The following is a 142,696-nucleotide window of genomic DNA, read 5'->3' as shown; positions in this document are numbered from 1 at the left end:
TGAGCAGATGTTTCCAGAGCACTGTCCATGAAGATGCCAAGATCTCTCTCTTGAGTGGTAACAGCTAAGTTAGACCCCATCATTTTGTATATGTAGTTGGGATTATGTTTTCACTTCACATATAAGGAAATTTTCGACTCCTTGTAAATATATTGCTCTATCTGAATCAGTGTCTTTCCATCCACTGGGCCAGTGTTCTCAGGTACACCAGGAGTAAATCCAGAGTCACCCCAGTGGAGTTAATGGAAATATCATCAGTTGAGGCTGGAAAGTGGCCTACAGATGATTCACCTCATTCATACCAAGGAACTCCTTCAGGAGTAGCTACTGCAACAAACACATGGTCTAAAATCCTGGCCCTGCTGAAGTCAATAATAGCAAAATTCCCCTTGGCTTCTGTGGCACCAGACTTCACCCTACAGGCGTGAAGAATAGTTGGATCATAATTGTTCAGCTCTAGTAATCCACTCTTTTCTTCATCCCAAAATAAGGTGTTGGCAGGGTGGTCCAGTGAGTAGGGCACTCGTTTGGGCATTCTGAGAGCGGGGTTCTAATCCTGTTTCTACCACTTATCTGCTGTATGACCTGGGTGAGTCACTTGGCCTCTGCTTCTCCATTCATGACCTAGGGAGAATAATGAAAGCACCTTTGTAAGTGAGATTGTTGGCTCTCCAAGGAAGGAGCAGAGTCTGCTCCTGCATTCACGCAGGCAGGCCCCAATCCTGACAGATCCTAGACAGATGGAAAGGAGGATGTGTGATTGTTGTTACTGAAGCTGTGTGAAGGCTTCCCAGTGAATGATATATTCAAACACAGCAGGGGTTTTATGCTGCCGCCACAGATATCATCAAGAGCTGTTGCATGTGTAGACAAATTTCACCCTATGGATTGTACACATGCTAGTCTCTGAAAGTGTCCTTTGACGGGTCACCTAAGTGAGTGGTGTTGGTTCTCTCCTGATTGAATGACATCAGATCTTCGTGGCCATTCTTATGTGTCCGGTTAAACTATTATTGCACCAATAAAGTCAGTGGGAGTTTTGCATTTGGGGCCAGGGGCAGGTGCATGTTTGAAAGAGCTTTTCAGAAATGCTAGGTGAGCACTCCCGAGAGAGACCTCAGGGATCATTCATTCCCTAGTCTCCAAGGAGATTTCGCTTTCTGCCAGTCTTCTTGAGAAAAACCTGTGTTCCCTCAAATATTCACCAAAAAAAGAGGGCTCAAATACTGAAGAAAAAAATGAGCAGGATTTAGGCACAAAAACCTGACCAAAGCTTTGATTTTGGCTGTATGGGCCCAAGTCAATCCACCCGTCCATCCATCCAACCATCCATCGTTTTCTATTCATCCAACCAACCAACCAACCAGAGTTCCATTTATCTCACTGTGCAGCGGCCGTCAAAAAAGCGAATAGAATGTTGGGAATCATTAGGAAAGGGATAGATAATAAGACAGAAAATATCATCTTGCCCCTATATAAATCTATAGTACACCCCACCTTGAATATTACAGGTAGATCTGGTCGCCCCATCTCAAAAAAGATATATTGGAATTGGAAAAGGTTCAGAAAAGGGCAACAAAAATGATTAGGGGTATGGAACGGCTGCTGTATGAGAAGAGATTAATAAGACTGGGACTTTTCACCTTGGAAAAGAGATGACTAAGGGGGGATATGATTGAGGTCTATAAAATCATGACTGGTGTGGAGAAAGTAAATAAGGAAGTGTTATTTACTCCCCATAACACAAGAACTAGGGGTCACTCACTGAAATGAATAGACAGCAGGTTTACAACAAACAAAAGGAAGTACTTTTTCATACAACGCACGGTCAACCTCTGGAACTCCTTGCCAGAGGATGTTGTGAAGGGCAAGACTATAACAGGGTTAAAAAAAGAACTAGATAAGTTAATGGAGGATAGGTCCATCAATGGCTATTAGCTGGGATGGGCAGGGATGGTGTCCCTAGCCTCTGTTTGCCAGAAGCTGGGAACAGGTGACAGGGGATGCATCACTTGATGATTACCAGTTCTGTTCATTCCCTCTGGGGCACCTGGCATTGGCCACTGTTGGAAGACAGGATAACGGGCTAGATGGAAATTTGGTCTGACCCGCTTTGGCCGTTCTTATATGTTCTCATCCATACATCCATCCACTGTTTTCTATCCATCCATCCATCCAACCAACCAACCGTCCATTGTTTCATATCAAGCCAGCCACCCAACCTTCCATCTGTCTCCATCCATCCATCCATCCATGCATGCATTGTTTTCTATCCATGCTTGTATCCATCCAACCAACCAACCTCCCATCCATCCAGGCACTTACCACCAAGAACAGGCTTAGGAGTTTTTTCACTTTTTTCTAACTGAATCTGTGAGAATGAGGATGCTATTGTGGAAAAGCCTTGAATCAAGAGGTGGGATGGCTCTGATCCTTAGACTTGATCGTCCTCCTGAAACGTCTGAGCTGCAAAGAACTGTCTCACTGACGTTCCGAAACTCTGAGCTGATATGTCTGCTCAGGGCTGCCAACTGTTGCCCTGAACTCATTGAAGTAGCTAGAGTGAGACTGTAAGCGCCCACCCCATCCTACGGCAGGGACTCTCCTAGAAGAGAGAGGCATTTCTCAGGGGGCTCTCCCAGTGAGTGGCAGTTTAAATAAACAAATCCATCAGTAAACTCCTCTCTCATTGCACCAAATGACTGCCTGACAGGAGGGCTAAATCCAACGAGGGTGGACCGCATGGACTTCAGGGATGAATTTGATCAATCACATGAGTGAGGCACCTTCTGTGCAACTTCACAAAATGTGGAAGGTTCAGTCTAAGCAGCACCCTGTCTGCCTTGTGCTAAAACATAGGCTGGCTGCCCCAGGAAGCCAATGAAGGAGGCAGAGAATGGTTGCACTCAATTTTGCAGTGACAGAGCAGTCTGGCTGCAGCGCTCTGGATGCTCAGTGTTGTGGATCTGAGACAATGGTAGAAAAGAGAATTGAAACCATGCTGAGAAGTGAATAAAGATTTCAGGAGGGGCAGGGTGACGAAAGGGAATTTCATGGGTGAGGTGGTGGTGGAGGAGGGGACACTTAGATGTGGAAGTGATAGCAGGAGACTGAAAGTTCAGAAGCCAAGAATGGCTCCAAGATTTCTGGCTTTGCAAGTCAAATCAGAGAGGCAGGGAGGCTGGAAAACAGGGGATCAGAGAGCAAATAAAGTGAGCTTCAGTGGGTCAGAGCAGATGGAAAGAGACCAGAGGGAGAGTCAAGGGAGACACTGAGCTGGCTGTCACCTATGTGACTGCAGGAAGGAAGATACATGGAGAAGAAAAGAAGGTCAGGGATGGAGCTCTGAGGTGTCCACAGTAGAAGAGACAAGGGGAAGATAAAAATCTTCCACCAAGAACAGACCTAGTAGTATATTTCACTATTTCAAGCTATGACAGCCTTCTCTGCAGCTCCTGCCACTGGGAACAGACTGACTCCCTTGTTCATTTCAAATCTCAGCTGAAAGCATATTTTCCCTGCCCTTGATTTCTCTTCCCCTCTGCTGGTATTTCGGTCCACAAAGGGACCTGAGATACAGCCTGTGTGAATGATGCTCTAAAAAGAAAGCAGTACTGGATTGTAGTCCTTGTTAAGCCCTTTCCATGTGGGGCTGGCCCCTCCAGCCTCTGGACAGCTCTGTTCTTCTTTCCCATTGGAAACACAGGTAGGAGGATGCCTGCAGATGAAAGGGAAGCTATAGAGAGGATTTAAACAAACATTTCATGCACCATGAGTTTCCCACGTCTTTGGAATAAAGCTGCAGCCTTTCATTCTCGGCCCGGAGGCAGTGGCATGTTCTAAGACATTGCTTCTCCATCACAGGAGTCTCTCTGCCGACAGGAATTGCCTTTGTTATCCCAAATGGCTTCTTATGCCTGTTTAGCTTTGCTGATTCGTGGAGCGGCTGCACCTAGTGGTTAGAGCAGGGCATTGGGAATCAGGAATCCTGGGTTCCAATTCCAGCCCTGCCATTTACCTACTCTGGACCTCTGTGCAGAAGATCCATGCCCGGTGCACCGTGTATGCCAAGTGTGATTTAAAGACCGTGTGCCGGCACTCTGTGACCTCAGGCAAGTCTGTAACCTTGCGGGGTGTCAGTTTACCCCTCCTGCCAATGGGGTTACAAGTGTCTTGACCTTCACTGCTCCTTTCAGCAGCACACCAGGGATACTAGAGTGATAGCCGGAATAGATCTCAGTTCCTGCTTCAAAAGACAGGTCCCCCTATTACTTGAGCTAGTGGAGACCCACCACTGGCAGTACAGCACCTATGACACACAGTTAAGACATTCTGAGGCCATCCAGCAGAGGGCAGTGTTAAGCTGCAACTCAGCCAGTTCACGACAATATTTACCTACCCCACGGGGGTGTTAGTGTGCGTGAGCTTAGGCCCTGATTTAGGAGAGCGCTTAAGTCTCAGTAAGTTCAAGTGCCATAAGCATAGATTTAAGTGCTGCCCTGAATAGAGATGCTGGTTGCTGTCATGAACCAGGGACTCCGTTTGCCAAGTGCTTGGAGATCCTCAGCTGGCCGCCACGAGAGCAGCACAAAATCTCTCGAAGCATGGATTTTTATGGGCAATGGGGGAGCCGGGTCAGGAAGTTCAAGCCACGGCCTTGCATTGTGGGATTTGCTAAGCACCAAAGAGAACAAAGCAAAGTACCAAGACTAGAAAAGGGATTGTGGGGGGGATATCGACAGAGAAATCAGCACAAAGAGTGGGTTCAATCGGTTTAGTGGGTGAAAGCAAGCAAACCCGTTTGCTCAGGAGGCCCAAGGCAAGTCACTTTCCCTCACAGTGCGCCACATCGGTAATGAAGTGATGGGGAAATCAAAGCCAAGTGTGAACTTCTCTAGAACAACAGCACATTTCCATCTAAAGGTCTCCCGTGCCAATAATTCCCCCCTCCCTGATTCAGCCCAACAAGGCTGAAAAGTTTTTCTCTGTATCTCACTGGGGACTTGGCTTCTAGCATTCGCACTCCTGGAGAACCCAAGTATGAGTAATGTGGCAATTCCATCAGAGAAAGGCTAACACGGTCATGCTTTCCCTTCCCGCCACCCCCCTTTTCCATTCAAGATCTTTATGTATTTGATGGATCTTTTTCCTCTTCTTCTTGTTGAATTCCCCTCCCGCTCAAGTTAAGCCCAGTGCTGGGATTTCAGGAAATGTTCGTCGCATGCCACAGGTAGTATGTTGTGCTCTGGCCCAAGGGGCAGTTTGTAGGGTTATGAGGGGTAGAGCAGGGTTTTGCCGTATGCAAATGTGTGTGTGTGTGTGTGTTCGCACATCCATCCGTCCGTGCGTCCTCTGCTGGCTGGAATCAGAACTTCACAACTGTGCGTCAGAGGCCTGTACAGTCAGCCGCCCAGGAACTGGATTGATTTCAGAGCAGCAGGGTCTCAATCCTACCCCAGCTGTTTCTGTAAAGTTCCCAGTGGCTTTGGTGAACAGCATCACAACAACCATGACGCGCTAAGAGACCACAGATTTGTTACATTATTTAGGAGCCCAAAATGGCCCAAGCTTTGAATCCAGAGTCGAACTTCCCCAACATTTGGGGTCCTTTGTGGCTGGGGTTCTGGGTTGGGTCCGGTTCTAAATGCCATCAAATTAACCGTCAAATGAGTCTCTGAAGCCTGCTATGGCCCTTAACATGCAAAGATAACGATCCCCAAAGGCAATAAAACACCTCGTGTACCTCACCCCACATCCAGTATGTGTGTGCACGCATACGTACCACCACACACCACACACACACACACACCATGCACCACACACCACATCCATCACACATCCCACCACATACACACACACACACCATGTACCACACACCACATCCAACATGTGTGCGCACGCATACGTACCACCACACACCACACACACACACCCCATGTACCACACACCACATCCATCACACATCCCACCACATACACACACACACACCATGTACCACACACCACATCCAGCATGTGTGCGCACGCATACGTACCACCACACACCACACACACACACCCCATGTACCACACACCACATCCATCACACATCCCACCACACACACACACACACCACGTACCACACACCACATCCAGCATGTGTGCGCACGCATACGTACCACCACACACCACACACACACACACCATGTACCACACACATCCATCACACATCCCACCACATACACACACCATGTACCACACACCACATCCATCACACATACCACCACACACCACACACACCATGTACCACACACCACATCCATCACACCACATACACACACACACACCACGTACCACACACCACATCCAGCATGTGTGCGCACGCACACACACGTACCACCACACACCACATACACACACCCCCCAAGTACCAACACACACCCCATCCAGCATGCGCGTGTATGCACACCCCACAGGTACCACCACACAATACATCCAGCACACACACACCCCCCTCCATGCGCCACCCCTCACATCCAGTGCGAGTACGTGCCCTCACCCCGCCCACATGTACCACCGCACACCACGGCCAGCAGGCACCCATGCACACCCTCCCAAAAACCTATCACTGCACACCACACACACACTCCATAGACCACATACCACAGCCAGCTCAGACACGCACAGGTATGAGATACCACACACCAAATCCAGCACGCACACGTCCCCCATGTGTCACACACCAAATCCAGTGTGCGTTCAGACACAGCATGTACCACCACATCTGGAACACGCACACACTCAAAAAAGAACTAGATAAGTTCATGGAGGATCGGTCCATCCATGGCTATTAGCCAGGCTGGGCAGGGATGGTGTCCCCAGCCTCTGTTTGCCAGAAGCTGGGAATGGGCGACAGGGGAAGGATCACTTGACGATTCCCTGTTCTGCTCATTCCCTCTGGGGCACCTGGCCTTGGCCACTGTCGGCAGACAGGACACTGGGCTAGATGGACCCTTGGTCTGACCCCGTCTGGCCGTTCTCATGTTCTTAAACACATGCAGTTTCTCTTGTACACATCCCATACCCCACCCTCCTTATGTACCACACACACGCTGTGTGTGCGCTCAGCAACAAACCCAGCCCCCATAGTCACATCAACCCACACGTGCACCCAAACACAGGGGCACCTACCCCCATGCCCCACCCCCTGCTCGTAAACACCCCTCCCCCCCTCCCCCCACACACACAACTCACCGTCAACTTGGAGGAGGCCAAGAGCAAACTTCTGTGGCCATCCCAGGAAATGTGCAGAGCGCGGCCGGGGCTGCAATTCTTTATGCATCCCTGCTCTAACATGGCCTGACAGGCCAGTTCATTTGGTACCTCACACATAAGTGATCTGAACTGCCTGCTATTTTAGTTGATGATAATTTGCTCTGTGTTTGGCTACGGTTCACGGTCCGGTCAGCCTTGCCTGATACTATATTCCCGTTTGTTCCAGTAAAGGTTTTCCTGTCAGCTCCTCTTAAGCTTGATGTGCTTTCTGAACTGTGAATGCACCGCAGTCTGGGACTGGAACAATGTGAGCTTGCTGCCTTTTGCCAGGATTGCACTTGCTAGCACTAGGATGTGGACGGGAGGACCAGAAGGGACGGGGGAATACTTCCCCCGCCCCCTCTTCCCACCGTGCCATCTCCTAGCGGGGGAAGAGAAAGCATCCGTGGAAAGGAAGCAATGCAATGGAGAGATTCTGTCCTATCAGGGTGATCCTGATCTCAATGCACTGGTGTAAATCCAGAGTAACCCACTGCCATGCAGATCAATACACGCCCAGTAAAATCAACACCACATCCATGGTTTTCCGTCCTGGCGCACGTCCACTCACCCCAAACTGGTTGCAAAATGAGACTTCTTTGGCAGGCCCATCGCATTCGAAGGAGCAAGGATCTCCCAAGACATGAAGATCTAAATAACATCCCAAGCTTTCAACTCAAAGCCAGAAAACCTTGGGGGCTCGTGGCGCGAGAGCTCGAAGATGCGGGGTTTCCCCCGGAAGATCAGTGGCAAGCCAGGCGGAAGGATGATAGCATCCCGAACAAACACCGAACCAAGGACCCAGCAGAAGAGGCCAGTGGCTTTTCACTCCCATAGGAAATGTGGCCCACTTTGAATAGGAGCTGCACATCACATAGCAGACACGCCTTCCTCCTCCGCCAATGGGGACCAAGGCACAGTCCTAGACGTGGCGGAGGAAATGGACTTCGTGCTTGGGAACACCTCAGCGTCCCAAATGATTCCATCCTAATGGTAGCTCTGCCGTCCACTCTGCTCTACCTGAAGGAGCCAAATGGATCACCAGTCTAGACTTGGCCAGCTAAGGTTGTTTTTAAGCCACATGAAAGAAGAAGACCACTGCAGTTACTCCAGATTGACACCAGTTCACCATCTGGCCCGAAATCTTTCCTCCACATCCCCGGGTTACAGGAAACCTCCACATTTGATTGTTTCAGTGAACTGACTAACCCAAAGGGCAGAATGGAGTAACATCACTCGCTCCTGGTCGCTTCCAGTCACTCACCTCAAGGGGGCTTAATGAACATGAACAAACAAAGCCCCTTAGCGAGCAGGCAGGGTACATTTTAGAGAGGAAGCGACTTGACCAAGGTTACACCGAGTTAGTGGCAGAGGCAAGGAGAGAACTGAGGAGGCCTGGCTGTCAGTTCTCTGCCCTAACCACTAGAGCCCCACTTCCCTTCCACAGCCAGGAATAAACCCAGCCACCCAGTCTCCTCTGCTCTAATCACGATCCCCCAAGCTTTACTTTAGAGCTGGGACCAGAACCCAGGCAGAAGTCCTAAGACCCGGTTTTCTGCTTTAACCGCTAAGCATTACTCCTCTTCCAGAGCCGGGAACAGAACCCATGAGTCCTGACCGCCAGTCCCCTCTTCTAGTCCACTGCATCACGCTCCTGTTGCATCATTTACTTTAAAAATACCCTTTCCTTGTTCCACTTTCACCTTCCCTGTCCTCGGGCGGCCACGCTTGCCCAGCGTCCCAGAATGCACTAGTCGGGCCGTGTCGCTACCCAGAACCCCCGCTGGAGTGTGGCGCTGGGCCAGGCACACCCCTCCCCAGGGCAGTGCTTTGCAGCATGGCCTTTATCCCCGCCGATCCCAAGGAGCAGAGAATAACTGCTTTAGAAAATCAGACACAGCCCGACCATGTAGCCCCCAAACATCTGCCACCCACCTGGCTCCCATCCCGCAGGCTGGCTCGGGGATGCATTAGGGGGTGGCATCCGGAGAGCAAGGCTGCACTGTGTGGCTGTGGGAGAAGGAACCTGATTACAGCTGAAGCCAGTGACCCTGCAACAGCCGCCCTCACCCCTTGGAAAGGAGAGCGTTCAGCCACTGCACCGCTGGAGCAGTGCAGGCCCATCACAAGTTCCTTTCCCACCCCACCGCAGCATGGTGTGCTGGGAGCAGCTAATGCAGGGCGGGTGAGATGCAGCCCCGCTGCCTCCCTCGCTCCCCTGGGAGCCCGGGATTCCCAGAATCCCAGGGCCATTAAGAAGCTGAGGCACGGTGCTCACGCCGCTGGTACCTTTTGGCACAGCTTGCGTGGGAGGGGCAGGCCACTGCGAGGCCGGCACCCTGGTGGCTCCCATCCTGGCGGCAGGGATTTCGAGGGGGCTGAACAGATTCCATCTCGCAGCGCTTGGCCTTTAGTCTCCTCCTGGTGTCGAGAGTAGAAAGCAGCTTTCCGAACTTTAGCTAGCAGCCTGGACGTGCTGGATTCCCAGCATCTTCCTGGGGAGTGACAACCCCAAACTTGAGAGCAACAGCACAGACAGACCCTCCCACAACCTGGGCTAAATGACACTCTCCATTAGCTGCTGGCCATGTAGGGTCCATGACACATAGTGAAGCAGTTTGACTTCCATCCTGCAGAGGGCAGTGAGACGCACACCCCAGCAAGGTCCTTACACTTGTCTAACAGGTATATTTCAAATGACATCCGGCTCCGTGGGACTGAGTTAGCTTCATGCTTGTCTGAGCCTGTAGGTTGAGTCCTGGCACTGATGTAGGTGAAGTAATACCCCATATTAAGCCCCCTCTGCCCCTCTGCTTGGCTTTGAAAACATTCAGCTGCAGTCTGGGATGGGTGTATGTTAAAGGCCCCATGGCACTCCCTGTAAAGAGCAGGGGCTAACCCTGCCCTCTAGGAGCTACACGATGGGGCTGAGAATTAAGATCTTGTCTACACACAGAGAGTCACACTGTTTCTACAAATGGTGGGAAAATAAACTGGCGCTGGCCCCTGTCTGGACGCTCTACCTTCGGCCCGAGCGTGGGTTCTTTCAGGTTAGCTGAATTAGGATCAAGAGCCGACTAAGCAGAAATCAGAGCATCCACCCAGGCAATTCCACTCGTTTAACTAGGCCGGGTGGGTCAGGCATGTGTGTGGACGAGGCCTGGGAGTTTGGAGCGCAACGCCCAACTCTGCCCCAGGCGCACTGCAAACCTCGGGCAAGTCACCGAACCGGGCCATGCCTCAGTTTCCCTGTCTAGGAAACAGGAATTAGCCTGCCCCAGGGGCTTGCTTGTAACATGAGAGTCCGCGCTGAGTGCGGGGCAGCGTGCAGCACACCAGGGAGCCGTGCCGGCCCCGAAGCTGGTTAGGGCGGGGATGGTGGCTCTGAAGTACCCCCACAAGTACAGAATCTGCTACCGGTCCCTTCTGCCCCAGCCGAGCGCTGCGGGCCTGTGCATTGGGACGGTGGCGAGGAGCCACGGCTCTGCCCACTTCCAGCCCTTGCATATACCAAACCCACCCCCTGCAGCATCCAGACCCGCTCCATTCCTGGCTTCCTCTCCGCTCAGCACCTCCCAGGCACCGGCGTGCACACGGGGTGTCCCAGGCACACCCGAATCAGGGCCGCCCCAAGCGCGGAAAAAAAGGGCAGCCGGACTGCTGGAGATCGGGGGGGCGGGGGAGTCCGGGGTAGGGGGGCCCCGGCCTGGCCTCTTTTCTCCGCCCCCGCTTGCCCCTGCGGGGGCAGAAGCTTGGTGGGGCTGCACGCCCCTGGGCTTGGTCCTCCTGCTCCACGGCTGCCAGCAGCCAAGCCCCGGCCTCGTCCCCCAGCGCCCCGCGGACTCGCCCCTCCTCCGCTCCCTGCCCCCTGCCCACGGTGTGCCGGGCAGAGAGAGGGGGACGTGGAGAAGAGGCGGGGGCAGGGCCTTGGGAAAGGGGGTGGAATCGGGGTGTACCCCCTCCAGCCCCCTGCTGTGGACCGCTCAGGGAAGGGGGCTGGGAGCACCCCCACGACCCCAGCCCACCTCTGCTGCCCTAACTCCTGCTCCCCCCAACCCCAGCCCTGACCCCTGCACCCCCGCACACACCCTGCCCTGACTCCTGCACCCCCCTCACACACACCCAGCCCTCTGCCCTGACTCTTGCACCCCCTCACACACCCCAGCTCTGACTCCTGCACCCCCAAACCCCAGCCCTGACTCCTGCACCCCCCACGACTCCAGCCCTGACTCCTGCACCTCTACACATACCCAGCCCCCCCACCCATTGTCCTGACTCCTGTACCCCCCACACATACACAGCTCCCCCTCCATACCCCATGCCCTGACTCCTGCACCCCCCCCCACATCCCCACCCCACCCTGAGCACCAAACGGGGAGCTCCTGCGCCCTCCCGCCCACATATTCACCTGCACCCCTCTCACCAAGTGGGAGCTGCCCCAGGTAAGCACTCCACACCCCAACCTCCTGCCCCAACCCTGAGCCCCCTCCCTCATTCTAGCTCCTGGCCAGACCCTACACCCCAACCCCCAACCTGCTCCTGCACCCTAAATCCCTTCCAGACCCTGCATCCCCACCCTCAGCTCAGTGCGGCGAGAGACAAAGAGAATGGGCTAGAACCAGGGAGAAGGTAGGTACCCGCTCTATTTGGACAGGAGTGGGGGGGGATCCTGTTTACCCCCTCCCCGGCCCTGCTGCACTTGTAGTTTACCCCAGCCCCTCTCTTGCTCCAAGGACCAACCCTAGCTACCGCCCCGCTGTGCTTTTGCCTCCCAGCCCCTGCCTTGCTCCAGTCAGCAGGGACTAATCCCCCCCCCACGCTCCACTGTGCTCCTCTTGCCCCTGGCCCCTGCCTCACTCCAGCTGGTGACCAATCCCCCCCATGCCCCACTGTGCTCTTACCCCTGGCCCCTGCCTTGCTCCAGCTGGGGACCAATCCTTCCCCCTGTCCCCACCATGCCCAGCTGTTAGGGTGGATAAAAATCAATGACTTTAAAAAAAAATGAAAAATATAGGATTTTTTAAATTTAAATTGGATTTTTAAGGAAAAAACATATCTAAAGATAGTTTTAATTAAGACACATTATATCTCATCACGGAATAGGGATTATACATTCTAATTCTATAGTATGAGATAATATATTCATGTAATGTTGAAGAAAAGTTTTGTAAATGAGTTCCGATAGTTCATGGATTAGGGACCCAATCTTATGGGGTTCCAGGGGCTTCTGTACAGATTACTGAGGTTGATCTTTCTACCTACCCAATGGGACTCAGTGCCGAGTCTAGAAGATACCATCAGAAATGCTTAGTTTTGCAGTTGTATTATGTTGTATTATGCAATAAGCGCCAAATTGCGTAATCTAGATGTTGTAGAAATGTCTGGAAAGCCCACGTTCGCTCGCAGCATGCGTCACCCCCTACTGCAGCACAGTATTACCATTGGTCCTCCCCTCCCCCCTCGACTACTATTCTAGAAAATTCTTTGACCTATATAAGCAGCCGCGTCAGGCGTGCCCACCGCAGTGTCTACAGTGTTTGTAATCTTTGTCCCGTGTACTCTACTGAAATAGGAGAAGAAGCCCGTGGCTTTACGTTTTAATTCAATTGTCTGATACCCCCCTTTTAATTATGAAATATGGATCGGTTCGTTGTTAAGAAAAGGAGCAGACAAACTGAATGATAATGAACGTGCTGATCGTAGTGCAAATACCTCGGACTCCTGGGTTAAGAACTTACATGAAGAGAATACCGCCACCAGTTCCAGTGCGTGCACTAAACTGAGTAATGACCACCAGAAACAGACTTTGCCTCTTAGTTCAGGTCAGTGTAGCTCCTCTTCAAAGCCATCAAACATTCCATCTGAAGGCCCGGTCTGGGATATTCCAAAAAATAGATTAGAACGCCAGTCTCGATTATCTAGAGGTCCTTATCAGCCTAGGTTGAGCATGTTTCCTAGAAGTAAAATAGGGTATAAACAAAGAAGTTTTCAATCTGACTGGTAAGAAAAGTCTAGGTGGTTAGAATATAGCCCATCAAAGGACACAGCATTTTGCTTTTATTGCCATTTCGTCTCCTCTAATGATGCAGCAAACAAAGGTCACGCTGATCCAGCATTTATTGATAAGGGATTCAGAAACTGGCGTAGGGCTAACGAATGTTTTAAAAACCACCAACTGTCAAAATTTCATGTGTTGAGATGTTCTTCATGGTCAAGTTTTAATGAAGGGAAACCTATTGATGTATCGTTGGATGAGGGCAAGCAGGCTTATCTGTCTAAACAAGAAGAACGGTGCCATAACCGAAGTGTAATGGAGCGACTGACTGACATTGTTCTGTGTTTGGTGAAAGGTGGGAGACCATTCAGGGGTCACAATGAAAAAGCTGACAGTTTTGAGAAAGGTTTATTTCTAAATCTTGTCAATATGCTCCAAAAATATGGTCCCGTAATGGCAAAGCATGTGCAACAATCTCCTCGAAACACTACCTCTCTGAGTAATCGCATCCAAAATGATTGAATTGTGGGATTCTGTCTTCTCTAAATGGAAAAAATGGTCTCAATAATTGCTGACAACACTCCTGACTGTGGACACCATGAGCAGATGTCCATTGTGGTGCGGTATTTGGACAATGAAAAACATAGTCCGGCTGAACATTTTGTGTTTGTTCAGAGACTATTAACTGTTGATGCTCAGTCTATCTTTGACCAGTTAAATGACATCCTTGGCGTTCTTAAAATTGACGGGTCATCAGTGATGTCTGTCTGTTTTGATCGCGCATCTACTATGTCTGGATGTACTGCGGGAGTTCAAATGAAACGTAAAGAAAGGAACAGTGACATACTCGATGTACACTGCTATGCGCATTGTTTGAACCGCGTCCTAGAAGATGCATGCATTGCAAGTAAACAAAACAGAACTGTCTTTGATTTTTTTTGTGTTATTCAGACTCTTTATGCCTTCATGGAGGGGAGTCCTGTGTGACATGCAGTAATGGAGAAGATTTCACAGGAAGTAAGATCCCAGTTGAAGACTTTGAAGTCCCTGTCGAACACAAGATGGGCATGCAGAGCAGAAGCAGTGGCTACTGTAAAACAAAACTACTCCATTATTTTACAAGCTTTACAAGAGATTATTGAAACAACTGGCCTTGCTGACGCTAAAATAAAAGCCAGGGGCCTTATCCATTAACTAAATTCATTCAAGTTCATCTTTGCCTTTCACATGGTGCACCCTATTCTCCAGATGGTGCAAGACTCTTCAAGCTCCAGATCTCAACTTACTTACTGCAATGACAGGAGTGAAAAGCTTGTGTAACTCTTTGGCTGCAATGAGAAGTGGCCCAGAATATTTTCAAACTATTTTCAATGACAGTGTGAAAATGTATGTAGAGAATGATATATCGACTCCTCCAGTTAAGAAGAGAAAAATGTCCACTCGTACTGATGACACGTTTGAGTGCCGGCATCACTTTGATACAAAATAGGAGCTGGAGAGAATAACTTCCTTTTCCCCACTCCTAGACTCAACGATGACCAGCACTGACCAGCGATTTGAACAGGAGACTTGTAAAATTGTGACTGCAATGGGAAAACTGCCGAGCTTAGACATTGGCAGGGACGATATGAGAATCATTGCCAACAAATTTAAAGTGTCCTTGGATGAGTTGGAAGCTGAAGTCGGATTGCTTCGGGGTTATGACGGATCTGTTCCTAAAGGTAGCACTACGAACACCACCAGAGAGTGGCTTGATTGGCTAATGGAATAGGATTGGTCTTCCATGTTCCAGGCCTTTTACAAATCTATTCAATGCTTTGCAGTTTTACCTGTTACAAGCTGTTCATGTGAAAGAGCCTTTTCAAAACTGCACATGTAAAAAACAAACTAAGAAGTACAATGTCCCAACAGTGCCTCGACTCACTGATGATTTTGTACATTGAACAAGAATTGGCTTTGTCAGTTAATTACAATGATGTGATTGAGGAATTTAAGTCCATAACACCTGATGAGCAACGTCTCATTCTCTAGGACAGAAAGATGAAGAAACCTTAATCTGTATTGGTCAGTTTGGGTTAGCTCATTATCTGGTTAAAGATAAAGATCATGAAAATTGACTATATCTTTGTATACGCCTGGTTATCACTACAGCAAAAATTTGGTATTTTGTGTCTCATTTTTTAAGTTTATATTTTTTAAGTAAAGTTTAGTTGTTAATTTAAAAAAACATTAAGTTTAGTCAAGTTTTAGTTTCTTTACTTTGTTTGATGAATAAAAATAATGTCCTTTATGATGGAGTATTCAATAAATGTTCGCCTTTAAAAAATAAATAAATAAAATTCCCTGGGTGCACACCCTAATGCCATGTGCTGTGCACGCCTGCGCTCCTAGGCTTGTCTCTGATTAGCTCTGCACCACTGCTGAGCTTTAGTACACTCCTGGCTCCCTTTCCCTGGCTCCCCTCGCACCCCCTCCTCTGCCTCTCTTTTCATTATCACTGATATTATCTCCCTTTTTCTTGTTGGACTCATTGTTTCCTATCCCTGGGTCATTAGCTTCCATTTCGCCAACACCGGGTTGCACAAACCACTTATCTGCCCATGTTCTCTGTTCGTTCAGCCCTCCTGCCTTCTCCTGTGTGTCGACTGCCCTCTAGTTTTCCACATCATGTCGCTAACGAGTGTTTTGTGCAAAGCCGGCTGCACCATGCCCAGGGCTCGCCGCCCACCCCCATCTGCCCCCCGGCTGAATGCTGGCTGGGTCAGAGGCCCACGTGGAGCTCTCAGAGGTGGGTCATGTGGGCTGCTGCTGAGAGAAAATGGTCAGTGGATCTAAATATCCTCAGCTCCAAAACATTGTCATGCACTCCATAAATTCCATTGCTGGGCAACAACAGACCTAGCACGCCTCTGGTTCACAGCGTCACCAATGTCAAAGCCAGAAGGGATCATTATGATCGTCCATTCTGACCGCCTGCATTACGCAAGTCAAAGGTGTCCAACCAGCGATTCCTGCCTCAAGCCCATACCTTGTGAGTGAGCTAGAGCTGCTAGATGATACTTTTCTAAGGAAATCCAATGTTGATTTGATGACAGAGGAGACTCCACCACAGACCAAGGTAAATTGTACTGGTGAAATATCCTCACTGTTAAAAATGTGAACATTTTTCCTAGACTGAATTTGTCTCGCTTCAAGAACCAGCCATTGGATCTTCTTCTGCCTTTTGCTAAATTAAAGAGCCTTCTTCCATTTAAAATCGTCTCCCCATACAGGTATTTATAGACAGGAAGCAAGTCACCCCTTAAACTTCTCTTGGGTAACCTAAACAGATCGGCTCTTTTGTCTCTCACCGTAAAGCAGGTTTTCCAGGTCCCAAATCATTCTTGGAGCCCTTTGCTGAATCCCTTCCAATTTTTCAACAAAAACCCACCATGTGCTCTGCAAATTCCTCCCATCTCTTCTCATTACAGAAACACTCCCAAGACCAAGCAGAAGCTTCACAGCAGCAGGGCAAGAACTCAGATCCTCCTGTTCTAAAAGCCACTTGCGTCAAAGGAGAATCGCCATGGTTAATTAGCTGTATAAGGCTCATGACATACAGCTGAGCCTTTTCTGATTCCATCCAGTAGAGGGCAGTGGTATAGGCTTACAGAATTAGGCATTCTCTTCTGTGAATGATGTGTTCAAAGAGCATCACCACCAAAGATTGCTCTGGGGTCAGGGAGGGAGTCATTCTGCCCTCTAGACAGCTGTCGGGAGGACTCACGTGAGCTGGGAATGACCCCTTCCGGGTGCAGTATAGACGAACCCTCAATGGAGCTGGGCAAAGGAAAATGCAGGAGGAAGATCAGGAGCTCCTTGCCAGGGAGAGGTGCGGGTGTATAGAATATGTAAGGGAAGCCGTTGGGACATTTCACACTTGATGGGACAGAGCCCTGGAGAATGGACTGTGGGGAAAACCCTGGCCCCTCAAGGGCAAACTAGGTCTGTGGTATGAAGATCTGTTCCAGTTCTCACTTCTGTGAAAGGCCCTAGGGAGCAGGCACCTTCCTCCATCCTGCTCAGACATGCTCCGCTCACTGCGTTGAGTCCAGACTCGCTCCCTTGCCTGGGCTTTCACTATTACAGAAATTAACAATGAGACAATATAAAGTCCAGCTCAGGTCTGATCTCCAGACAGGGCTGCTCCTAAGGGCTCCTCCTTCAAGGCTGCTCAGCCCACACCCTAGATCCTGTCTCCCTAGACAGCCCCTTCCACCTCCCTTATATTCAGGAGAGGTAACAAGCCGCCTACCTCAATGAGAGCAGAACTCCTTAGCCCTTTCCCCACAGGATCAGCACCTGCTAAGGTAACCCACTGGTCAGCGTGTGTTACACAACCCCCTCTGTGCCTGATCCCAAGAAGATGTGAGTCTGTTATAGAGCCCAGCTACATCATCTGGCTCTTTAGCTCAAATCACAGAGATTGATGCTTTTAGGTCTGGAGATCCCTGGTATCAGCCCTCACACACACAGACTCTGCCAGCCTGGTACCTCCCTCTACCTAGCGACTCTCCTGTCTACAAGAAGGACAGAGAACTGCTTCTGTTGGAGGGACTGGCAGAGTGGTCACTGCCTGAGCTCTTGATCCCCACTGGTTTCCCAGAGCTCAGTCCCTTCGATTCCCTACAGATGCCTCAGGGAGACCTGACCCTCTAGACCATATGTCAGGGTTAGCACTGGTTTTCTCCCTCACTGTGCAGCTCAGCCCTGTGCTGTGAGGTCAGCACCCAACAAACTGACCTGGATGCCAGATTAGTTCTGTTTGACCCCAGATTAGGTTTGGTTTGGTTTTTAACTGGAAACTGGAAAACAAAGGATTGTGAGCAGTTTACACACACTCATGCTCTGCGCGCCAAACTCTGTCTTCGGCTGCTCCTGGTTTACACCCACGTCACGCCGTCATTGTGGTTGGGAATGACTCTACATCTGCATGGGAATGACAGAGTAAAATCCGGCCCCATGTGTGGATAGTATAACCCACTGTGCCTGTCGAGAGCTCTCTAAGGGATCTCTTGGGAGGGGGTAGGAATGAGTTGTGTCTGGGTCATTGTTGCTAGGCAGACACACCATTAGCACTCCACACCCAGAAGTTTCTGGATTTTGGAATAGGGTGTGAAGAATTTGGGCATGGAGGGCAAGTAGTCAGGGTAGCTGCTTTACAAAAGGCTGGAAGAAGCCGAGCTCGGGAGTGGAAAGCTGCCTGTTTTGTCTTGACTCTGGAGCATTTTGCAGCAGGGTTGGTTTTTTGTTTTAAATCTATTTACTTAACTGAGCGGTTGGTTAATTGGTCAGCTGACTGGCTGACTGAGTGATGTCAGCAGAGGAGGAGGAAGAGCCTGCCTGGATTCCAGGTGAACATTTCTACAAGTGGAGAGAAGATGTTGCTTTTGACTGTATCGATTTGGTGATCAAAGACTCTGAGACTCAGGTGAACTCAGCCGAAGCTCTTGGGAACTATTACGTTTCTTCTCACTGCCTTTCTGTGGGCACTGGCCTGTTTAGACTGAATTTGTTTTCTTTCTTTATGTTTAACTGTGAAGATAATGTCTGGTTTCAAAGGAGCAGCCGTGTCAGTCTGTATCCGCAAAAAGAACACGAGGACTTGTGGCACGTTAGAGACTAACGAAAGCTTAGGCTCAAATAAATTTGTTAGTCTCTAAGCTGCCACAAGTCCTCCTGGTTTTTTTTGAAGATAATGTCTGTGGCTTATGAATTAGCCTTGTTATGTTGTAAAAATTAAGTTGTGGTTGTTACTATTATTATTTATTATGTTTTTATCATAAGAGTTTATAAAGTTGGTATTTAAGAATTGAGTTCATTCCTTTTGGTTTTTTGGAACTTGAACGTGGGGAGGTTGACCCTGTGCGATCCTTGCTGCAAATCCTCAGGGACTGAATTCTAGGTCTCTGTTCTCTGGGAGTTGGGTTTTTAGGCACCGAAGACAGGCAATGAAGTGAACTCTAGCCCGCGACAGGTTACAATAGCACTGAGCCATTCAGCTTTCAGACAATGCTCATTCTAACTACTTTTTCCTATTGTTTCCCCACACACACCCCTCATAGGAAGAACAAAGGTAAAGCTACAGGACTGGTGACAGGGATGGTGTCCCTAGCCTCTGTTTGCCAGAAGCTGGGAACGGGCGACAGGGGATGGATCACTTGATGATTCCCTGTTCTGTTCATTCCCTCTGGGGCACCTGGCATTGGCCACTGTTGGAAGACAGGACACTGGGCTAGATGGACCTTTAGTCTGACCCAGTCTGGCCGTTCTTATATTGACAGACTTCTGCCCTCGTATAAGTGAGCAAAATTCCTACTCAAATCAGTGGTGGGTGTGTGCATGAAGCGAAGGCACCATAAAATTTGCAGCCCGGTTCCCTGGTGATATTTAGTCCCCTTTGTGGCTCAATACAACCTGATGCATGGCACACTGTGGTCTGAATTCACACAGAAGAAAAATGTGGGTGTTGTCTGAGTGAGTGAAGCCCCAGAGTGATAAGCTGGGTTGGTAGCTAAAATGAAGGGTTAGATAGCAGGACTCCTGGGTTCTATTTCTGGCCCTGCCTCAGTTTCTCCTCTCTAAAATGAGGACAGTAATACTTACCCATCTCCCAAGGGTGAGCATTGAGATTTGATTCACTATAATCTGCAAAGTGCCTTGCATGGAAGGTGCTAGGGCTGGATAACGAGTGTGAGCCCCAAGAGGTTGCCTTTAACAAACATGAAAGAAGGCAATTCTGGGGAGGAGACAAGAAGCCTGTTGTTGATGGTGGTACGATAAAGTGAAGATTATTTACAGCATCTCCAAAGAGCCCTCAGCATGCAACCATCTGACCTAAATGGATTCCCATGTGTGGTTTTTAGGATCATTCAGTACATTAATAATGCACAAACCCCTGGCTGCAATAGCATTTACCATGAACCTTTTCAGAAACTTTACTCTCAGAGAGAAGGGGGAAATCACACACACACACACACACACACATACACACACAGCTAAACACCCACACACAGAGAGCACAAAGAAAGCCAAAGCAAATCTCCTGTCTGCATGAGCAATTGCATTGCACAAAACAAAGCAACATGTAAGAGCAGGTTGGACAAACACCTGTCAAGGATGGTCTGTCTAGATAATTCTTAGTCCTGCCAGGATTGCAGGGGACGGGACTAGATGACCTCTCGAGCGCCCTTCCAGTCCTGTGATTCTATGATCTCACTCTTCGGTGAGCTACTCCATTCTCGGGGGGCTGGTAAATTAAACACACCACACTAAACTATTGGCATCAACTCTTGACATCCCAAAGTGAAAGGAAGAATCATAGAATCGTAGGACAGGAAGGGACCTCGAGAGGTCTTCTAGCCCAGTCCCCTGCACTCAAGGCAGGACGAAGGATCATAGAATCATAGAATATCAGGGTTGGAAGGGACCTCAGGAGGTCATCTAGTCCAACCCCCTGCTCAAAGCAGGACCAACATCAACTAAATCATCCCAGCCAGGGCTTTGTCAAGCTGGGCCTTAAAAACTTCAAAGGAAGGAGATTCCACCACCTCCCTAGGTAACGCATTCCATGGCTTCACCACCTTCCTAGTGAAATAGTTTTTCCTAATATCCAACCTAGACCTCCCCCACGGCAACTTGAGACCATTGCTCCTTGTTCTGTCATCTGCTACCACTGAGAACAGCCGAGCTCCTTCCTCTTTGGAACCCCCTTTCAGGTAGTTGAAAGCAGCTATCAAATCCCCCCTCACTCTTCTCTTCTGCAGACTAAATAATCCCAGTTCCCTCAGCCTCTCCTCGTAAGTCATGTGCCCCAGCCCCCTGATCATTTTCATTGCCCTCTGCTGGACACTCTCCAATTTGTCCACATCCCTTCTGTAGTGGGGGGGCCAAAACTGGACACAATGCTCCAGGTGTGGCCTTACCAGTGCCGAATAGAGGGGAATAATCAGTTCCCTCGATCTTCTGGCAATGCTCCTACTAATACTGCCCAATATGCCATTAGTGCATGGTAGGCTAGCTAGTGCAGGGTAGATTTACACCCCAGCCTGTCGCGAACTAAATATTTGCATAGACAAACCGTTAGAAATATTGGGGATGTCAAGTCAGGGCTTCCCTGGTTTTGCTGGAAGTCTCAGGTGTGGACTGGCTGATCTCTCACATGTGCGTTGGAGGAGCCAGGGGGTTCTGATCTCTCACACAGACAGTTTTTCTCCCAGATGTTTATTCAGGCTTTTGAATTAAATAGGTGCTAACAAGGAAACTGGCAGTGTAAGTCACAAACCTTTCCCTCTCTGCTTTTGCCAGATTTCCCTGTTAGAATCCTCCAGTGGCCCACAGACAGCTGGACAGGACGAACAAGGCAGAGCTGACTTTCAAATGTAAAACACAAGGAGAAAACTTTGTGCATCAGGAAGAAGCAAAGAAGGGGACAGACACATTTTCCTCCCTTTGCAGGTCACCTTAAAGGGCGAAGTGGAAAGATACAAGGCTTGCTTCAGCCATCGTCCCAAAGGAACAGGAACATAAAAGCTCCTTGGCCAACCCAGCCATCTGCTCCAGATTCGTTCTTAAAGGATCACGTCCCCCGGCCCTCCGGGAAACAACTGCCTGAGGCTTATGCCTCTCCCCTCCCCCAGGATGCCTGAGAGGGGGCGGGGGTCACCTCAGCGACTAATCCCTCTTAACACCTAGCTTAGCTGTCCAAGAGAGGGGCTTTAATTCCACTCCTACCATCACGTGGTTTTAATTCCACTCCTACCATCACTTGGTCCCCTGCCCCATAAAAGAACGTAACTAGCCATGTTTAAACCCTGCTCATACTGCTGGATAGTCTAACACAACCCACTGTACTAGATGGGAGTGAAGTCGGTGGCCAGCAGGCTGTGATGAATGGGACACGCCTCTAGGAAGACCCCTGCCCTGTCGATGTGCCCGCCGGTGTCCGCAGAACTAGGACCTGCCTCTCTGCTGATTTGCTGTAGCAAAGGGAAGGAGCCCTGTCCAGTACCAACTCAGTCACAGCGACACGCGCTCTCCCTCCACCGCAAAGCACCGACGGACCTGGCCTCTGATCAATACACACGCCGCAGCTACACAGCACTGCTGCCAGTTTCCAGCAGCCCAAACCCTGAAACAAAGAATCCAGGGCTCAAGGCGCTAGCTGCTGCCCGGGGAAAAGCAGGCCCAGGGCAAAACCCAGGATCGCACCAGACTGAAGTAGAATCCTTTACTTGGAATCGGGGGCCTGGCAAACTGTGGCCAGCAAGTCCAGGCAGGAATGGCCGTGTGATCAATGTGACGTAGAAGATTAGAGATATTTTTTTTTACTCCATGTTACAAAATGCCAAGAAGTTTATGCAGGCTCTTAGCGTCGTCCCCCAAGGATAGTGAAAGTAAAAGGCACAGGGCCTTTCTTGTTCCGTGTTTGTGCAGCACCGAGCACAGTGTTGGGGTGCTGGCCCATGACCGGGGCGTCGAGGGGCTATCACAACACAAATAGAGAATAATGAAAGAAGAAAACCTGTGCTTGTGTCCTTAAGAGAAAAGAGCCGCCAGTAACAGCCTTCTTCAATGGCTCTGGGCCATTGCACAACAGACAAAGGGGATAAATGCCGTTTGAACAGGCTTGGAAAGCATACGAAGTGGCTGGTCCGCAGGGGGGATAACAGCCTACTACTGCTCACATGGTAGACGTTGGGACTGTGGCGATGACGATCCTGAGTTTTATACCGTGCTTCTCATTGGCAGATCTCAAAGGAGGGCGGTATCATGATCCCCGTTTCACAGAAGGGGAAACTGAAGCACAGAGCGGCTAAGTGACTTGCCTAAGGCCCCCACCCCCAGCAAGCCAAGTGGGTGGATGTTGAACAAGAGAGGAAGGAATAGTCCATCTATCCAGGCAGCTCTATTTGAAATCCCCTTTGTAGGGGAAAGAGGAAAAAGAAAAGGAGGATGGGGAAGGCCAGCAATACCCTACGAACCCAGCTCCTCTGCAGCTCTGGCCATTCGGGGCAGCCTGCCCCAATCCCCCTCCTGTCAAAGCTCCAGCTGCTTCACACCTGAGCCGAGGACTTCCCTTACCCATGATCCTGCGCTCTCCACCCCACAGCCCCCTGCCTCACGGCTGTTATTTAACCTTTGAGGTCCATGGAGGAATCACATCTCTCTGGAGACGTAAGGCCATTTCCAACCAGATACGTGCCTTATTCTCCGCTCTGCTCAAACCCCGCTGGGTCCTGCTCTGTGCTTAGCTGGCAGAAAAGCAGCCTAAGTTTATTAACTCATTTTCAAGTCTGGCCTCGGGCAGGCTAGCAAACAGTCAAGCTAAATAGGCCGGGCTGGCTCCTCCGCCTGTGAGCTAATGGAACAAGGCGGTGGCAAGACCCTGCGCTAATTACCATCCTGCCAGGCTGGGAGCGGGGCCTTGGGCCAGCCTCTGCCATGTGTCGCACTTTGGTTAGCAATTGTTTCCCCTCTTTGTGCTGCAAGAGGGAAAGGATCCACTCGAGACTGGACAGAGAGGAGCCAAGGCCCAGCCCAGAGCAGGGCTCCGGTCACACTCTGGCTCCAGGCTCCCAACGCAGGGCAGGTGTTTTGAAGGACTCACCTTCCCCACTGCCCTCAGATTGTCACCGCAGCCTGGGGAGTAGGGGGGGCTGCGTGCGTTGCTCCAGGGCAGCAAAAGGCACTTGCTCCCTCCCAGGACCAGCTGGAGTGTTATGCCCCCTCCTGCGGGGAACTGGCTGGCCATGGGGACCTCCAGGGGACGTCCACACAGTGTTGGAAACCCAGCTCTGTAGGACCCGGGCTTGTGGACTTGGCATTTCCGAGCATCCGCGCTGCATTGTAAGCGTGGGTTTACGATCGTTGGACCCAGGTCTCACAGCTGGGCTAAGGCAGCCATGCTGCCCAGCGCATACCTGACTCCGGTCTGCAGCCTGAATTGTGTCCATACTGCAGAATGGCAGGGCCTGGACCCGAGCTGCAGCAGGCTCTGACATCCCCCCACCCCTCCCAGGGAAGGGGCGCTTGGCCTCAAACTTGAGTTGGAGCCCAGGTTTAGTGTGCAGTGTGGACGTATCCCAGGCCTGAGAAACAGAGCCCCAGGCTATGGGAAAGCACCAGAACCTAGCAGTTTGCAGCCCAACACAGGCCATGGCTCTGCACCAGCTTCCCAGTCAATACAGAGTCTGGATCAAGGTCTTTTTGCCTATGTAGGCCTCTGACTATAACACTTGAGCACTCGCAGTCTTTAAGGCTCACACACCCCTGGGAGGCGGGGCACGGTTACCGCCCCATTGTACAGATGGGGAAGAGAGGCACAGAGAGACTAAGTGATTTGCCCAAGATCACCCAGGGAGTCTGTGGCAGAGCAAGGAATTCAACCTGCACCTCCAGAGCCCCAGGCTAGCACTCTAACCAATGGGCCCTCCTTCTCCTCACAGAGGTGGAAGGCTCTGTCTCCCATTGCCATCACTGCGTCACCTGACCTGCAGGGAAAATTGGTTTTGAACATGGCAGTACCATGCAGGTTACTGGGAGAAGGTCTGGCAGGTAAGACTGATACGTTCATAGGTTCCAAGGCCAGACGGGACCATTGTGATCATGTAGTCTGATGTCCTGCATAATTCAGGCCAGTGATCTGCCCCACAATAATCCCTAGAGCAGAGCTTTTCGAAAAACATCCCCTCTTGATTTGACAATTGCTGGTGATGGCGAATCCACCATGACCCTGGATAAATTGTTCCGGTGATTAATTGGCCTCATTGTTAAAAATGCACGCCTTATTCCCAGTCTGAATTTGTCTAGCCTCAACATCCAGCCACTGGATCGTGTTAGACTTTTGTCTGCTAGACTGAAGACGTTATCAAATATTTGTTCCCCATGTGGGTCCTTATAGACTGTAATTGAGACACTCCTTAACCTTCTCTTTGCTAAGTTAAATAGATGGAGCTCCTTGAGTCTATAAGGCAGTTTGCTGATCCTTTAGTCATTCTTGTGGCTCTTCTCTGAACCCACTCCAATTTATGCACATCCTTCTTGAATTGTGGGCACCAGAACTAGACGCAGCATTCCAGCCGCGGTCGCACCAGTGCCAAATATAGAAATAAAATCACCTCTCTGCTCCTACCCGAGAGTCCCCTATTCATGCATCCAAGGATTGCATTAGCCCTTTTGATCACAGCGTCGCCCTGGGAGCTCATGTTCAGCTGATTATCCGACAGGATGCCAACATCTTTTTTCAGAGTCCCAGGACAGAGTCCCCTGTAAGCAGGGCTTTGGAGCGAAGACCGGAGCTGGAGCGCAGAGCAGTGGAGCTGCAGGTTTTTGCCTGGAGCTGGAGCGGAGCCAGAGCACAGCTCCAAAGCCCTACCTGTAAGTCCCTGTAAGCATGGCCTACGTGCTCTGTTCCCAGATGTAGACAGTTACAGTTAGCCATGTTCAAACCTGTATCATTTGCTTGTGCGCAGTTTACCAAGCAATCCAGATTGCTCTGTATCAGTGACCTGTCTTTATTTCCCCCTCCCCCAATTTTTGTGTCATCCGCAAACTGCATTAGTGATGATTTTAGGGTTTTCTCCAGGGCATTGATAAAAATGTTAAATAGCATAAGGCCAAGTAAAAATCCCGGCAGGACCCCACCTGAAACACCCCTTTACAATAACATTTTGTGACCTATGTTAGCCAGCTTTTAATCCGTTTAATGGTGCCATGTTAATTTTATATCATTCTAGTTTTTTAATAAAATTTTAAATTTAATTTTAAATTAAATGCCTTATAGAAGTCTAAGTATATTATGTCAACATTGTTACCTTTATCAGCCAAACTTGTCATTTAATCTAAAAAGGATATCAAATTAGTTTGACAGGATTTTCCATTTTCCATAAGCCCAAATTGATTGGCACTAATTATATTACTTTCTTTTAATTCTTTATAATCCAGTCCTGTATCAACTGCTCCATTATCCTGTTCAGGATCTATGTCAAGCTGACAGGCCTATAATTATTTGGGTCATCCCGTTTCCCCTTTTTAAATATTGGCACAACAGTAGCTTTCATCCAGTCTTCTGGAACTTCCCCAGTGCTCCAAGATGTATTGAAAATCAACATTAATGGTCCAGCAAGCTCCTCAGCCAGTTCTTTTGAAGCTCTTGGATCCAAGTTATTTGGACCTGCTGATTTGAAAATGTGTAACTTTAGTAGCTGCTGTTTAACATCCTTCTGAGATACTAGTGGCACAGAAATTGTTATCACATTATATGACAACATCATCTGGTTTCTTTGCAAATACAGAACAGAAATATTTATTGAACACTTTTGCATTGTTACTGGTAACTCTTACTGTCTCCATCTAGTATGGTCCTGTCAGGTCCCAAGGACCTGTCTGCGTTGAACAGCCATTAGGGATCCCAGGGCACTTTCTTCAGGTTTAGGGTTCCCATGTGCCCTTCTCCCCAATTGCATGCCATGCTAATTGCCCTCCACCCTTCCCCTCACCCCCACCAGAGGTGGCTGCATCTCAGTGGGGCTGCAGCTGTATAATTTGTGGGAATAAGTGTAAATCCTGGTATGTGACCTTGGGCATGTCACAGCCCGGCTCTGTGCCTCCATTTCCCCTGCTGTAGAAGGGGGACAGTGATCCCGCTCTCCTTTGAAAAGCGCTTTGAGATCGACCAATGAAGAGGTAGGTGGTATTATTAACTATTATCATTAAAAGATCCTTCATTAACTCCTCCTATTAATCATGAATACAATGTGGTCATGTGCAGTACTCAAGATAGCTTTAATTCCATGGACCAAGCTCTGCCTTGAACAGCAAAAAAAATTTTTTTTAAAAAATCAACCCCTGAACCACCCTACAATAATTTCGATTACACATGCACAGATCACTTTTTAAGGAACCACGTCCTGAGAAGTTTAGCCGTAGCAAGGAATATATTTCCCCCCTGCCAGCATGGCTCTGTTAGTGGCCTCACTCCTGCAAAGTGACTCCATGGTGCTAATCCCCCTGGTCGCTGCTTCAAGCCTTTCATTCTCCCTTTCTAACCACCCCATTCCCCCTCCCTTGTAGCAAAAAGCTCCCCATTTGAGTTCCTTGGGAAAGAAGGAGGCTCTGTCCATGCTGTGCATGTGACTGCAGCATGCCTCTGCTAAGTGTGAGCGCCGGGTGTTGCTCCTAATGGAATGCGACCAGGGCTTGGGCGCCGCATGGGGCATTGGAGGGAGGTCAGGGAAGAGCAACAGGAACGATCCAGGGACTGACTTGCAAGGGAAAACGAGACGGCAGCCCCACTCCTTCAATGAGCTCCTGCTTGGGCTGGGCCCTGCAGGGAACCCCTTTGACCTTCAGTGGGGTCTGCATGGGCGCAGGGCTCCACCCACCCACAGCTCGTTACAGAAACAAGGCCCGGCTCTGTCTAGCTGAGGGAATGACCGCTATGGGGAGACCTGTGACACAGCTGGCTGCATGGATCTGATGGGGGTAAGCACCAAGGAGAGGGAGGGATTCTCTAGCCTCATAAAAGAGGGTGCAGCAGGGATCGATGGGATGGGAAAGGCCTGTGGCAGCGTTAGGCACCTACAGCCCATGGGACAAACACCGCCGCTGGGAAAGGAGAAGACCGAGGCTCAGTCTCCGTGGGGAGAATCACTGATGGGGAGATGTAATATGATTGCAAGACATCCAGGGACCCGAAGAGTCCGTGTCCCAAAATGCATATTGATTCATGACACCGCACAACCTGTGGGTGTAATAAATCCGGCACTGCTCTCCCCGGTGTTGGGGAGCCGTAGAATTTGGGCATAGAGCCAGTTAAAATGTTTCAACCCATTTTTTTTTTGCTGTCAACATGTGCGATTTCACCTAACTCCAAGTCCTTCGGCAAAACTTTCGATCCCTTGCAGTGAAAGTTGACATTTCCGGCTGGGCTTGGAAACTTTCCATTGGACAGGAACATTCTAACTGTTCCGGAAGGACAGGCAGGGCAGAAAAGGTGGGGGAGTCGCACTGTATGTAAGGGGGCAGTATGACTGCTCAGAGCTCCGGTATGAAACTGCAGAAAAACCTGAGAGTCTCTGGATTAAGTTTAGAAGCTTGAGCAACAAGGGTGATGTCGTGGTGGGAGTCTGCTATAGACCACCGGACCAGGGGGATGAGGTGGACGAGGCTTTCTTCCGGCAACTCACGGAAGTTACAAGATCGCAGGCCCTGGTTCTCATGGGAGACTTCAATCACCCTGATATCTGCTGGGAGAGCAATACAGCGGTACACAGAAGTTTTTGGAAAGTGTAGGGGACAATTTCCTGGTGCAAGTGCTGGAGGAACCAACTAGGGCAGAGCTCTTCTTGACCTGCTGCTCACAAACTGGGAAGAATTAGTAGGGGAAGCAAAAATGGATGGAAACCTGGGGGGCAGTGACCATGAGATGGTCGAGTTCAGGATCCTGACACAAGGAAGAAAGGAGAGCAGCAGAATACGGACCCTGGACTTCAGAAAAGCAGACTTTGACAAACTCGGGATCTGATGGGCAGGATCCCCTGGGAGAATAACATGATGGGGAAAGGAGTCCAGGAGAGCTGGCTGTATTTTAAAGAATCCTTATTGAGGTTACAGGGACAAACCATCCCGATGTGTAGAAAGAATAATAAATATGGCAGACTTCACAGCTTGGCTTAACAGTGAAATCCTTGCTGATCTTAAATACAAAAGAGAAGCTTACAAGAAGTGGAAGATTGGACAAATGACCAGGGAAGAGTATAAAAATGTTGCTCAGGCATGCAGGAGTGAAATCAGGCAGGCCAAATCACACCTGGAATTGCAGCTAGCAAGAGATGTTCAGATTAACAAGAAGGGTTTCTTCAGGTATGTTAGCAACAAGAAGAAAGTCAAGGAAAGTGTGGGCCCCTTACTGAATGAGGGAGGCAACCCAGTGACAGAGGATGTGCAAAAAGCTAATGTACTCAATGCTTTTTTTGCCTCTGTCTTCACGAACAAGGTCAGCTCCCAGAAGCTGTTTAGCAGAAGAGAAGAATGAGGGGGGATTTGATAGCTGCTTTCAACTACCTGAAGGGGGGTTCCAAAGAGGATGGATCTAGACTGTTCTCAGTAGTAGCAGATGACAGAACGAGGAGTAATGGTTCTCAAGTTGCAGTGGGGGAGGTTTAGGTTAGATATTAGGAAAATCTTTTTTATTAGGAGGGTGGTGAAACACTGGAATGGGTTCCCTAGGGCGATGGTAGAATCTCCTTCCTTTGAGGTTTTTAAGGTCAGGCTTGACAAAGCCCTGGCTGGGATGATTTAGTTGGGGATTGGTCCTGCTTTGAGCAGGGGGTTGGACTAGATGACCTCCTGAGGTCCCTTCCAACCCTGATATTCTATGATTCTATGATTTCCACCATTCCCGTGTTTGTCGGAAAATTGAATTTTTCTCTCCAAACATTGCAAAGGAAACTGTTCAGTTCAAACCCTGTTGCACCAATAAAAATGCAGCTTCCAACCAGCCTGGACTGCAAGACATAATTCTCTATGGCCTGCATTTTCAAAAGTGAGCTGGGGTGATTCCAGTTTTGGGGGCCCCACCTAAGACACTATGAAAGGCCAGGTGGTTCAGATGATGCTGAGAAACTGTCCTCTGAAAATCAAGTGGGGCTCTTATGAACTGAGATACCCAAAATCACTAGTCGCTTTGGAAAATGTCACCCTATGTGCTTTGAGATCATCAGGCAGAAGGGATCATTATTTATTTGTGCCACTTAGCCCTCTTGTCCATGGGGCAGAGAGACCTCGCTATACTGTGATATTTGCAAAGGGACAGGCTTTGCCTCTGGCACAATCTGTCACCGCTCTGCATAAGCTCTCCCTCCCACAGCCAGTTACTTAGCTTTCTTGACACCCCAGCTAACCATTCAGGGATCCCCACCCACGCTGTCAGCCAAAGAACCAAGTCTGGCTTGACTGATGAAAGCCTCCCATCTAGTGCACAGATGCTTCCCCCTCACATTCCCCAACGAGCCACACAAGTCATGTTCTGTATCTATTCTTCTCATCCAAGCAGACAAGAGACCACAAAGCAAAGGTCAATGGCTTGTGCCTCTGAGCACTAAACGTGATGGGGAGAGAAGCAGACGATTCTGATGCACAGTTAACCTTTCAGCTCAGTCCCAACCTGACCCTTCCCCCTACCCGCCCCCCTCACCCGCCACTGTCCACTCTGTGCTCCCCACACCATGCACCAAACACCGCTCCAGAATAGGGTTGCCAATTTCGGTTGAACATATTCCTGGAGGGTTCATCAAGTGACAGACTTGAGGACAATTCTGGAGGGTTGGCAGCCCTATGCTCAGCAGGGAATGAGGATTTGTGACCTCACCAATGATACAGAGAGAGAAATTTGGGGTTTGAAGAACATTTTTCTCTCCTGTTTTCCAGGGAGATTCAGTTTGTAAGTGTGTTCAGTGTTTTGAGGGCAGGGAAACCCAGGGACAGGGTTGGCAGGATCCTCAGATGTCCCCACCTGCCTGGGATTTTCCTTGGGTGGGAAATGTGGACACTTCACTGTACCTTTCTGTTCCGAGTCATCGCACAACACTGGAATATCGAGATTTTACACAGAGTCAAAATACAGAGCGGTTCTTTTGCCAAATGAAAAAGTCCATGCAGTGGAAAGGTCTAAATAGAAAAAGTTGACATGTTTCATACAAATGATATGACTTGACACCTCACAACATTCTTCCTTTCGACTACCCCAACAGGAAAATTTTAATGAAGTTACGTGGCAGTTTCCCAGGGCAAATTTCAATGCTGGCAAAACCATGTTTTCCAAGACAACTTTTCATGCAAAACATTTCAGTTAGCATGGATTAAATATATAAAATACCACCAAAGGCACACAAAAAAACCCTTACATTTAAGCCTGGTCTACATTTAAAAGTTACATCGCTTAGGGCAGGGTGTGAGAGCCGTAATTTTGCTGACCTAACTCCCAGTGTAGATGCAGCTATGAAGAATGCTTTCGTCAGCCTAGCTACTGCTGCTCGGGGAGGTGGATTACATTAAGGCAATAGAAAAACTCCTTCTGTTGCTGTAGAAAGTATCTACCCTATGGTGATCCAGCTGCATAACTACAGTGCCATAGCACCCATAGTGTAGACAAGCCCAAACTGAAATGAATTCCTCTAACTAGACCACAACTCCCTTCTCCCTTTTATGCCCTGCAGGGTTTCCCCATCATGCCTTGCTCTTAAAGAGGTACTCATGCCTTAGAGTTCCCCCAGCTTTCATCTTTGCAGAATCCCTGAAAAAGGACAAGATAGGAAAATTACCATAATATTGGCCAATGTTTTGATGAGGGGGGGGGAAACAGTGATTACTTTGCAGTGTAATCAGGAGGAAAACTCGTGCTCAAAGGGAACCCTGTATGAGCCTTTATTTTCTATTCTTCTCTATTCAGTTCTGTTATTTTAGGCACCTACCACCACAGTAGCTGAGCACCTGGTTCTTGAAGCCTCATCAGGGGAAATGCTTTCCTCTCCAAATGTCAGTGGGTTGACATAGCTAGAACCAGGATTAGAACCCTAATCTCCTCGCTCCCAGTTGTACATCTGGTCCAGTGGATCCCAGCACATCCCAGAGAAGTACCTCCCTACCAAAACGAACATAAGGACAGGTCTCTACTTCATGGGGCAGGGCCTAATTGGATGATGTTTGCAAAGTGCCATGGCCAAGATTTTAAAGATCAGGTTTCTAAAATTAGGCTCATAAACCAATATTTAGGCACCTAAATGAGTAGCTGGGTTTTCAAAGGTGCTAAGTACCCAGAAGCTCCCATTGACTTCACTGGTGTGTGTCCAGCACTTTTCAAAACTAGACCATTAATGAATGTGCCTAAATATGGGTTTCGGAGTAGAGCTGTGAGACTAACCCATTTGTCCATTTGCTGGCTGCACCAAAAAATAGTAACAGTAAAAAAAATCGCTGCAGGTCAACCTGAAATGAACATTTTTCAAATTTTTTGGCAAACTGAAAAAATGGGGAAAAATTGTTTTGGGCTGAATGTAACATTTCATTTCTCGTTGGAGGGTTTTTTAAACCCTTTTTTGAAACGAAAAGTAATTTTGATTCAAAAAATCAAAATATTTGGGGACTTTTTTAAGGGTGGTTTTTTTCCTGACTGAAACAATTCAGTGAATTCGATTCATGAAATGTTTCAGTCAACCCAAATGTGCATTTTCAGACGAAAAAGTTTTGGCTGAAAAAATTTCTATTTGGGAGGCAAATTGTGGCCCTCCCAAAGTAGGAGGCATTTGAAACCCAACTCCCCATCCCAATCTAGATCCAAATTTTCCATATTACAAACCCCAAGAATTAAAAAGGCCTAAGTCAGGCTTCCCAAAAATCAAAAGATCGCCTTAAAAATCATGGTATTTTAAAAAGCATAAAGGTGAGGTTCTTTTTATTTGCCTTTTGGGCTTTTGAGTCTCTAGGTGTCCCATTTCTCAGCTTCTTTCTGCAACCAGGAGGGCTAAAAACCTTTTTAAACAAAAGCTGAGATTTTCACATAACAACGTGACTCCAGGAGCTGGAGCTTTAAAAGAAAGATCAACTATCTCGAGCTTGTGATAAAATCATGAGAGTTGGCAACAATTAATTTTGAAATTGACTCCTTAGGTTTAATAATGGGCCACACCAATCCCTCCCGCCCCCGCTCCCTGGAGTTCTGAACACCCTGAGCAAGTTTGGATCCTGGGATGAATTTTATGGCTTGGGTGCATCCCTCAGAAAACTTCCAGTTTCCCAAAATGTCCCGTTTCATTAACACTTTGGCACCAAGCTGTGTGGCTTAGCATGTCCTGCTGAATCTGGAGTTGAGTTTGTAAGAGTGAGTGCATCTGTGTGCGTGTGTGAGTGATTGTATTTCACTGTGTGTGCCTGGGTGACTGTGTGCGTGTGGGTTTGTCAGTGTAGCACCGAGTGTGTGTGTGTGTGTGTGTGTGTGTGTGTGACTGATTCCCTGTATGTGTCGGTACCTGTGTGTATCTGTGCGGCAGAGCATGCTCACATGTGATTGTGTCTCTATCACACACACGTGCAGGGACAGTGTGCCAGAGTGCATTTGAATGAGCATATCTAGACAGGCTAAATGTGTGTGGCTCTGCGTGTGTGAGCATATCCATGGGGCTGTATGCGCGACACCAGCTCTGATGCACTAACAACAATAAATTGTTGTTAGTGATCCTTAGTGGTATGCCAGAAGGATTCGAGCAGCCCAAAGCAGATGAGGCTAGTTGGAAAATCATTCCCAGAGAGTAGTTATCAGTGGTTCACAGTCATGCTGGAAGGGCATAATGAGTGGGGTTCCACAGGGATCAGTTCTGGGTCTGGTTCTGTTCAATATTTTCATCAATGATTTAGATAATGGCATAGAATACTCACTTATAAAGTTTGCGGGTGATACCAAGCTGGGAGGGGTTGCAAGCACTTTGGAGGATAGGATTAAAAATCAAAATGATCTGGACAAACTGGAGAAATGGTCTTAAGTAAATAGGATGAAATTCAATAAGGACAAATGCAAAGTACTCCACTTAGGAAGGAACAATCAGTTGCACAGATACACAATGGGAAATGACTGCCTAGGAAGGAGTACTGCAGAAATGGATCTGGGGGTCACAGTGGATCACAAGCTAATTATGAGTCAACGGTGTAACACGGTTGCAAGAAAAGTAAACAGGTATTAGCAGGAGTGTTGTAAGCAAGACATGAGAAGCAATTCTTCCACTCTACTGCACACTGATTAGGCCTCCACTGGAGTACTGTGTGCAGTTCTGGGCGCCACATTTCAGGAAAGATGTGGAGAAAGTCCAGAGAAGAGCAACAAAAATGATGAAAGGTCCAGAAAACATGACCGAGGAAGATTGAAAAAATGGGTTTGTTTAGTCTGGAAAAGAGAAGAGTGAGAGGTGATATGATAACAGTTTTCAAGTACATAAAAGGTGGTTACAAGGAGGAGAGAGAAAAATTGTTTTTCTTAACCTCTGAGGATAGGACAAGAAGCAATGGGCTTGAATTGCAGCAAAGACGGTTTAGGTTGGACATTAGGAAAAACTTCCTAACTGTCAGGGTGGTGAAGCACTGGAATAAATTGCCCAGTGAGGTTGGGAATCTCCCTCATTGGAGATTTTTAAGAGCAGGTTGGACAATCACCTGTCAGGGATGGTCTAGGTAATACTTAGTCCTGCCATGAGTACAGGAGACTGGACTAGATGACCTCTCGAGGTCCCTTTCAGTCTTACCATTCTATGAAGACCACTGAGGTGACCAGAAACCCTTTATGAACATTAACTGCACTAACAAGTGGGCTCCTGCTGCCCGGGGTTACATAGGACAGCCGCTTCCTCCTCAGACCACCACTGTCTCCCAGGGACGCTCCAAACTGACAGCACCCGAGGCCATTGAAATAATCTGTGAGAACTGAGACTGGCTAGGCAGTGCGGGGGTAGGGGCGGGATGGGATCCTAGCACCCACACACCGCTCCAAAGCCCATTGAAGCCAGTAGAAGGGTTCCCATTGACTCCCATCATCTCTGGCCAAGGCTACTAGTGCTGCCCTAGCAGGACCCAATGAGATAGATTTTTTTTTTTTTGGTGAATAAGGGACATTTCCTGTTCATTGTTCAACCTCAGCCAAATAACAAACAGATCCAGGGCCCCACCCTGCCCCTATGGGTGTTCGGCTGCCAGGGTCAATTGGAACAGGTCTGAGTCCCTGCAAATAGCAACTGATGAACCTCTGGGTTCTGTTCCCAGCTCTGACACAAGCGCGCCCTGTGTAATCTTGGGCAAGTGACTTAGCTGCTCTGTGCCTCAGTTTCCCCACCTGTAACATGGGGATAATGGCCCTCCCTCTCAGGGGGGTGGGCAAGGATAAATACATCAAAGAGTGTGAAAGGCTCAGATCCTACAGTCATGGGGGCCAGATAATACCATAGATCGGTAGAAGAGTCTCTTACATTCCAACCTGTCACCTAATGAGATCCCAACGCTGGCTTCCCTCAAACTTTTCATGCTCAGCTTGCCCCTGTCTACACCTTTGTTCTGCCCAAGGCAAGTGCCCAAACCATCCCTTTCAGTTCCATTCTGCTCCCGCTTTCCTTGATGCCCCCATGCCCGGAACCCCCACACTTCAAGCCTCTCTGCCTTCAAACATGCTTCTCCCGTGATCCCCTTACCACCAAAAAATGCTTCATACATCTCATTTCCTCCCCGATCCTGGGCCCCCATCCATGAATATGGTTTTATTTCTCTACTTTGCACTAGATTCTGCAAGGTGCTGAATGCCTCCAGGAGCTGCTGTGGGTAGAGCTTGGTGCATAACGGATTTTTCTCTCTACTGGCCATTCCAAACATTCAGAAAAAAATTATTTTGGAGCCAAACCAGAACAAAATTTTTGGCAAATCAAACAGTTTAAAAAAAGCATTTTGGGTCAAACAAAACATTTCATTCAATCCCAAATTCAGAGATTCTAGGCTAGAAGGGTAATCATGTAATGCTGATCATCTATCTGACTTCCTGCATAACACAGGCCAGAGAGCGCCACCCCCACTGCGAAAAAAACCTTTCCAGTTTGATTTTGAACCCTTTTTTAAACTCTTTTTTTCAATGAAAGGCAACTTCAAAACAAAAAGTAATGTTTTTATTTAAAAAAATAATATATTTTCAGTTTTTCAGATTTTATTTAGGGTTTTTTTCTGACCCCCAAAATTTGGAGAACATAAGAACAGCCATACTGAGTCAGACCAATGGTCCATCTAGCCCAGTATCATGTCTTCCAACAGTGGCCAATGCCAGGTGCCCCAGAGGGAATGAACAGAACAGGGAATCATCAAGTGATCCATTATCTGTCGCCCATTCCCAGCTTCTGGCAAACAAAGGCTAGGGACACCATCCCTGCCCATCCTGGCTAATAGCCATTGATGGATCTATCCTCCATGAATTTATCTAGTTCTTTTTTGAGCCCTGTTATAGCCTTGGCATTCACAACATCCTCTGACAAGGAGTTCCAGAGGTTGACCGTGCGTTGTATGAAAAAGTACTTCCTTTTGTTTGTTGTAAACCTGCTGTCTATTCATTTCAGTGAGTGACCCCTAGTTCTTGTGTTATGGGGAGTAAATAACACTTCCTTATTTACTTTCTCCACACCAGTCATGATTTTATAGACCTCAGTCATCTCCCCCGTTATTCGTCTCTTTTCCAAGCTGAAAAGTCCCAGTCTTATTAATCTCTCCTCATACAGAAGCCATTCCATACCGCTAATCATTTTGTTGCCCTTTTCTGAACCTTTTCCAATTCCAATATATCTTTTTTGAGATGGGGCAACCACATCTGCAGGCAGCATTCAAGATGTGGGCGTACCATGGATTTATATAGAGGCAACATGATATTTTCTGTCTTCTTATCTCTCCCTTTCTTGATGATGCCCAACATTCTCTTAGCTCTTTTGACGGCCGCTGCCCACTGAGAGGGTGTTTTCAGAGAGCGAGCCACACTGACTCCATGAAAACGACACACATTTGCAGAATGTTTCGATTTTGCCAAAAAAAAAAAAAAAAAGTTTTCAGTTGAAAAATGTGTCTCAGCTCTCACTAGCTTCATCCCTTGGCAGGATCCCGTCCTAGAGTCCTGGCCCTCTCCTTTTTCTCTACAGCACTGAGCATTTGCTGAATCATCAAACACCACATTTCTGTAGCATCGCTGAAGGATCCTGAAGTGCTTTATTAGCTGGAGGGGAGGCCCAGCTAAGTGCTGCAGAGAGGGAGCCACTTCTGGGGATGCCGTTCACTTGGTCAGATTGGACAGCAAATGACAAAGAAAGGTCACCACCACTCTCCGGGTGAATTCTGGACTATCCGTGGAGGGGGGAGGGATAGCTCAGTGGTTTGAGCATTGGCTTGCTAAACCCAGGGTTGTGAGCTCAATCCTTGAGGGGGCCATTTAGGGATCTGGGGCAAAAATTCGGGATTAGTCCTGCTTTGATGACCTCCTAAGGTCCCTTCCAGCCCTGATATTCTATGATAATAGTGCAAAGCTGCCCTAGGCAGGATCACAGCCTGCACTGTTTGACACATTGCAACTGTTCAGGGCTTCACACCACCCCGCTGCCCACTTGGATCAGTAAAGAGATCACAATTCACAAGGAGCAAACTGAGCTGCATTTCCACATTCCTGGAAGCTCACCAGCCCAGTGCTTTTCAAGGGCACTCTCTTTTCCCGTGTTGGCAGGCACAAGGTTTTTACTCAAGCTGAAGAGTGAGGAGGAGATGGGCTGCCGCTGCATGCGAGCAGGGGTGAAAACCTGTGGGTTTGCTGCCTACTGGGGCATTTCTGCTCAGCATTCAGGGCCAGTCTTAGGCCAGGCCTGACAACGGCAGGATCAGACCCCATAGAGCCTTTCTTAACTAAGCCACGGAGAAGCCCCGTTCCCTGATCCTCAAGACCCCGAGCCTCAGTAACATGGGTCAATTCAGGTCAGAGATAAGCCCACCGGGCAGGTTTGGATCTGCAGTTCAGGGCCACTCAGAGCTGGGATTCCAGGCCCGATCCGCCCTGAACTCTTCTCCGCATATTCCACCACTCTGGTGCAAGGTCCGTTCCCCTCAGGCACCTTCTCTGAAAACCTTCCCACGTCTTATCCCAGAAACACAGCAACGGAGGAGACCTGCTCCCTCCCAAGATAGCCAGATCCAGATCTGAGTCCAGTCACAAACATCCCAGAGTCTGGCCCTGGTTCTGATCCAGGATCTGGTGCCTGCTAGTCCATCTCCACCACACATCCAGACAATACAGGATTGTCCCCCTCGGTCTGGTACATTCTCCTTCCCTCGCCCTGTTCAAACCCGCAGCCCTTCAGCCAAAAAGCAGGCCAGCGCCTTTCCATTGCCGGCTGACGCCGTCCTTAATGGGGTCCTGCGCCTTGCTGTGAACCTCTTGCTTCCCTAGTGGGGAGTCAATTCCATCTCCGCGCCCACCTTCAAAAACCCAACCTGACCCTCCATCTCCGAACAAGCCAGTCTCTCAGGACAGCAGATTCCCCTGCAGGTTGGGCTGATCCAGATGCTCAGAAATTTCCATCCCCACAAGAGGAACTGTTTATATTTGCACTAGAATTTATTGTACAGTAAAACCAAATCAAATCTCACAGTCGACATGGGCCTGCACGCCCCCTTCCATTCCTGTTTTATTTTATCATCAACACATGCCATAAGCAGGGCCTGCCTTCTATGCTGATCAAATCGTTCTGCCCCTAGCATCCTTGTTATCCCACCAGCCAGCGGGATTCGGGCCACCACCTCCCTGGGCTGGGTAGTGCCAATCGCAACGTCCCAGCAACACAGCGTCGGGCGAATCCCCCTGGAATTATCCAAGAAAGTCTTTCCCTCTTCTTCAGCATTTTGGCTTCCTCTTTGTTCATGAAATGGCGACTTTCTCAAGCAGTGGAATTACCCAAGAACAATGGCCTAAGACGATCAAAATTGATCGATCTGAGGGGTGGGAGTCGAGCTTGTGTTATTTCTGAATGTAAATTATTTGCTTCCTGAGGTTTGGCGCCAACAGGCATAGGATCTATTACCAGTCTCTATGTCTGTATTATCTGCATCTGTCTGTCGATCTACCTTCAGCATCTTAGCTCGGCTACAATTCTTTACAATATTATCACTTGTACAACAGCATCTTTGGGGATGGGAGACACGAACTTTAATTACTAATCCCCAGCAACACACTGCCACTATTTTAAGAAAGTGGATCCCCAGTGTTATCCTTCACTAGCGGGCAGTGAACCCCATGTCTCAGGGGTGCTGCAGAGGGGACAGGAAGGGAGTGGGGAATCTATTTTCCCATGGAAATCGAATTGATTTCTTCTATCCACAGCTAGGGGAAGAGGCAGTCCTATGGCAAACAAACTTCTACCACAGGCAAGTGCTGGATTTGGTTCCGGAAAAATATGCCAAAGTGTAAGGATGGCAGCTCGTGTGACCTGAAATTGGGGTGGGAAGTCCATTCGGGTGAGTGAATGGGATGGGGCTTGAAGATCTTTCCCCAAGGAAAGCCATTTGAAAATACTCAACACCTTGCATGAATCAATCCATCCCAAAGGTTTGCTATTCAGGAGTATCCTCTGAGCCCTAGAATTAAGACAGCTTTGGCAGGGATGGGGTAGGAAAATCCAGAGACGGGATGATTCCCCTGAACGCCCCCTCCAGAACAACCTGTTTGGTAAATGCCATGTTCCAGAAAACCCCCTTCTCCCCGTGCTGTGGGTGATACAGAGTCTGTAATGGAAATAGCATCCTCCTGCCCTGCCCTGTCTATGAGACGATATTGGGGCTCCATAACTGTCCCCCACTTCAACTGCCCACAAGAACCAACAGACAGACAAGCACTCACCCTGAGCAGCTCCCAGCCCCGCTCGGCGTTGCCCTGCGAGCTCCTCTGAAACTTTGCCACAACTTCAGACAAAGGCAGAAGTTCCTTCTAGTCACCCCCCCACCCGCACCCCGCCCCATCCAACTGCTCAGGCTAAACCGGACAGACATGCTGGTGCCAGATTGCTCAGCGAGTTAATGAGGTGATGCGCTCTGGCGACTGTACTCCCCACCAGACACACACACACTCCCTCGAAAGAGGTTGCGGACTTAACCCTTCACACGCTGTTTCTTTCCTGTGCAACAGCAGGCTATCATACGTAGAATGGCGGAAGTGAAAAATAGCATGGCAATGGCTGATAGATAGATAGATCTGACAGATGACTGTTGCCTATGGCAGTGGCTCTCAACCTTTCCAGACGACTGTACCCCTTTCAGAAGTCTGATTTGTCTTGCGCATCCCCAAATTTCACCTCACTTAAAACCTACTTGCTTACAAAATCAGACATAAAAACACAAAAGTGTCCCAGCCCACTTGTCCTGACTTTCTCGTTTTTACCATATCATTATAAAATAAATCAGTTTAAGCAAGTCATTGTCTATATGAACTTTTAGTTTGTACGGACTTTGCTAGTGCTTTTTAAGTAGCTGGTTGTAAAACTAGACAAATATCTAGGTGAGTTGATGCAGCCCCTGGAAGACCTCTGCTCTGCGTACCCCCAGGGGATGCGTACCCCTGGTTGAGAACCACTGGTCTATGGGATATTCAAGTCTCTGTTTGTATCCTCAGTTGGGGAAACTTATTCTAGTGCAGGGATGCTCCATGGGGTGTTATTAACCAATAAAATCCACTAACACCCTTTCCCCTTCTACGATCCACTGATCAGTGTGATTGGAATCCTTGTCTTTTACAGCCTGAAGTCCAGAAGGAAGGTTTCCATCTCTCCCAGGATTTTCCCCCACAACTTTTTATTAAATTTTCTAGAGGAAAAAAATCTACTGAAGAGGTAAGGAAATTGCATCCTGAAGAGGGTAAAATCTGGGACCAAATCCAGTGATGTCAATGTAAATCTGGAGTAACTGCACTGAAACCAGTGGTGGCCTCTGTAAACTACATTAAGCAAACAGCCTAATGGTCTGAACAGTAGACTAGAAACCAGGAACTTCTGAGTTCAATCCCTGTTTCCCTCACCAAATCGACTCACTGTGTGACCTTTGTCAAGTTGCTTCCCTGCTTTGTGCCTCAGTTTCCCCATCTGCCAAATGGGGATAACAAAATTTCCCGGCTGAACCATCTAAGCCTTGTAAAGGACATTGAAGCTGGTGGGCGATTTCCACACCATGACACCGGGACAGCTGCACTGAAATTGGTAAAGTTATTGCAGGTCTACAAGCTCTAACCAAGAGCAAGTCCCAGCTGGGATGGGGCAAAGCAGTGACATGAGCCTATTTAGGAAACCCAGCTGTCTGGCAAATAGCTATCTGCAGCCCCCAGGACCACAGTGCCTCCCAGTCATTGAAGTATTTATCCTCACCACACCCCTGTGGGGCAGAGCCCTGCTATTATCCCCATTGTACTGAGGGGAAACTGAGGTACAAACACCTGAAGGGCCTGGCCCACGGTCACCGAGGGAGGATACGGCAGAGCAGGGACTGGACGCCAGGTCTCTCATGTCCTCATCGCCAGACCATCCTCCTCTCGCAGCAAGGATGACGGTGTCCACCCTCTAGGTCTGGGCAGCTCCTTCTTTGCTCTGGGGAGCTGAGTGCTACTGACCCTCCTGTCAGACCCTCCTCACCTCTCAAGCTCCCTAGTCCTCCTGCACAGCTCCCCTCCACCCCAGCCCCCTGCCTCTCCCTGCCTATCTGCCTCCTCACTGTGGTCTGCCCCAGATCTCCATGCCCTCCGCTCACCCGCCTCCTTCCAGCTTTTCCAGGCATGGCAGACCCAGAGCCGGGGCAGGGGGATGCAGGTTGCGGGGGGTGTGTGTGCAGGAAATGGGAACATGGAGGAGAGTAGGAGCTGCTCCAGGCTAGAAGTCCACCCCACTGTGACCAGTCCTCCCACAGCTGCACCCCAATCTCCGGTTCTTTGTTCCATCTCCAGCTTCTCTCCTCTTGTGCTCTACCCCCTGGGACCGCATCATTCCTTTCACCACAGTGATCCCACCAGTGCTCTCCGCCTCCCTTCCTGCCACCCCTTCACAAAGGGTTGACCACCCAGGGGTGAAATCCACCTGCACGCACCAAGCTGGCACGCCCCCAACGCCCGCTTTGGAGGGCTGACGTGGGTCTCAGGTCAGGGGTTGGTCTAGCACCGGCCTCAGGTGTAGCGATGAATGCCAGCCCTGGCTCGGGCTCCTGCCTCGGCCATGTTAAGCAGAGATGGACCCGAGCGCCCCATCCATCTGCCCCCAAAGCCCATGAGCACTCCAACCCAGTGCGATGGTTCTGGCCCCAAATAGGGATCCAGATCCAAACTTGCCTGGCTTTGGGGGTATTTGGATCTGGCCTCCATCTCTCATTCTGTCATCCTCCCCCATTCCCCGTCCTCGCTCAGATACCATCTCCTCCGCATTCCCTCCCATCTCGTATCCCATCTCCCTCGCCCGCCGTTCATGGTCTTGGAACAGAGGGTTAGGTGCCTGAATACCCCGTGAGGGCAGAATCCTGCCAGCTGAGTGGGCGCAGGACCATGGTTGTTAGAGCTGGAGCGGGTGGTGGTAAAAGAGACAGAAGGATTTGGGCTCAGACGGGCAGGCACGTCTCTGAACTCATGTGGTGGCCACATATTGACAGCTCTCCCTACACCACGGGACTCTGTCCTGGGGGCCCCTGAGAACTGGCCCTGGGTCTGTCCTGCAGCCAGAGGGTGAGGCAGTAAAGAGAGGAAAGTCTCCTGTATGTACCAGAGATCACTGGGGAACTGCTCAGGGTACGGGCAAAGCTCCCACCCCCATTTTATCACAATGCTTAACTCACTTTGCTGCTGAACACTCCAGGTATGACATCTGCAGTTAGGTGAGCTGCTGGTACAATGCACTGGCAGGGGATCTGTCGGATCCCCCTCTAGCAGCTTGTACATCACAGGACAACAGCCTACTACTGGCGCAGGTTCATGGAGTTGCTCCTTTCACTCAAGCTGTGGCGGTCAGGCCTGCAGTTCCCCAGTTCAAACCCTGCTGATGACCCAGGTGGGGGCAGGTTGGTCATTATCCTGGAATGCCCCATGTGCCAGGCAGGTCCATATAGAACAAAAATCATTTCTCCTTTCTGGGCATCACTATTCCCAGCGACTCAGCCACGGTGCCTGCTTTGAGCTCTCAGGAGGAAAAAACTGGACACAGGTGCAAAGTATTTATATCATTAATTAGTACAGGTATTATTGACGAGCTGCAGACAGGACCTCGACCCCAGATCTCCTGAGCGCTTTCAGTGGCTCCCTCTTTCTGTGCAGCAGCACCCCACCCAGCCAGCGCTCACTCCCGCTAGCGAGGAGGCCGAGCCAGAAGGGTGTGATGGAGATGAGTCTAAGCCGGGAGGCCATCTCCAGAGAACCAAGCTGTGACATGGGCCCTGCTGGCACTCTGGGAGAGAAGCCACCTGCCTCTGATTCCCCGGGAGATGGGAGCTCTGTGCCTCTCCCTGAGGAAACTGATGCCCTTCTCGATGTATGTGATAGCGCCCAGAGACCATGGGGATGGGCACCTTAGAAGCATATATAATGATGACGGGCTCAATCCTCTAGTCCTTATCAGGCAACATCTCTAGGCACTGTGAGCAGGAGCAGCTCACGCAGGCTCCTTGGGGATCCCGGGGCTGCAGCAGGGAGCTGGGCTAAAACCAGAGGCCAAGTGTCTGCCCTGGATGGCATTGGAGTAACTCCAATGATGTCAGAGGAGTCACTCTGGATTTACACCACTGTGGCTGAGAGCAGCTTCTGGCCCCGAGCGCCCATCAGGGTGGAGAAGGTAAATGAATCCATTGGGTAGGGGGCTGAGGGTCTCTGCATTTTGGGGACCCCATGTCTCTTGGTGGCTCTCTGTGAGTTTATGCACCTTGTTTGTGACGATGGGTGTTGTGGGGTTGTGTGTTCGTGAGTGTGGCCATGTCAGCATATGTGTGAATACTGATATGCCTGTGCCTTTGTGTGTACACACAGTGCTGACCGACTTACCCTGACCCTCTGTCCAATTCCCTTCCCATTCATCAGCAGGAAGTACGCTGAGTGCCTTGATAAGCTGTAACTCCTGTGTGTCTGTCTACGGCCCTTCCAAACATGGCCCTCATGCTGATGGCCCACACCATCTGCCTTGGATGGAACAGCTACCTAGTTCTCCAGCTACCCACCCCATACATCTCCATCTCTCTCCAGCCGTCTTCATCCATCCTCTCCAACCCATCCATCCATCCCCAACTCTCACCAGCCAGCCAGCCCCATATCGCCTTCTCTCCCCATAGCAACCCATCTAGCTATAATCTCCATCCTCACCCCCGGCTGTAAGATCTCTGGGACTGTCTTTTTTGTTCTGCGTTTGTACAGGGCCTAGCGCCCTGCGGGCCTGGACGATGGGGGCTCCTGGACACTACAAATAATAACAGTAATTATCTGTCCTTCCATCCAACATCTCCAGACGTACCCCCTCCCCCCTCCTCTCTTTTCCAAGCGATGACCAAAATGCCACTGCAGAGCCTGGAGCGAAGAGGGCCGCTGCGGTGCCGAGTGCATCATCTCTCCCCTCCTTCCCCACCCGGGCGGCGAGCTCGGCCTCATTGCCGTTGACTAGGTGGTTTCATGCTAAAACCCCTCGGCATGCTCAGCCATTAAGTTGTCACAGGCATTTAAAGGGCTGATTGAAGTGTTTGTCCTGCAGGAGAGACGCAGCTGTAACCGGAATTCGCCGTCTGTCACTCTTGGGACAAAGCGGCGGATGGGAGCTGACAGGAAGCTAATAATGTTTAAAGCCAACACTATATTTTCATTTACATTCATTAGCAATGCCCTAATGGAAGGAAAATTGATACTCACGTAGCCAGGGATGGAATTAAAACCGTTCGAGAAAGCCCACTTTGCAGTGCAGGGAGGCGGGTTTGGGAAGGCAGAGCTCATGCCAGGAACATGTCTGGCCACGAGGAAAGCCATGTGCTATTTCGCAGTCTCGGATCTTGGGACCTAGATGCCATGGTGATGGGCTCCAGCACAGATCAGGCTTGGTCTAAAGCCCAGGTCAGATTTTCTCTTCTTTGGGGGTGGGGTTCCAACGTCCTGATCGGGAGCTGAGAGGGGAGAAAGTTATCTCCTCACACGCCCATCACTGTGGTATCTCTCCCTCCTCTAAGCTACTTCAGATTCTCAGGTTGGTGTGCACTTGTACAGGAGAGGAACACAGAGGGGGAAAGATCAGGCAAAGGGATGAGGGTAGTGTTGGGTTCTGAGTGCTGCGAGGTCCGTGGTCTTGTAGTTCTTGTGGCAGAGAGTTCCACTGTCTAGGCACAGCACCCCTGGAAGTGTTCACCCTGCACTCATGAGTCTCAACCTCTTTGTATCAGCGTCACTGTCCTGGTGGAAGGCAGCTGCCATGGGAGGTCACAGCAGCAGAAGGAAAGAGACATCCAGCTGGCCAGCTGGGGTCTGACCAGAGGGAGCAAAGCCTTTGGGGCCATCCCAGCAGGCAGTCGGGGTTTGTCCAGTGCAGCCCGTACAGCAGCCCAGCCACAGAGGAAGGACGTGGCACGTTTTTCAGCAGAGAGGCCTTCTCGGTCTGGGTGAGACCAGGAGACACACCGGGCACGGGGTCTCGAGGAGAGAGAGTGCAGTGGGGGTGATTGGGGCTGTAACAGCCGCCCTCCCGAATGTCACTCACAGAGAGCACCCCCTGAGGACAGGCTGAAGGAGGGCGTCAATATTATTCTTAAAGGAGCAGTACACAGAAAACCCCCGTCTGGTGCCAGCACAGAGGATCGAAGCTGGAGAATCAGAAAACCCTGCCCAGCTGTGCCTCTGACTTGCTGACCTCCGACCCGTCACTGCCCTCCCCTGGGAAATCGGGGTGGTGAGAGACTCACCTGTCTTGCTGGGACTAACCCAGCCACGCTTGCAAAGAGGGTTGGGTCTGCACCTGCAGGAGGCCAGGGGATCGCTAGGACAGAAGCACTGCATCCGCTGAGCACCCCAACGGCGGAGCAGCCGTGAGGCAAGCACCCCAGCATTCACCGCCAGGGCCCCAGTTCAAATCCAGCCCCTGGCGCTGGGCAGAACAGGGATTCTCCCTCTGGGTCTTCAACCCTGCAGCTGGATGCTTGCAGTCGGCAGTGGGTGCAGCACCCTTTGGAGGCGCTAGCAGGCGCTTGGGGAAGGGGGCAGGAGAGGATGAGTGGGGTGGAGCTGTTGCCTCCAACAGGGAATCCAGCTGGACCAGTCTAGCTCCTCTCTGCCCCCACCACCCTCCTCTTTCCCCGTCCTTTATCAACAAAACCCCGTGGCCCTGTGTCAAGGTTTCTTCCCCACTCTGAAATCTAGGGTACAGATGTTGGGACCTGCGTGAAAAACCCCCTAAGCTTATTTTTACCAGCTTAGGTTAAAACTTCCCCAAGGTACAAACTATTTTACCTTTTACCCCTGGACTTTATCGCTGCCACCACCAAGCGTCTAACAAATATATAACAGGGAAAGAGCCCGCTTGGAAACGTCTTTCCCCTCAAAATCCTCCCAAACCCTACACCCCCTTTCCTGGGGAAGTCTTGATAAAAATCCTCACCAATTTGCATAGGTGAACACAGACCCAAACCCTTGGATCTTAAGAACAATGAAAAAGCAATCAGGTTCTTAAAAGAAGAATGTTAATAGAAGAAAAAGTAAAAGAATCACCTCTGTAAAATCAGGATGGTAAATAGCTGACAGAGTAATCAGATTCAAAACACAGAGAATCCCTCTAAGCAAAATCTTAAGTTACAAAAAGACACAAAAACAGGAATATCCATTCCATTCAGCACAACTTATTTTATCAGCCATTTAAACAAAACAGAATCTAACGCATATCTAACGAGATTGCTTATTAACCCTTTACAGGAGTTCTGACCTGCATTCCTGCTCTGGTCCCTGCAAAAACAACCCACAGACAGAGAGAACCCTTTGTCCCCCCGCAGCTTTGAAAGTATCTTGTCTCCTCATTGGTCGTTTTGGTCAGGTGCCAGCGAGGTTATCTTTAGCTTCTTAACCCTTTACAGGTGAAAGGGTTTTTTCCTCTGGCCAGGAGGGATTTAAAGGTGGTTAGCCTTCCCTTTATATTTATGACACCCTGCCTTGGCCTGACTAATGCAACCGACTCATTGCAGGCCTCCTTGCCCCTGACCTCCATTTCCCCAGCCGCTCAGCTCCAAGCTCCCCTGCTATCCCACCCTAGGGCTGGGCTCGGCGTCATCCTCCACATGATTCAAGCTTCTCATCCCCCTGTGCATGGCTCCTGCCCAGGATCATGTCCCCCTCCAGCGGCTGTAACAGCCTGCTACCGCTGTGGAGCTCAGGGAGTTGCTCCCGCAGCAGGGTCAGGACTGGAGCTGCAGAGAGCAGAACAAAGAGAGCAAGTCCAAAGCTCAGGAAGTGTCTAGCTCCGGGATTTTGGTTCCACTTGTTACGGCAGCAGGGCCAGCCATGTGATTCAGACTCATCATCTGTTTGACAGAAGGGGAAACCGAGACACAGAGCAGGGAAGTGACTTGCCCAAGGTCAGCCAGTGGAAAAGCAGCAGAGCCAGGATCCAGAACCCAGATCTCCTGAGTCTTAGCCCAGCGTGCTGTCCACCAGATGCTTCGGTGCTCTCCGAAATCTAGACACTGTCCTCCTCAAAACAGGGCTTAAATGGGAGACCAGTGAGGCCTTTTCCTTGGGCTGGGGCCTTGCCCAGGGCCAGTCCCAGCCTTAGCACCCACAGCCGCTTCTGTCTGTGTTGGTGTCTGGGGGCCTGCCTTTTTCTGTCCCTCGTGTGGCCACCCCAGCCCCAGCACGTGAGCCCACGGCCTTGGGCAAGTTCTCCCCTGCTCCTGAGGCTATGCCTCTTCCCCACTCTGTGTGGAGTCCTGAGCTAGCCCGATAGCCACCAACGCTTGTGCCCCTTTGCTGGCTGCACGTGAAATGAGTTTGCAGGGTCTCAGCCTGCTCCCTAGCCAGACGGGTTTCCTCGTTGCAGAAACCACCAGTACGAGAGGTGCAGCACCAGAGACCCAGCACTCCGATCTCCGGGACGGCCGATCCAGCCTGGCGTGGATTCACCTCCGCCGGCAGCATGCAAGGGGTTTACGGTGGGTATCGTCCTCGCTCTGTTTAGATAAAAACAAACTCCTGGGTGCGCCTCCCATCGTTCATCAGCCCTCGCTTGGAAGCTGGCCTGCGGGGAGCTATTGCCCGGCCTGACAGATTAAGTGCAGCTTGTCACTCTGCACGCAATCAGCTGCTTCCCGCCTGCTTTGCCAGGGAATTAAGATGCACTAAGCTATGGCAGCTCAATAGGTAATCACCACGGCCTGCCCTGCCCCCTGCCGCCCCCTTGCTGTCTACCACACCGAGAACAGAAACGGGGGCCAGCAGGGACACGGGGGACACATTTTAACGGGAGAAGGAAATAGCAACTCAGCTGAGCCGGCCTGCTCCCGTCTCTATCAGCCTGGCTGGAGGGTCCCTGTGGAGCTGAGATGGGTCCTTTGGCAGGGAGCCAGGGGGGCGGTCGGTTGTCAGCCCAGCAGCACTGTCAGCGTGCCGGAGAGCCAGTGGCGGTCATTATTAACTATTCTGATTTAACATGTATGTCACTTCCTATGTCGGGATCATCTCTCTGACCTCCTGTACAACAGGCCAGAGACCTGCCCCACAACAATTGCCAGAAAACATCCCATCTTGATATAAAATTGTCAGTGAGGGAGAATCCACCGTGACCCTTGGCAAGAATCACTCTCACTGTTAAAAATGTACATCTTCTTTCCTGTCTGAATTTGTCCAGCTTCAATTTCCAGCCGTTGGATCGCGTTAGACCTTCCTCCGCTAGACTGAAGAGCCCGTTATCAAATATTTGTTCCCCGTGTTGATTCTTATAGACTGTGAGTCACCCTTTTCTCTTTGTGAGGCTAAAAATAGATTGAGCCCTTTGAGTCTATCGCTAGAAGACAGGTTTTCTAACCCTCTGATCATTCTCCTGGCTCTTCTCTGAACCCTCTCCAATTTATCAACATCCTTCTTGAATGGTGGGCACCAGAACTGGGCCCAGGATTCCAGCCGCGGTTGCACCAGTGCCAAATACAGAGGTAAAACATCCTCTCTGCTCTGATTGGAGATTCCCGTGGTTAAGTGTCCCAGGATCACATTCGTTCTTTTGGCCACGGTGGCACCCTGAGAGCGGTAGTTTCAAAAGGGCATGACCAGATTGGGCCCCGTTGTGCTGGGTGCTGCACAGACATGCAATAAATGACAGGCCCTTCCCCAAAGAGCGTATGCTTCAACACTCCCCAGAGGACCCTCTGGTAGTGCACTAAACCTCAGGGCAGACCCTATGATGGTGCGTCAGCACTCAGGACAGACCCTTGCAAGCAACCCTGTAGCACCATGGCTATGCACCTGAGACTGCCTATGATAACACCCCAGTGCACACAGGTCCCTACCACAACGGAGACGCTCGCAAGGGACCCTACAATCACCTGTTGGCCACCGTACAATAACACGATTTAGGCTGAACGATCCCCACGCAGGAGCCTTGTCTTTAAAACCCCACGCAGCCCCCGGTGCTGCACACATTCTCACAGTTCCCTGGCATTTAGGAGCAACCCTCCAGCCGCAGACTGGAACTCAGGAGCGATTCTGCCTGGCCCCTCTGGTTCTTCAGCAGCGAGGCCTGGAAATGCTCCCCGGGTCCAACTGCAGCTGCTGCGCAGGGCATGCTGGGTTATTGGGAAATCCCATCACTCCTGGAGATGGATCCCAATCAAAAGCCAGATTCTGGTGCCCCCGAACTGTGGAGCCACTGAGAGCCAGATCCAAGCGAGCAGTTCTGGCCTTTCTCCAACCCCCGGCTCATTAGGGCCCATTTCCATCTTCAACGCCCGTGCCTGTGATCTCCCATCACCCTCCCAGCATGCAGCCAATCGACCAACAGACAATGACCCAGGCCAGTTCCTTCAGCTCTTGTCACACTTCACGCGCTCCCCTGGGATATGCTGCTGTTGTCCAGTCAATCATGCATTGTCACACCAGTGCCACGGGGATGGTAAGACGTTTGCTCTCATTCTAGATCCATTAAACCTGGAGCCGCTCAAGAAAGAGAGATGCTGTCCCAGCCTGCACCCAGGCGGATGTGTTGGGACTCAGAGCTCTGAACGCGTAACTGGAAGAGACGTTTCCCCCACAGCGTGTCACCGAGGCCTGAGTGGCCGAGAGGGCTTTCCCTTGCTCTCTAACTGAGCGCTGGGTCCAGCTTGCTCGCCCCGCCGTCTCCACATGCTGCCAGCAAGCTGGCTCCTGTCCTGTATCGCTGCCAGCCCGACTCCCAGACTGAGAACTGGGGCAGGGCATGGGGGACATTTTAGAAGGCACACACACAATCCAAGGGGATGGACGGACAGATGAGAGAGATGGATGTGGGCATAAGACAGGCAGAGAGACAGATGATGGCTTCCCCAGCTGGACCGGGGTACCTGATCCATTTGTTGCTCCCTGCACCTGGCCATTCTGATAAAAGCGGATGCTCAGTCATGCCCGTCGTTAGCCATGGTGAGTGGCAGGACTGCGTGGCCAGGGGAGGCTCGGGATCGCAGGATTTCTTTGCACATAGGCAGTGAAGTGATGGGCCCGCTCAAAACACAACAGCTGGGTCCACAGCTAGGCATGGGGATGGATGAATTTGAAAAATCATTCCGGTTTCTCCAGGCTGGGAACCTTCCCCTGCAGCTCAGCTGGGATTCCCAGAGACCCGCCTGTCCTCTGCAGTGCCCTGCCCACGCTCCAGTGGAGAACGGGGGTTTGGGGCAGCTGGAGGGGAGACGGAGGCATGTGCTGAAGTGGAATGCCATGTGCCTCCCGCCTCCCATTGCCCCGTGGTGCCTGTGGGTAGAACAGGGACTGGCATGGGGCAGCAGCTGCTGCTCCACTTGTTCAGCCAGATGCCTCGGCCTGGAGCGGGGCAAACACAACAGCTGCCGGGGCGGGGAAGGGATGCCCTGGGTCCGGGCTTTGCTCGCAGTCCTTCCGGGAGGGTGAGGAAGAGGAATGGCGACTTTTCCTTCATCTGTGCAACCTGCCAACTCCTCGGTTCATCACCTGACGGGTGCAGTCACAGAGCCATAGACCTGTAGGGCTGGAAGGGACCTCGGGAGGTCAACAGGTCAGCCCCTGTGCTGAGCCAGGGCCGAGTAAACCTAGACCATCCCTGACAGGGGTCTGTCCAAACTGGTCTTAAAAACCTCCAGTCACGGAGATTCCACAACCTCCCTTGGAAACCTGTTCCAGAGCTTAACTCCCCTTAGAGTTAGAAAGCTTTTCCTGATATCTAACCTACATCTCCCTTCCTGCAGATTAAGCCTATGACTTCTTGTCCTACCTTCCGTGGACATGGAGAACCATTCATCACCGTCCTCTTTATACCAGCACTTAACTTATGTAAAGATGCTCCTCAGGCCCCCCTCAGTCTTCTTTTCTCAAGTCTGAACAGGTTTTTAATCTTCCCTCAGAGGTCAGGGTTTCTAAATCTTGTGTCAGTTTTGTTGCTCTTCTCTGGACTCTCTCCAGTTTGTCCACCTCTTTCCTAAAGCATGCTATGCTGAACGGGACAAAGTGCTCTAGCTGAGGCCTCACCAGTGCCCAGTAGAGTGAGACATTTACTTCCCGCGTCTTACCTATAACACTCCTGTTAATAAACCCCAGAATGATATTAGCCTTTTTTGCAACCACATCACATTGTTGGCTCATATTCAGTTTGTGATTCACTATAACCCCCAGATCCTTTTCATCAGTAGTGCCGCCTAGCCAGTTATTCCCCAGGTTGTAGTTTTGCATTTGATTTTTTTTCCTTTCTAAGAACCTGACAATCACAGGACCACAATAATACAGCATAGATGGTTGGTTTTATTTCCTGTGCACTGAATAAGGCAGGGAAAAAATAGTACATAACTTAATCAAAGACTGTATCATAATGCATACACACAAGGGGGTGAATTAAGGTTACACCGGCATCCTTAATTCTGGTATTTCCTAACTTTCAAGTGCTCAACTTTGCAACCTTAATAATATTCTTTTAATGTAGTTTTTTGCATGAGCAATTTCCTAGGTTTTTTAAATAGCAAACAGAAAAAAACAGAAATGCCATCACCTGGCACCATACTGACACCCGCATAGGTCAGCATCAGGCTTGAAAACTTTAGATTCACCACACAGACCTCTGCGACTTGATCTAACAGAGTAACTTATAGCAATAGTAGGTTGTCATCCTCTATGAGGACCAGCCACTAGAGGGGTGAGATAAACACTTTACCAGTGGATTTCACAGGTATTTGCTGACAGCAGAGGAATGCTGAGTCTCACAAATGATGGTTCCATTCCAGGCTCCAGAGGGAAGTGTGCTCTAGGGGGCACAAACTCTTCTTTCCTTGTCCCCCCTGCCTTACTCCTAGCATGCACCCCTGCTGTCTGTCTCTGTCCCTCTGCTCTTGCAAGCTGTCTGTGCCCCAATACCTGTGCCATTTCCTCTACAGCCTGTCTCTGACCTCCTTCTGCCCCATCCCCCCATTTCTGCACCACTAACCCGCTTCTATCCCCCGGCACAGTTTTGTCACTGCTCCCCTGCTTACTGAATCCTCTGTCAGCTGCCTCCGCCTCCTCTTCACGCCAGGGCAGCAGCACTAAAGGCATGGGGGAAAACAGTCTTCTTGCTCTTGGTTCTGGTGCCTGGAGCCTCAGTGTCCTCCCGCACCCTGCAAGCAGTAGGGGCAACTGCCGGGGAAATCCTGCTCAGCCCCCGCAGCCCTGGGATGGAGCATGCCCCGTTGCTCCATGGGGCTGGTGCATGCACAGTCTGGTCTCAAGTAGGAGCATGCCCAGTGCGCATGGAATCTTCAGAGAATTTAGCTGCCAAACTCAAACACATGTCTACTGGGCATGTACAAAATGAGATTTTTTCCCCCCAAGGCTCGTAACTCGGCCAAATTGGAGGGTTTTCTCATGGGAACAACAAAAGGCACCTCCCTGACCCCAGGGGGACCCCCCCCTTGTGAAATTTCAAGTCCCTTCTCCAATGCACGAGGGTGCTGGAGCATCTTAAAGAAACAGCAGCAAGATTCATTTTTTTGTGACATGGGCAAAACAACGGATTGTCCCCTAACCTCATTGTAAGAAATGGAGGAATTGTTTTTGCCGAAACTTCCCAAAATAGGCAGCCTGAGACAGACACCTGGCTTGGAAAATGTCAGCCCGAATAGGTAGCATTTGCAACACTATAAACAGCTGAAAACAGGGTCTTATAATAGGAAGTGTCAGGCCCCAGCTCCCCTTTAATTACAGCTGTGACCAGAGGCCCTGGTCAGGATCGGGGCCCTTTTGTGCTAGGTGTGCACAACAACATAGGAAAACATGGACGCTGCCCCAGAGAGCTCACAACCCACCAAGGAAAGAGACAGATGGTTGCTGACGGGAGGAGGGTGTGAGCAAACGCTGTGTTTGCAGACAGGTTCATCCGTGATTACTAAATTACTATGAACAGACAAAGCAAGTGTCAGCGACCAGTCCCCACTGCCCCTCAACCCAGGCATCAGCAATCAGCTGACTGTGTGATTGCCCGGCCCCACCTCCCCTCCTACTGCCCCCTCACCCAGCCCCCCACTTCCCCTCTCCCTATTGTCCCCTCCCTGTCTCCCCTCCCATTCCCCCTCACCTGGCCCCACCTCCCCTTCAGTTCCCCGCATTGTCCATCTCCTGTCCCCCCACCCAGCCCCCCGCTTCCCCTCCTATTCACCCTGTTTGAGCCACTCATTCTAAGGCACATTATAATCCTACAGTTTGCAGTGTGCAAATGGAGAGCTCCAGGCAGAGCTCTGCAGTGGCCCTAGTGAGGGCTCCCCCCCCCAGGGACAGGCATTGGCTCCCGGCAGTGCTGCAGACTCCATCAGCAGGCGCGTCTGCATTTCTGGGGCATATGGTGCTATGAGGTCACATATCACCCGCCAGCTGCTGCTGGAGTCACCGCCGAGAGCCCCCACTGCGGGAATCCGCAGGCCCCCTGCCCCGTGCATCTCAGAAACAATCTCCGAATGCCAGGCACACAGCAAAGCCCCCGAGGGTTAGCGAGGCAGCAGCGAGATAACCGCGAGATGCACCCTGCACGCCGAGAACGGGGCTTGTGGGAGGACGTCAAACACTGCCGGAGCCTGTCGCTCAATTCATTATTTGTAGGACAGGTTTCTGCAGCAGTTACGGGGCATCCGGCTGGGCCGGAACCTCAGAAACACATGGGAGGACTGAACAGCCACAGATCCAGGAGCAAGTAGGTGGCTGAGTGGGGCTGGCTTGCCCCTTGCCTATCCCCAGATCCACAGCTCCAGCCCGGGCCCCATCCTGCCACTGCAGAATCTCCAGCACGGAGAGGCTAATGCTAGGCTCCTAGATACCCTTATTAAGGCACCTAAATGTAAGCTGGTCTAATTCTGCAGAGGTGCTCAGCCCCCACAAACCCCAGGGAAGTCAATGGGAGCTGCAGGTGCTCAGTGCCTGTGAACAGGGGAACAGAGAAGCGGAACACTGGGCCGGCAGGTTCGGAAATGCTGGCCCAGCGGCCCAGCCCGGCCTTCCTCTTGCACCGTTAGAGATGCACCGGGGCTGCCTTTCTCATTTGTGCTACACGCCAAAAGCAAACAATGCAGAGGGCACTGCAGGATTGGGCCCCCGTTCCAGTGGCGCTGAGCCAGCAAAGTGCTTTCCCCAGCACTCGCTTGAGTGGCGAAACACACAGACGAAGCCTCGGATCCAATTAAGCCGGAAGCGTTCCCATCGTTCCCACATGCTGGGGCAGGCTGAGGAGCCGCCTGGCCTGCTCACTCGCTGCGATTAAGTCGTGCTGGGGGAGGGATGGGGAAGGCTTGGATTCTACTCTGGTTCTTATCCCACGCCCATCACCATGGTCTCTGAGCACCTCAAGCCCTGGTGTTTGCAGGGGGTTGCGTGGAGTTTGAGGCTCACCCTGCCCCCAACACACACAACTGGCACAGAAGACTCAGTTAATAATGCCAGCCGGCTGCCCATCTCTTGCTTTCAGGCTGAAATCATGGACGGGCCCACAAGGCAGCACGCCCGTCTGGCTGAGCCCAGGCTCGGATCTGGGTTCGAATGGCGCTGAGATCAGATCTGGTGGGATTCCAGCCACCTCAGGCTGAAAATTCAGCTGCTCTCATGAGACTGCAGCGGCATCTGAAAAACAGATCCCCTCCCGCCAGGTTTGGATCCACGCCAGAACCCACAGCCTGCCCAGGATCTAGCCCCTCCAACAGCGCTGCACACACTGAACATGGAGCCCGTGTGCTCACACCCAGAGACAGTCGCAGGCTTTCGGTCCCACTCCAATCTACAAAGCCCTCAGAATAGACCCTGCCTCCCTGAGAGACCCCCTGGAGCATCACCAGAGCCAACGGGAACCAAGATGTTGGGGTCCTTGGAGAGGATGTACCCCCAATGCACTGAACCCCCGCAAAAACCCCAGGCTGATGCTGGGCGCCCTCACCCCTAAAGGGACAGGAACAAACCGTGACATGCGTGAGGAGGCAGGTCCCTGGCTCTGCGTTGGGGACTTTTCGGGTGGGGGCTGCTGGGGGCCAGCTTCCCTCCCCACCTTTGGAGACAGCAGCACCGGTGCTGGTTCCTTGTCTCCCTCCACACCTGGCCCCATCTGCTCAGCCAGAGAGGTCACCTCCCACATTCAGAGCCCTGCCCATGTGGAGTCAACCACTCGCACAGGCTCTCCCCCACCACCCCAAAAATCCCCACCCAAGGGAGGCCCTGTGAGATGGGGAGTTCGCCGGTTAGCCGCATCGTCCTGCCCTTTCTCTCAGGTCCCCACGTCCCAAAGGAAACACAGCAAAGCCCTGGGCATCCCTCCCTGCTCCGGCCCACCAGCTTCCAGCTTCCCTGTGAGTGGGGTATTTTGGTCTAGACGGGGATTGCTCCATGGGACCACCCTACCTGCTCCCTGCCATAGCCAGCTGAGGGCACGGCCCACCTAGGCTGACCGCTTCTCTCTGGCCAGTCACAGAGGTTCAGGCCAGAAGGGACGACCAGACCATCCCGTCTGCCCTGCTGTATAGCCCAGGCCCCTGACCCAGCAACCGGAATGAGACCGAAGTATTGCAGCCTGCAGGGGTCTGGACTAGCATGTGCCCCAGAGAGAGAATCAGAGAGACTGCCCAAGGCCCCCACAGTGATGAGACATGCCCACATAATCCTGGGAAGCGCCCTGCACCCACACGCTGCAGAGGAAGGTGAACCCCCGCCCCCACGTCACTGCCCCTCTGACCTGGGGGAAATTCCTTCCAGACCCCACATGCGGTGATCAGTCAGACCCTGAGCACATGAGCGCCAGCCAGCCAGCCAAGCAGCTGAGAGAGAGCACATGTTCGGTGCCACCTCAGCGCCCTGCTCCCACCCAGTGTCCCATCTCCTGCCGTGCAGTCACCCCAACCCTTCAGAGGCAGGAGATGACCCGCACGCACCCAGAATACATTGGGTGGGGGACCCCTTCCTGATCTCCGCAGGCTGGCTGGTAGCCTGAAGCATGAGCTTTAGGAACTTCCTGATGCTCCAGAAGAAGGCGAGAACTCCCTGAAGAGTTGTCCGGGTGTGCATGCTGAACCTTCCTTCTCCTGTTTGCATTTGTGCCTTCCTACAGTGCTTCAGTCAGCACCCAACGCCTCAGGGCAGCCAGCCGTGGCAAACACCTGCTCTGGGGACATTGCATCCCTTCAGATTCCTTCTGCATGATGAGAGACCCAGCCTCAACGAGCCCTGGGCTCTGCAGCCCTGGATCCCATCTTCTCAGCTCTCCACTCTCTCTAGAAGGGCCTGAACCAAAATGCCCCGATCCAGACTTTGGATGTGTTCAGATTTCGTTCCGAAAACTCACATGAGCCCGTCGTGGCCTGGATCACAATTCCCTGGCTGACATGCTGGGAGCTAGCCGTCACCATCCCAGAACGCACCTAACGAAAAGATCCGGGGATTAGGGTGAGCTTTGAAGAACCACAACCACATCATAGAATCATGGAAGACCAGGGTTGGAAGGGACCTCGGGAGGTCATCTAGTCCAACCCCCTGCTCAAAGCAGGACCAATCCCCAACTAAATCATCCCAGCCAGGGCTTTGTCAAGCCAGGCCTTAAAAACCTCTAAGGAAGGAGATTCCACCACCTCCCTAGGTAACCCGTTCCAGTGCTTCACCACCCTCCTAGTGAAAAAGTTTTTCCTAATATCCAACCTAAACCTCCCCCACTGCAACTTGAGACCATTACTCCTTGTTCTGTCATCTGCCACCACTGAGAACAGTCTAGAGCCATCCTCTTTGGAACCCCCTTTCAGGTAGTTGAAAGCAGCTATCAAATCCCCCCTCATTCTTCTCCTCCGCAGACTAAACAATCCCAGTTCCCTCAGCCTCTCCTTGTAAGTCATGTGTTCCAGTCGCCTAATCATTTTTGTTGCCCTCCGCTGGACGCTTTCCAATTTTTCCCTTGTAGTGTGGGGCCCAAAACTGGACGCAGTGCTCCAGATGAGGCCTCACCAATGTCGAATAGAGGGGAATGATCACGTCCCTCAATCTACTGGCACTCTGTTGACCCAAGGCCTGACACCTTCTAACTCCAGGTCTGTTCTGGGGTCTCGTCCCCAGTCTATTCTGAAACTCTCCCCTAGCTGCTAGGTAGCCATGTTATCACCTCTTTGCTACTAGTACACCTCACCTCTGGTCTCCAAGGAGCCGAGAGGGCTTTGCAAACACTCCTTAGACAGGAACCACATCAGCAGCCACTGACATGCAGCTCCCTCTGGAGCGGAAGGCAGCAGCTGTTTAACGGTGCCCAGATTCAGTGACAGAACAATGCATGGCATTTCCCAGATCAGGGTCTCAAAGCGCATGCGAAAGGTGAACAAGCAGAAACCATCCAGGCAAGTGAGGCCGAGAGGGAAATGAATTGACTTGCTCAGGGTTATGTCGCAACTAAGAAACGGGGCTGGGCTCTGAGCAACATCACCTCGCCCCTCGTTCCACGCTCCGCGCCCTGGGCCCCTCTACCCAACAAGTAAGAGTTCAGCCCGGGGCGAGGAGAAGAACGGTGCATGCGACTGACCCGACAGCTGGGATGTGAGGCGGGAGGGTGCAGTTAATACAACAGAAACGAGCAACACCCCTCTGCCTGGGCAAACGCCCTGGGATCCGAATAACACAAGTAGGCTTGGCTTTGGCTCTGCCTTATTACCAGCAGCACCTCAGGGCCCCTCCGTGCTAGGCGTTGCACAGACACCCTCCCTCCCCTGCTGCCTGCTGGGTGTGCAAGACACCCAAAGGAAAGGAGGGGAAGTCACTTGCCGAGGTGGGGGCAGAACCAGGGCTAGTACCCAGCTCACCTGACTTCCCAGGCCAAACCCCTTCCCACTAGCCCACACTGCCTCTTGTCCTCAGCCGGCCACGTCTAGCAGCACCACTCCCCCGGCCACACCACTCCAGGCCAGCAGCACTGACTCTGAGAGAACAGCGCCCCCTAATGAGTCACTAACCGCAGTGCCTGTAGGACCTTGTTGCTTTTTTTCCCCAGACACCCTCCTCCCGCTTAGCTTGGGAGCCGTGACACGCTCGCAGCCTGTGCCGGTGCTACAATAACAGTGCGTGTGATTTTCGATGCACTGCACAAACAGCTAATTAACCTCGTGCCCTGTGAGTTGGGTAAATATTATGATCCCTATTTTAAGATGGGGAAACTGAGGCTCCAATCATTGAAGTCACTTGCCTAAGCCAGTGGCATTACAGGGACTAGAATCCAGGTGGCCTGGCTCTGTGCTCAGTCCACTAGACCACCTGTAGGACCCCAAGCTCTTTCTTTCACGCCTCCGAGCCTAGCCTGAAGCAGGAGTTTTCCCTACGATTATCAAGGAGGTTTTGTAATTCTTCTCGTCCCAAAGTGCTGGATGAGGCCACATAAACAAAGTGCAGGTTGGGGGAATTAGGAGATAAGGTGCATCCATCCTTCGGTGGTGTGGAGCACGTCAACAGGTAGTAAGAAGTTACAGGGTGAGAGGACATGCAAGCCCCACCCCTCCCATCAGAAATGCAGCCACCTCTGGGGCGGAACACAGCAACTGCCAACAGCATAACATAAGAGTCTAGGCCAGCAGCTTGGTAACATCTTGGCAGGCATGCAGTGGGCTCTGCAGGGCATTGCCAGCCCCAGCAGTCACCAGGCTGGGTTTGGGATGACTGGGGAATCCAAGCCCCCTCGCTCTCAGTGGTGGGAGGTTTAGACCAGGGAGCACCCGGAAAGGAATCAGATTGGGGTTCACAGCCACAGAGCTGGGATAAGAGCCCCAGCTTTCCTGGGGTTGTGGCACCCTCTCGGATGATCCCGTCTACCCCTGCGAGGGGCAGCAGGAGGCAGAGTTGGAAGCAACGTGGATTTATTACAAAGCCCAAAGGAAACCTCAGTCCTGCCCATCACCAGCCTCATCACCAGCCTTTCCTCTGCAAGCAGCATCCCAAGCTGGCAAAGCGCTGATTTACTGATCTCCAGTGTCCTCTGGTGGCAGCACTGCCGAACTGCTTGGGGCACCCAGGGAGAGGAGAAATAAACAGAAGGGGGTCCCATCCAACTCAGTGCGGCTGGGAGAGCTTGAGGGCTGGGAAGGCAATGTGCCCCTTTGTGGGCTCAGTCACCCTATTGGTCCTGGAGGAGCAAGGGTCATCCATCCCCAACCCTCTGCATGAAGGTCATGTCCAGACCCTGCTGGGGTGGGTGTATTACACACTTTGGATAGGTGGGTGGATGGATACTATCTCCTTCTCTCTCACCAGGGTCTCTCTCTGCCCACCTCCTGATCTTCCCGTACCCCCATTCCTCTCCCCCCCCCGACTTTCCCTACCTCCCAGCCCTCCCCGTGTTCCTCTGCCGTAGTCCTCTTCTTTCCCATAGAATCATAGAATCATAGAATATAAGGGTTGGAAGGGACCCCAGAAGGTCATCTAGTCCAACCCCCTGCTCAAAGCAGGACCAATTCCCAGTTAAATCATCCCAGCCAGGGCTTTGTCAAGCCTGACCTTAAAAACCTCTAAGGAAGGAGATTCTACCACCTCCCTAGGTAACGCATTCCAGTGTTTCACCACCCTCATAGTGAAAAAGTTTTTCCTAATATCCAATCTAAACCTCCCCCACTGTAACTTGAGACCATTACTCCTCGTTCTGTCATCTGATACCATTGAGAACAGTCTAGAGCCATCCTCTTTGGAACCCCCTTTCAGGTAGTTGAAAACAGCTATCAAATCCCCCCTCATTCTTCTCTTCTGCAGGCTAAACAATCCCAGCTCCCTCAGCCTCTCCTCATAACTCATATGTTCCAGACCCCTAATCATTTTTGTTGCCCTTCGCTGGACTCTCTCCAATTTATCCACATCCTTCTTGAAGTGTGGGGCCCAAAACTGGACACAGTACTCCAGATGAGGCCTCACCAATGTCGAATAGAGGGGAACGATCACGTCCCTCGATCTGCTCGCTATGCCCCTACTTATACATCCCAAAATGCCATTGGCCTTCTTGGCAACAAGGGCACACTGCTGACTCATATCCAGCTTCTCGTCCACTGTCACCCCTAGGTCCTTTTCCGCAGAACTGCTGCCTAGCCATTCGGTCCCTAGTCTGTAGCTGTGCATTGGGTTCTTCCGTCCTAAGTGCAGGACCCTGCACTTATCCTTATTGAACCTCATCAGATTTCTTTTGGCCCAATCCTCCAATTTGTCTAGGTCCTTCTGTATCCTATCCCTCCCCTCCAGTGTATCTACCACTCCTCCCAGTTTAGTATCATCCGCAAATTTGCTGAGAGTGCAATCCACACCATCCTCCAGATCATTTATGAAGATATTGAACAAAACCGGCCCCAGGACCGACCCTTGGGGCACTCCACTTGATACCGGCTGCCAACTAGACATGGAGCCATTGATCACTACCCGTTGAGCCCGACAATCTAGCCAGCTTTCTACCCACCTTGTAGTGCATTCATCCAGCCCATACTTCCTTAACTTGCTGACAAGAATACTGTGGGAGACCGTGTCAAAAGCTTTGCTAAAGTCAAGAAACAATACATCCACTGCTTTCCCTTCATCCACAGAACCAGTAATCTCATCATAGAAGGCGATTAGATTAGTCAGGCATGACCTTCCCTTGGTGAATCCATGCTGGCTGTTCCTGATCACTTTCCTCTCATGCAAGTGCTTCAGGATTGATTCTTTGAGGACCTGCTCCATGATTTTTCCAGGGACTGAAGTGAGGCTGACTGGCCTGTAGTTCCCAGGATCCTCCTTCTTCCCTTTTTTAAAGATTGGCACTACATTAGCCTTTTTCCAGTCATCCGGGACTTCCCCGGTTCGCCACGAGTTTTCAAAGATAATGGCCAATGGCTCTGCAATCACAGCCGCCAGTTCCTTCAGCACTCTCGGATGCAACTCGTCCGGCCCCATGGACTTGTGCACGTCCAGCTTTTCTAAAAAGTCCCTAACCACCTCTATCTCCACAGAGGGCTGGCCATCTCTTCCCCATTTTGTGATGCCCAGCGTAGCAGTCTGGGAGCTGACCTTGTTAGTGAAAACAGAGGCAAAAAAAGCATTGAGTACATTAGCTTTTTCCACATCCTCTGTCACTAGTTTGCCTCCCTCATTCAGTAAGGGGCCCACACATTCCTTGGCTTCCTTCCTTCCTTCCCAGGTTATGTCCCTCCCTGCGGGCCTCTGGCCTTCTCCCCCACTGCTTGTCCAACCCTTACCTGTCTTTCCTGCCACCCTCCCAACACACCTGACTCTCATTGTCCCCCTTCCGCCCACAGGCCTTGAGTGCCATCAGCACATCCCGCTGGGCAGGAATGACAGAGGAATATTGAGGAGTCCAAGAGAGCCAGGAGGAGAAACAGCTTATAAGGGCTCAAGAGGAAGGTCGGTCCTAGGGCCAAGGTGTTGGACGGAGACTCAGGAGACCGGGGTTATATTTCTGGCTCTGCCACTGGCCTGCTGGGTGACCTTGGGCAAGTCCCTGCTCTGTGCCTCAGTTTCGCCATCTGTAAAATGGGGACAATGCCACTGATTGCTTTGAGATCTACTGATGAAAAGCGCTATGAAGAGCCAGGTGTTATCATTTGGGGGAGGGATCAATGTCGGCCTCTCCATTCGTACAGCGCCCAGCACACCAGGGCTGTTGCCCTCACATCAATATGAAATAATAAATGAGGACACTGCCTTATATCCATGCCTATTTGGGGGCTACATCAAATCAGGAACCAGACAACAAACTGACCTCAGCCTTGTTCCCACCATCCTGGGTTTGGTGCATAATGCCAGCAGCCTGCTCACAGACTCCTGATCTACCCTCATCCATGAGCACGGAGGGATAAACATTCCTGGAGACGCGAGGCTGAGCTAACCAGCAGACAATCTCGGCTTGGCTTTGGGAGACACGCTGCTCCTGCGTTCTATTCCTTGCTCTGAATCACCTCACCGCTCTGTGCCTCTGTTTCCCCATCTGTAAAAAGGGGCTTCCTCTCTCTTTCCTATTTCATACAGGTGTGGGGAGGGTTAACTCATAGATTTCCAAGGGCAGAAGGGATCACGGCAATGATCTAATCTGACCTCCTGCATAAATCAGAGAACTTCCCCACAATAGTCTTTGTTTGAACTAGTGCAGATCTCTTAGAAAAACACCCCATCTTGATTTTAAAATGAATGTTTGTCCAATGCCAGAAGATCCCTGGGTGAGAGGTGCTAGGAAAGTGCAGCTAATAAATAATCATAACAATACCCAGTTCTCACATATTGGCTTGGCAGAATTTGAGTTTTTTAAATATAATTTCAACCGAGAAAATAAATGTTTATTTTAAAGCATTTTTTTTCAATTTTTATTCATTTATATTTTCACAGTTGTGCAAAATGACAAGGGTAAGCTGCGATCACAGGGTGTTGCAAAGATCCCATGTCTAGTTGGCAGCCGGTATCAAGTGGAGTGCCCCAAGGGTCGGTCCTGGGGCCGGTTATCTTCATAAATGATCTGGAGGATGGTGTGGATTGCACTCTCAGCAAATTTGCGGATGATACTAAACTGGGAGGAGTGGTAGATACGCTGGAGGGCAGGGATAGGATACAGAAGGACCTAGACAAATTGGAGGATTGGGCCAAAAGAAATCTGATGAGGTTCAATAAGGATAAGTGCAGGGTCCTGCACTTAGGATGGAAGAATCCAATGCACCGCTACAGACTAGGGACCGAATGGCTAGGCAGCAGTTCTGCGGAAAAGGACCTAGGAGTGACAGTGGACGAGAAGCTGGATATGAGTCAGCAGTGTGCCCTTGTTGCCAAGAAGGCCAATGGCATTTTGGGATGTATAAGTAGGGGCATAGCGAGCAGATCGAGGGACGTGATCGTTCCCCTCTATTCGACATTGGTGAGGCCTCATCTGGAGTACTGTGTCCAGTTTTGGGCCCCACACTTCAAGAAGGATGTGGATAAATTGGAGAGAGTCCAGCGAAGGGCAACAAAAATGATTAGGGGTCTAGAACACATGACTTATGAGGAGAGGCTGAGGGAGCTGGGATTGTTTAGCCTGCAGAAGAGAAGAATGAGGGGGGATTTGATAGCTGCTTTCAACTACCTGAAAGGGGGTTCCAAAGAGGATGGCTCTAGACTGTTCTCAATGGTAGCAGATGACAGAACGAGGAGTAATGGTCTCAAGTTGCAATGGGGGAGGTTTAGATTGGATATTAGGAAAAACTTTTTCACTACGAGAGTGGTGAAACACTGGAATGCGTTACCTAGGGAGGTGGTAGAATCTCCGTCCTTAGAGGTTTTTAAGGTCAGGCTTGACAAAGCCCTGGCTGGGATGATTTAACTGGGAATTGGTCCTGCTTCGAGCAGGGGGTTGGACTAGATGACCTTCAGGGGTCCCTTCCAACCCTGATATTCTATGATTCTATGATTCTATGATCCCCTACACCCTGCTCCAGCACTAGCCTCACCCCAGCGCCTCCCCATTCCCAAAATTAGCATGGTAAAGCACGGGTGGAGGGGATGGAGGCAACTGCCCCCTCCACACACACACACACACTTAAATAGCACCCCTGCTCCAATTCCACCAATGCCAACATTACAACATGTTTTATACACACCAAGGTGGGACTCAGAGCTCTCAAAAGTACCATTTCATAGGATCATAGACTATCAGGGTTGGAGGGGACCTCAGGAGGTCGTCTAGTCCAACCCCTGCTCAAAGCAGGACCAAGCCCCAACTAAATCATCCCAGCCAGGGCTTTGTCAAGCCGGGCCTTAAAAACCTCTGAGGACGGAGATTCCACCACCTCCCTAGGTAACCCATTCCAGTGCTTCACCACCCTCCTAGTGAAATAGTGTTTCCTAATATCCAACCTAGACCTCCCCTCCCCGTTTGTCTTACTGTGCCCAGCTGTCACTTTCTATTAGTATCGACGGAAATAATTTTGCCTTGGTTTGTGTGTGTGTACGCTGAAATCGACATTTACTGATAAAAAGCAAATCCTTCCAAGCCTACTCATCTCGCACTTCCCACCAATAGATCTCAAAACGCTTTACAAGGGAGGCCAGGATCCTTATCCTCATTTCACAATACGGAAACTGAGTCACAGAGCGGGGAAGTGACTAGACCGAGATCACATTCAAGGCCTTGCTCCTACACAGCCGATGAGCCAGAGTCTGCGCTCTGCAGAAACAGATCCTTCATTCTCGGGCGTGGTGCCACTTTTTCTGATGGTTACCCTGTCGTACAGAAAGGGGGCTGAGAAACATGATAGTAAATTTAATCTGAAATGGTTCTAATTCTCATGAGGTCCAATCAAAGCTGGCCAGTGCTCCTCCTAGCCCTCTCCCTGCCGTCTCGCACTCAGGTGCCCCCGTACCCCACTGTCCATGCCCAGGAAGGTGCGCCTACGTGCCATAAAATACAAATAATAACCAACTGTGGAGACTTCCTCATCCAGTCTCGCTTCCTCTTGCTGACGGATACTGGCCTGTCTTTTGCAGGAGAGGACACTGAGGCTGGCTTTGAACTGAACTAAGGTAAAATGCTGCTTGTCCTTGCTGGAAGTAACAAGCAGGGGTGGCTGCCAGGGGTGGGCTAGCACTGCCGAGGGCTCGCGTCTGCCTGTGGCTCTAGACAGACATCTCTGTGCACAGATTCATGGATTCCAAGCCCAGAAGGGACCATTGTGATCACCTAGTCTGACCTCCTGTCAAACACAGGCCAGAGGCCTGCCCCACAATAATCCCTAGAGCCGAGCTTTTACAAAACCAGCCAACCTTGATTTGAAACTTGCCAGTGATGGAGAATCCACCACGCCCCTTGGTAGATTGTTCCAATAGTTATTCACTCTCACCATTAAAAATGTACGCCTTATTTACGTCTGCATTTGTCTAGCTTCAAGTTCCAGCCAGTTAGATTGTATTAGACCTTCCACTGCGGGACTGAAGAGTCCATCATTAAATATTTGTTTCCCAGGTAGGTACTTATAGACTGGGCTCAAGTCCCCACCCCCTTAACCATCTCTGTGTTAAACTAAACAGATTGAGCTCCTGGAGTCTCTCGCTGTATGGCAGGTTTTCTAGTCGGTTATTCCTACTGAATCAATAAGCAATAATCATTCATGCTGTCACATCTGTGCCCATGCAGGGTCCCACTCACCCCATGGTCATGTGGAGCCACCTGGGCTGAACTCCCCTTCTGCTCCAGAGGCCCAGATTCCTCCCCTTTGTGCCAACAGGAGACTCGCCTTCAGCAGTGTGAGGCATATGGCACGTAATTGAAGAGTCCTGAGTCCACATCACCCACTGCTGCGGAGGGCCAGGGGAGGAAGGTGCATGATGCTGTCTGCGCGGGCACAGGGGGTGCAGGGCGAAAGGGGCTGGTAGCTCTGGGCTGGGGGGAACACAGGGGTTTCCTGCTGGGGTGAAGGTACTGGCACCGGGGTTGGGGGAAGAGGACTATGCAGTCTGCTCCCTGCTGGGGAGGGGGTGACAGGGGTTGCATGTTGGGAGGGGGGTGCTGGGAGCTCCCCGCCTGGGGGGAGGCGGGTGCTGGGAGATCAAGCTCCCAGGGGGAGATGAAGGTGCTGGTAGCTGAGGGGCGGGGGGCAGGGATAGGAGTTTTGGGATGCCCCCAGCTGGGGAAGTTGCTAACAATGCCCTGCTGGGGGGGGGGGCACGCTCCCAGCTAGGGGGAGAGGGGGGAGAGAAAGCTGCATGTCGCTTTCCTGGGGGTCTCTCAGGGGTGGGGAGAAGAAGGTGCTGGCAGCTGGTGGGGGGCAGGGTCCCCTCTGGGGGGACTGAGGGCTCCCTGCTGGGGGAAGGGGCCGGGGTCTAGGCTCCTTCCTGGGGGAGCCAGGGGATCCAATGGGGGGAAGGGGCTGGTGGGGGGGGTCTAGGCCCCTCCCAAGGGAGGGGTTCCTGCTGGGGGGGGGCTGGCGATTCCTGCCGTGGGGCGGGGCTAGAGGCTGGCTCCTCCGGGGGGCGGGGCTAGACTCCTCCCGGGGGCGGGGCGTTCCCTGCCGGGGGCGGGGCTAGAGGCTGGCTCCTCCGGGGGGCGGGGCTAGACTCCTCCCGCGGGGCGGGTGGTTCCCTGCCGGGGGGCGGGGCTAAAGGCTGGCTCATCCGGGGGGCGGGGCTAGACTCCTCCCGCGGGGCGGGGCGTTCCCTGCCGGGGGGCGGGGCTAAAGGCTGGCTCATCCGGGGGGCGGGGCTAGACTCCTCCCGCGGGGCGGGGCGTTCCCTGCCGGGGGCGGGGCTAGAGGCTGGCTCCTCCGGGGGGCGGGGCTAGACTCCTCCCGCGGGGCGGGGCGTTCCCTGCCGGGGGGCGGGGCTAAAGGCTGGCTCATCCGGGGGGCGGGGCTAGACTCCTCCCGCGGGGCGGGGCGTTCCCTGCCGGGGGGCGGGGCTAGAGGCAGGCTCCTCCCAGGAAGGGGCGGGGCTGGGAGCGCGAGGCTGGGGGGCGGGGCGGGCGCGGGGGCAGCTGACGCGGGCGGGCCGGCGCTGCGGCGGGCGGAGGACCATGGCTGCGCTGTTCGGCGGCGTGGAGGGGTGAGTGCGAGCCAGGGGTCGCGCTGGGTGGCGCCCTCGGCACCCGACTCCCTCCCCGCGCACCAGCCCGGGTCCTGGGGGCGGGCCCGAGGCAGCCCCCCCCCAGTGCTGGGGGCAGCCGCTCGCCTCTCTCCGGGGTCCCCCCCGGTAAGTGTGCGGGGCCCTGTCTCCATCTCGGGCCAAGATCATTCCCCCCCCCCCCCATGTGCAGTGCCTTGCACGCTTCTCGGGCTGAGTGTGCAACCCCCATGTGCAGTGCCTTGCACGCTTCTCGGGCTGAGATCCCCCACCCCCCCATGTGCAGTGCCTTGCACGCTTCTCGGGCTGAGATCCCCCACCCCCCCCATGTGCAGTGCCTTGCACGCTTCTCGGGCTGAGATCCCCCACCCCCCCCATGTGCAGTGCCTTGCACGCTTCTCGGGCTGAGATCCCCCACCCCCCCCATGTGCAGTGCCTTGCACGCTTCTCGGGCTGAGATCCCCCACCCCCCCCATGTGCAGTGCCTTGCACGCTTCTCGGGCTGAGATCCCCCACCCCCCCATGTGCAGTGCCTTGCACGCTTCTCGGGCTGAGATCCCCCACCCCCCCATGTGCAGTGCCTTGCACGCTTCTCGGGCTGAGATCCCCCACCCCCCCATGTGCAGTGCCTTGCACGCTTCTCGGGCTGAGATCCCCCACCCCCCCATGTGCAGTGCCTTGCACGCTTCTCGGGCTGAGATCCCCCACCCCCCCATGTGCAGTGCCTTGCACGCTTCTCGGGCTGAGATCCCCCACCCCCCCCATGTGCAGTGCCTTGCACGCTTCTCGGGCTGAGATCCCCCACCCCCCCATGTGCAGTGCCTTGCACGCTTCTCGGGCTGAGATCCCCCACCCCCCCATGTGCAGTGCCTTGCACGCTTCTCGGGCTGAGATCCCCCACCCCCCCATGTGCAGTGCCTTGCACGCTTCTCGGGCTGAGATCCCCCACCCCCCCCATGTGCAGTGCCTTGCACGCTTCTCGGGCTGAGATCCCCCACCCCCCCATGTGCAGTGCCTTGCACGCTTCTCGGGCTGAGATCCCCCACCCCCCCATGTGCAGTGCCTTGCACGCTTCTCGGGCTGAGATCCCCCACCCCCCCCATGTGCAGTGCCTTGCACGCTTCTCGGGCTGAGATCCCCCACCCCCCCATGTGCAGTGCCTTGCACGCTTCTCGGGCTGAGATCCCCCACCCCCCCATGTGCAGTGCCTTGCACGCTTCTCGGGCTGAGATCCCCCACCCCCCCATGTGCAGTGCCTTGCACGCTTCTCGGGCTGAGATCCCCCACCCCCCCCATGTGCAGTGCCTTGCACGCTTCTCGGGCTGAGATCCCCCACCCCCCCATGTGCAGTGCCTTGCACGCTTCTCGGGCTGAGATCCCCCACCCCCCCCATGTGCAGTGCCTTGCACGCTTCTCGGGCTGAGATCCCCCACCCCCCCATGTGCAGTGCCTTGCACGCTTCTCGGGCTGAGTGTGCAACCCCCCATGTGCAGTGCCTTGCACGGTTCTCGGGCTGAGTGTGCAACCCCCCATGTGCAGTGCCTTGCACGCTTCTCGGGCTGAGTGTGCAACCCCCCATGTGCAGTGCCTTGCACGCTTCTCGGGCTGAGATCCCCCACCCCCCCCCCATGTGCAGTGCCTTGCACGCTTCTCGGGCTGAGTGTGCAACCCCCCATGTGCAGTGCCTTGCACGGTTCTCGGGCTGAGTGTGCAACCCCCCATGTGCAGTGCCTTGCACGCTTCTCGGGCTGAGATCCCCCCACCCCGTCCCCATGTGCAGTGTCTTGCACGCTTCTCGGGCTGAGATCCCCCCACCCCACCCCCATGTGCAGTGCCTTGCACACTGCTAGGCCTGAGTCCATTCATAGAATATCAGGGTTGGAAGGGACCTCAGGAGGTCATCTAGTCCAACCCCCTGCTCGAAGCAGGACCGATCCCCAACTAAATCATCCTCCCCCATATGCAATGCCTTACACACTTCTTAGGCTGAGAGTCCACTTTACACCCCCTCCCAACGTACAAAGCCGTTACGCCCATGTGTACCTGAGGGGATGACTGGTACTGGTGTCTGGCATGTGATGCGGTATCTGGAATACCATGTTGCCCCCCAGGCTGCCCTAGCTTTGTGAAGACCCAAAGGATGGCCGAGAGATTTCTCTGTGTGATGCATGGGCCACAGGCTTGTTACCAACCCAGCCCTCTGCAGGGCAGGTGCTTGTGCTCCCCAGCTGTCACTCTCAGGCCGGAAGAGGGTTTCCCCAGGCCCGCCTCCCTGGATTTTGGGGTAATTGAAATCCTGGTGTCAGACTCTGTGGCATCAGTTTCACAGCTGGGGAAGATTGTGCTGAGCCCAGCCCGTGGGGCAGTGGCCTTTTTTAAAGGCATTGCAGATCGCTTGTACCAGGGAAACTGGCTCTGGGTCAGGAGGGGTGTTGCAGGTGCCTGGTTGAGTGTTATTTGGTGTGCCCAGCCCGGCACAAGTCCCACTATATGGCATGGTCCCTGCCCCGGGGTGAGTCTATAATCCAGTGACAAGTGTATGGAGGGGAAAACAGAACCATATTTACATGGGTGCAACCTTGCAGAATCAGCCCATGTGCAATAATCTACCCACTTGATGGGTAGGAAAAACCAAGGGTGATATCTGGCTTAATGAGAACACTGCACCTATCTAACCCACGGGCCTTGCCTACATGATAGATGCTTTGCTGGAATAGATACGCTGGCAGTAGGGTTGCCAACATCCTAATTGCACAAAACCAAACACTGTAGCTCTGCCTCTTCCCTGAGGCCCTGCCCCTTCTCCGAGGCCCCGCCCCTGCTCTCTCCATCCCCCCCGCCCTCTGTCGCTCACTCTCCTCCACCCTCACTCACTTCCCCCAGGCTGAAGCAGGGGGTTGGGGTGCAGGAGGGGGGTGTGGGCTTGGGCTCTGGGGTGAGGCTGGGGATGAGGGGTTTGGGGTGTGGGAGAGGGCTCTGGGCTGGGGCAGAGGGTTGGAGTGCGGGGGGATATGGAGTCTGGGCTGGGGTTGTGGCTTCCAGGTGGGGCCAGAAATGAGGGGTTCAGGATGCGGGAGAGGGCACCAGGCTGGGGCAGGGGGTTGGGGTGTGTGGGGGGGTGAGGGCTCTGGGAGGGGGGATGAATGGGCTGGGGTGCAGGAGGGGTCTCTGGGCTGGGGCTCAGGGGTTTGGAGTGCAGGAGTGGGTGCGGGTTCCAGCTGGGAATGTGGCCTCTGGGGTGAGGCCAGGGATGAGGGGTTTGGGGTGCAGGAGAGGGCTGGGGCAGGGTATTGAGCGGAGGTTGCAGACTCCGGGAAGGAGTTTGGGTGCGGGAGGGGACTCCAGGCTGGGGTTGGAGTGCGAGGTCCCAGCAGCACTTACTGCAGCTCCCAGGAAGCGGCTGCCAGGTCCCTGCAGCCCCTAGGTGCGTGGGCAGCCAGTAGGCTCTGCGCACTCAGCTGCCTTCGCGTCTGCAGGCCGCAGCTCTCATTGGTCGCAGTTCCCAGCCAATGGGAGCTGCGGAGCTGGGACTTGGGGTGCGGGCAGCGCGCAGATCCTCCCTGGCCACCCAAACATCCAGGGGCCGCAGGGAGCTAGCGGCTGCTTCTGGGACTGCGTGGACCTAGGGCAGGCAGGGAGTCTGCCTTAGCCCCAGCCCCCGCTGCGCCACCAACCGGACTTTCACTGGCCCGGTCGGCGGTAGCCTTCCGGTCAAAAACCGAACACCTGGCAACCCTAGCTGGAGAGCCCCCGAGCACAGATGCAGCGTGTGCTGGCAGAAGGAGTTTTTCTGTCACCATAGAAACAGCACCTCCCCAAAGGACATTAGCTATGCCAACAGGAGTGCTCTCTGTCAGCATAGCTGCATCTACACTAGCATTTGTAGCTTTGATGGCACGGCTGAGAGTGCTGCTAGGGTGGGTGTTTTTCACACACTCCCTGACCGACATCGCTCTGCTGGAAAACTTTGCAGTGCAGACCCGGCTAAGGTATGACTTGGGACAGATTTAGTTAAACCAGTGGCACCTCAGTGTGGACATGCTTGTGTTGGATTAAGCGTGGCTTTCTTTCCGGTTAGCTCAAGCCAGCTCAGAACTGATTTGGTTTAAATGAAACTGAAAGAAAAAATGCTTTAAGCTAGACTGGTGTCGCTTTCCCAAGTAGGCGGGCTTCCTTTGTCCCTCTGGAAGAGGAAAACCGCTTACCCTGGGTGATTAGACCTGGACAAGGCTGTTTTATTGGAAGTATGTTTTCCTTCCCAACCCATGTCTTGGAGCTGCTTGGGTTATCTTTGCTGTGTGTGCATAACCAGTCGGGAAGGCTATGATGTGGGTGTGATACCTGATTCAAAACTGCAAGGCGGATCTGTGGTCAAAGGTTTCTGCACAGTTCAGCTTCTGAAGTAGCTAACTTTCTCCAGCTCGGTGTTGAGCTACCTTTCGGATTTAGGACTTAAAGTCCATCTGAAATGACAAATCTGTTGTCGGGAGACTTGGTGATGGCTGAATTCAGGGGCACTGCTAGGCCTGCTGTCTGTTGTAACCGGGTTCCTGACATATTTAGCTTTGTGGTTTGAATGGACACAGGTCAGGTTAAAAATCATATTTTTTAAAAAGTCCTCTTCATTACTTCTGATTGGAAAAAGTTGGTTTTCTTTTCTCCACGCTTGATAACCCAGGGGAACAGACTGGCAAATTTCACTTTGAAATTCTACAAAAACAGCAACAACGAGGAGTCCTTGTGATGAAGTGGGTTCTAGCCCAGGAAAGCTTCTGCCCAAATAAATTTGTTAGTCTCTAAGGTGCCACAAGGACTCCTCATTGTTTTTGCTGATACAGACTAACACAGCTACCCCTCTGAAATTCTAGTCACCTACACTTCCCTATCTCCACTGAAGTGCAGCAAGGAAATCCAGTGGAAGATGTCACGCTGCAAACTTAGATGTTTAAAATGTTTGTGCCTTTTAAAGTTTTGTTAAACTAGTGTTTAACTCTGAATTTTCAGGCCTAAACTGACGGTTCCCCCTTTTTATAAACCAGTGTTTGAAAAGAACCCGTTAGAAATTTGAAACTGAAAACTGCCTCTTCCAAAGTCTCCCTCCTCTCCCCACCCATGTGCAAGCTGTCTCCTGATTGCAGGGTTGTTCATGAGCTCTCACAGCGACTGAACATGGCAGATGCAAAGTGTTAGAAGTGTCTCTGTCACTGGAGACGGGGGTGGGGCGGTGGATCACACGGTGATTCCCTGTTCTGCTCATTCCCTCTGGGGCACCTGGCATTGGCCACTGTCGGAAGACAGGAGACTGGGCTAGATGGACCTTTGGTCTGACCCAGTCTGGCCATTCTTATGAAGACTTCTTAATACTTTCATTTCTAAAAGGGGAGGGGGGGAAACATGCGCAGATCTTACTGCGTTTAAAGGTGAATTGCACATCTAATGCCTGGTCTTCCCCCCAAAATTGTCTTGTATGTGTTAAAAATCTATTGAGCCAGATTCATGCATGGGGGGACCGGGTGCAACCCCATTAAAATCTATTTAATGCCTATTGTACTGTAATTTCCGAAGAGCTGCTAACGTGTCCAGTCTGTAGAACTAAATAATACAGTCCTGTCCCAGAGAAGCTTGAAATAGCAGGAGCTACTATAACTATATAAAGGAAATCCTTACTTTACACAGCGCACTCTTGGCCTGCGGAACTCATTGCCACAGGAAAATGATGGAGGCCAAGAGGTTTCAGAAAGGATTTCTTTGAGATTTAGATGGATCACAGAAAATCCATAGTCCAAATAAGATAAACCAGAGGGCTATAAATCATTCATTAGTGAATGGGTTAGGATGAAACTGCCCCTGTGAATGGGTTATTCTGTAGTTGTCCACTACAAAGACCTTGCATCTTCCCCTGAAGGCACTGGCCAGTAAGACAGGCAGGAGAGTGGACTAGATGGACCATTGATGTTGTTAATACCATAGGCGCTTAGGGGACGATTGAGATGAGCTCCGTTTGCTAGTGGCCACACAAATATAAAAGGCAGCTGCCATGCCAGGAAGCTACGATCTACACTGACCAGACACGGGCTGGAAACGGCAGCAGAGGTGAAGTGGTCACATGTCCAAGGCCGCCCGGCAAGTCCGGACTAGAACGCAGCTGTGCTGACTCACAGTCCGGTGCTCTCCCCACTAGACAACGCTGCCTTGCTCTGTGGCCTGGCAATTCCTGTTCTGCTGGGAAGATAAGGGGGGGTCTCGCAGAAGACCACATCGCCCTGCCTGTGGGAAGGGGGAAGCTGAGCCCTCTTAACCCAGCCCTGGCCTTGGCCTGGTTAGTGGTGAGATTTAAGGTAATTTGAGACAACGCTGGCCTGGCTGAGACCCCCTCTGAGTGGGAGCAAGAGACTTCCTGGTTCTCTGAGCGATCCCTGCCCCATTCGCGCCACTCAAGCAAGGTGAATGCAGTTAAAAAGTTCAGCTGTGTACCTGCCCAGCCTTCTGCCCAAGGCTCAGAACAGGGGAGCTGGCGAGAGGATCTCCGGATCTGCCAGGTTGTTACTGTAATTGCACTTGTTGCCATGGCTGCATGTGTGAAAGGGGAAGATACCAAGATGAATCCGAGGAAGGCAGCTCCAAAGACCAAGCATGTGCCCATGCTGCAGTTCTCTGTACCCCGTCCTCGCCCAGGGTCTGGTTATTGTCCTCACTGTGCCCTCCAATGGTTTGCTTGTAATCTGGTTGAAGAGAAACTTGTCTGGGAGGAAGGGACCCCTTTCACATTGCTTTGTTCTCACGCACTGGGAAACGCCTATTGTGGAAGAGGAAGTGTGCCTGGTAAGTGTCTTGTGCAACAGTGTAGCCGTTCAGCAAGCACACCCCACTCTAATAAATCCAGATTACGAACCAAAAGTCTTCTGGACCCAGATCCTCCAAGGTATTCAGGCTTCTCATTTCCATCCTGATCCACAAAGATCCATTGATTTCTGTGGAAGTTAGGACCCTAAATACCTCCTGGATCTGGTCCCCTTGCTGATGCAGAGTCATAGACCAAGTGAGATTTTTTAGAAGTGCCTAAGGAAATCGAGCACCTGACTGTTGATGGCTTTCAGTGGGTGCCTAATTTCCTTAGGCACTAAAAGGATCACTCTGAGGTCCTGCATAAGTGGCTGGAGAATTGCACCGTTCCTAGCCCCCATTCAGGCTGCTCTGGTGTCTGTCTGCAACACGTAGCAGAGGCTTTGCAGCTGACCTTTAGGAGCAGCTGAGCCCCGGGGATGCTTGTTGGGTGGCGCAGGCCTGTGGGGCACTGGGAGGTTTGCACACTTAGCCCCTGATCCTCTGCATGGAGCCCTACAGGTCTGGAGATTTGCCGGCACTGAGCTTGTCGTCACAGGATCGGGGCCTTATTCAACGAGGTAACACCGCACTGCCTCTTAAACCATAGACTGCATCCTTGGCATTTGAATTCAGGTCAAATGTACCCTGAACGTGGGTGGCATCACACCAGCCTTGCTGTGCTCTGCAGGACGCCTGGGTTCATGGATGGTGGGGGGTTTCTCCTTTCAGTGGGCCGGGAAGGGACTCTGGCCTCATCTAAACGAAAACAGAAAAGCTTCACTGAGTCTCATGCTTCAGGACTTGAGTTGGTAACCTGCGAGTCTAGCGGAGATCTCCCCCTTCCTCCACTTCCCCCCAAGAGACGTCGCCCGCAGCATTGCACAGCTCGCTGGTCGCGTTTGTCGGGGAAGGGCTGCCGTCCACTGGGGCTGGAGCAGGATGGCGGAGTGAATGGGCCAGTGAGCTGTCCCCACAGAGCAATTTACCGCTCGTCCGTAGAAGGGGTCTGCGCTGGGGGTGTTACACTGAAGCCTGCCCCTGCCCCTCGCAGCCATGGTGGGCGGGTGTCCAGGCGGGCTTGCAGTGGTCTGCATTGGAAAGAGGGGACGGTGCTCTGCAGAGGTGGAATGTGATTGTAGTGCGGGATGACGAGTCTCCTGCCTGCGGGGCAGGTACGGTGTAGATGGGGATGTGCCGCTCCCGGGCCTTGGCTATGCAATTCAGCCCTGACCTGGAGGGACCAACTGTAGGGGTTAGAGCTCCGTCTGCATGGCCCGTTTGGTGTGGGGTCTCTCTATGGTGTGGCCATCAATCTGCTGGGAACTGCACTAAGACCTTCCAAACTCATTGCATGTGCGCTGGGGATGGTTACTACGGACCTGAGGTGAAGTCCCACCAGCAACCTAGAGGTGCAAGGTTCTCTCTGCCTTTAGCCAGAGCCAGCCAGTCCGTCCCCCACGTGCGCCCTTCTAAGAGGATCATCTTCTATGTCTGGCTTCCAAAATAAACAGAACCCCAGGCCCAAAAGCATCCCATACGAATCGGTGTTTGGGCTGCACAGTGGAGAACAGAGCAAGGCAGACAGCTGGGTAAGGCTGGGCCAAACAGACACACAGGCTAGGTCTCCACCCACTCTCATCTGGCCCTGTAATTTCCCTGCTGGTGAAAGGAATGGGAGGGAGACAGCTGGTAATATTACAACAGCTCTAAATGGGGAAGGGGGAGGAAGAAAAATAAACTTCCTTGTGTATCGTGAATGTCAGTGTTGCCAGAAGTAGCCGGGTGCCTCAAGCTAACTGGAGATTTTGTTCTAACATTTTCACAACCCATTCCAATGTAGCTTGGGAGAAATAATTTGCATTTAAATATCATTCAGAGAGCATTTTCCATCCCAGCAAAGCCCTTTGTATTACTAACGTGGAGCAAGCAAAAGATGCACGAAGGAAAAGCTAGTGTAGACCGGACAGGTGTTTTGCATGCACCATGTCGTCCAGACATAAGCAGAGCTGCCTTCAAACTCGGTGGCTAAAGTACCTGAGCCCCTAGTTCTGCTCCGTCATCCATGGGGAATCATGGTGACTTTCCCCAACCTAGAGGCACCCTGCAGAGATTTCTGAGTGGCTGAGGTGGTATTTCTCCCAGCACCTTCCTGGAACTTTGCCTCTGGAGCAGCTGCTCACCCAGCCTTACTGGAGGGGGGTTGCATGAGCCCATTTTACACTGAACTGGCATGTGTGTGCCCTTGATTCCTTAGCGGGGGGACCCACTCCAAGGTGGTGCTGATATCTGAAGATGGCAAGATCCTGGCAGAGACCGACGGGCCCTGCACTAACCATTGGGTAAGGACCACGCAGCACGTGGCAGGCGCTGCTGGGGCTGGAGGGATCCGGGATGTTGTTACCGGGTGAGGGTGCTGCTATAAGGGTGATTAGTGATAGCCGGGGGGGGGGGGGGGGTTAATTTGCATGCTATTACCCAGAGTGCACTTCTTGTGGTCATTTTGTTACCTCTATTTTCCAAGCTCTGGGAAGAAACCAGTTGGCCCCCGCTAGGCCAGCAGAGAGCCCATGCGTTTAACCCCTGCTGTGCTGGTTGAGTTACAGCCGGATGGGGTGCGCAGACTCTTAGAACCAGTTAGGCAGACCGAGTTAGCTAACATCGCACCCTTGGTCCTCGGCCTGACACCCCACCAAGAAAGCGGGGGGCTAAAACCCAAGCCCCCAGGCTGCCTTGAGGTGTCCGAAGTCCAGACCTCAGTTCTGATGCTGGGGTCCCCGTCTTCGGAATGGGCCCAGCCCCAAGAAATCAACACGTTGAGATGTCTGAGTTCTGGATTCAGACTCAGCACCTGCCCTTGGACCGGGGCTATCCTACAGACTCTGCTGGCACAGGGGTGTGAAGAGGTGGGACCCCGACTGACAGAGTTGGGCTGGCAGAAGCCCCCAGCGTAGATGTAGCTATGCCGGAACACCCATGCTTTTGCCAGTGTTGCTTAGTATGCACGGGGAGGATGCTGGGGCCGGCCTGGAATAAGCTATCCCAGCGGAAGCACGGTTTGGCTGGTATAAGCTGCATCCACACTAGGCTCCTAGTGTGGACTGCTATGGTGATGGGTGTGGAAAACCCCCCTCCTTCCAGAGATCACTGAGCCAAGCACTTCTGGGCGGGAAGGGGGGATGCCTGGCTCTAGTCTGCATGTTAGTCCCAATCCTGGGGGGTTAGCACGGGAGCAGCTTGTCCACAGCAAAGCGGAAGGGTTTAATGAGAAATGTTTGTTGTCCTTCCCCCCCTCCCTGGCTAGCTGGTCGGCTCGGACAAATGTCTGGAAAGGATCAATGAGATGGTCAGCGAGGCCAAAGGCAAGGCAGGCGCCAACCTGCAGGTTCCCCTCCGCTCGCTGGTGAGTTACCCGGGCGTCAGCACGAGCCCTGCCGGCTCTGCGACGTGGGCTGCTCAGGGGCGCAGTCAGATCAGAGGGGAGGGAGGCTGGTCCTGTGGTTAGAGCACAGGCCAGGAGATTGGGGCCCGGTTCTCAGACTGAGTCCTTGGGGTGTCGTTTCCCAGCCGCTCCCCAGTACTGCCGGGTAAGAGACCGGGGGCAGCAGGGGAAAACCTCTGCCCAGTGCTCAGAGAGGGTCAGGAAAGCGAATGGCAGGCGGGTCTGAGGAATGAGATGCAGAACAATGTGGGAAATGCTGTATGATCAACAGGACGCCCGGCCGGCTAGGAACGGCAGGATCCGCAGCTTGTGCTGGGCTGGGGCGGAGGGGGCCCAGGCTGCCCAGTGCTGGTGAGGAGGGGCGCGCAGCTCTCGTCTGTCGGACTCATGCGGCGTTTCTGGGCACAGGGGCTGTCTCTGAGTGGAGGGGAGCAGGAAGAGGCCATCAAGAAACTCATCGAGCAGCTGCAGACCCGCTTCCCACAGCTGAGTGAGAACTACTACATCACCACGGACGCCATCGGGGCCATGGCCACAGCTACCGACCACGGCAAGGACCACGCACGGCAGGCTGGGCGCGTGGCTGGGGGCGGGGCAGGAGGGTTCTGAGTGCTGGTCCTGCTGCGGTGCAGGGGGAAGCCAGGTGGAAACTGACACTATTATCCACCTCCTGTGTTTCCGAGGCTTGGTCTAGGGCGGCGTGGGAAGCTGCCCTAGCGGGGCTCTGAGCCCCGGCCTTCTGCCCCGAGGGGCTACGACAGGGATTCTCAAACGGGGGACCCTAGAGGAGTGAGGCGCTGCTGACCCTAGGGAAACGTGGGCCCTGTAAACTGGGTGGTGTGCCCTGCTAAGGGCCTGGGCCCAGCCAGCCCTGTCCCCTGAAGTGGTAGCTTGCCAGTGTCCGGTCACGCTGCCTGATGAGCGCCTGATTCCTACCAAGGCTGAAAGAGCCCCGCAGGGGCAGGGAGCTGCCGGGGGCAGGGCCACGGGAGCGGTTTGTTGCGGGTTGTCGATGCAGCCAGTGTTGCCTTGCAGGAAGGGTCTGAACAGACCCTGGGCGCAGCGTTAACCCTTCTAGGGCTGAGGCGACCGGCCAGCGGCCGACCGGTCCGCTTGCTCCTCCCAGTCCGGCAAGTAACAAGCTCGCGCTCTGGCAGTACCACCACTGGGGGAGCCCTCGTAGTCTCGCCGGTACTTGTGGGAGCATGGGGGAGAACCGGTCCGGCTGCAAGGGAAGCCCAGCGATCAGGCCTGCGCGCCCCTTGCTGGAGTCGCTCGCTGTGTGCGGAATAGCGTCGAAAGAGGGAATGACTGGCTCACGTGGCACTGGCCCAGGGTTGGCCCCCAGTGATGGGGGGGTGGGGAGCCTGGAGAGGTAGGGGGACCCAGGGGAGGCGGGAGGGGTGCAGTGGGCCTGGGGGCAGCAAAATACAAGTTTGCCTAGAGTGCCATTTTTCCTAAGCCTGGCCCTGGTCACCTGTTGGCTTCAGGCCCGTAAGCCCTTCCCTCTCCCCCGTAGGTGGCGTGGTGCTGATCTCGGGAACCGGTTCCAACTGCAAACTCATCAATCCCGACGGGTCGGAGGTTAGCTGTGGAGGATGGGGTCACATGATGGGAGACGAGGGGTCAGGTAAGCCATGGGGCGCGTCTCCTTGCCGAGGAGTTCTGGGGATGCTGGGGCTGGGCGGAGGGGGGCCTGGGCCAGCGGCTAGCTATGTCTGACTGATTCCTAAGCCTGTGGGTCTCTCATCCCACCCTGCTTGCTGCCCTGCTGAGCGAGCCAGAACAAATCTGGGCCTCTCGCCCTGCCAGCGCCTTGGGGAGGTTGTTCCTTGCCCAGCGGGGAACAGCAGGTGCTGCAGAGAGGCTGAAAGTCTCTCAGTGAGTCCCTGGCTCTCAGATGAGAGGTGGCCTGCAGCGTTGTCCTTCGGGGGAGCAGTGGCAGATCAGGAATTGAAGGGTAAAAGCTCTTACGGGAACATCGTTGTTATAATATATAACGCACGGGAAATCCAGAATTACGGTTACAAGGCACTTGGATGTAGGGAAACTAGCAGGTATGGGATCTGAATGTCCTTAATTCTGCCCCCCCCCCACGGGAGCTGCCCAGAGAGAACCAGAAACTCAGGCTCCCTTTTCCATCCGTAACGGTTTCCTCTTGGCAGTGATCTCACAAATGACAGTGTTCTCCGTGTAGCCGTTCCATGGTTGTGCTGGCCCCAGCCTCCTTTGTGCTCCGCGTTCCATGGAGACAAACCTGATCAGACAAATGGCCAGCGGATGGCCGCATCTGATTCTGTGGGGGTCTGTCGCTGGCAGTTCTTTGCAGCTTGCAGAATCGGGCCCTATAATGTCCCGTGATCTAAGTCATGAGACATGGAACTAGCATCTCTCCAGTGGAGACATAAAACCAGTTATAGACCATGGGGCATGTTTTCAATTCTCTGCCTGCAAAGCTGTCCAAGTGGGCTGCTGTTCGGAACTAAAGCCAGGGGCTGTGGATTTCCTAAAGCTCTTGATCTGAAAATAACACTTCTTAGGGCTTGTCTGCATGGGGAATCTATTCTGGAATAAGATAAGTGTGAATTTAAAGGGCTGCCGCTATCCTGGTCAGTTTCCCCATGTAGATAAACCCTTAGGGTAGCTATGAAAGGAGCAAAGGTGGGAGGCCGGTGTTGTGAAGGGGGCAGAGTTAAGGTTACCTGGGTACTTTCTCTACTTTCTAATGTTTGGGTTTCTTGTCAATTGTGCCTGTTAAATGCACAATTTCCTGGCTCTGTACTGGTGGCTTCTGGGTACCTCCAGCATCCTCGCAAGGGTATTTTACTGACCTGTCCTCTCCACCAAACCCAAGTCCATCATTGGCACTGTTGGATCCGTCCGACAGCAGCTCAGCTGTGGGTTAGTGAAGCCAAGCCTAACCGCCTGCCTCGTGTGGCCTCTGTTCTGCAGCTTTCTGGATCGCACACCAGGCTGTGAAGATTGTGTTCGACTGCCTGGACAACCTGGAAGTGCCGCCCCACGACATCGGCTACGTCAAGCAGGCCATGTTCGATTACTTCCAGGTACCTGGCCGAGCCACGCGGGTGCTGCCGGAAGAGGGCGCGGCTCAAGGCGGGGAGATGGGAGCAGGCTGGGTCTGGCGTCTCAGAGGGGTGGCGAGCCTGACGCTTTGCTGGGTGCTTGGCACCTCTTGTGATCAGGACCCCGGGTCGTAGCTGTTGGTCTCCTGCTTCTCCAGAGCCCTCTGAAGGGCGCTGCTGTGCGGCTTGCAGCATGGCACGCACCTCGGCACGCTTGCCTGTGGGAACGCACACAGCCTGGCCCCCTGGAGTGACCACGCCTGGGTTAAAGGACGTGGGGGCCCTGTGCCCCCCCCACCTTCCATAACTAGATAGCAAAGCACCCCTACCCCATACATCCCCCACCTCCTCAGAGAGCCCCATAAGCCCCTCACCCCACACACAGACCCCCGAATGCCCCCTCTCCATCAGCCCCCACTTGTCCTGACAGCCACCCCCTATCCCAGCAGCCTACATCCCACTCACCACAGCCCCAAATATCTCAGTCCCATCCTCCGTGCCGTCCCACTCCCACCCGACATCTCCCACTGCCCCCCAACTTGCCACCAACATTCTCCACTCACCCCAACTCCCTCCCCCCAAAGACTCCCCACTCACCCTGTGGCCCCTATCGACTTGTCCCAGCCCCTCACCCACCACCCTGGGACCTTCCTGGCCACGCTCTGGTGCCCCCCCCCCCAGCGGTTTAGCACTTCATTCCCATCCTGGATTAACGTGGCTCCTCCCGATCCTGGCCACTTAGCCCCACGCCACTCAGGTTTGGCACGGCCGTCCCTCCATGCCAGGGAGTGGGGGGCAGCCCTCAACTTGGCAGCCATCGGTACGGGATGGAGAGGGGTCTGGCTCGGGGAGCTGGGTCTAGCTCACCCTTTCAGTCTTGCACTCTCCAGTCACTGCCTGGTGTCTCCCTCTCCCGCACTGTCCAGCCACCACCGTTCCCACGCGCCGCGTTGCCGTGGGTACCTGGAGCTGAGTGTGCCAGCAGACTGGGGGTGGCTGGGATGGGCAGTGGGGTGGGGATACTGGTTTCTTAATGGCAGCCCCCACAGTCTGAGGAAGGGGCCCCGAGCAGAGGGTCAGGCTGGGACCCTCCCTTCGCCGCTTCACACAGTGCAGGGCGGCCCCCTTCCACGCCTCAGCCACGGCCGAGGGGAGGCTCTTCCAGCCCTGCCCACAGTGCCCAGCTCGCGAGCGCCAGCAGCAGCCCCAGGGGACCCTGATCACGGGCCAACATGGCTGTGGCTTCGGCTTCCAGGTTACGCTCAGTGGCTCCCCTCCCATCGCCCCACAGTGGAGCTTTGCCACACCCGAGCCTGGCTGAGAAGGGGCGGCGAGAGGTTACTTTGTTAAGGGATTAGTTTTGCAGAGTCCAGCTAATGCAGCCCTCGGGCCCTTTTCCCTGCTCCAGTCTGCACTCCGGCTACAGCCACACGCATCATCCCTGCGTATCTTGTGTCCCTCCAGGTCTCTGACAGGATGGGCCTCTTGACGCATCTCTACCGGACGTTCGAGAAATCCAAGTTTGCGGGATTCTGCCAAAAACTAGCCGAGGGTATTGGAGGGACTTTGTCCTGGGTGGTTTTGGTTACTCCTCCATTCCGGTTCTTGGGCGGCACCCATCCCCTGGGTGTCTGGGCACGTGGTAGGGCAGAGACAGCCTGACGGGAGACCTGGGCAGGACTTTTTTCAAAAGGCTGGAATTGCTGGGTAGTAGATTTCTGCTGCTGGCTGCCAGCACAAAGAGGGGGCAGCGTGTGGGAGCGGAGGGCCCAAACCTTGGGCCGTATCTGCAGAGCACACGTATTGCTCTGATCCCATCATGTACTACTTAACTCTGCCTGCTGGGATGGGGGAAATCTGTACACCTCCCATGCAATTTACAGTAAAGCTCCCTGGGGCAGCTCTGACGTGGCTGAATAGGCTGCATTGCAAACGGACATGGGGTGTGAACAGGTCACCCCCCCGAGCGACAGAGTTCTGTGACCAAACCCCGGTCTAGACAGGGCTATGGTGGGAGAGCTTCTCCCGGTGATAGCGGCATTGGCTCTCGCGGACGGGAGCAGCTCTCCTGGCCCCATGCTGGTGTCTTCACTAAAACCCTGCTGCAGTGGTGGACAGGTAGACGCGCCCTGGGTCTCCGCAGTGCAGGCTATAAATTAGCCTCCTCTATAATCCCCTTTTGGTCTAGGTCGCTCAGCTTTGAGACTCTTCCCTTGCGGGGTGAAGTCTCCCCGGCACGTGCTCTGCCCTGTTCGTTAGAGAGTTCGAGTCAAATCCCTTTGGCCGCTTTTAAATTATCCGGGTGAAAACGTTCATTGTAAACCGGCTGCTGCCTCTCTCTCTGGATGAGAGCAAGCCCGGCAGCATTGTAACCGGAATCGCTTCCCCTAGTGCCCCTCTGTAGCCACCATGGCCCCTGCTTTCCTTCTCTTCTCCTGCTCAGGTGCCCAAGCGGGGGACCCTCTTTGCGGTCACGTTTTCAACAAGGCTGGGGAAGTCCTGGCTCGACACATTGCAGCCGTGCTGCCAAAAATTGACAAGGTAACGACCAGAGGGCCTGACTCCACTGGGCCTGAAACGCGGCCGGGAGAGCTTGCCAGCCTCGGGCCTCCTGTTCCGTCTGTGCTGTGCAGCATTTTGCCCTGATTCTCAGCAGCATGGGCTTGGGTTACAATCGCTAATTCTGCTTTCCCCCTAGAGCCTCTTCCGAGGCGAGCTGGGGCTGCCAATCCTGTGCGTGGGCTCCGTGTGGAACAGCTGGGAAATGATGAAAGAAGGTGAGCCAGAAAACCGGGCAGAGGGGGAGGCCTTGGGGTGAGGGTGCGGGAGTGGAAGGGATCTGGGTCTTATTCCTAGCTGTGCCCTTGGGCGAGTCACTGAGCCTCTGTGCCCTGATCCCTGCAAATTCTGAGTCTGCTGCCGTGTGTCGCCTGACCCAAAGTTGGGTAAATATAATTATAACTTGAGGATTAACAGGTTCTTGTCCCAAGATCAGGCCCAGTTGGATTATTATAAAATCATCATATAATTGGGAACCCTGATGTGTACATGTGCAACACTCACACCATAGGAACTCTTTATATGTATTTATAAATATCTAATTTATTAATAATTTAGCAAAGTTATACACACAAACTCAACAAGGCAGATAGAGACAATACAGAAAGTACATTTGGACGACCACACATACACCCTTATCTATCTTAACCTACTTAACCATTATCTTTCTCATCGCCGTCATTGTCCTCATCTTCCCCCGTGGCCATCATTCTGGCCTCTCCCAAGGGCTACATCTCTAAGTTTCCACTGCCCTTGGGATGTTACTTTTATAGTAGGTGACAGTGCTGTGACCAATGCATATTCAATAGAGGTCCTTATTTGTATTTCCTCCCCTTGAGGTGTCCGTTTTCTATAGGTTAGTATATGTCTGGTGTTACCCTATTACCAGACACGTCCATTTGCTGTCATGGCACCTTTGCAGTCGGATGTTCTGTCCAGGACCTTCCGGATGCTGGTGTCAGTTATGTTCTGTGAGTGGCTGAGGTTGGTATTCTGGACAAAATTCTGCCTCTTGCCTGCTACTTCCAGTTCCCTAGAACTTACGAGTTACTTAAGTTTATCTATGCCAAAGGTTACAGGCCTCAAGCCTCCCACTATCTACTAAAGCCAAATCGTACAGGATAAAAGCCTGTAGGTTCCTTGCATTACTAACAACTCTCATAAAGCAGGATAAGAAAGCAATGAATAGAATACAGGTAAGCCGGCCCACTGGGCTACACGCGTCCTGGCTCCCTGCCCTTTCGCGCGTCCAGCCCACTCACTGCCCTTGAACGGCACCAGCTGTATTGCAGTGTGGCCAATTGATGCTCTCCCCTCTCTCAGGGTTCCTCAAAGTCCTGGACCAGGCCCGGCCAAAGGAGCTACACAGCATCTTCTCCAAGTTCACCCTCTTGAAGCTGAAGCACTCGTCAGCGCTGGGCGGAGCCAGCCTGGGGGCCAAGCACATAGGCCAGGCACTGCCCCTGGACTACACTGCCAATGTGGATGTCTTCTACACACACTCCTTCTAGGGCCCCACGGGGGGACTCCTCTCCTCTCCTCTCCCTCCCTGCCCTGGCCAGTGCGCTCTGCCTGGGCAGCATCCAGCCCCTCGGCCCGATTTTTAAAATGGTTTCTTGGTTTGCGTCTCTGTCGCAGCCTGGGGTGGGGGAATCTAGTTACATATCGGCGGGAATTACAGCTGGCTCTTGTATCAACATGTTTTATAATTTGTCAATAAAAGGTAGCAGACATAGCTAACTCCGTCTGTCTCCTGGGAGCAGAATCTTTTCCTTCTTGTAGGACCTACAGGCCAGAAGGTGGGCCCTGCTCTGAGCTCACAGGAACAACTGCAGACCCCCCGTAGACAAATCAGCTCTATGCATTCGACGGCAGCAGCTCTCCGAGGATGGGGTGGAGGGGTGCAGGGAGGTGAGTGGATGACAAGCGAACCATCAAGCTGGCTGAAATCCTCCCACTGAAGCGGCCGTGATGGCAAACTGACCGGGAACTTCTGTGGGCATAGTTTCCATTTTCTCAAACTTCTGCGCTCCCTTTTGGCAAGCTGAGAATGTTTTACTTGCCGAAAACTAAAACCACCTTCCTCGAACGAATTTCAGCCAACTTGAATTTTTGCTAAACCTTCTCATGAGGAGTCACTTGCTTCTCATGAGGAGTGACTTGGCCCAAGTAGCCAAGGCTGGTGGAGTACAGGGAGCAGGAGGTCAGTTAAATGGTTGGAACAAGGGCCGGTTAGGCCACAGGACTCCTGGGTTCTCTCTCCAGTTCTGGACCCAGCTAGCTTTGGAGATCCACACCCGGAGTCCGGTCGGCTGTTGCGCTCCCAGCAGGGACCTCTGATGGCAGCCCAGATCAGAGTGGGGAGCCAGGACCCAAGGGGGCAGCAGGCTCCGCTGGGGAGTAGGGACCCCAGGTGCCGGCCTGAGCCAGGAGCTTGGGTAGCCGTCCAGCTGGGAGTAATGACTAGGCAGCAACGGAATTGACAAGAACGACAGGCAACAGATGTAAGTAATGCACTGTCCAGAGGAACACTGTTGCCCTAACTACATCGACAAAAGCCCTGTGGCTCTCCTGGAGATGGAGTTATGTCATCGGTGTAGGAGGCCAGGGGTTCTCAACCTCTTTCTTTCTAAGTCCACCCCCTCCCCCCCAACAAGATATAAAAACTCCACAGCCCACCTATGCTACTGTTTTTCTGCATATACAAGCCAGGGCTGGCGTTAGGGGGTAGCAAGCAGGGCAACTGCCTGGGCCCCACGCCACAGGGTCCTCCGTGACGCTTCGTTGCTCAGGCTTTGGCTTCAGCCCCAGGCACTGGGGCTCCGGCTTTCTGACCTGGACCCCAGCAAGTCGAATGCCGGCCCTGCTTGGAGGGACCCCCTGAAACCTCCTCGTAGCCCCGCAGTGGGCCCCAGGCCCCTACTTGAGAACTGTTGCAGTAGAGCACTTACATGGATGGGAGCAAGGCTGTCGTGTAGACACTCTCAGAGCTGAGTCGGTGTAAGCTGCTTTACGTCAACCTGACGCTGTAGTACAGACCAGGCCTTCGTGATACAACAGTCGGTTGGGGTTGGGGAACCCTCTGACCGAGTTATCAGCACAGCGCTCGTCTGCCCGTAGCTTTACTGGGAGGAAGGTGCCTTATAGCAGTACCATTTGTTCCCCTTCCCCTCTGGGATTACGCTCGAGTGTTGGTTATCCATGAGGATAACTACACCGGTGTAGCTAAAGCAGCACACCTTGGCTGTAGGTGAGACACCTTTGCACACCTGCCATCTAGCTGCAGCGAGTACCCCGGTCTTACAGTTTTGGCTTAACCCCCCCTCTGCCCCAAAAGTCCACTGAGTATAAAGACGGGCTGGAGCAGCCCTGAGCGATGGGCAGATGTTGCTGTGAAGCCGACACAACTTTCAAAGTCTAGCTTTAGTCTGAAACACTTCCCAGGAGAGGTTAAATAACTCCCCTACTTGCTGTAGGGAGTTATTGACACTCGGTCCCTTGGGTAATCGACCGGGAGCTCCTGCGCGGGCAATGGGGCGGTTCCCACACGCACCGTGCGCTTCGCACACTCGAAGGCGCCAGGAAGCTATTTGACAACTGGGGAAAGGTGATGGTAACTGGACAAGTGCAGTAGCTCACACTACTTCTGCCACGTTTGGAACCTGGCTCCGTTACCAGCTGACTGTCCCAGCTTAAGTGGTAGGAAGAAAATGTCCATTGTGAGTGTAGGTTAAGGCACAGCGATTCGGGACCTCCTGCTGAAGGGCATAAACACCGCAGAAGCCACCTGGATGGATGGTGCTGCAACACGGGTAGTAACCATTCCACCCAGGAATGAAATCTAGCCCTTGATCAGCACGGAGCAGCGCTTCGCTCTGCCAACCGCTGAGCAAGCATCAGAGTCCTTTTTCCTGCAAGGTTTTCTACCCCATGTCAATTGCCAAGAGTTGTAGCCTGGAGCCAGAGTAGGAGTGGCTAGAGTAACCTTTGCAAATCTGGTAACAACTGACTTAATCGGGAGTTAAATCGGGGGGAAAATAGTTCTAGCATCTGCACCAACCTCCCACAGTAGCCGGAACTTGTGCCTTGCTCCTCTCCTCTCATGGTGTTTAGTGTTTAAAGCCCCAGCTTCCACAGTCATGTGATTACCGGGGCTCTGCTTTCGTTTTACTACAAACCCAGCCACCAGCAGTGCTAGGCAGCAGTTCTGCAGAAAGGGACCGAGGGGTGACAGTGGACGAGAAGCTGGATATGAGTCAGCAGTGTGCCCTTGTTGCCAAGAAGGCCAATGGCATTTTGGGATGTATAAGTAGGGGCATTGCCAGCAGTTCGAGGGACATGATCGTCCCCCTCTATTCGACATTGGTGAGGCCTCATCTGGAGTAGTGTGTCCAGTTTTGGGCCCCACACTACAAGAAGGAAAAAAATTGGAAAGCGTCCAGGGGTCGCAACAAAAATGGTTAGGGGACTGGAACACATGAGTTATGAGGAGAGGCTGAGGGAACTGGGAATGTTTAGTCAACGGAAGAGAAGAATGAGGGGGGATTTGATAGCTGCTTTCAACTACCTGAAAGGGAGTTCAAAAGAGGATGGATCTAGACTGTTCTCAGTGGTAGCAGATGACAGAACGAGGAGTAATGGTCTCAAGTTGCAGTGGGGGAGATTTAGGTTGGATATTAGGAAAAACTTTTTCACTAGGAGGGTGGTGAAACACTGGAATGCGTTACCTAGGGAGGTGGTGGAATCTCCTCCTTTAGAAGTTTTTAAGGTCAGGCTTGACAAAGCCCTGGCTGGGATGATTTAATTGGGGATCGGTCATGCTTTGAGCAGGGGGTTGGTCTAGATGACCTCCTGAGGTTCCTTCCAACCCTGATATTCTATGATTCTATGCAGAGAAAAGCCTGAAAGCCCCAGGCCCAGCCAGCATGTTCAGCTCACGTTTTTGAACTCTTGTAATTGACACTGGTTATTTTATGTGGGGGACACAGCTGTGGGTGGCAGTTCAGGCCAAACGGTAAGAAAACCAGACTTGCTCTCAGAGTTCTCCCCCCAGCTGAGGAAGACAGACAATCCTTGGTGGGGATTCATGACGCAGAAGAATCAAAAGAACATTCTGCAAGGGACAGGTGGACAACAGCAGAGTCAGGAGATGTCACTGTAATCAATGGACAGGGATCCAGTGGAGATGGTTAATATCAGCACTAACAGCACTGCATTGCTGGGTTTCCCAGGCAATAGGTGACTGCAGAAGCATGCTGAACAAGAAGCTCGAAGCCATCTTCTCCAAGATCCTTCCTGCCCCCTGAGTGAAGGAAGCCAGAAGCTAGGGGAGAAAAGGCTGCATAGATAAGGTGATCTCCGTTGCAGCAGAAAGGCAGCTAGTTCCCTCAGGGACAGGCCAGTTAAAGTAGGCAGGATGGGGGTTAAACTAACAAAAAATAGGAAGGTCACAAGAGGGAAGGTGGAGCACTCATTTAGCACAAAATCAAGATGTTGAGATGAAAATTCATCAAGGAACCCAAGGAGCTGAAGAGAAGAAATTAGGCTAGGAGCTTGGGTAACAAACAAGAGAAAGTGGAATTGCTCGTTTATTAGCATAAAGTTGGCATCACTTAAACTTGGTGAGAGGACTCCCATGAGTGGAATGTTAAAATCACTGGTTAGAACTGGTATAGGATTGAGTCGGCAAAAGGGCAGGGGGAGGGCACTCTGTGTCAAAACTGGCATTACCTCTCTCCAAGTCACTGATAACTTGGAAGAAAATGATCTTGAATGCTTATGGGTCAACGCCCTAACAGGAAAAGCACAAGATGGGGGATTAAATGGGATCTTCTAGACACACCAAATCACACTAGGGAACAGGCTGACTGGCTCCTTACACACGTATCTACAATGTGTAGGGGGAAAGCTGCATGATCATGTGGGACTTCAGTTTGAGTGAAGTATGCTGGTAGCCTCCCACTACCAGTCCTAAAACATCCTTGGGATTTCTAAACAGTAATTTCCTAACCCAGCAAGTGTTGTATCCAACACAGGGGAATTCTATATTCAGTCTCAGCTTGAGGTATAAAGATGAACTGAGCCCAGAACTAGAAGAAATTATGGTAATTTAGGTACAAGAGTTCATGACTTGATCACATTTATAATTTGAAAGCAGAATAAAGTCCAGATTAGTAATATATACTCAATGCTTGAAAGGGGCCCATTTCACAAAGCTGAAAATTATTATGAGCTAAAATATCTAAGGAAAAAAGAGTGATAATGGAGAATGTTTAAGAACACTTTCCTGAAAAGCCACAAAATTGAGACACACAAAAAAAATGATCTTGTTTAGAGGGAAAGTGAAGGCAACTATAAAAAATAATAAATACAAAATGTAACAAATGGAAGAAAGTGGAAGTTGGTAGTAATGAATATAAATTAGAAGCTAGAAATGGCAGAAAATTGATAGGGGAAGCAAAGGGACACAAGGAAAAAAATCTGTGGCCAGCAGAATTAAGGACAATCAGGAGTTTTTAACATATATTAGGAACAAAATGAATCCTAACACAGGTGTAGATGGAAATGGTAGAATTATCAATAATAATGCCAAAAAGGCAGAAGTGTTGAATAAATATCTATTCTGGATTTGCAAAAACAGATGTTGTATCATACAGTAACTCTTTCCATTCTGTGAGCATCTCAGGAGCATATTAAGCAGCAGCAGCAGCAGTTATTTTTAAATCAGCAGGTCCAGATAACTTGCATCCAAGCATTTTAGAAGAGCTGGCTGAGGAGTTCAGTGGACTTTTAATGCTGATTTTCAGTAAGTTTTAAAACATTAGGGAAGTTCCAGAAGACTGGCAGAAAACTAATGCTGTGCTGATATTTAAAAAGGGTCAACAGGATGATCTGGGTAATAAAAGACCTGTCTGTCTGATACTGATCCTGGTCAAGATAATGGAGCAGCTGATATGGGACTCTGTTGATAAACAATTAAAGGAGGGTGATATAATTAATGCCAATCAACATGAGTTAATGGAAAACCAATCCTGTCAAACTAACTTGATACCTTTTTGTATTGAGATTACAAGGGTGGTTGATGAAGGTAACCGTGGTCAGGGATATAAAATTATGCTAGACAGCTGACTTGGTACTACCCAACAGGTTCCTTAGAGAACTAGAATAATAGAAAATGAACATGGCACACATTAAATGGATTAAAACCTGGCTAATTAATAGGTCTCAAAATGTAACTGTATCAGAGAATCATCATTGAATGGGTGCATTTCTAATGGGGTCCTACAGGGATCGCTTCTTGGCCCTACTCTATTAAACATTATCAATGACCTGGAAGGAAACAAAATCATCACTGGTAAAGATGGCAGATGACAAAAAGCGGGGAGTGGTGATTCGTGAAGAGGGTGGGGCACTGACACAGAACCATCTGGATCGCTTGGTAAGCTAGGCCCAAGCAAACAATATGTTTTAATACAGCTAAATGCAGATGTATTCATCTACAACCAAAGAATGCAGGCCATTTTTACATGATGGGAGACTCTATCCTGGGAAGCAGGGACTCTGAGGAAGGTTTGGGGTCATGGTGAATAACCAGCAATTTCCCAGTGTGATGCTAAAGGGGCTAATCCGAACCTCGGATATACAAACTGGAATCTTGAGGAGCAGAGAGGTTATTTGACCTCCGTATCTGGCACTGGTGCAGCCACGCTTGGAATCCTGGGCCCAGTTCTGGGGTCCACAATTAAAGGGTGTTGATACATTGGGGAGGGCTCAGAGAAGAGCCACGAGAATGACTAAAAGATTAGAAAACCTACCCTATCGTGATAGACGCAAGGAGCTCAATCAGTTTAGCTTTACAAATAGAAGGTTATGGGGTGATACTTCCAATCGCTAAGGACCTACACAGGGAACAAATACTTGACAATGGGCTCTTCAATCTAGCAGAGAAAGGTCTAACATGGTCCAGGGGCTGGATGTTGAAGCTAGACAGACTAGAAATAAGGCATACATTTTTAAAGGCAGGAGTAATTAACCATTGCAACAATACCAAGGGTTGCGGTAGATTCTCCATCACTGGCGATTTTTAAATCAATATGGAATTTTTTTCAAAAGGTCTATTCTAGGGATCATTGTGGGGCTGGTCTCTGGCCTGTGCTGTACTGGAGGCCAGCCTAGATGCTCACAATGGATCCTTCTGGCCTTGGAATCTAGGAATCTTCCCTTTCCTTCCGCACAGCAGAAACCACCCGCCACAGCTCTAGGCACTGGGCAGACAGGTAATGCTTCCTCCGGGAGCACGGCTTGGCGCTGCTGTTTATTCAGCGGTTTCCTCTGGCCCCCTGTTTTGCAAATGGAAGAAATGGATAAAGAAAACAGGGCAGGTTTTTCTCATTCATCTTCCTGGGATGGTGAACTGCCAGCAGAGTTGAAGCTTTTCCAGTTCTTATATAGAAAGGAGGTGCAACAGCTCTCTTCTCTTAATTGGTTGTACCGTATTTGAATTAAATGTGTCCCCAACAACCCCCAGACTTGAGAAAAGATCATTTCCCCTTGCAGTAGATCAGGACTTACTTGGTACTGGGGACATCATCTAGCTGCCTAAAGACACAAAAACAGAATTTTTAACAGTGTTCTTCCCCCCTCCCCCCATTTTAAAAATATAAAACTTCCCTTTAGCCACTGTAAGGCAAAGAAAACCCATTTTCTTCCCTTTCCAGATCACCTTTAAAATCCAGACCTGCCCAGGGTCCGTTTCTGTTAGGGACCCAGGACGCGGAGGGACGACTTCCTAGTCAGACTTCCTGCTTGAGCCTGCTCTAGCGAACACCCATGTGGTTGTGATAGGGCCACAACTCCGGCCCCCCTGAGCGCAAAGATCAGTGTTTAAGACCCAGAAAATGCATCCACGACCGGGCTCAGGAGGCGCAACCGTGATAAACAGGAAATCCCAACAAGTCGCTGCAGCCGCTCGCTTTCCCTTCCCAACGGCCCGGCGTTGATGTCGACAGGCCTGCAGGGAACTAGCCTCACTGCATCCACAGCTGGATTTGCACAAGTGGCCCCCCAGAACAGACTTCCTAAAGCTGCACCCCAGGAAGTAGGTCACCCATTCTGCAGACGAGCTTTGAGCCGAGCACCTGAAAGGCATGGAAGCACAGGGGTGACTTTAAGCATGTGACTTCAGTGGGACCCCGTGTGAAGTACTTGGCGGAATTAAGGCCTCTGGGCGTAATGCCACCTCTGTCCTGGTGAGGGTGCACAGTGCCGGCACTCCCGCGACTCCTGCAGTGTGGCTCTTCCCTCCAGCGAGCCTCCCCAGCTCTCAGCATCTCCTCGTTCTTAAAATAATTGCAACCCTTACCTTGATCATCATTAAGCAAATTATGAGTAATACTCAGGGCTGGTGTGGGGGGCTCCAGCAAAGCTAAGTTACATGCTTCAGCCCAAGCCCTGCTGTGTGTGGGGTGGGGTGGGGTGGGGGGGAAGGGAGACACTGAAGCCCAAGCCCTGCAGTGCGGGGAGAGAACAGAGGGACTGAAGCATCTAACTTCGCTATGGCGGGCCCCCGGGGAATTGCCCTGTGCGCCGCTCCCTAATGCCGGCCCTGCAGTTGTGATGCCCCTAAACCCAGCCCTCCCCCGATTAAGTAACCACCTGCTTTACCGAGCAGTGGGGGCCGGGGGGGAGATTAGGGAAACAGGCCCGTGGCAGCGTGCTGCTGAAAAGCCAGCGGATAGGATAGAGTGGGCAGACACGACATCCTGCTGCTGGTGTGTCGAGTCACAGCAGCCACGTTTGGAAATCCCCACCAGGCTGTAACAATGTTCAGAGAACTCTGAACGCTCTGCTTGAATCTGCAAGGCCCAGGTGCAGGTCCACAGACACTGGGCGGGGCCGTGGCGATCAGACCCACGAACTCCCCCATGGACAGCGCAAGCCTCAACCACATGAGCCAACAGGGAAAGGCCCAGGTACCCCTCAGAACTTGTTACACACAACAGGAGAACGGCCAGACTGGGTCAGACCAAAGGTCCATCTAGCCCCATCTCCTGTCTTCCGACAGTGGCCGACACCAGGTGCCCCTGTGGGAATGAACAGAACAGGGAATCATCAAGTGATCCATCCCCTGTTGCTCATTCCCAGCTTCTGGCAAACAGAGGCTAGTGACACCATCCCTGCCCAGCCTGGCTAATAGCCATAGATGGACCTATCCTCCATGAACTTATCTAGGTCTTTTTTGAACCCTGTTAGAGTCTTGGCCTTCACAACATCCTCTGGCAAAGAGTTCCACAGGTTGACTGTGCGTTGTGTGAAGAAATACTTCCTTTCGTGTTTTAAACCTGCTGCCTATTCATTTAATTTGGTGACCCCTAGTTCCTGTGTTATGAGGAGTAAATAACACTTCCTTATTTACTTGCTCTACACCAGTCATGATTTTATAGACTTCAGTCATATCCCCCCTTAGTCACCTCAAACTGAAAGGTGCCAGTCTTATTAATTGCTCCTCCTAGGGAAGCCGTTCCATACCCCTAATCCCTTTTCTGAACCTTTTCCAATTCTAATATATCTTTTTTGAGATGGGGCAACCACATCTGCACGCAGTATTCGAGATGTGGGCGTACCATGGATTTATATAGAGGCAATAGACTATTTTGCCTACCCCTTTCCTAATGATTCCCAACATTCTGCTTGCTTTTTTGACAGCCGCTGCACATTGAGTGGATGTTTTCAGAGAACTCTCCACAATGCCTCCAAGGTCTCTTTCTTGCGTGGTAGCAACTAATTTAGACCCCGTCATTTTATACATATAGTTGGGATTATGCTTTCCAATGTGCATTACTTTACATTTATTAACACTGAATTACGGGTGTCTTTTCCATAACGAGGACTTGTGAAAGAACAAGTTGACACAAGGCATCCTACTGGGATCTTGATGTTTGTGGGAGTTGCCCATGGATTAGGAGCTTACCCGGCCCTTAGAAAGATCTATGAACTGCACTGCACAACTCCAAAAAGATTTATTTTTAATAATGCGTATCTTAAAAATGTACAGCACGTCATCAGAAAGTGTTTTCAAAAGTCAGAAAGAAGCCAGAGCAAGGTGGTGGTGGGGAATTGAGAACTCAACCAGTGATACAAAAGAAGTTTGACCTGTATGCCCACCCTTACCACTCCCGCACAGTCACGTGGACATTAATCTCTCATGGCAGTGGAATCCACGCTGACCCAGAAGACTGGGCTGTTCCAAAGGGCAGCTGGGATTTGAACATTTTTGTTCCCGTGCCACAGTCCATTCATAGCTAGATGCGTAGCAAGGCGTGCGCTCTGGCTCCAGATAATGGAAAAACCCCTTTTAGATGGGGCAACAGAAAGTAGGCACTAAAGGCAACGGTTGTACCCAAGAACAGGAGGACACAACACAACCAGGCCCAATCCTGCCACTATGTAGCAATATTCATACAGGTACCTGCAGACTTCAGTAAGACTCCAGTTTGAGCCACTTCCGATCCTGGATGAAGTTTACAAGGGAGTTTAGTGCTGGTTGAAGGCGTCAGCCCGACAGCCACGGAGATTGGATCTCTCAGTTTAATCCCAAAGCAGGTCCCATACAGAGAGCAACAATGCCATGTGCTTCAACTATGCCGTAAGGGGTAGTCATGCTCCATGGATCCTTCTTCTAAGATTGTCAACAGGCGCGATGGGGTTTGCCAGGTCAGTGGGAACCAGCCTGAGAACCTCACTCACTTCACACAGGCCAGTGGGCAGCTCTCTGATGTCATTAAATTTCCAGCCCAGGTGAGATCTGAAAGGACTCCAGAATCCCCATTGCCAATCTACTGAAAAAGTTCCAAGGGACGATATAAAAAGCTGCAGCAGGGAGAGGAGATTAAAAACCTGGTCGCACTCTGAAGCTGGGTGTTTGTGGCCTGTGTTGTACATGGACAAAGCAGAGAACCCCAGTCTACTTCACCAAGGCCAGATGTAGTAAAAAAAGCAAGCGTCAGCCTAGGCAACCTCACTGAGAGACAGCTGGGTCCACCTGGCGCGGAGGTTGCGGACCTTGGTTCCCAGAAGGAGGAAGCCACCAACCTCCCAGAAGATGGTTTAAAACCCAAAAGAGGCTGGGGCTCTGCTTTGGGGAAGCTGAAGCCTGGATCCTGGCCTCCTGCTGCAAGAGGAGATGGCTCCGGCTTGGCACAGAGGAGAGGGAAGCTGTGAGCGTGTCTGTTACAAATGGAGCTGGGCCTGCGGTTTACCAGCTCATGTGAAAATTCCTGGTATCTGCTTCTAGAGAGAGCTTGATCCTGCAGGCCCTCCGTCAGCCCAAGGACAAGGTGGTGGGCAATGCCTCCTAAAAGCTGCTCCCTCACCTTTATGCTGAAGGTTCCCCAGCCTTCCATATGGCCCCAGCAAGTCCATCTGACAGCTCACAGGGGACTTGCTCTTCCCACTCCTCCAGACTAGTCTGAGGCTGGAAATCCCTTCCTGTTACAGGAGGTTCCTGTGTTTCCCAGACCATGTGTCTAACCGTGGCTTGGAGGGCTTCAGAAGAGACATCAACTCCTGCAACCCAGGATGCTTTTAATCTCTAAATACCTGGATGCCTAAATTCTGAGGGGACCGTACCACTGCTGAGACACTCCCCCAAGCCCAATGGTTAAATCCCGAACCATGGGACCATTCAAAAACACTGGCTGACAATATGGGCAGAGTGTCCTGCTCCCAGCTGGTTCCCACAGGTGTCCTGGAGTCTCTGGTTTGTTTGCCAACAATTCTCATCAGCTCAAAGCATTCGTTATCAAAAGCCAAATTTGCCTCCACACCCACCGAGCATCTCACATGGCAAGAGGCAAATTGTGGGGCACAAGTCAGGACATCAAGCCAGGCCCTTCCTGTCCGGGGAAGGTGATGACCAGCAGCCCCAATGCTTCTCTCAAGCCAGGGAAGCATTCTCATGAGACACTCGGGCATGCCCAGGGAGCAGACAGACCACACGCCAAATAGCCAGGGCCTGATCTTACAAGCTGCTGAGTATCTTCTTCTAAGGGGAGCACTGCACCGTGCAGGATGGGGCCCATAAGGAGCGCACCAGACGTGGATGGATCGTTCTCCTCTCCAAGGAGGGTTTGCCATGTGAGCTGGAACACAACTCCCCATAGAGCCGTTCAGCAGCATGCTGGGGAGTGGGGAGCATTTTAGTTCCCTTTGGGTTTGTTTTTCGTTTACGCCAAAAGGTGGGTCACTTTGCCTAGTGATTTGTAAACAGCAGATGCTGGAGGTTTCAGAGGGGCAGCCTGCAGCACTGAATAAGCCCAAGAACAGAAACAAAAAGCCAAGGCGAATGGACATTCTGTAGAAGGAGCCATTTCCCCAGTGGTCGCTTGGCCTCTTGCCGATCTGATCTCCCTGGCTTGAGAACTTCCACCAACAAGAAAAGCAGGCCGGACTTCTCTCCTGGTCTGCAGAGAGTTACCCAGTCTAGGGGTCGGTGCACGCAAAGGAAGGGCGTTTGTTGTGCTTCCAGAGGAAAGCTGGGAAATCCAGCAAGCTGGAAGGATTTGAGTCGCAGCCTCATTACGCTTCAGCTTTTCTGAAATCCCTGCTGAATGGAAATATGAAGCGTACCCAATCCGGATCCTTCCCTAAGCCCCACCCTTCCCCACAGCATTTCCTGGCATGCTGTGGATGGGAAGGAGAGCAGGAAACCTGCTTTCAAAAATGGCCTCTGCTAGCTGGTTTGAAGCACACACCTGGACTTGGCTGTCGATGGAGTAGCAGTCACAAGATAAGCCCGCAGGGCTCCGAGTCCCAGAAAGCCGCCTGCCCAAACAAGAGATGCTATAAAGGAAAAACAAAAAGGTACCCGATAAGCTTATAGAGCAAGATTTCCCTGCATCGCGGCGACTCCATTCACGTGCCGAGTTCAACTCTAGCCTGGATCCTATCCCACCCCCCTCTCCCACTCCAAAAGCCAGGGACACAGTCTGTTCAAAGTTTGCCTGAAGGTTCAGTACTTCACTCCAGGAACAAACTCCTTGGCGTCGGGGTTCAAGTTGCTTTTGCTCTGAAATGGAGAAAAGGGAGATGGATCATTCCTCTCACCGTGCATTTCTCTCCACCTCACCCCCCTCTCCTCCTCTCTACCCAGAGATCTGGCTACTTAAGATGCCATGTAATGGGAACTGATGCAGAGCATCTCCCCTGCCCCCAGTCTGTGCTGCAGGATGATAACACCCACAGGCCCCTGCAAGGCCCCACAATCAGCAGTGTTTTCCAGATCAGGAAATCCCAGTACAGATCATCTCAGATGCCTGGGGTTACCCAAGTGATGGGCATAGCTCATTGGTATGACAACCAGCCACCCCGCCTCCTGCAGACCCAGGGGAAGCCCTGCAGAACGTAACCCCTCAGACATACCAAGCTGGGATGGTTACTCCTGGCCTGTGGGACCGTCATGGAAGGAAATGGGGACTCATCAACCCTGAGGGGGGTGTATCCTCACCATACAGTGCATGCGAATCCCACCAGTGCTAGTGAGGATTACACAATGGCTCAGTAAACCCCACCAGCGAGAAGTGCTCTGCCCTCATTGGTGCTCCCCACCCTGAGACAGGGCCCTGCTGAGGGTAGGGGAATCCCCAGGGACCACTACCGCACGCAACCTGCTCCCAGATCTTTACCAAAATATCCTCTGAACTGCAACTGTCGCCCACCGAGAGGCCATTCAGCTGCTGCTGCAGCTGCCCGATGCCCTGGGGCAGGTCGCGTGATGGAATGAACCAGTCCTGGTCCTCTTCATCCAGCATCTCCTGGAAACAGCGGTCGAGGAAGTCCTGCTCCTGCAGCTCCTCCTCCACCTGGCCGGGAAGGGGAAAGAACCATCAGGGCTGAGGGTCGCACGCCACCTGCCTGAGTGCACCCAGCATGCTCAGCACAGTATGTGCTCCCGGGGGGGGGGGGGGGGGGGGGTCGTCAGACGAGATGATCACAGTGGTCCCTTCTGGCCTGGAAATCTATGAATGAGAGTACATCTCCCCATGCCCTGGAGAAAAGCTGTGGGATGGACACTTTAGGAACATACGTGTGGCAAAGCCATGCCACGCTGAGACATGCTTTTACCATACCAGAGCCACGGTTTAATCCTGGACTAAGATCTGGCCGTGCCAGAGGCAGGTTCTTAATACCTTTGAAAATTAAACTTGGGGGCTTACGTAGCTGGCCTGAAAGTGACTGGCCCAAAGCCCACCCAACAGGTGGGTGATAGAGCCAGAAACAGAACCCGGGAGTCCTGCCTCCGAGGTGGCTAGGCAAAGCCATGTGTAAACATGGCTCTTAGGGTGCACCGACCGTGTCAGAGGGACCGTGAACGGCAAGCAGCAGTCAGTTCAGACTACACGCCCCACCTAAACTTGCCAGCATGGCACTCCCTGCCACGGTGCACATGTTCAAGCAGAGCTTGCTCATCGCATGCGTCGAATTGGGCATCCAAGCCAATTAGAGGACTGTGACAGTGGAGGTTAGGGTGTAATGTGGATGGGGCTCAAAGCAGGAACCCCAACCTTTGCAAGGCATTAGCCCTGGGAAGGCAATAGGATTCTACAGCTCTGCCTTCAATTGCTTGTTTGCTTCAGTCTGCACCGGCCTATTATTAACACGCACCACAGCATTACAACACTGCAAGACGGAGCGTTTTGGACAATTACTGTAGAAAGCTGGGAGGTAGTGTGCTCTAGTGGCAAGAGTAGCTGCCAAGGAGCCAGGACTCCTGGGTTCCATCTTTGGCTCTGCCACCAACCTGTCGGGTGGACTTTGGTCAAGTCACAGGTTTCAAAGCTGGGGACCTAAGCAGCTGGCCTGAGTCTCAAAAGGCACTAAGGACCCGCAGCTCAGTGGAGTATAGGCTGCCGCTCCTGTCTTCTATCTGTGCTTCAGTGAAGTCCACATGGACCACTCATGGGACCAGTGGCTCTTCACGAGAACGAGGGCCCAACTGGCTCATGACGACCCTGTGGGCGACACCTGGGAGCACTCGAGTGCTCCAAGTGGCAGCCCTGTAGCTAATTGGCAATGGAGCAGCTGAGCTAGATAGAGGCTGCTCAAGCTGTATAAAGAGGGGCACAAAGGATCTCTCTAGAGAGGCCCAGCAGCTGCTGCAGGCTGGAAGGAGCCCACAGGAGACAGAGCAGGCCTCTGTGAATGAGGGCTCAGAGTGCAGGGTGAGACCCAGAGAGAACTGCCAGGGTCCCCCAGTGGCAGGCGGTCAGCATGAGGTGCCGGAGAGCAGTGCTCTTTGCAGCTTCGCACCTGGACACAAGGGGCACACTACGGGTGGAGGGTACACTACCTTTCAGGCCCCTTTCTGTCTCTAGCGCAGCTCAGCTCCAGGGTTCAGTGGAACATTAGATTTGCACAGAAGTGACAAAACCCACTGCAGAAGTAGCTCAGCCTGTCACTTTTGGTGTCATCCCACAGGGCAGCTCAGATAAACATTCCCACTCTGTGTGCAGGGAATAAGAAGTGAGACTCTTGGAGTTTGCTCTGGGAGCGGTCCATCAAAGAACACATAATCACTTGTTAAACCACACCAGCAGTGTGTTTATGCCGACACGTGGTGGCAGGCTACTCCTACGGAGCGCACACTGGAGAAGAGGGAACTCCTCCACTGGGGCTCAAGCTCTCCAACACAGCCAGATGGTGGAGGTTCACTGGAGGTCTAGAGCGGAGATCCACCAGTCACAGCAGGAATTGAGGACAAAAAAACGTAACTGCAGATATTCAAAATCAGGAGGTAGAAGGATTGAAACACAGAGGATGTTTTCAGAGAACTATCCACCATGACTCCAAGGTCTCTTTCTTGAGTGGAAACAGCTAATTTAGACCCCATCATTTTATATGTATAGTTGGAGTTATGTTTTCCAAGGTGCATTACTTTCCATTTATCACCACTGAATTTCACCTGCCACTTGGTAGCCCAACCACCCAGTTTTGGGAGATCCCTTTGCTACTCTTCACTGTCAGCTTTGGACTTAACTATCTTAAGTAATTTTGTAATATCAGCAAATTTTGCCAGCTCACAGTTTACACCCCTTTTTCCAGATCATACTGGGTTTTCTGTTTTCCCAGCCTCTCTGATCACCCCCACCCTCCTGGTCAGGGGGTCGGTAGTATATTCCTACTGCTATGTTCTTATTGTTTAAGCATGGAATTTCTATCCTTAGAGATTCCATGGTACAGTTTGATTTATTTAAGATTTTTACTGTATTTGACTCTGATTTCATAGAATCATAGAATATCAGGGTTGGAAGGGACCCCAGAAGGTCATCTAGTCCAACCCCCTGCTCAAAGCACGACCAATTCCCAGTTAAATCATCCCAGCCAGGGCTTTGTCAAGCATGACCTTAAAAACCTCTAAGGAAGGAGATTCTACCACCTCCCTAGGTAACGCATTCCAGTGTTTCACCACCCTCTTAGTGAAAAAGTTTTTCCTAATATCCAATCTAAACCTCCCACACTGCAGCTTGAGACCATTACTCCTCGTTCTGTCATCTGCTACCATTGAGAACAGTCTAGAGCCATCCTCTTTGGAACCCCCTTTCAGGTAGTTGAAAGCAGCTATCAAATCCCCCCTCATTCTTCTCTTCGGCAGGCTAAACAATCCCAGCTCCCTCAGCCTCTCCTCATAACTCATGTGTTCCAGTCCCCTAATCATTTTTGTTGCCCTTCGCTGGACTCTCTCCAATTTATCCACATCCTTCTTGAAGTGTGGGGCCCAAAACTGGACACAGTACTCCAGATGAGGCCTCACCAATGTCGAATAGAGGGGAACGATCACGTCCCTCGATCTGCTCGCTATGCCCCTACTTATACATCCCAAAATGCCATTGGCCTTCTTGGCAACAAGGGCACACTGCTGACTCATATCCAGCTTCTCGTCCACTGTCACCCCTAGGTCCTTTTCCGCAGAACTGCTGCCTAGCCATTCGGTCCCTAGTCTGTAGCTGTGCATTGGGTTCTTCCGTCCTAAGTGCAGGACCCTGCACTTATCCTTATTGAACCTCATCAGATTTCTTTTGGCCCAATCCTCCAATTTGTCTAGGTCCTTCTGTATCCTATCCCTCCCCTCCAGCGTATCTACCACTCCTCCCAGTTTAGTATCATCCGCAAATTTGCTGAGAGTGCAATCCACACCATCCTCCAGATCATTTATGAAGATATTGAACAAAACCGGCCCCAGGACCGACCCTTGGGGTACTCCACTTGATACCGGCTGCCAACTAGACATGGAGCCATTGATCACTACCCGTTGAGCCCGACAAGCTAGCCAGCTTTCTACCCACCTTGTAGTGCATTCATCCAGCCCATACTTCCTTAACTTGCTGACAAGAATACTGTGGGAGACCGTGTCAAAAGCTTTGCTAAAGTCAAGAAACAATACATCCACTGCTTTCCCTTCATCCACAGAACCAGTAATCTCATCATAAAAGGCGATTAGATTAGTCAGGCATGACCTTCCCTTGGTGAATCCATGCTGGCTGTTCCTGATCACTTTCCTCTCATGCAAGTGCTTCAGGATTGATTCTTTGAGGACCTGCTCCATGATTTTTCCAGGGACTGAAGTGAGGCTGACTGGCCTGTAGTTCCCAGGATCCTCCTTCTTCCCTTTTTTAAAGATTGGCACTACATTAGCCTTTTTCCAGTCATCCGGGACTTCCCCGGTTCACCACGAGTTTTCAAAGATAATGGCCAATGGCTCTGCAATCACAGCCGCCAATTCCTTCAGCACTCTCGGATGCAACTCGTCCGGCCCCATGGACTTGTGCACGTCCAGCTTTTCTAAATAGTCCCTAACCACCTCTATCTCCACAGAGGGCTGGCCATCTCTTCCCCATTTTGTGATGCCCAGCGCAGCAGTCTGGGAGCTGACCTTGTTAGTGAAAACAGAGGCAAAAAAAGCATTGAGTACATTAGCTTTTTCCACATCCTCTGTCACTAGGTTGCCTCCCTCATTCAGTAAGGGGCCCTTTCTTTCACATACAATGCCACTCCCGCACCAGCACGACCTACTCTGTTATTCCTATATATTTTGTACTTTGGTATGACTGTGTCCCATTGATTACCACTGTTTCACCAAGTTTCTGTGATGCCTATTATATCAATATCCTCATTTAACACCAAGCACTCAAGTTCACCTGTCTTAATATTTAATCTTATTACATTTGTATACAAGCACTTATAAATTTGTCAATACTTAGTTGTCTGCCTTGATGTGATATAAGTGAGTGGGACTCTTTTTTGGTCTGACTGTTTTTCTTCAGCTCCTACCTTATCAACTTCTATCCTCCCTCTTTACTAGGATGTAGTACTTCCCACCCCAAAGGAAGTCCATGTCCAAACTGCATGCTCCTCTGTACCTGTTGGCTTTCCCCTAGCCCTTAGTTTAAAGACTCCTCAATGACCTTTTCAATTTTACATGCCAGCAACTTGGTTCCATTTTGGTTTAGGTGGAGCCCATCCTTCCTGTGTAAGCTCCCCCTTTCCCAAAAGGCCCCCCAGTTCCTAATAAACCTAAAACCCTCCTCCCTACACCAATGTCTCTCATCCATGCAGTGAGATACTGCAGTTCTACTCTAGAACTGGAAGCATTTCAGAGACTGCTACCATGGAGGTCCTGGACTTTCATCTCTTACCTAGCAGCCTAAATTTAGCCTCCCATGACCTCTCTACCACCTTTCCCTATGTCATGGATACCTACGTGTATCATAAGAATGGCCCTACTGGGTCAGACTAAAGGTCCATCTAGCCCAGTATCTTGTCTTCCGACAGCGGCCAATGCCAGGTGCCCCAGAGGGAATAAACAGAACAGGGAATCATCAAGTGATCCATCCCGTCGCTCATTCCCAGCTTCTGGCAAACAGAGGCTAGGGACACCATCTCTGCCCATCCTGGCTAATAGCCATTGATGGACCTATCCTCCATGAATTTACCTAGTTCTTTTTTTAACCCTGTTATGGTCTTGGCCATGACAAGTGGCTCCTCCCCAGCACCGCACACAAGTATGTTTAGATGTCTTAAGAGGTCTGCAACCTTCACACCTGGCAGGCAATTCACCACTTGGTTCTCCTGGCCTTCACAAACCCAGCTATCTATGTTTCTAATATCCAAAGCCTTCATGACTATTACCTGTCTCTTCCCAATAACTGGAGTCCCCTCCTCTGGAGGGATATCCTCAATGCGAGGACACGGTGACACCATCTGAAAGGAGGGTCCCAACTATGAGATTGTTTTCCTCCATTCCAGCTTAATGTTCTCCTTCTGAGACGTTCATCCTTCTCAACAGCCCAGCGGTTGTCAGAGTGGGGATGGGGCTGCTCTGCCATGTCCCTAAAAGTCTCCTCTGTGCACCTCACTGTCTCCCATCGCTCCTCCAGTTCAGCCACTCTGGTCTCCAGAGCCCATAGTTGGTCTCTGAAGGCCAGGAGCTACCTGCACTGAATGCACACGTATGCCACAATCGCGCATGCAGCATTCAGCGCAATAAACCGGATATCCTCCCCTGCCCGCACTCTGCTGCTGGACTTCTGCCGGCATTCTTTTTACTCTTGTAGGATTTTTTTGTTTTTGTTCTTCAGTAGGGGTGAGAAGTGATATCGGTCTAAGTTTAGAGAATGTTTGCCTCTCGCACACACACACACCCCCTCAAACTCCTGCGCAAAAGTCTCCTGTTTGCTAGCTCCTCTGGTTGCTTAGGAGCTGGTTTCTTAAACCCCTCTTCTCCCTGAGCAGCCCCATCCCCGGCAAGGGATCCTAAACAGATCAGGGATCTAAGGACAGAAGGCTAGAGCCTCCTTAGGAGCTCTCAGCCTTAGGTAGCAGGCCCCCACGCTCAGCACACAGTCCCCTCAAGCAGACCACACTCCAGCGAGGCACAGCAAGCGAGCAACAGAATCCCTCTGCTCTGCTCCACACCACAGCTTGCATCTTCTCCTGCCGTCCACCCATACATGGAAAGGCTTCGTGGTCCCAGTACTCCTGGCTCCCCACCCCCAATCGAATCCCTCCTAAAGACTTGCTGCTTCCACATGGCCCAAAGGGACTAACCACCCCCAGTCAGCCAGAGGCCTTCTCCATCACAACGCTGCATCACAGAACAAGGCATCGGAAGTGCCACCTTCCTTCCACCTCCCAGTGCATCTTGTCTTATCTGACTAAGCCCTTCAGGGCAGGCACTGTGGTTTTTGGCTCGCATAGCCATCAGGGCATAAGCAATGCATTCAAAACGCCCAATAGCCCATTTCACAGATGGATAAACTGAGCCATAGCAAGAGAGCGCGTCCTGCCCATGATCACATAGGACACTGGTGACAGAGCTGGGATACTGTGTGTTCTGTTCCCAGCTCTTAGTCCCATGCCTTAAACACAAAGCCACCCTTACTTCTGCACCACCACTGGAGGGGGGAGTCTGACCCGGCCCTGGGAGCGGCCCGTGCAGGGGAAGAGGAAGTCCCATCCCTCCGCAGCCCAGCCAGGACTAGCAGCTAGAGCCCGGCGCAGGGTCGGCGCCCCCGGCCAAGGCATCCCCAGCCCTGCTCCTCCCCAGCACTCAGGGGTTATAGGGGCCTTGGGCTGGCTGTATGTCGATGGGTAAGCACAGCACCTCTCTGTCCACGGTGCCCTGGGCAGTCATCCACGTCGCTCACCCACAAGGCTGGCCCTGCCCCTCCCCAAAAGTGAGGATACCTCCCCAGACCAGGCCACCCTTACTTCTGCGCTGCTGCTGGCGGCGGCTCTGCCTTCAGAGCTGGGTGCCCAGCCAGCAGCCACCGCTCTCCGGCTGCCCAGCTCTGAAGGCAGCGCAGAAAGAAGGGTGGCAATACCGCATCCCCCCCAATAGCCAGATTTCACGGAGGAGATCAGATTTCACAGGCCATTGTGTGTTTTTCACGGCCGTGAATTTGTAGGGCCCTACTTATAACCTACTGCACCAAGCAGGCAATTCATCAGGGAAGCAAATGTGCCACAGGGTCTTTAGCTGGACTCCAGCCACACCCTAGCTACTTCAGAGCCACATGGCCAATTTAGTTACAAAGTTCTTCTTAAAAAGCCTCAGGCTATTCCCCATCCAACAGAGGCTTGGCAAAGATTATGAAGGCAGGGGGAAGCGCTCACCTCTCTGCCCCAGTAGAAACCCTGACTCATTGCAGGCCACAGGGGAGCAGGGTCTGCTGTGTCCGGAAAGAGCCATTCCTTGACCTTGCAATCGCAATAGCATTTAGCAAGCCCTTGTGAAACTGCAAGCCAGAGGCCTGCGTTGGAAGCATCTGTCAGGAGACAGAGCCAAGCCCAGCCTAAGCCTGGAGCAAAAAAAAAAAACCAACCCAACACTTCAATATGTGATCTGGCCTGAAATCCTACAGACCAGCTCCTCCTGTCAGCTCAGGACTGAGATAAGTTTCCCCACAGTACAGGGCCCTTCAACTGTAACAGCTGATCAGAGACTTCTCTGATCTGAAGGTTATTCTACAGCAGGGGTAGGCAACCTACGGCACGCGTGCCAAAGGCGGCACGCTAGCTGATTTTCAGTGGCACTTACGCTGCCCGGGGGGCTCTGCATTTTAATTTAATTTTAAATGAAGCTTCTTAAACATTTTAAAAACCTTATTTACTTGACATACAATAGTTTAGTTATATATTAACGACTTATAGAAAGAGACCTTCTAAAAATGTTAAAATGTATGACTGGCACGTGAAACCTTAAATTAGCGTGAATAAACGAAGACTCGGCACACCACTTCTGAAAGGTTGTTGACCCCTGTTCTACAGCAATGCAGGCTAAAACCAAGCCTCCGCATTAGCCTTGTAAGCCAACTCTGGGACACCTCCCCTGGGGGCAGGTCATTCCCTAGCTGTCTCCTAAGGGTTTCTAGCAGCTTACTCTGCAACATCTAGTGGTACAGGCCCCTAGAGTCAGGATACAGAACTAGGTAGGTCCTGGTCTAACAGGGTCTGGCCATCCCTATATTGCTGTATTCTGCAAGAAGTTTATTGCAGATTGTCTGACGAATGTTAACTTAGACTTATTTCAGCAGTGACTGATTGCCACAGAGCTCCCCCAGTGTGCACAGGACTGGCATCTGCTGCTGCAGCTGTCTGATAGATGAATATCATCAGATCCAGATTAGTCCCCCAAATCAGCTGGTTAAACAACTGGACTGCACAGAGGCTGCGAAAGAGGGCAGTGTGGGCTCCCTCCAGGTCCTTGAGACTAGTGAGGAGAAACAGAGGTGAGGAGAAACAATGAGGAGGAGGAGGAGGTTCCATGATTGCCAAACTCCCCGCTCCCAAACGAGCTGACTCTACTCCAGTACATCCCACCTCATGCATTTTTATTCCTAGAGCAGCCTTCTTGCTTCCTCTTTCCTGTCATTTAAATACCCATCAGTGTAACCCTGCCACCCCACGCCTGCTGGTTGCTTTATGCAGGCGCTCAGAGCCTTCCTTGCACGTCAAGCCCCGCTCTGGATCCCACCCTCCTGAGGATGCGCAGATGAATGCACGGTACTGGGTCTCAGACTGGCCACAGTAGGTAGAACCCCGCCTTAACCCAGTCTGAGCTACAGATCCAGGCAGGAGCATGGCCCCCGAAGGCTGAGCCAACTGCACCTCCAGCTACCGCGCAGATTCATTCAGGGCTTTGCATTTTTGCTGTGGATACTGGAACGATGCAGCTGAGCTGTGGAACAGACACACAGTCGAGTTGGTCATGGAGATGCCAGTGCTTTCTCCCGAGCTACACAGGGGGGTTGGTTGCCTGGTGGGAGGGAGACACTCATGGAGTACAGTACTTCACCTTGCTGGGAGCAACGGTGCTGGGCACACTTGGGCACCCTTGCAGGTGCTTACGTGTAGAGGCGGGGGGGGGGGGGGGGTATTACAAGGAAACCAGCAAAACCTGGGGCTGACAACGCCCAGATGTGCAAGGGAATAGCCACACTAGCAGAATCCGTACCTGTAGCCAGCAGATGTCCTGGTGCTAAGCCAGGAGTGTAGACAGGGCTCGCACGATTACACTATCCGGTCAGGACAGTCTGAGCTCGGAGACTCACAGGCTCTAAGGGGATCGCTGTTAATCCTAGCCTGCCCTCCCGCGTGACACATTCATTCCTGTATGAACTGGAGCGGATTTTTTAGAAAATCATCCAATCCTGATTTAAAGATTGCCAGCGATGGAGAATCCACCATCCACCATGGGAAGTTGTTCCGGTGGTTAACTGCCCTCACTGTTAAAAATGTGCCTTATTTGAGTGGCTCTTAAAATCTCCTTCGCACCTTCCCCCAAGCATTACAACTCCACCGACTCCCCTCACTGCTTGTTCTAGCTTCCTCCGGTATCGAACCTGCGTTTTCTCCATTACAACCAGAGCCCATTGCTTCCTGTTCTTCCCCCTGTGATGTGCAGGCTCTCTGGGTCAGGAGCCTTCCTTCCGTGGGAAAAGGCCCATTGCTGGAACAAATAAGGGAGGAGCATGGCAAGGAGCCTGGGGGCTTGTGAAGACACCCAGACACTTCTCTGTTTGGCTAGCACTGTGCGGAGGAAACAAACACTCCAGAAAACTGGCAGGGAACAGGGAGAAAGTGAATCTGGGAAGGATTCAACTCCAAGTCTAGGGACAAGTCACCCAGTTGGGACTGGCCACAAGTCAGGTCTGTCTTGTCGCTGCCTGGACCTCCAACCCCCACAGGGATTGAGGAGGGTGGGGGGAAGGGGATGGTCTCTTAACACAGCCTTTTGAAGGGATGAAACTATCAGTGGGAAACAGAGCCAAGCCCAACTCAGGCTAATTCCACTCACTGCAGTGGCATGACCCACAGTGATGGGCTGAGAGTTACCTCTGCCTCGGATGACATAGGTTCCCATCTCTATGGTTCACCTGAGTCTGTGACCCAATCCAGTGCTGTCCCCCTGGGGGGCTCTCCCCGACAAGCATCAGGATTAGAAACCGTTCAGCGAAACCTCAGACTGTCCCGAAAAAGCTGGCTGAGCTTCTTATGCCCCTGGGACCGGTTTCTACTCTCCACGGGTGCATCAAGCCCCCTGCAGGCTGGAATACACACTCCCAGGGACAGAAGCCTGACCTCGCCATCGTCAAGGCTGTAACGCAGATGGTCCCATCTAAAATGGGCAACACCTGGCAGCTCTGCAAATCCTGGTCCCTCCCTGTGCCTTGAGGTGCTCCTGCAATACAAGTTATATGGTCTGGCTGCCATAATCCCACGCATGCACCTCCCGTCCAGTTTAGATCATTGGGATAGCTCCAGATTCAAAGCCTGTCTAGTCGAAGAGCTGAGGCTGGCAAAGCAGGCGAATGCAGGAAGGCACAGACTGGTTTCCCTTTGCAATCTCACTGAAGAGTCCCAAGCAATTGGACCCCATTCCACAGTCAAACAGATCCCCAGCATTCACCCTGGAGTTTCATTCCTCACCCCATGACTCCTATCTATTGCCCCTTAGCACCCCCCATCCACCTCCATCCATAGTATGCTCCCTTCAGGGGAAAAAAGACAAACTGAATTCAATATAACACGGCTTATGAGCGCTTCCATGGGGCTTCCAGCAGCTGAGCACTTTGCAAACATTCTCTCTAATTAGTCTAACACAGTCCCGCCCGTGCAGCTGCTCGTGGGCGGCAGCTGTGTCTAGTTGCAATTTTAAAACAAAACAAAAAAAACACGTGAACCATAGTTCAGTAACGACTGTTGCATAATTGGCGTGACAGGACTACGGCTCTGCGCCGAAGGGTTAATGTGAGCCCTGGAGGCTGGGGTTTGCTCCCATGGGAACAAGCTTAAACATTCCCAGATGGAGATTTTCTGCTGAGAACATTAAAGACTGAGGAAGTTCCCCTTTTGGGGTATTGGGGGAGGGGAGGGAAGCATGGCCTCCATCCAATCGCTCCTGCCCTCAGCTGGAACAATCCCCCACCACACAGGTACACTGAGGATACCGAGTGAGTGGGGAACTTCAGGAAAGCAGCAGGCCTTTGTCCGCTCTCTCCAGCAGGAAAGTTTCAGGTTTCCTGCCCATAGCAGGCGCTTGCTCAGCCAATGGAACGGCCAGTGGCAGGCGAGCTCATTCCCCACCCAGCTCAAGCAGAGTCTAAGTTTCCTCCAGCTAGAGGCGTGTGCTGTTCCCTTCTGCAGAGCTCCGGCAAGCTTTCCCCTGCCACATCGCACAGGCTTGGCAGCGGGACGAAATCTATGCGAGGCCAGGGGAGAAGCAAGGGGATAAGACTGTGTGTTGGGAATGGGGAGACTGCCTAAAAACCAAGCCCTGCAGTGCTCCCACCTCATCATCATCCAAGTCACAAGCTTCGAAGCAACATGTTACAAGCTTCTCATGGGACAGGAGAGTCACGCAAAGTTTGGATCATCATTTATCAAGTATTTTGCAGACCATTAACTCTCTCCTACCACGGTTTCCTCTGCTCAGATGCCATTTGCTCAAATTCAGAGCAAACAGCTTCTAAGGTTATTGCAGCAACACTGTGACCCTCTCCAGTCCACCTATTGGCAAGCACCTCCCGCTCAAGTCATTAACCCCTTCCCTATGCACGATGCTGTTGGAAGTGACCTGTGATTTGGGGCACGTCCATTTTTGGATGCCCAACTCAGGCCTGATTTTTCCAAACTGGGCAGGCAGGAACTGACTTGCTTAAAATTCAGAGCAAAGTCTGGGGGAAGGGCATGTCCTTTCTGTCACCGTGGCCAGATGTTATTGGAGGATGGGAGGGTGGGGAGAACAGGAGCAGGTTGTCCCTCCTCCACTCGTCCCCCGGCCCGTTTGCACACCCAGTTGGAAGTGTGATTTGGTTCAGGAATGAGGGCTGCAGAGAGATATGGAGCCAGCTGCCTCCCTCTCACCTGTCTGTTGAAATCCTCTTCATTCTCCATCCACATGTACTCTGCGAAAGGGTTGTTCTCCTTCTCATCGTGCCCGTTTACAACCTGCTCGTCTTTGGATTTCGTGTTGGACGTCGTCGTATTGGCAATGTTGGAACCATTCATCATTACTGGTTCTGTGGGGAGGGGAAAACAGGGAGCATCAGAAGGAGGGAAGCGACAGACCACGAATAGAATCGTAGAATATCAGGGTTGGAAGGGACCTCAGGAGGTCATCTAGTCCAACTCCCTGCTCAAAGAGGGACCAATCCCCAACTAAATCATCCCAGCCAGGGATTTGTCAAGCCTGACCTTAAAAACCTTTAAGGAAGGAGATTCCACCACCTCCCTAGGTAACCCATTCCAGGGCTTGACCACCATCCTAGTGAAAAAGTTTTTCCTAATATCCAACCTAAACTTCCCCCACTGCAACTTGAAACCACTGCTCCTCGTTCTGCCACCACCGAGAACAGTCTAGATCCATCCTCTTTGGAACCCCCTTTCAGGGAGTTCAGGACTTCCACACCATCGCATGACTCAACCCCAGAGCAAGAAAGGAGGTACGTGTGCCGTGCTTGGGTCTCGCCCCACCAGGCGGAAAACCTGCCCAGCATATTGAGGATGATCTGTGTTGTCCGATCTCACAAGATGAGAGCTTCCAAGGTGTACAGCACCTGTCACTTGTCTCATTACTCCAGCACGCACTGCTCTCCTGGGGGATGGATGTGCAGTGCCCAGGAGATCCTTAGGGATCTATCAGCATTTACACTCAGTTAATTGAGGCTTCATCTTTCGGTCAAAGTACCTCATGTGGCTGCAGCACATGCTGCCCGCAGGGGAAGTTCTGCTAGCCCGGTAACCGCCCCTCCCCGAGCAGCAGCAGCGATGCTGACCAAAGCTCTGGTCTGCACAGCTACGTGTACGCTGGGGGTTTGCCAGCTTAGCGTGTCACCGGGGAGTGTGGTTTTACACACCTGACCGACATAGCTCCACTGACAACTTTGTAGCGTAGCCCTGACTTTAGTGACTCGCCTAGGGCCACACAGAGTCAGCAACAGGGCTTGGAACAGAAGCCAGCTCTCAGATTCCCAGCCCTGGGCTTTCCCACCCCATCCTCTTTAGCCGACTTAGAAAGTAAAAACTAAATATGCTCTTTGAACATTTAAACGCAGGAACGCTCAGGAGTTCAGGTTTCAAATTCTCTTCATGTTAACTCCTCCAAGTTGCCCCACATCTGATCCCTACTTAACCAGTTCACCATGCAGGAGGTACAACAGACGCAGGCTAACATTGCATGGCGAACCTTAAGGGGGCAAACACACCAAACTTAACCTTCTTGCCTTTACTACTGAAATGGATTCCATGGGGCAGTCCTGGCCTCTCCCCTGACTGGAAAGGGGAGGTTACATGACTGAATAGGTGAGTTCATTTCTAACGTCCAGGATGGTTGCAAACCGGCTCATTTACAGGCCCGTCCCTAGAATCAATATCGCCAGCCCACACACTTAACAAAAAAACCCACCAACAGCAAAAACCACGACTCAGGTCTGCAGAAATTCTGAGAGTAACTTAGAAGTCATGAGACTTTTTAAAATAGGTGATTTTCTTCCCCTCAACGTTCTGGTTTCTCAGCCTGTCAGGATGCACCTGGGTTAGGTTTTTAAGCCGTCTCCTATAACCAGTGATGAGCTGCCAAAATCTTAACAACGGGTTCCCTCCTCACCCCACGAGGGGGTTGTTGCCCACCCCCGCCCCCCGGGACTTCTGCCCCATCCAACCCCCCCGCGTTCCTTGATGCCCTCCCCCACAGGACCCCTGCCCCATCCACCCCCCTCCCCTGTCCCCTGACTGCCCCCAGAACTGGGCAGGACGGTCTCATAGGCCACCGTAGTGGGTGCCCACCACACCCCTAAGAGCCAGAGGCACCTGCCAGGGGGCGAGGTGGGGAGTCCTGGCGGTGCTGACCTAGGGCAGCTTCCAGGAAGCATTCGGCAGGTCCCTCTGGCTCCTAGGGGTGGGGGAGTGTAGCTGGGGGGGAACAGGAGGAACGGCCGCTCACCCACTGATCACATCAAAAGTGGCGCCTTAGGTGCTGACTCTCTGGGTGCTCCGGGGCTGGAGCACCCACGGGGAAAACTGGTGGGTGCAGAGCACCCACCGGCAGCTCCCCACCCCGCGCCCGGCCCCAGCTCACCTCCACTCCGCCTCCTCCCCTGAACACGCCGCCCCACTCTGCTTCTCCGCCTCCCGCAAATCAGCTATTCACGCGGGAAGCCGGGGAGGGCTGAGAAGTAGGCAGCGGCTTCCTGCTCAGGCCGAGGGTGGCAGAGGTGAGCTGGGGCGGGGAGTGGTTCCTCTGCGCCCCCCCCCCCCCACATCCCCCTGGGTTACCTGCTGCGCCTCCTCGCGCCACCCCGCCCCAGCTCACCTCCGCTCTGCCTCCCTGGGCCTGAGTGGGAAGCTGCCGCCTGCTTGTCAGCCTGCTCCAGCTTCCCGCACGAACAGCTGATTCGCAGGAAGCCGGGGGTGGGTGGGGGGGCACGGAGAAGCAAAGCGGGGCGGTGCATTCAGGGGAGGAGGTGGAGGCGAAGTGGAGGTGAGCTGGGGCTGGGAGCTGCCGGTGGGTGCTCTGCACCCACCAAATTTTCCCCTTGGGTGCTCCAGGGCTGGACCACCCCTGGAGTCGGTGCCTAAGGCGCCACTTTTGGCCAGTTAAATTTAGAAGCCCCTTTAGAACCGGCTGTCCCTCGCAGAACAACTGGTTCTAAAAAGGCTTCTAAATTTAACAACTGGTTCTAGCAAACTCGTGCAAACTGGCTCCAGCTCACCACTGCCTATAACCATGAGAGCTAGAAACTTTTTACACAAAAGCTGAGACACACATTCCCATGACTTCAGAAGCTGGAGCTTTAATAACTACAAATATCATGAGACACGCTAAAATTGCATGAGGCGAAACACATCTATCTAAATTCCTACTGTGAATGGAGGGGAAAACCATGGAAAGAGAGGAATGTGAGATGTAGCAGGCTATATAATGTAAAATACTATTAAAAATCAAACCCCACAAATTAGTTACAATGTGTCTGTGGATGTTTAGTCTTCCCTGGGGTTTTGGGTAGCTCCAACTCTGACAGATGCCATCTTGCAAGGCAGAGGAAAAGTGGGATGAGTCTTATTTGACTCGGCCCCATGCACTTTTCTGGCCACATCCAAAACAGGTCTCATTCCATAGCACCCTGTCCCCGCCCACAACCATGCTGAAATGTTCTCTCCTCTTAGAATCTGGATCACAGCTGGCTTCAGATCTGGACTCTGGGCAGCAGACTGACACAGTCTTCCTCCCCACCCCACGCTTCCCACAGCAGCTGGAATTCTGCAATACTCATTTAGCACATGTACTATGGGGGAGGAGGAGAAGCAGCCACATTTCCTGTAGGAGAACAAGGCCTGAAATACTTACCCATCATCATTTATTTGCTAGAGAACTAGACCCACTAGACAGAGGTGGATCCAAAGCATAAGGCTGTGTGGGAGCTGAGAAGCCCAGCTCCCCTGCTGCTGGGATTTCTACCCTAGATCCTGACTGGTTATTCCATCAGCCTCTGGCTTGTAGATGACTCTGATGTGAAGCTCCACACCCACGTTTTAGCTTCAGGAAATAAGGATCTTTCCTCTTTCACCTCCCTCTACCACAGCCGCCTGGTATGTGGGGGAGAGGCCAACCCCTCCTCCACGAATACCTCTGCTGCTGTTCCAGTTGTCCCCAAGCAGTAGCAGGAATCAGCTTGTCCGGCTGCTGTCTACAGGGTTCTCGACAGTAGCGGAAACTGACCAGAATCTTAATGTTGCATCTGTAGGGCAGAAGAGCAGGGGCCCTGGAGCTGTCTGTCTGCAGACTCTGGAAGACCGCACCAGGTCCCATTTGGAAGGTTTAGCACAACCAGAAAAGCTGAAGACGTTTTTGTTTTTAAAATGACTGGTTAAATGCTGCAAAAGTTAATAGGGTGGGGTCCTCTTCCTTGCTAGGGCAAGCTTCCCAACCAGGCATCACTCAAAGCCTGGGGGGAAGGTGGTGGAGAAGGCAGGAAAAGAGTTGTGGAGCAGAGGGTCGAGGGGAAGATTACAGAGGCAGGGTGGGGGCAAGAGGATGCTGAAGTTTTAGAACACAATAGAGTTTTTCCTCCCCTTTAAGAAATCCAATCCAGTCTCCCCTTATTTCTTTGCTCCGCTGAGAAAACAAGATGTTTACACAGGCAAAGCCAACCCCTCATGCAGCGTTAAAGAACTGGCAGGGATTACCGTTCCTTAACACTATCCAGAGTAAACCCTTCTATGCAAACACAGGGATGTGGCAGGGACACTGATCTTAAGCTGGCACTGAGGTTTGCACCAGGTGTGAGCCAGGAGGAGCTGTACCAGTAACTGCAGAGATTGGGGCAGTTAAAGTGGCAGCACAAAAATCAAGTGCCCCAAAAATAAAATCAAACAACAAAAGGCAGCTTCTGCCATCCACCCACACCTGACAGCGTCAATCAGCTGTGCTAGGTGTAATCCAAGGCCTGTTCCCTCAGTGCAGCTCGACCCACGCCGAGCAGAGCTTTGCAGCAGTTTCCCAGCGGCAAAAGGATTCCTCCATCGCTTTGCCAGGCACTTGAGAACCAAATGTGAGCTCCCCACCATGTGACAGGGCCCGCTATCTGCATCATCACTCCCTCCAGCGCTGGGGAAAGGAGTGCTACCCTGCTGAGCAACACCACCAGTAGGCAGGAAGAAACAACTGTCTACAAAGAAATCGAGGGAAAACACTGAGCCCTGATGAGGTACACCGTGGAAGGGACACACACCAGGCCAGGAGCTCAGAGGCTCAGCAAAGGCCGGGAACTTTGAATTGGAGAAAAGCAAGATGTAGCCAGAGAGACAACTAGGGCTGGATTAATCTTTTGTGGGCCCCACGCACCGTGCTTCGCCTGTGCTCCACCCTGAGGCCCTGCCCCCACTTTCACTCCACCCAATACTCTACCCTGAGCCCCCGCCCGTGCTCAACCTCGTCTCCCCAAGGGTGGAGGGAAGGGCGGAGAGGAGTGAGCGGGACCTCAGGGGGAAGAGACCGAGTAGGGGTGGGGCCGAGCGGGGCCATGGTCCAGGTGCCGGGGCCTCTTCTGAGTTTGGGCCTGGACCCATGATGTCAATTTAAACCTGATACCGGAGACAGCTAGTTACTGAGTTATGGGGCCATGCCCCACACTACACCCCGGCTGTCTCCCTTTCTCACATACCTTGACGGCTGTGCTTCTCTTTTCCTTCCCACCGTGCCGGAGTCACTCAAGAGGGCATCTCAACACCAGGCTACAGATGCAGACCATACAGGCCAGATGGAAGAAGACAGCTGTTTGTTTGTAAAGGTGACCTGCAGCAGGAGGCAGAAAGTGAGCCTATACCCTTCTTCATGACCTGCTTGGTCATTCCACTTTGGAAATCCAGGTCCCTAGCCAGGGACATTCTGTGATGATTGCCAGGACCCTGTTTCACTAGTTCTCTAAGCACTGAATGCCAAGAGATAAAGTCCTCCCAGCCAATGGCTCATTTTCCTAGCTCGTCGCTTTGACCACGTCACCTCTCTCTTCACAGCCCTCCACTGGCTCCCCCTGCTTGAGCACAAACAAACAAACTGCTGGTCTTCACTTTCAAGGCCCTTCACAGCCAGTCCCCACCCTACCTATCTCATTTGCTACCAAGCTGTTGATCCTCACTCACAATCAGCCCACAATAGCAGTCTCCAGCACCCATTTGTCAAATTTTCACACACCCTCATGCTTTCTCCAAGGCTGCCCCTCATGCGGGAAGGAGCTCCCCATGAACATCTGCAAAACTAATGTATCGTCCTCCTTCAAACTCTCCTCTGCCACGATGCTTGCACAAAACTGACAATGGTTAAACTGCTGCTGTGCTCGACCACCACCACCTGTCATGCTGACCAAAGCGGTCTCATTGTTTCCTTCTGCTCATGTCTGTCTCCCATCTCTTGTCTTATGTTGAAACTAAGTCCCCTGGGGCAGGGGCTCGGTTTTATTTTGTTTCGTTTCTAACCAAGAAGTACTGTAGCTAAGCATCACCACGTTACAGATGGGACAACGAGATAGACTGGCCAAGGCCACACGGAAAGTCAGTGGCGGAGTTAGGGTTGCAGCTAAAACAAGACAGCAGCCACCACACTACACTCAGACTCCCATCCTTGCTGTTATTAGATTTTGCGGAGAAACTCAGTGTAGACACACTTAACCATAGATAAGTGCACTGTTCACGTGCCAACAGAGCTCAGGGTAAGCTCTTTAGGCATGCAGTAGTTCTCCAAAACGGGCCAGATTTTTGGAGCTTAAACGTGCCCACCCTCTGCACACCAACATCATAGATCATTTGAAAACTTATACTATGCGTATTTAGATGAGGTCTGACATGGAGCTGTCAAATGTCGCCATCAGCCTGCAGGCAAGACAAAATAATGGTACCCAAAAGGAGAGCCATTTTTTGCACAGTTCCAGAAACAAGGCAACATGACTACAGTGGTTCATTTCAACAACTTACTGCCGTGGGTTACTGGTCAACGCAACCAAACGATAATGTATGAAAAGACTGTTATTGGTTTTGCGTGGACAAGTTCCGCCCCCGCCCCAAAACAATGAAGCTGTTTAGCCTGTGGCAAAAATGGCAACTATCAACATTTTGCAATATCCTAACACGAAGTGTTTTCATGTTGCATATTCTTAATTGTCAGATATCTCACAAATCATTTTCTATATTTTCAGTTGAAGTTCACTGACCAGATGAATCTCACACTGAAGGCTGTGCACTAGCCACAGTAGACGCCGTACCTACAGATTGTACTGCATAGCAGGTAGATGTAAAGTATGGGAATTCTTAACGTGATGCTTCTCCATTGGTAAACTTTTGTATGTACATTGTAGCATCCAGTCTGCCTGGTAGAAGGTTTTAATTTGCAATCACCTACATGTGCTGTACTAGCCTTTGAATTAAAAAGTTAATTTCTAGAATATGTCAGACACACTTATGCACAGGTCAGTATTAGCGTTAGACATGACCATACACAGCTTCATGTTATGAATATGCAAACGCTATGACCTAACAAGAAGCAAGGAGGACAAAGGCAACAAACAAGTCCTTGTCTCTACATTGAAGAAGATGAAGATCATGTTACAGCTCTCACCGACCATATCATTGATAAGACAAACCCATTTGGCCCTGAATCACATCCAGAGGTGCTTACCAACATATCTACTAGTCTGCATGTAACATCAGATGTATCAAGTCTCCACAGACAACAGCAGACGTTGGTGAAGAACAAATGGAGAGATCTGAGAGACGTGCACTTGATTCTGATAAGTCATCTAGCTTCAGCTCCATCAAGAAATCTGGCATCTAGACATCTGCTGACGTGGCCAGACCATCACATTTAAGTCTGAAAAGGGAGGGACAATCACAGCAGCTGTCGGTCCAGAAATTGTTTTTTCTGCACAGCCCTGTTCTTTGCAAAATGCCTAGATGATGTTTCAATGGGAACTGGGCTTAGTCACCCAGTAAGATTGGTGTATCGTCCCTCTTGCTTGCTGATGGAACTATGAGAAGACCAGACAAAGCTGAATTAGACATCAGCTGGAAGCTCAAGTGAAGGAATCCTGGAGCTAAGAGCATGCCACAAAGAAACCACAGTGTACACCAGAGCTGCCCTGGCTGTCTCACAGGATGGCTGGAGACTAATGCCACGCATTCGATGATTTGGCTGCTGGGTACTTGAGGCAGGCCTGAAAAGGGTATGACAAAGCTAATTCTGTAATCCAAGTCTGACAGACAAGACAACAGTACTCTGTGAAAGCTGCAGAAAGACAGTGCCAGATAGGATCTAGGGTTGGATGCAGGAAACACCAGGTGGCTGATGGACACCCTGTGCCTCCATGAGAAAAGTTTCCAAAACTGAGGTCCAACAAGTAGTCCCTTCTGAGATATATGGTTCAAAATCCACCTGAGCATGTAGGAGCACACCCACCACAAACACTCCTCCTAGCCGGATGCTTTCCAACTGTGTAGCACATCCATCACCAGCAGCGGTGTTGTAGAAGCCCAAGACCTGTACAGTATCAAGCACACAAGGATACTTCCTCGCACTGTACGTGCCACTACGGCTTTTGGTTCCTTGGAGTCAAAGGAAGCATAGTAATTAAGTCACGTGACGCAGATGTTTTGGTCCTGGCTGTTCACTAGCTTCCAAAACTGGAACACACAGACACTGTGTGGACTGAAACAAGAACTATTACCAGCACAGCTGACAAGCATCACTCATACCTGTGCCGGCAACTGGGGACGCACCTCACTCCCAACTTCTGCAGTGAATCTCCTCCTGCTGTACACATGTGAACAGGAGGTGACTGTGTCATCCCTACTGGGTGTGCGTAGCAAGGCGACCAAATCAGTGGGGCCTGCCACTCGCCTGCTGTCAGCGTCATACACTTCCGCTTGTGCACCGCCAGCCCCCAGCCAACTTCTCCTGGAGCACTTGGAACGTTGCACGGCCCAACAGCTGGATCGAACATGTCCCCTTCGGACGCTAGCCAGGCCCAGCCCTTGGGCCTTGGCCACAGCAGTTTTCTGCACAGGGGGAGTGAGAGATGCTGTGAGCTAGCATGGTGCTGGATACCAGCCAGGCTGTTCTGACTGCACAGGATTTCACTGAGCTAGAGCCAAGGCCCCGAAAGCCAGGAAAGCACTAAGGAACGGTCACTGGCTGACACGGGCCTTTGCCGTTAGATCTGCAGGCAGGCTGCTGCTCACACAAGCAGCAGGAACTGTACAGAACATGAGTGGACTGCATCCTTCAGCAAGCTTATTGCTAACATGTACCACAGTGATGGGCGTCAAAAAAATACCTGCACAGATAGCCAGAAGGGAAAGAGTTATGTGCAGGAGTCAGAGCCACTGGTCCTGCACCGACTGTTTTAGCTTTGCAGGTCACCTTTCACCACGCTATCCACTGACTTCATTGTAACACAGCTGTGTCAGTTAGCGGGGTACAACTCAAAATTGGCCTGTATGTATATCTCAGAGCAGGGAATTGGGAAGCAGGGGTGAAACCCTGGTTTCACTGAGGTCAGTGGCAAAACTCCCATTGGCTTCATCGGGGCCAAGATTTCACCTCAGGACTCCAAGGTTCTTTCCCAATGCTAGCTACACAACAAAAGGCAAAGTCACTTAGCCGCCCATGGTCTCTCTCCTGGAAGAAGAAAGTAAGAATTCTGACTTACGTCTGCAACGTTACAACCACTAGTTAACATTTGTCTGACAGCTTGTGATTCTCAATATCCATGGAATTTACCTCAGAGTTCACTTTTAGGCCATCCTTCATAGTACAATTCTCCAGCATGTAAGATTTTAATTTAAGAAAACACATTTCTAGGCCTCACATGGTTCCAGGGACATCTCTGAAAACAAGAGCAAATATAAAATGATGCAGTCCTGCCTGCCTGAATCTGCAGACAGTCTGAAACAATGGCTCTAAGAGGGGTGAATCGCCCCATTCATCTCAACAGGATGTTAATCCTGAAATCTAAAGATGGCACTTTAATGTTAACATTCTGATTCTTTCGCAACAGATCTTTTTTGTCAAACACTTCCCCCGCATGCAGCGAGTGTGCTTATGACAATCCCAAACTTCCTTCCCCTATATGCTGAAAGCCCAGTTGTGCCCTGTGTAGATAAAAAGTCCACCAGCTTCCCACCCTCTTGACAATCGCTACAACGCAGTGACACTTGGTCAGTACAAAAGCGAGCACTGTCTTAAAAAATGTAGGATCAGCACAAAATCAACTGAAATCAACAAACTAAACACAGGGACGACAGTACGGAATGGATTATTTATTTTCATTCCGAATTCTTAAAAAAAAAAAAACACACAAAAACCCCTCCATTTACTCTAAATGAGCATGTCTCAAAATTGCCATTCTGCAGCGTATGGAAGAGTCCAGCAATCCTGCGGCAGAATAAAGGTCCTGTTCACAGCTGCATTTGCTCTGCGACGCCCTGCACAAAGGTCTCTTTGCATCTTCACAGTATTTTACTATAAAAATCTATCCGGCCACATACTGGTCTGAAGTCACACTGGTGTAAATCTGGAGCAACTTCATTTAACCATTACTCCATATGCATTCTGGCGTAACCCAGGCCAGAATCTGGCCCAATGGTTTCATAACACCCCCCATCAGACTTAAGATGCAATCACACATCAGGCAGCTTTGCTCACATTGTTCACCAAGTATAGCCACTCGTACTGCAGCGTTTCAGAGCTCTACCTCACAGTCCTCTTGCTGTCCTTATCACATGGCACTCCAGCTCCAGGTTTCAGCCAGAAGGCGCCTCAGAGCTCGAATGCCAGAGCTTTTTAATTCTCATCAACAGTTTGATCTTCTGGCATCCGCGTCCCCTCAAAACCCAGATTTCCAGCTCCAGCCAACTCTTGCCATTTCAGCAGCTCTGCTTCTTGCAAGGGGCTTGCCTATGGTCATACCAAGGTGGATTCCTTTCCTTGGGGTTTCAATGCCAGGTCATGCTTGCTCAAGCCGCTTCCCAGTGAGCACAGCTGAATTCGGCCAGGTTGCACAGTATGGTCTGACTTGATTTCAGAGAGAGTCCAGCACACCAAGAAGGTCCATCTGAAGACAGCAAAGCTCCTGCCTGCTTCGTGCTTCTAGAAGAGGTCTCCTTCATGCCAACGCCGATATAAAACGGAACCCAGATTGGGGCCTAGCACTCTTCAGTGAGATCTGCATTCAGCCCTGCATGGCAGGTATGTCACACACTCAGTTCTGAGAGAGAGAAGAAAGCACCATTAGGGTCCATCAGAGCACAGCAGTTAGTGGCTTCATGCAGCACTTTGCTGATAACAGCAGCAATCTTCTGGAAAGGAAAGCAGGCAGCCCCTTCTCCACAACACCAAGTCTGTGAGACTTGTTCCACCCAAAGCTCTAATACTACTGGCCTGGTGATGCCATGGGCTGAGTCCAACATCTGTGCCTTCCCTTAGCCAGGCTGCTTGGGACTCTTGCCCAACCCCTCACCCCATCCCTGGCAGTTCTGAAGAGCTTACCACTGTCGTCTGAGGTGCTAATAATGCTTTGCACTTGGAAAGCACTTATCACCCAAGGATCTCAAAGCCCTTTGCAAAATACTAGGACCGAATCCTGGTCTCACTGAAGACAGCAGGATTTTTACAAGTTAGCATTATTCCCGTTTTACAGATGGAGGAATGGAGACAAGGAGAGACTAAGGGTACATCTGCACTGCTATTCAACATCCACGGCTGGCCTGTGCCAGATGACTTTTGCTAAGGGGCTGTTTAACTGCGGTGTAGACGTCCGGATTTGAGCTGCAGCCTGCGCTCTGGGACCCTCCCACCTTAAGAACATTTACTCCACAATTAAACAGTCCCTTTGCCCAAGCCCGGCCAGCAGGGTCTTAATTGCAGTGTAGACACACTCAGCATGTCTGTGGCACAGCCGGGAATAGAAGCCAGCTGTCCCGGCAGGCCCCAGTGCTGTGCTGTCCCGTCACCCCAAAGCCATCCCACCAGAAGGGCACTCAGAATATGCCCCACATCCGATTCAGGATGGACAAAAGTTAACTTAAGGGTTTGCGAGAGGACTTTGTCCCATACAAGAGGCCAGTGACAGCGTGACAGAGGCTAGCTCGCACCCATCGTCTGGGTAGCCGCATACCACCTGTTCCTCCTCCGAGGAAAAAAGTCGTATGGGGCAAGAAAAAGAAGAGATGATGGGAGGAATGGAGTACTAACACTTTCTACCTTTCAGTCCAACGGCTGCAGGTTTCTTGATGCAGGTGTGTTCTTCGTGCTCCTCCACCATCCCTTCATCCTTCCCTGGATTCCGATGGTCTTGCTAGGCAAGATTTCCAAAGCGGTTCTTCTCCTCCTCTTCCACCCCTGCATGGCCTGAGTACTATCGCTTCAACAGACTGCGCCAGGAGCCTGCAGAGCCGCTTCTCTGCGGGGTTTGCCCCGCCGCCAACCTGGATCGCTTCCCAGGTCAGCATTTCACACTCAATGATCCACAGCCGAACCCGCTCCCCCTCCTCCACTTCACTGAGTCCCAAGCACCAACCGCTGCAGGTTCTGTTCTAGACAGGGGCAGGTTTCGAGCATTTGTTCAGCTTTGGAGAAGCACTTCCAAGATTTATGTATCTATTTTTAGTCTCCACGCTACGCCAGGTTAAATGTGAGCTCTGCCCCATGTGTTATTTATCTGACAGTCCAGAGCAGAACTGCAGCCGCTGGGTCTGTTGAAACTCTGCCACTGCGTTCTCACCTCCTGACGGCATTGCAAAGACATTGCATGGCAATCTCTCTGGTTTAAGCAGCGACTGTCACAGGTCCTAGCGAGCACCCTTTTCTCGCTAGGAGGGGGAATCCATGCCTGGATTCCCAGGAGTGTTTCAAGCTCCTGGAGCCTGAATGGAGTCCAGCCACTGCCCCGATCTTGGAGTCCCTAGGTGCTCTCTCAGACCACAGACCTATCTGACAACCCTCAGTGTTGGAACCTGCTGTCCAGCCACCTAGGCCCCCTGGGTGCAACGCTGACCCTTCAGACCCTCTCCCCTGATTCTAAATGCACCCCTCTCCCAGAACTCCACTCAATAGATGTGAAGCTTCTGGGTTACAGCTGAACTCTCGCTCAGAAATGCACTAGCTGAGAAGCAGTCAGCACACACATGCTTTGACACTCTTCCAACTTCATGCTCTTTTATATTTAATCATGTAAAGGCCTGTAGAGTACAGATCACACAAAACCAGGGAACAGCCTAATCGCAATATCCCCCACTAGGTCACCCTTCCCTTGGGGGGGATCATCTGTGGTCCATCAGGAGGGTTCTCCGCCTACTGGCCTACAGTGCCCCTGCCACCCCCTCCCTCATCTTAATCTGATTCCGTTTATAGACGCTGCTGGGGACACCTGCCTCTAGGTGAGCAGCTGCAACATCCTTCATGCCCACGGGGAGACGAAGCACAATGACCCACATGGTACAAGGAGAGCTGTCAGTTTCCATGATCAAACCAGTTCCATTTCACAGAGCCTGAAAGGCAGGGTGCAAAAGGCATGGGACACCATGCATGCTCCAAACAACTGGAAGGGAGCTTAGGGAAAAGCAACAAAAAGGATCAGGAGGGACTGATCACACCTGCTAAACACCTACAAGGATTGGGTGCAACAAGTGTCCACAATGCTACTAATGACATTCGAGAAGATGTCAAACCAAACAAGGAACAGACTTGAGAAGCTGCTGTGTTTGCATACTGATGGGCCAAGGTGTCAGTGTTTTGGCATGGAAAGATCCAAGACATTCCTCATCTGATTCATGACACTGCACACAATCTTGAGACAGCACTTTGAGAGGCCATGCGGACTACCTACGTGAAAACCCAACTGTAAGAACGCCCTGGTTGAGTCTGCGGGATTTGAACTCAGGACCTTTGGATCTAAGAGCACAAGTCTCTATTGCCTGAGCTATCTGCCACTCGCCTTCTGTCAGCATTATGCAGGTCTGCTCGTGCACCAACGTCAGCGCCCAGCCAACCTGTCCTGGAGCACTTTGAACATTGCACGACCCAACAGCTAGCCTGAAGGATCTAAAAGAAGCAGGTCCATCAGCTCAGAGGCAGTCGCTGACTCAAACCTTTGTAAGCGGTCTCGCCGCTAGAGGGCGACCGAGCCATGAACAGCGGGTTACACAATGAACAATGCTGATACAAGTATCACTGGCTTCAGCTGCTGCTGTAGCTTTGGCAAGTGATAACATCTAAGGTTCAGCTTATCTGGGTACTTTAGCCAGCCGGGAGCTGTAACGTGAATGTGAGAAGACATTGTGTTGATTGGTGTCTCTGGAAAATGCTGCTGCTGCAGATGTCAGCAGAAGCTACAGGTTAATTAAAGAGCACAAAAGTGTGCATTTTATGGAAACAATTATTGGCTTGATGGGAGACAACAGTGGTGTCAGATGTTTTAAAAAGAGACGAAAGTTGCCAAACAGAGCTCTGCTGTGTACTGAGAGGCACGTATGTGTTTAGGACTTACTCACCAGCCAGATCCCCACCTACACGCCATCGGTAATTGGTACAACGAAGAAAGCTTTAAAGAGGTTTAAACCGGTCTGGGAAAGACGGAGGGAGAAAAGGAACTGGAAAAACTGCCTGGAAGACATTTCAGAGCCCTGCACCAGACACCGCAGCCATTCAGTGTCTGACTTACGCCGGCTTCACAGGTCCAAAAAACACAAACGGGGGGTGGGGGGTGTGTGTGTGTGTGTGTAAGACTGTAAATCACTTCTGTCGCAGTTGTCCCAACCATGATCAGGGCCCCATTGTGCTAGGTGCTGTATAGACATGGTGGGACACTGTCCTTGCTTTGGAGATTTTACAACCTCAACAGACAGCAGGAGAAACGTAAGAATTATTACTCCTGTTTACAGATGGGAAAACTGAGGCACAGGGTAGATTAAGTGACTTGTTGAAGGTCAGACAGGGAGTCTCTAGCAGCGCAGGTCCCAAGTCCCCCTAGTCCCAGTCCAGCACCTTAACCAGAAGGCCACCCTTTATCAAAATACTGTGGGGGTCAGGTGATCCTTTACATGCAAACATAGGAAAATCCCAAAAGGTAAAGTTACACTTCAAGAAACTAAACACAGGTGTTGTATGAAGATGCTGCAGTCTCCTTCCTCTGAAGTATTAGCGATGGCCACAGGACACCGACTGGGGTGGGCCAGTGCTCTCAGGTGGCACCGAACTCTCTCTGTCCCTCCTGAAGGCTTGGCTGGTTCTTGCTCACATGCGCAGATACTGATCAGTATCTGTGGGGCTGGAAAGGAATCCTCACCAGGGCAGATTGGCAGGGATCTCGGGAATATTCCACCTTCTTCTGCAGTGTGGCGTGCAGATCACTTGCTGGAATTATCTGGGTATCCGCCACTGCAGGGGCCTTGATGCCCCTTGGTCCATCCAATTCTCTGTCTGTAGCACAGAACGGTGGAGTCTCCTGGGGGCTGTAATTCTTTGGTCTAATTCCTGTTGTTGAGTTAGTCTGAAGGTGGCGTGGGTGCCCTGTGCCATACAGGAAGTCAGACTACATGATCTTGTGAGCCCTTCTAGCCCCAAACTCTACGACTCCCAGGTACATGTCTCCATCCAGTCCTACTTGACCACAAAGACTAACCCAGGATCAGGGGAGGACATCCTCCGGCTGAGCAGTGGGGCGAGGGGGGCAGCGGTACCGCACATAGAGGAAAGAGGGCTTTTCCACTGTCAAGATGATCAGTGTGCAGCCGTATGCATGTTCCATGATTTGAGTGGGGAGAAGAGGCCAGAATGAAAGTGGAAGGAACTGGGGAACAAGCAAAGGGCCAAGAGGCAGGAGAGGCTGAATTCTATCCTGTTACCTTTTGCTTCAGTTTCCTCACCCGTTTCACATGGGTATCATGGGAATCAACTATAGTTCATAGCTCCACAGTGCTTCTAATACTTAAGTCACTGTATAAAAGCCCAGTTAAAGCTGTCTGACGGGCTAGCACTGCATTTCCACTGCACTTAGAATCATAAGATAGAATATCAGGGTTGGAAGGGACCTCAGGAGATCATTTAGTCCAACCCCCTGCTCAAAGCAGGACCAAGCCCCAATTTTTGCCCCAGATCCCAAATGGCCCCCTCAGGGATTGAACTCACAACCTTGGGTTTAGCAAGCCAATGCTCAAACCACTGAGCTATCCCTCCCCCCCCACTTCCCCAGGCTTGTGTGCTTTCTTGTGTCTTCGTTAAAATGCAACCAGGACTTGGCGCACTCTGACTTCCATGCTTGCTTTTTAAAAAAATCACAATTGTGTATTAAAGATTCCTGCCCCTGGTTAAGCTGTTTACGATCTTAACCCTACCACCTTCAGCGGCGTGCAGAAAAATTTGGGCTTGTGCCATTTTTGATTCTTTGCGACAGATACAAAGGCTTGAGCAGTTTTTCTGGGCTGCTCCAGGTGACAGTTCATTCCCATTTCGTTAGCCAAGTTGCCTCTTCGCAACTGATTATCACAGAACCATCAAATTCAGCTTAACACAATGTATTCTCTGTGCTCGCCACAGCGCCAGATCATAGCTCTCGTCCCTACAACCCAACAGGTCACGGAGCATTTCCAGCCTTTTCAATTAAGGTGCGAACGCTTACAATACACCTCCTCCAAGACCCCCAAAAGTCCTCCAGCAAAATAAGGGAAAAGCAGAGCCAGACCTCCTGAGAATTCGAAGGTACAGACAGAAGCCAGAAAAAGCACTTAGAAACAGGCCTTCCGTGTCCATCTTAAGTAACAATCAAGTGCAAAGGGCCAATTTCATTGGCCGAGCAAAGCAAGGTCCTACACAACTTGATGGCATCTGTCTGTAAGGGGATAACTTTTGAACACGGCGTCCAATCAATTCCAGGGAACGCTCTAGGCAACGATGGGCAAAACCCTGTTGAGTCTGGTGAAAAAAAAAAAATCAGAAAAACAGAAGGGGGAAATGAGGGCCACATGGAGCCCCTGGCTCCTGGTCAGCAGAGCTAGCAGCTACAGCCACCTCTGTAATAGGTTACAGATCAAAGAACCAGCCGAGGACAGCCACTAATACCTTCCAGCTAACAGCCCCGATCTCAGCTCTGCCCATCCTCCCAAGAAGTATCTAAAATATTGACCACTCCCCACCAGAATGACTTACCTCTCAGCAAGAAAAAATACTGGTGCAGAGCCCCTGACACAGGGAGGGGGGTTGTAGGGAGTGCCTGACAGAGTGGGCTGGGAGGGGAACACCGAAGGAGCTTGTCGGGGGAGTGGAAAGATGCTCAGAGCCCCCGGTGGGTGCAACGCGTGAGACCCGCTAGTTCTCTTTGTAGCTGCCCTTTACCTGCGGAGGGGCTCTTGCGACACGGGAGAACGAAGTTTCCCAGCTCAGTCAGCTACTTCACTTCCTTGGTAATCAGTGACTAAGATGGAAAATATATTGAAGTCTGCTTGCCGCTACCTGCTCAGAACGAAGGCACAACATACCCACGAGCGTCCCGCTGTTGGCGCAATCCCCTCTGCCTGCGAGAGAGGCTTTAAACGCTCCGTTCTTGCTCCGTGCACCAAGACCGAACTCATGAGAACAAGCAAAAGTGACTCCACCCTGATGAATCTTAGCCACACTTGGCACACAGGGAAGCTGGAGACTCTGAGCCAAGAGATGATGAAGGACACGCACTACAAAACCCATCCCTCCACTGCGGCCTAACTAGAAGCCAGCCCTGGGCATGGAGTAGGGATTCCCACCCACCCCCATCCCCGGTGTTGCAAAGTTCTTGCTCCAGCAGGTTATGCTGTGCACGGCATATCAGTGCATCTGTGGGATGGGGAGTCTTTTGCCCCTTCCCGAGAGCCAAATGAAAGAAAGGCGGCACCGAATGTGGTGCAAATTCAATGTGGGTTCTAGGCTTGGCTTTGCCACTTTGTGTGACCTTGCTGCCTTACTTCTCATCTCAGATTCCACCTCTGTACAATGCAGCTAGAACATGGACCCCACAGAAGGGTCACAAGGCCTAATTCATTGGGGTTTTAAACACCAAAGGGGGCGCTCACATTCTACAGCCTACAGAAACTGGTCTAGGGCCATTCAGTGGGGAATGTCAAGGGTTATGCACCAGGGGCTAGTAGGTGAGCTAGGGATCCCACCACTGAACTCTATAAAGAGCGCTGGGAATCCTTGTGTTTGCACACTGGCTGATCATTTACTAAAGGACACTCCGCTTAGACACAGAAAACCAGCTCTCCTCTCTTTGGATACTCGCATAGCTCTCCACCTCTAAGAGCAAAGGTTTTCTAGGCCAGTACATACCACCCCAGCTGTACAACATATTTCAGGCTTCAAACCCTCACATTTTAGCTGGAAAAGTCACATCCAAAAAAATCCATTACATCTCACTCGCCCAAGCCCCTACCATCACTGCAGAAGGGCTCTCTAGAGTACAGTATTAAAGTTTCTCAAGCAAGGGGCTCCTCCATGTTTCCTAGGAGTCTATTCCACACCATCTGACTCCCTGCAGAGCTATGTTCACCTGGACTTCCCCCCACTCAGCTTAATCAAATTTCTACCGACCCAGACTGTGGCTATGCTGGATGTTTCTTAAGATCATTATTAGCCTGGTGCAGCCGCACTACCAGTAGCCACAGCTGGAGAGTGAGTGTAGACAGCCACCAGCATTTGAACCGTGGGTTCATCTAGCTGTGCCCCCAATATGGGCCCAGACGATACCATGGTGTATCTACATCCGCAGATGTTTATTCCAAACAAATTGGGAGCTTCGGGGGGGAGGAAGGGGGAGAGAAAAACCAGCCACATCACAGGTTGACTTCGCTCAAATCCTTCCCAAGTTTTAGTCTGCCTCAGTTTTTGATGCAGCAGCGTATTGTAGAATCCAGGTACAATCAGACAAAGCGTAGTCAGGGCTCACAATGGTTTCAGGATCGGAGCCATGAAACGAGTGACAACAAGCATGCAACTCCACACTAACAGCCTTCAGGGGTTAGGCTAACCCTAACCCTGCTGGTCTGCCATTCCTCAGGCACAAAAATCCCTGTCTCTGCAAGGCAAACCCAGCTACGGGTCTAGAACATCCCTTTGCTCCACTTCTATGGGTCACCACTTTGGTTTAGGACCAAGAGATTACAGGCCTAAGTGAGGGCACCAGGATCTGGGCTCCTATCCACTGCTAACACAGGAGCACAAGTAACATAATAGTTTGTTTACATCACCTCATGCAAATGACTAGAATTCCTATACTCATCTCCAGTAACCACACGGGTGGGAGTTATATATACATGCTTGACTCATAAGAAGAAATATTTTATCTCCCCGCCACGCTCTCCCCCACACACAAATAAAGACCCCTTTTGGGCCGAGACTAAGCATGGACGTTTTTTAGGCTTGGTAGAATTCAGTTTTTACTGTTTATAATTTCGACCAGTAATATCAATGTTTATTTTGAAGCATTTTTTACTTTTGTCGAGTTAAATGTGCACAGCTGTGGAAAATTATGGAGGGATCAGACATTAATTGCTTAATGACAGCAAATGTTGCGATTCAAAAAGCGAAAGCTTTCGAACCATTAAAACACAAACTGTCAATATCACATGTCAAAATATACAAAATAAACATCCTTAACTCAAATGCTAATTAGTTCTCAAGCAGCATTTTTCTTACTTTGCCTCTCTGTACGTTTTGATCATGTATGGCAATTTTTTTCATCAGTGTGCATGTACACAGTGAAATCGACATTCACCGACATTTGCCGATAACAATCGAACCCTTCCAAGTCTAGACATTCTCAACCCAGGATATATATAAAGTTCCAAGCAGCTGAGTGAACACAGAGGGAAGATTTCATGCAACCTGAACTATGGCATTCGCTGTCATGAGAGCAACAGGACCGAATGCCAGCATGCACCAGATTCACTTGGCCATCCCAATCACTTGACCAGCAAGGAGGCACAAGGTCCAGCCAGAGAGAAAAGTCGTGTGTGACTGGCCATGATGTTCTCATACCAATATACAACTTGTCGCTGCACGTTACAGTGGAACCTGAAAAACCTGCATGTAACAAATACCTGAAACATGCAAGGCAGGGAAGGAGCTAAGCAGCATAGAGCCTGGTCAGTCCCCTTGTTCTTCCCCCAGTAAGACAGACATGATTCTGGAGACAGTGGTGCTGGCAGTTCAGCAGGAAGCGCTCTGCTCTCTGACTCAATTCCAGAACCTCTGGCCAGCAAGTGGCAAGGGTCCCTGTGGTGGGGGACAGGCTGTCTTTTGGGTGAAGATTAAAACAGCCACTGGTGATCACTGAAGACCCCATGTCCCGAGATGAAAAGCTGTTAGCCCCAGCGTCCAGGCCCCTTTCCAATGTGGGATAATTACGTTAATGAGGCACCAAGACTATTGTGTCCCATTCAGAATTTTAGGCAGCTTTAATTACACTCTGCAGCACCTTCCACCATAGAATCTCAGAGCCCTGTGTGAATTAATGCTTTTACACTGTGGGGGCTGTGGAAGCCTACCCCTGCTACTGAAAGTGAGCAGATCTGATTCTGGCTCTGCATAGAGGGGATCAGGCAGCATGGAGAAACACTGGAAACTTAGTTTCCTTTGCTTTGTTTTGTAGTAGATTGAGGTGCATCAGCGGGGCAGGACATAGAGAGCAGGAAAGCTGCAGGTCAGGACTGAGGTGTACCGGCAAATTTGTGGATGGGAGCCAAGGGATGGAATAGCAGGGAGTGCTGTGGGTCAGGATTGAGGGGACAAGGGGCTGGCACACTGAGGTTTGCAACCAAGATTAGTTGGGATATGGAGAGACTGGGAAGCGGGGGGGAGGGGGAAGGAAGAGTGTGATATTTGCACAATACCTGCCCACAGTCCGCGCATCATTCCTCATGAGTACTGCTTCCACCCCCAATAAAAGTTCATTGGTCTTTCTGCCCTTTGAGCCTCTCCGTGATTTCCTTGGAAGACACACACAGGCAAAACGAAGGAGAAACCCACAAAAGGAAGTTCTGGCACGAGAGATGCACCAAGGTATTTCAAAACTAATGGCTGTCTGGTAACCTGTCTGGTAAGCTTGCAGCTGCACTGTATTTACTGAGATGGCTCCTCCATCAGGTGCACACCCGCTTGTTATGGTACCATTTCCACAAGAGGCAGCGTGGGTGCTGGCTCAATAAAGCCCTCCAAAGCCTTCAGCTGGAAGCCAGGAGTTCCCAGACAAGGAACTCCACAGAGCAGGCAGAGGGGTGGGTGATATTTTCAGCTGATAATACCAACTCTGACACCGTCCCGATGAACATGCTAACTCACTGCAAGTAAGGCCTGGCAGGACACGTGGCTCTGAGCCTCTACTATAGGCAACGGCTGCCTCGTCAGGCACTCTGCGAGGCACCTTTTCGTTAGGTTGTGTGCAGCTCTCATAACAGGAAGGAATCCTCACGGGTGAGGAGGTTCATTTCCTTCTGCAGATGTAAGCCATCCTAGCAGGCTTGCTGGTCTTTAACGTCTGACCTACACGAGTCATTACGCTGCACACCACAGGTCAGTGCAAGGATGGCAATGGGGATGCAACCCCGAACTCCTTGCTCCAACAGCGATGGTTCCATTTAGGGCTGTTGAGGAATCGCAATTAACCCACAACTATTAATCGCGCTGTTAAACAAGAAAATACCAATAACAGTTTATTAAATATTTTGGATGTTTTTCAATATTTTCACATATATCTTGTATTCTGTGTTGTAACTGAAATCAATATATTTAAAAACATAGAAAACATTCAAAAATATTTAAATAAATGGTATTCTATTATTGTTTAATCACGTGATTAATTTTTGTAGTCACTTGACAGCCCTAGTTACATTAGCTGTTAACACTGTAGGGTCTATGACATGAGGTAGTCCAGTTGCAATTCCATCCAGGAGGGGACAGTGGTTTGTGCATGCACACACTGCCTACTTCCTTACAGTATATTACTACACACATCAGCTGTGCTCTGCAGTTCTCACACAGCAATATTCACATTACCCCAGGTAAACCGGACAGAATCTTAAGACGATAAACACTGAGGATCTTAGTTTTTCCAGTGCTGCAATCTTGCTCAGTGTCTATCTAGTTTTCTTAATGTGAGCCAGTGCATATGGCAGCGGTTGGACTAGAAAGTGCTAGTACTCCAGATCCCCTCAGAGGTTGCTGCTGAAGTTACTACCAGTGAAATAGTTAACGTTGACATTTAAGTGTCAAACGGGGGCACGACATACCTTGCAGGGCTGTTGTTTCCAACTGTCTGCAGACGTGGGCAGACAGCCCTGCAACAGGTCCCATTTGTGGGTCTCTTTTCACCCAGAAAGCCTAGGACATTTTTAATGAAAGCTTGTGGCACCTTAGAGACTAACCAATTTATCTGAGCATAAGCTGAGCTGTAGCTCACAAAAGCTTATGCTCAAATAAATTGGTTAGTCTCTAAGGTGCCACAAGTTCTCCTTTTCTTTTTGCGAATACAGACTAACATGGCTGCTACTCTGAAACCTGTCATTAATGAAAGCTGTGATTCTGCAGAAACCAGCGAGGCCACCTAAGAAATACTGGTGCGGGGAACTGAGCGGTAACACCTCAGTCCATCTCCACATACGCCAGCAGACAGTGCAGCGACAAGCTTATCTTCCAGGGTTCTGCACGAAGCACGCTCTCACCCGGTGTCACATGAGAAGACAGGCCAAAGCAGGGCTACAGGGCTCTCAGATATACCCCCAAAACTGGACTAAATAAAGGATTTCCATTTAGCACATATAAAACCAGCAATGCCAGAGCCAGTTCAGCTTCTCTTCCGAGACTCTATGGCCATCCTTAGGCCCAAGGCTACAGAGCAAGTGCCTTGCAAACATTACCCTCTATGGCTGAGCAAGGGGTGATACCAAGAGGCTCTGGAAGGAGCAGTGTCCACAGGGACCATGATCAGGGCACAGCCGGGCTGAAGGAATAAGACAGTAACATTCTTTGGGGAAGGGAAAGCAAATCTCAAGAGCTCCAAGTGCCTCCTGAGAAGAGGGTGGAGAAAGCCCTTTTACAGGGGGAGCACATCCCTATCAATTCATCAGACCACTGCTAGCTCAGCATAGGGCTGGGTGACAAGTATATTACTTCACTTCTGGGCCTCCCAGAATCAGCACTGGGGAACTTGCGTTATGCGAGAAGCAGCATGTTACAGACAGATGGCTGCCCAGCAGCCCAGAGAGGATGATCGGGGAGCAGTAGTATTTCCCACCTCCACCCCTGAGTCTGTTAGTCCTGCCCCCAAAAGGCTCAAACCGCAAGGAGATTAAGATTTGGAGGAACCTTCAAGGTGGTTAAAAAGGGATCAAATCATCCTAGAAGATCCATATCCCAGATTGCGAGTTCAAAGGCAGGACTGTCCCTCCTCTCTCCTCCACCAAGAAGGGAGGACACATAACTGCCATGACAGTGCGTCATCCTGTTCCGAGTTTCATCCCTTTTCACCCTAGAGCACAGTTAAAGCCACCAGTGACATGCTACTTCCTCAGGGATCCCACGAAGAGTTAATAATATGGGCCGCTTGCTCAGGCCTCTGGCACAGCCAAAGCCAACTGCGCTCAGTTAGAATGTTTAATCAATCGCCGCATCATGCCCAGCGCGCCAGTACACAAGCCCATTCGTGCCGGCTAGGAGAGATGAAAGCAAGAAGAAATTCAAAACTTTTTGACAGCTCCAGACCACAAAGGCCTGGCAAAGAGAAGCAGAACAGACATCGATGCTGTTACCATCCCGGGTGGCTCCCTTTCAGCCACTACAAAAAGAACGTGCCAGGAGAGCAACAGCTCCCGAGACACCCTGGGGGTAAAGAATTAATTAGGTGTTTGTGCCTTAAAGAAATCCTTCCGATTTCTTAAATCTCATGGGGAGTCCATGAGAATCTCTCACAAGTAAGTCACAGAGCGGGAGCCCGGAGAACCCCTGCCTGTCTGTGCCCATCCGCCAGGACCCATACAACCATGGTCCCATCCCCAAAGGTTGTGCAAGGAGACATCATTGCTTTAAGATGATTTTCTTTAGGTACCCAAGCTCACCATGCTCTTGGGACATGCATCCCGTGGGCTACTTGACAGCTCCCTTGCCATTTAATAAACTCCTGGGAGTAGGGGGAAAAGTCCTACACAACATCATCTGCAGGGAGAGTAAGTCAGGGATCTAATCCTACCAGGCCCTACAGTACTAGTGCCCGGCACAGGCAAGGGCAGCCAAATCAGGAGCTTCACTCTCCTTCTGTCTGAGGCGCTTACTGTGAGAACCCACTTTGCCAGTTGAACTAGATAAGGATTATGACAACCTCCCCTGCCACTGCGACATCCTAGGGCGACCAGCCCTGTTTGGGGGGAGGGCAGGGGTGGTAGTAAAAGGTCAAGCAGCAAGTAGGTCCCCAAGGAAGAACTCTGGGGCAAGTTCTGGACAGCTCAGCCAAGGGATGCCACGTCCACTCCTGTCCCACCCATTCCCAGTGGCACCTGGGGTCAAGCGGACAGAAAAGGCAACCAAGAGCACACTGAGGAAGAGAACAGGAAGTGTATCCAAGGGAGTCCCCCTGTGTGTGCGTGGGGGGGGGGGGGGAACAGATGTAGGGGAGGGCAGACACCAATGGGAATCCCAGCCAGGAGGGCTGGTCCTAGGAGGAAGGGGCAGAGCTCAGTGGAGCGGGCTAGTCCTGGGGAGGTGGGGGTTATCCTGAAAGAAAGTCACAGGGGATGGAGTGGGGTGTTCCATGGAAGGGGCTGTTCCCAGGGGAAGCAGGGGATCCCGATGGGAATCCTGGTCAGGAAGACTGGTCCTAAGGGGCTTTGATGGAGGGAACAGAGCAGAACTCAGCCTGTTTGGGGTGGGGGGGGGGGGGGTGTTTGAGAATCGGTCCTGGGGAGGACAGAACCCAGAGGAGGGGGGGTAAGTCCCAGCAGGAGCACGATGGAAGGGTCTGCCGGGGGGAGGGAGGGACAGAACCCAAAGGGGGAAAATGGGGGGAGTCCCAGGGGGGCCGGAGTGGTCTCGGGGGCAGGGGGGACAGAGCCCAGAGAAGGGGGGGCATTTCCCAAGGATCCCAATGGGGGGCAGTCCAATGGGGGGGCAGAGCCCTGGAGGCAGGGGAGGAGCTGAGGGGGAGCAGTCCCGGGGGGCAGAGGGGACAGACGTCAGAGAAGGGGGGCATTTCCCGGGGGATCCCCGGGGGGGGGGGGACAGACGTCAGAGAAGGGGGGCGTTTCCCGGGGGATCCCGGGGGGGGGGCAGAGCCCGGAGCAGGGGGGCGTTTCCCGGGGGATCCCCGGGGGGGGGGCAGAGCCCGGAGCAGGGGGGCGTTTCCCGGGGGATCCCCGGGGGGGGGGCAGAGCCCGGAGCAGGGGGGCGTTTCCCGGGGGATCCCCGGGGGGGGGGCAGAGCCCGGAGCAGGGGGGCGTTTCCCGGGGGATCCCCGGGGGGGGGGCAGAGCCCGGAGCAGGGGGGCGTTTCCCGGGGGATCCCCGGGGGGGGGGGGCAGAGCCCGGAGCAGGGGGGCGTTTCCCGGGGGATCCCCGGGGGGGGGGGGCAGAGCCCGGAGCAGGGGGGCGTTTCCCGGGGGATCCCCGGGGGGGGGGCAGAGCCCGGAGCAGGGGGGCGTTTCCCGGGGGATCCCCGGGGGGGGGGACAGAGCCCGGAGCAGGGGGGCGTTTCCCGGGGGATCCCCGGGGGGGGGGGACAGAGCCCGGAGCAGGGGGGCGTTTCCCGGGGGATCCCCGGGGGGGGGGGACAGAGCCCGGAGCAGGGGGGCGTTTCCCGGGGGATCCCCGGGGGGGGGGGACAGAGCCCGGAGCAGGGGGGCGTTTCCCGGGGGATCCCCGGGGGGGGGGACAGAGCCCGGAGCAGGGGGGCGTTTCCCGGGGGATCCCCGGGGGGGGGGGGACAGAGCCCGGAGCAGGGGGGCGTTTCCCGGGGGATCCCCGGGGGGGGGCAGAGCCCGGAGCAGGGGGGCGTTTCCCGGGGGATCCCCGGGGGGGGGGGCAGAGCCCGGAGCAGGGGGGCGTTTCCCGGGGGATCCCCGGGGGGGGGGGCAGAGCCCGGAGCAGGGGGGCGTTTCCCGGGGGATCCCCGGGGGGGGGCAGAGCCCGGAGCAGGGGGGCGTTTCCCGGGGGATCCCCGGGGGGGGGCAGAGCCCGGAGCAGGGGGGCGTTTCTCGGGGGATCCCCGGGGGGGGGCAGAGCCCGGAGCAGGGGGGCGTTTCCCGGGGGATCCCCCGGGGGGGCTGGGGGACCGGGACCCGGACCCCTGTCTCCCGCGCGGTACCCACCTGGCCGGGCTCCACCTGCGCCGCAGGGGCCTCTCCGCTCGCCGAGGCCGCACACGCTGCTCCGCTGCCACACGCACACCACTGCCCGCAGGCGCTCCGCGGGCTCTGCAGGCTGGCCCCGCGCCCCATTGGCTGAGGTGCCTGTCACTCGCCCAGCTCTGCTGCCCGAGGGCCCGCCCCCTCTTCTCCATTGGTCGCAACACGCACACACATTCGCCCCATTGGACTACGTGGCTGTCGAACCGTCCGCCCCCCTGAGCCCCACCCTCTCCGGCTCTGTCCCGCCTCTCCATTGCCGCCTGGGGGCAGCCTCTTGCATCCCATTGCTCAGAACGTGCCCCGCCCCGCTCCCTCAGAGCCGGCCTCTTATCCTCATCAGTCCGCCTCACCCATACTCCATTCTCTATTGGTCTAGAAGCCTGTCACTCTATCGGCGCTTCCCAAATCCCGCCTCCAGAGCTATTTCATTGGTCCTTTTCGCCACTGCTCCACCTGTGCAGTCAAGGGACAAGCGGCATATGGGCGGTGCTTATTGGACGATGGTCGATTCCACGATTGACTAGCTCAACGCGTCTCCCACGTGGGGCTAGGGGACGGGATTCTTGGGGAGGGTGGGGGAAACGAGTTTATACCGGAACGCCTCCATCGCCTAAGGCGTGGTCTGACTGGATGAAGCAGCTGTCGCTCAACTTTGCACGTGGCCAATCAGAGGAGGAATTACAGGGAGCGGGCTCCGCCAGCAGAGCGGAGTTTTGTTTCGCGGCCGGTGATTAGGGGAGAAGGGGCGGGAGGTGGGAATCCGTCGGCGTCCAATGGCCCCGGGCCGTGTGGAGAGTGAGGCGTTGGGGGGCTAACGTCCGGCCGTTGCGGGTCCCGCTCCAGCCCCTCCCCCAGCCCCCTCAGGCTCAGCGCCCGGCCGTCTTCCCGCCCCGGGGCTGCAGCCGGGCGCTGATGTCCGGCCGGGCGCTGTCCGCCTCCCCCTGAGGTGGCCGCACAGAGCCCGCCTGGGGCGCTGCCGGGGTCCGTCAGCGGCGGCGGCGCCCGCGGGTGTTGGGCAGCATCGGCCCCTTCGCAGTGGGGCTCCCAGAGGAGGCCGCGCTGCGTGTGAAGGGACCGGGGGCTCAGGGCTGGCCGGTGACCTCCAGAGGTCACCTGGGCCCGTCCCCTGCACCCCGGCGGGACTGAGGCGTAGCTCGCTCAGGGGCCCCCCCCCACTTTAACAACCTGCGAACCCCCTCCTAAAAACGAACATTTCCAGGGGCTTTCTCCTTGGCCTGAGTAGGAATTGTAGAAGCAGGAATCCTGCAACGCTAACATTTGTTTTTATGACCCGCTGATTACACACGATTAATTATCACAGTATTTTCATTGCATTGGTGGAAACGCCAAGATCTCACTTTGGTAGCTTGTATCACTTTGAATAAGGCTGTTGTGAGACCAGGCTCCTGTCTTTCATCAGGGAGTAGCGGAGGTGGAGCAGCAGGGAGTGAAGAAGCCAACTCAAAGAGTTTCTGCTACACAAGCACTCGGGTCTTGAGCAGGCCAGGCAAACCACGCACGTTACAACAAAGCTTAAACTTGGTCTTCGTCGTCATTTAAAAAACAACACTAGCTGCCTCGTTAATTTTAAAAACAGGAAAAAATATCCACCTCCCTTTCCATTTCTTGTAAGAAGTCTCGAAGTTTAAATCTCCTCAGGGTGATAGATATGTTTGCTTTGGTCTGCTGAGCTCTTGGAAGTCCGGGGCCTCCAGGCTGCTGGCCCCGTGCTGCCCAGGGTCCCTAGGGACAGCTCTGTCCACCATTAAGGAATTTTTTCCCAAGAACCCCTTGTAACATTTCACAAACCCCCAGAAGTTCATGAACCCCACTTTGGGCACCACTGATCTAGACCATCTCTGACAGGTGTTTGTCCAACCTGCTGTTAAAAATCTCCAATGATGGAGATTCCACAACCTCCCTAGGCAATTTATTCCAGAGCTTAACCACCCTGAGAGTTAGGAAGTTTTTCCCTAATGTCCAACATAAACCCCCCTTGTTGCAATTTAAGCCTATTGCTTCTTGTCCAATCCTCAGAGGTTAAGAAGAAGAATTATTTTCCCTCCTCCTTCTAAGGATTGTGAAGAAAAAACTGCAGAAAGGATCTAATAGCAAGAGAAACACAGGAGGAGGAGAACTTTATCTAGAGGTGCAGATCAAAGGTTTGCTTAAGTACATTTGGGGGAGAAAGGGGACACATGGGTTCCTGTCAGAGTAACAGCCGTGTCAGTCTGTATTCGCAAAAAGAAAAGGAGGACTTGTGGCACCTTAGAGACTAACCAATTTATTTGAGCATAAGCTTTCGTGTGCTACAACGTGGGCTCCTGTCACTAAGCAAGACAAAGGAAAGCACTTTTGCTTTATGAAAAAAGGGGTCTGGTTGAAAATGTTGGAGAGAACTTTGGGTGAGAGAAAACTTCTTTAGACATGAGAGTAACTTGTTAGTTTGGTGTCAAGTATCAGAGGGGTAGCCATGTTAGTCTGTATCCAACGAGGACTCGGGTGGGACCCTAAAGACTGACAGATTTATTTGGGCAGATTTATTTAGTTGTTAGTTAGGTTTAGGCTTTGGAAACTAGGTTATGATTTTATTTACATTTTACCATTTGTTTCCACTATTCTTACTCTGTCACTGCCAACAAATACATGTGAACAAAGGACAAAGACACTGTGTGTGTTGCTGTCACTAGAATCTCTGTTCTTTGATAATAAACTTATCCTTGTTTTCACTCTAGAACTAGCTCAGTGCCCTAGTGTTAAGCAAAGGGTGCTGGTCATAAGCTAAATTTTACAAGCTGGTGGGCAAAGTCCCTTTGGGAACAGCAGGCCTGGTTGTTCTGGGAGTGTGCAGTGGAGAAGGGGGCTGGACGCAGCAGAGAATGCTGTGTGTCTGTCGTTATCTGTAGAGAGAGGGAGGCCTAGAAGGCCGTGCTTGTGGTTCCAGAAGCTGGTGGTTTCAGGAAGCAGCAGACACAAATGAGACTACTTCACATGAAGGGCAGATGGTGGTGAGGTACTTGGTACCCCTGGGGAGTGTCACAAGCACCTGGAGCCCACTCCAGGCATAGGGAGCACCCAGCCCCCATAAGTACCCCCAATCTCTGCTCCAGCTTTAGGGAACACTGATTGCACATGGGACCCTCCAGCCCCTGGCCTAGGGAGCACCCAGCCTCCAGGGGCCCCTAGCCCCTGCTCAAGGCCTAGTGGACCCCTAGCCCTGATGTGCATTAACATCCTCCTCTCCCCCCCCCCCGCCCCATTTCAGGCTTAGGAATTACCCATGGGACCCAAGCCCCACACTAGGCTGAGGGTGACACTAGCCTCAGAGAGCACCAGACCTAGTTGGGCACTGACTTCCTACATTAGCCCCAAGTTGCTCCCAGCCAGCCCACCAGCCTCTGAGGTCACCCACTCCCACCACCAAGGATTCCTCCTCCCCTTCCCCCAACCACCCACTCAAGGGTACACTGGCCCCAGGGAATACCCAGCCCTCACAGCAAGCCTAGGATGCCCTCCCTTCACACACTAGCCTCTGCGGGTATCCAGCCCACACCTGCAATGGTGGTATTTTATATCCACTTTCTCCTTGTGTAAATGATGAGCCAAGATGCAGGAGCTCTGATAAGTTTATGGTCTACAGCTCAGCTCCTGCAACCACTTATGAGCATGCTTAATTTCACATACAGGAGTAGTATAAAGTTAACTGTGTGCATGAGTGTTGGCTGGATTGGGGACTAGTGAGTGACTTCTGCTCTACAGTCCGAAGCAGAATGGTAGAGGTCCCTTATACATAATATTATGCTGCAAGGTGTTAATGATCACCATCAAGCTGATAGGCATGTTAGACACCTCTCATTCCAGCTAAATTGAAGATGCAAATAAGCTCCTTTATGTAGTGATCGCTGTAAACAATAAGAAGCCACCACCCAAGGCACTGGGGCCCATGGCAAGACCTGAGCAAGAGCTGGGGGACTGATTGTAATCAAATGCTGGGACATTGATTGGTTGCAGCCGTGTGTGTCCATGTGTGTGTTAGAGCCAGGGGAAAGCAATCAGGAAACAGAGCTAGAAGACAGACGGAAAGAAAAGCAGTGGTGAGTGTGGCTATGAGAGGGAACTGAGAGAGAGCTCTGGAACACAGGACTGGCTGGGAAAGGCAGGCTTGGAAATTGTGAGCTAGGGAACTGCCTGCGGTTGTTTGTTCCTACTGCATTCAGGGAACCACGACTTTGGGTACATGCTGTGTAAATAAACAGGCTTGCACCAAAGGAATACCTGATTTGTACCAATTTCTCATCCTAACAGAAACAACCTGATAAGGCTGCAAATATTTGGCTAACTGCTCAGATCAAGGGCAACACTATTTTAACCTCCTATAATGTAACAAGATTCTTATTTTCCACGTATATGCCCCAAATCCTGTTTTGAATCTTACTGAACTCTTGACCTCAATTATATCTTGTGGTAAGGAGTTCCACTGGCTAATCGTGTATTCTGTAAAAGAAGTCCCCGTTCAGCAGAAACAAGGAATTTGTTCTGACTCAGCCCACTGTTGCTACGGCAGAGCCATTCATACTTCACCACGAACTGAGGACTTAAATAGCTCAGACTATTAGGTTTTTTGCAGGAGTGGGTGGGTGAACTTCTGTGGCCTGCGTTGTGCAGGAGATCAGACTAGATGGTCATAATGGTCCCTTCTGACCTTAGTATCTATGAATCTAAGTGTTTATCTATTTACCTTATCTGGTCAGAGGAGAGACTGATTTGGATGAACTGAATATCCCCCAACACAAACAGTGCTGATTAATTATAATATATCCTTCATCTTTCTTTTTAAAAAAATACACAGGCAATTAAGTGTAAAGAACTAGCATGAAGGTAATGGTAAGGTCAGTCTAAGTGCTCAAAAATCAGGAAACACCAGAAATGGAGGTCACTCCCGAAGCACGCATTTGGCTTCAGTGAACCAGGAGAAGGCTGTATTTCCTACGGTGCTTTTCTTCTTTAACGAGACATATTGGCATTTTATTTAACTGCCCTTCCCCAGCTCAAGGTGCTGCTGAGCCCCTGCAATTCACAGGAGGTGCTCAGCAGCTCCGAGGGTCAGTTCGCAGGGGCTTGTGGGCAGCATGCAATTGGTGCTTGCAAGGTGCTTTCAAAACACAAAGCACCAGTGAAGTGCTAAGTAATCATACTTCGTTAATTATTAGTACTTAACTTTCTGTGTGCCTGCAAAAAATTGACAATGAGTAGGCTGTTGGTGCGCTGAGCCCTGTCCATCTTGCTGACCTGTTTTTCTGTGTGCGCTCCAGTCTGTCTGTATCCTGTTGTCTCTTGTCCTGTACTTAGATTGCAAGCTCCGCCCTCTGTTAGTACAACTCCTAGCACAGCAGAGTCCAGCTCCTCAAGCAACACCCAGGGAAAGGACAGTTCCTAGCACTCAGCTTTCTCCAAAGCCTAGTGGTTTAATTAGAGCCAGCACAAACTGCACCCCCCAGAGGGCAGTGTTTGAACTTGGAGCTGATTATTATTATAAATGTTTATTCTTATATGTTTCCTGATTGCTACCAGTATGCTGGGTGATGTCCAATGCCAAGAGAAAACCATGTGCCCTGTCCCAAGGGGCTAATTAGACAGACACTCCAGTCCAGACACATGATATACAGGAGACATCTTGCTGCCTCTCTATGGAGCGGTACTGTCTCCTGAATTGGACAGAATAACACAGCTAAAATATCCAGCTTCCCTGGGTGGGCCCTGTGCCAGCTGATGGAGCAGGATATGGGCAGCAGAGTTACCCAGGCCTGCACCATCCCAGGTGTACAGAGGGAGGACAGGAACTGCAATGCTGTGGAGAAAGGGGAGCAATGGAGCAGCAGGTGCTTATAAAGGAGTGTGTGGGGAGGAGTCCCTTCATAGATTTTAAGGCCAGAAAGGATCATTAGTAAGTTTAACCTTCTGTCTAGCACAGGCCAGAGAGTTTCATCCAGTTACCACTTTATTGAGCCCAATAACTTGTGTTTGGCCAAAACATCTTCCAGAAAGGCAGCCAGTGTGCATCGAACATCAAGAGATGGAGAACCCACCACTTCTCCTGGGAGTTTGTTCCAATGGCTAATCACCCTCCCTGCTGAAAACCAGAGCCTTATTTCTAGTTTGACTATGTGTGGCTTCAGCTTCCAGCTGCTGGTTCATGTTCTGCCTTTCTCCAAAAAGAGCCCACATGGTCCAGGTGTTCGCTCCCTGTGACGGTACTTAGACACTGTGGTCAAGTCATCTTTTTGAGAAGCTACACAGATTGAGTTCTTTAAGTCTCTCATTGTCGGGCATTTTCTCCAGCCCTCAAATCATTCTGGTGGCTCTTTTCTGCACTCTCTCCAATTTGTCAACATCAGTCTTAAAATGTTGACCCCAGAACTGGATGCAGTATTCCAGTTTCAGTCACCCCAGTGCCACATGCCAAGGAAATATCACTTCCCTGCTCCTACTCCTCTGTTTATACAGGTCAGGATTTTGGCCACAGCATTGCACTGATCCTATGGATCATAGAGATCAACAGGACTGGGGGAGGTACCATGACTCCTTCCCCAGGAGTCACTGTCCAGGAAGGGTACCTCACTGAGTTTCCCCCACTTTACTTCCTCTTGCTGGCTCTTCCATGGGGATCCTGTGAAGCTCGAGTGTGAGTACCAACCTCAGGCAGACTGTTAAAACCCAGGGCACAACC

General features: G+C 51.7%; 2 protein-coding genes across 4 annotated transcripts; one reads left to right on the top strand and one right to left on the bottom strand.

Moving 5' to 3' along the window:
* The first annotated feature begins 67,023 nt into the window (after positions 1-67,023).
* NAGK (N-acetylglucosamine kinase) lies at positions 67,024-84,754 on the top strand. 2 transcript variants are annotated; one of them, XM_048846456.2, is made up of 10 exons: positions 67,024-67,090; positions 76,188-76,272; positions 77,235-77,333; positions 77,781-77,922; positions 78,892-79,002; positions 80,325-80,437; positions 81,920-82,007; positions 82,899-82,996; positions 83,154-83,232; positions 84,338-84,754. In XM_048846456.2, exons 1-10 carry the CDS (start codon positions 67,062-67,064, stop codon positions 84,523-84,525), a joined length of 1,032 nt encoding a protein of 343 aa, XP_048702413.1. In that variant the 5' UTR covers positions 67,024-67,061; the 3' UTR covers positions 84,526-84,754. The 2 variants fall into 2 exon arrangements, with proteins under 2 accessions (XP_048702413.1, XP_048702414.1); XM_048846457.2 differs by lacking the exon at positions 67,024-67,090 and adding an exon at positions 67,218-67,237.
* A 9,267-nt stretch (positions 84,755-94,021) lies between these two features.
* PAIP2B (poly(A) binding protein interacting protein 2B) lies at positions 94,022-136,075 on the bottom strand. 2 transcript variants are annotated; one of them, XM_048846478.1, is made up of 5 exons: positions 135,931-136,056; positions 115,231-115,361; positions 109,934-110,088; positions 97,696-97,872; positions 94,022-97,079 (listed from the first exon to the last, which is right to left on the bottom strand). In XM_048846478.1, the coding sequence occupies exons 3-5, from the start codon at positions 110,078-110,080 to the stop codon at positions 97,023-97,025; spliced, it is 381 nt and encodes a 126-aa protein (XP_048702435.1). In that variant the 5' UTR covers positions 110,081-110,088; positions 115,231-115,361; positions 135,931-136,056; the 3' UTR covers positions 94,022-97,022. The 2 variants fall into 2 exon arrangements, with proteins under 2 accessions (XP_048702435.1, XP_048702436.1); XM_048846479.2 differs by lacking the exon at positions 115,231-115,361 and having other exon boundaries at positions 135,931-136,075.
* Between the last annotated feature and the right edge of the window lie 6,621 nt (positions 136,076-142,696).

Source organism: Caretta caretta, chromosome 4 (genome assembly GCF_965140235.1).
Source record: "Caretta caretta isolate rCarCar2 chromosome 4, rCarCar1.hap1, whole genome shotgun sequence".
NCBI lineage: Eukaryota > Metazoa > Chordata > Testudines > Cheloniidae > Caretta > Caretta caretta.
Note: the sequence above shows the minus strand (reverse complement) of the source record. Positions and strands in the feature narration are given on the sequence as shown.

Bases quoted from the DNA above. Each gene is read 5' to 3' on its own strand.
- NAGK (XM_048846456.2), top strand. From the start codon at position 67,062: ATGGCTGCGCTGTTCGGCGGCGTGGAGGG. The intron at 67,091-76,187 runs GTGAGTGCGAGC...TTGATTCCTTAG, and splicing joins CTGTTCGGCGGCGTGGAGGG to CGGGGGGACCCACTCCAAGG. The intron at 76,273-77,234 runs GTAAGGACCACG...CTCCCTGGCTAG, and splicing joins GGCCCTGCACTAACCATTGG to CTGGTCGGCTCGGACAAATG.
- PAIP2B (XM_048846479.2), bottom strand. From the start codon at position 110,080: ATGATGAATGGTTCCAACATTGCCAATACGACGACGTCCAACACGAAA. The intron at 97,873-109,933 runs GTGAGAGGGAGG...CTTCCCGGCCAG, and splicing joins AAGAGGATTTCAACAGACAG to GTGGAGGAGGAGCTGCAGGA. The intron at 97,080-97,695 runs GTAAAGATCTGG...TCTCCATTTCAG, and splicing joins GCAGTTCAGAGGATATTTTG to AGCAAAAGCAACTTGAACCC.